The 141178-nt window shown below is 45.5% G+C and overlaps 1 protein-coding gene across 4 annotated transcripts; it reads right to left on the bottom strand.

Moving 5' to 3' along the window:
* Window positions 1-25892: 25892 nt before the first annotated feature.
* Window positions 25893-139899, bottom strand: LOC110515725 (cytohesin-1). Of its 4 annotated transcripts, none has more exons than XM_036939189.1 (13): window positions 139634-139899; window positions 67168-67250; window positions 62859-62923; window positions 59578-59644; window positions 58819-58937; window positions 50265-50345; window positions 46634-46746; window positions 42536-42684; window positions 40839-40951; window positions 34341-34419; window positions 32248-32316; window positions 30824-30978; window positions 25893-28992 (listed from the first exon to the last, which is right to left on the bottom strand). In XM_036939189.1, the coding sequence occupies exons 1-13, from the start codon at window positions 139650-139652 to the stop codon at window positions 28914-28916; spliced, it is 1191 nt and encodes a 396-aa protein (XP_036795084.1). In that variant the 5' UTR covers window positions 139653-139899; the 3' UTR covers window positions 25893-28913. The 4 variants fall into 4 exon arrangements, with proteins under 4 accessions (XP_036795084.1, XP_036795082.1, XP_036795083.1 ...); XM_036939187.1 differs by lacking the exon at window positions 139634-139899 and adding an exon at window positions 120610-121094 and having other exon boundaries at window positions 34341-34417; window positions 40840-40951; XM_036939188.1 differs by lacking the exon at window positions 139634-139899 and adding an exon at window positions 101043-101327.
* Window positions 139900-141178: the final 1279 nt, after the last annotated feature.

Below are 141178 nucleotides of genomic sequence, written 5' to 3'. Positions count from 1 at the left end.
GAAATGGAGGATGGGATAATCACGTGATGGAGTTACCAAAAAGGAAGGAGTGTGTTTCAATTTAGCTATGTGACATTGAGGTAGGCACTATTAGGAGGTTCTCTAAAGCTACTGTTGACTTGTATATTTAGTCCCTTGGGGGTGAAACCTGTTTTCTGAGGAAGACCTGGCGAGAAGAGAAGTGAGACTAGAATGAGAAAACACGTCATGTGCCTGACCAGTGTTGGAATGTCGACAGTCATATATTTGAAGGGAGGTTGTGAGAATGGAGAATGGAAAACCCTGCGTGACATTATTACTGTCACATTCGTGGCTCTGTCGTGGTTCTGAGGAAGCAGGTGGAAGGGAATGTCACTAACGTCTTGAGGCCGACCTGACAATGTTTCAATGTGCCACCATACACCACACGTGACCAAAACTCCTTCGATGTGAATAGTAATAGATACTGTCTGTCTTTTCAGTGCACTGCACATGATACAGGAGTAGTCATTGGAGGCTGTGAAATTCATGTGATTTCCATAACCATCAAGTTAACATTAGTAGGAAACAGTATATTCTAAATACTCATTTGATTGACATAATGAATGATAATTGACCTTGTGAATTTCCTGAACATGATGGACAAAGTGTCATGTAATGTCATGTTGTGTCTTGTCTCTGTCCTTTCCCTTCACCCTGTCTCCCTCTGCTGGTCGTTGTTAGGTTACCTTTTCTCCCCCGCTTTCTCCCAGCTGTTCCTTGTCTCCTCTAACTACCCATTCACCCCGTTTCCCACCTGTTCCCTGTTCCCTGTCCCTATATCTCTCTCTGTTTCTGTTCCTGTCCTTGTCGGATTCTTGTTTGTTGTGTTTCATGCCTGAGCCAGACTATCGTCATGTTTGCTGTAACCTTGTCCTGTCCTGTCGGAATCTGCCGGTCTATCTGAGCCTACCTATGTTTGGTTATTAAAGAAGCTCTGTTTAAGTTAGTTCGCTTTTGGGTCCTCATTCACTCACCATAACAGAAGAATCCGACCAAGAATGGACCCAGCGACTTCGGATCCTCTCCACTCAGCCGTCGGGATCCAGGGAGCGATGCTAGGCAGACACGAGCAGGAAGTGTCTGCTGCTCGACATGCCGTTGAGACCCTGGCCACCCAAGTCTCCAACCTCACAGAACAGGTTCACCATCTCCGCCTCGATCCACCGGCCACTTCCAGGGCTTTCGAATCTCCGGAGCCCAGAATCAATAACCCGCCGTGTTACTCTGGGGAGCCCACTGAATGCCGCTCGTTCCTCACCCAGTGTGATATTGTGTTTTCTCTCCAGCCCAACACTTACTCCAGGAGCACTGCTCGTGTCGCCTACGTCATATCTCTCCTTATTGGACGGGCTCGTGAGTGGGGCACGGCAATCTGGGAGGCAAGGGCTGAGTGTACTAACCAGTATCAAGACTTTAAGGAGGAGATGATACGGGTTTTTGATCGATCTGTTTTTGGGGAGGAGGCTTCCAGGGCCCTGTCTTCCCTATGTCAAGGCAATCGATCCATAACAGACTACTCTATTGAGTTTCGCACTCTTGCTGTCTCCAGTGGCTGGAACGAGCCGGCCTTGCTCGCTCGTCTTCTGGAGGGTTTCCGCGCAGAGGTAAAGGATGAGATTCTCTCCCGGGAGGTTCCTTCCAGCGTGGATTCCTTGATTGAACTCGCTATTCGCATTGAGCGACGGGTTGATCTTCGTCACCGAGCTCGTGGAAAGGAGCTCGCGCTCTCCGTCGCCTCCCTCTCCGCATCACTACCATCTTCCTCTGCCGGCTCGGGTGCTGAGCCCATGCAGCTGGGAGGTATCCGCATCTCGACTAAGGAGAGGGAACGGAGAATCACCAACCGCCTCTGTCTCTATTGCGGTTCCGCTGGTCATTTTGTCACTTCATGTCCAGTAAAAGGCCAGAGCTCGTCAGTAAGCGGAGGGCTACTGGTGAGCGCTACTACTCCTGTCTCTCCTTCAAGATCCTGCACTACCTTGTCGGTCCATCTACGCTGGACCGGTTCGTCAGCTTCCTGCAGTGCCTTAATAGACTCTGGGGCGGAGGGCTGTTTTATGGACGAGACCTGGGCTCGGGAACATGACATTCCTCTCAGACAGTTAAAGGAGCCCACGGCCTTGTTCGCCCTGGATGGTAGTCCTCTCCCCAGGATTCAGCGTGAGACGCTACCTTTAACCCTCACTGTTTCTGGTAATCATAGTGAAACCATTTCTTTTTTAATTTTTCGTTCACCTTTTACACCTGTTGTTTTGGGCCATCCCTGGCTAGTTTGTCATAATCCTTCCATTAATTGGTCTAGTAATTCTATCCTCTCCTGGAACGTCTCTTGTCATGTGAAATGTTTAATGTCTGCTATCCCTCCTGTTTCCTCTGTCTCTTCTTCACAGGAGGAGCCTGGTGATTTGACAGGGGTGCCGGAGGAATATCACGATCTGCGCACGGTGTTCAGTCGGTCCAGGGCCACCTCTCTTCCTCCACACCGGTCGTATGATTGTAGTATTGATCTCCTTCCGGGAACCACCCCCCCCCCGGGGTAGACTATACTCTCTGTCGGCTCCCGAACGTAAGGCTCTCGAAGATTATTTGTCTGTAGCTCTTGACGCCGGTACCATAGTCCCCTCCTCCTCTCCCGCCGGAGCGGGGTTTTTTTTTGTCAAGAAGAAGGACGGGTCTCTGCGCCCCTGCATAGATTATCGAGGGCTGAATGACATAACAGTGAAGAATCGTTATCCGCTTCCTCTTATGTCTTCAGCCTTCGAGATCCTGCAGGGAGCCAGGTTTTTCACTAAGTTGGACCTTCGTAACGCTTACCATCTCGTGCGCATCAGGGAGGGGGACGAGTGGAAGACGGCGTTTAACACTCCGTTAGGGCACTTTGAATACCGGGTTCTTCCTTTCGGCCTCGCTAACGCTCCAGCTGTCTTTCAGGCATTAGTCAATGATGTCCTGAGAGACATGCTGAACATCTTTGTTTTCGTTTACCTTGACGATATCCTGATTTTTTCACCGTCACTCCAGATTCATGTTCAGCACGTTCGACGTGTCCTCCAGCGCCTTTTAGAGAATTGTCTTTTTGTGAAGGCTGAGAAGTGCACTTTTCATGCCTCCTCCGTCACATTTCTCGGTTCTGTTATTTCCGCTGAAGGCATTAAGATGGATCCCGCTAAGGTCCAAGCTGTCATTGATTGGCCCGTCCCTAAGTCACGCGTCGAGCTGCAGCGCTTTCTCGGCTTCGCGAACTTCTATCGTCGTTTCATCCGTAATTTCGGTCAGGTGGCAGCTCCTCTCACAGCCCTTACTTCTGTCAAGACGTGCTTTAAGTGGTCCGTTTCCGCCCAGGGAGCTTTTGATCTCCTCAAGAATCGTTTTACATCCGCTCCTATCCTTGTTACACCTGACGTCTCTAGACAGTTCGTTGTCGAGGTTGACGCGTCAGAGGTGGGCGTGGGAGCCATCCTTTCTCAGCGCTCCCTCTCTGACGACAAGGTCCACCCATGCGCGTATTTTTCTCATCGCCTGTCGCCGTCGGAACGTAACTATGATGTGGGTAACCGCGAACTGCTCGCCATCCGGTTAGCCCTAGGCGAATGGCGACAGTGGTTGGAGGGGGCGACCGTTCCTTTTGTCGTTTGGACTGACCATAGGAACCTTGAGTACATCCGTTCTGCCAAACGACTTAATGCGCGTCAGGCGCGTTGGGCGCTGTTTTTCGCTCGTTTCGAGTTCGTGATTTCTTATCGTCCGGGCTCTAAGAACACCAAGCCTGATGCTTTGTCTCGTCTCTTCAGTTCTTCAGTAGCCTCCACTGACCCCGAGGGGATTCTCCCTGAGGGGCGTGTTGTCGGGTTGACTGTCTGGGGAATTGAGAGGCAGGTAAAACAAGCGCTCACTCACACTCCGTCGCCGCGCGCTTGTCCTAGGAACCTTCTTTTCGTTCCCGTTCCTACTCGTCTGGCCGTTCTTCAGTGGGCTCACTCTGCCAAGTTAGCCGGCCACCCTGGCGTTCGGGGTACGCTTGCTTCCATTCGCCAGCGTTTTTGGTGGCCCACCCGGGAGCATGACACGCGTCGTTTCGTGGCTGCTTGTTCGGTCTGCGCGCAGACTAAGTCCGGTAACTCTCCTCCTGCCGGCCGTCTCAGGCCGCTTCCTATTCCCTCTCGACCGTGGTCTCACATCGCCTTAGATTTTGTCACCGGACTGCCTTCGTCAGCGGGGAAGACTGTTATTCTTACGGTTGTCGATAGGTTCTCTAAGGCGGCTCATTTCATTCCCCTTGCTAAGCTTCCTTCTGCTAAAGAGACGGCACAAATCATCATCGAGAATGTTTTCAGAATTCATGGCCTTCCGTCAGACGTCGTTTCGGACAGAGGTCCGCAATTCACGTCTCAATTTTGGAGGGAGTTTTGCCGTTTGATTGGGGCTTCCGTCAGTCTCTCTTCCGGCTTTCACCCCCAGTCTAACGGTCAAGCAGAACGGGCCAATCAGACTATTGGTCGCATCTTACGCAGTCTTTCTTTTCGTAACCCTGCGTCTTGGTCAGAACAGCTCCCCTGGGCAGAATACGCCCACAACTCGCTTCCTTCGTCTGCGACCGGGCTATCTCCTTTTCAGAGTAGCCTCGGGTACCAGCCTCCGCTGTTCTCATCTCAGTTCGCCGAGTCCAGCGTCCCCTCCGCTCAGGCTTTTGTCCAACGTTGCGAGCGCACCTGGAAGAGGGTCAGGTCTGCACTTTGCCGTTATAGGACGCAGACTGTGAGGGCTGCTAATAAGCGTAGAACTAAGAGTCCTAGATATTGTCGCGGTCAGAGAGTTTGGCTCTCCACTCAGAACCTTCCCCTTAAGACGGCTTCTCGCAAGTTGACCCCGCGGTTCATTGGTCCGTTCCGTATTTCTCGGGTCATTAATCCTGTCGCAGTTCGACTTCTTCTTCCGCGATACCTTCGTCGCGTCCACCCGGTCTTCCATGTCTCCTGCATCAAGCCCGTCCTTCGCGCCCCCGCTCGTCTTCCCCCCCCCCCCCCCCCATCCTTGTCGAGGGCGCACCCATCTACAGGGTCCGTAGAATTTTGGACATGCGTCCTCGGGGCCGTGGTCACCAGTACCTCGTAGATTGGGAGGGGTACGGTCCTGAGGAGAGGAGTTGGGTTCCCTCTCGGGACGTGCTGGACCGTGCGCTGATCGAGGATTTCCTCCGTTGCCGCCAGGTTTCCTCCTCGAGTGCGCCAGGAGGCGCTCGGTGAGTGGGGGGGTACTGTCATGTAATGTCATGTTGTGTCTTGTCTCTGTCCTTTCCCTTCACCCTGTCTCCCTCTGCTGGTCGTTGTTAGGTTACCTTTTCTCCCCCGCTTTCTCCCAGCTGTTCCTTGTCTCCTCTAACTACCCATTCACCCCGTTTCCCACCTGTTCCCTGTTCCCTGTCCCTATATCTCTCTCTGTTTCTGTTCCTGTCCTTGTCGGATTCTTGTTTGTTGTGTTTCATGCCTGAGCCAGACTATCGTCATGTTTGCTGTAACCTTGTCCTGTCCTGTCGGAATCTGCCGGTCTATCTGAGCCTACCTATGTTTGGTTATTAAAGAAGCTCTGTTTAAGTTAGTTCGCTTTTGGGTCCTCATTCACTCACCATAACACAAAGCCACTCTGTGCAGATTTACTGGCACGGTAATAACACTATCTGTGACACCCACCACATGAAATGTTCATTAAATGGCCATAGGGCAATTCTGTCAAATGTCAAATGGGCCGGTCCATCTTAAGACCAGTGGGCCACTCTAAATTAGGGCTTGAGGAAAACATTTGCCTGTGTGTTAGAAGTGCCCCGGCTGGAGTTCTAGTCCCAGGCCCTGGGAGTTGTATTCATTTTATGAGGTCACTCAGGTCACCCCTATTGAGGTGAGTTTAAATCCCCATTAGCTACTTCCATGGCAACAACCCTTCCCCCCAGAGTCCACACACTCCTGAACAGATACACAATGCAGAGGGTGGTGGTGGATGGGCCATTTGTATATCTAATTTTATCTAATAATAAAATGAACAAATACACAATACAATACTAAACCGTTCAAGACAGAAACAGCACATATGATATACAATGTGTTCCATAGTATAATCTGCATTATACTGGATATGACACATCATAGGTTTACACTAGATCCCCCAAATTACTGGAGGGTTGCTATGGCTGTGGGACAATCGGGGGTTACATTTTCTAATAACTTTCACGAGCCAATCAAAAGCCATTATGAATGCTTTTAAATGCTTCGTAAATGATTATACATCCTCTGGATTTACAGATAGGCACTGTGTTAACAACGTGATCAACGGGCCCCGTCAGGAAATTTGATTCCATCATCTTTCTGAGACAATAGGATTCATTTGATCCTGCGTCCACTCAGAGACGGAATGGGATCCCGAGTCATTTATTTCCCAGAGGCCCATGTTATTAGCCAAATAATGACCATTCTGAACAAATCCCCCAACTTAGACCGACCCACTGGTCCTTAAAGATGGACCAGCCCATCTGGCATTTACCCAAACTGCCCTATGGCCAGTTCGTTTCTGCATCCACCTATCTCATTCAGCCCCATTACAGCCTCCTCCATCGGTCCATCAGTATTGAACGTACAATGAGGAGATGGAGAAATGGAGAAGCCAATGACATAATGGGAATCTTAGAAATGGACTTCGATTCCCACAAACCCCCAAAATAGCCATCTGATGTCATCGGGCAGATGGTAAATAATCTGTCTGCACCATAATAGCAAAGGTTGTTTGGCTGAGAAGAGACTCTGAATGGGCTTTGTTGACACACACAAGCACACTCACACACACAAAGACGTGAAAACACAGGCACAGAGACACACAGAGACACACTCAGACACACAGAGACACACAGAGACACACTCAGACACACACAGACACACAGAGACACTCAGAGACAAACACAGAGACACACATAGAGACACACAGAAGCACACAGAGACACACAGAGACACACAGAGACACAGAGGGACACACAGAGAGACACGCAGAGACACACACAGACAGAGAGACACACAGAGACACACAGAGACACACTCAGACACACAGAGACACTCAGAGACACACACAGACACACACAGACACTCAGACACACACAGACACACAGAGACACTCAGAGACAAACACAGAGACACACACAGAGACACACAGAAGCACACAGACACACAGAGACACAGAGAGACACACAGAGAGACACGCAGAGACACACACAGACACAGATACGCACAGATACACACAGAGAGACACACGTAGAGACACAGAGAGACACACATCCATAAAGCCATCTATAACACGGTAGTAGTAACCTGATCCTGGGCAGTGCCAGTAAGCAGTGTCTGACATCTCTGGATGGATTTAGAGTGTATGTGTAAGGTTCCAACACGGTACAGGCTACAGGGGTTGCTGTGCATCAATGCCCTGCGGAGGGTTGGGCCTTGACAACGTGTTATACCAGGTCTGCAAGAAAACACTGTTACTTTACGGGAACGTTCACTAGCGCTGCAGAAAGCCACTGTTACTTTACGGGAGGCTGCAGAAAGCCACTGTTACTTTACGGGAACGTTCACTAGGGCTGCAGAAAGCCACTGTTACTTTACAGGAACCTTCACTAGGGCTGCAGAAAGCCACTGTTACTTTACGGGAAAGTTCACTAGGGCTGCAGAAAGCCACTGTAACTTTACGGGAATGTTCACTAGCGCTGCAGAAAGCCACTGTTACTTTACAGGAACCTTCACTAGGGCTGCAGAAAGACACTGTTACTTTACGGGAAAGTTCACTAGGGCTGCAGAAAGCCACTGTAACTTTACGGGAACGTTCACTAGGGCTGCAGAAAGCCACTGTAACTTTACAGGAACGTTCACTAGGGCTGCAGAAAGACACTGTAACTTTACGGGAACGTTCACTAGGGCTGCAGAAAGCCACTGTTACTTTACGGGAACGTTCACTAGGGCTGCAGAAAGCCACTGTTACTTTACGGGAACGTTCACTAAGGATGCAGAAAGCCACTGTTACTTTACGGGAACGTTCACTAGGGCTGCAGAAAGCCACTGTTACTTTACGGGAACGCTCACTAGGGCTGCAGAAAGACACTGTAACTTTACAGGAACGTTCACTAGGGCTGCAGAAAGACACTGTTACTTTACGGGAATGTTCACTAGGGCTTCAGAAAGCCACTGTAACTTTACGGGAACGTTCACTAGGGCTGCAGAAAGCCACTGTAACTTTACGGGAATGTTCACTAGGGCTGCAGAAAGCCACTGTAACTTTACGGGAATGTTCACTAGGGCTGCAGAAAGCCACTGTAACTTTACGGGAATGTTCACTAGGGCTGCAGAAAGCCACTGTAACTTTACGGGAACGTTCACTAGGGCTGCAGAAAGACACTGTAACTTTACAGGAATGTTCACTAGGGCTGCAGAAAGCCACTGTAACTTTACGGGAATGTTCACTAGGGCTGCAGAAAGCCACTGTAACTTTACGGGAATGTTCACTAGGGCTGCAGAAAGACACTGTAACTTTACGGGACTGTTCACTAGCGCTGCAGAAAGCCACTGTAACTTTACGGGAACGTTCACTAGCGCTGCAGAAAGCCACTGTTACTTTACGGGAGCGTTCACTAGGGCTGCAGAAAGCCACTGTAACTTTACGGGAGCGTTCACTAGGGCTCCAGAAAGCCACTGTTACTTTACGGGAACGTTCACTAGGGCTGCAGAAAGCCACTGTAACTTGACGGGAATGTTCACTAGCGCTGCAGAAAGCCACTGTAACTTTACGGGAACGTTCACTAGCGCTGCAGAAAGACACTGTAACTTTACGGGAATGTTCACTAGCGCTGCAGAAAGCCACTGTAACTTTACGGGAACGTTCACTAGGGCTGCAGAAAGACACTGTTACTTTACGGGAATGTTCACTAGGGCTGCAGAAAGCCACTGTTACTTTACAGGAATGTTCACTAGGGCTGCAGAAAGCCACTGTTACTTTACGGGAATGTTCACTAGCGCTGCAGAAAGCCACTGTTACTTTACGGGAACGTTCACTAGGGCTGCAGAAAGCCACTGTTACTTTACGGGAACGTTCACTAGGGCTGCAGAAAGCCACTGTAACTTTACAGGAATGTTCACTAGGGCTGCAGAAAGACACTGTTACTTTACGGGAACGTTCACTAGGGCTGCAGAAAGCCACTGTTACTTTACGGGAATGTTCACTAGCGCTGCAGAAAGCCACTGTTACTTTACGGGAACGTTCACTAGGGCTGCAGAAAGCCACTGTAACTTTACGGGAATGTTCACTAGGGCTGCAGAAAGCCACTGTAACTTTACAGGAATGTTCACTAGGGCTGCAGAAAGCCCTTGTAACTTTAGGCCAATGTGTTTAATGGGGGTGGTTCAGTCATCAATGCACACTCCTTTGATGAGAAACCTTGTCTCAGACTTGAAGACTGGCGTTAGTTCACAGGATTATGGAAAGGCTTTAGCTCAATGGGCTAAGGAGACCTGGGTTTCATGCATGATCTAACTTTACTGCATAGTCTAAACTAGTTTCTGGAGGCTTTGACTCAGCCGCAGATGTTTGTGGACACATAACTCCCTCACCCATCACCCAGGATGCACTGGGCTACTCATCCAGAAGAAAACGCTTTGATCCCAGTGTTCCTGCTGTAGTAAATGAGACCATATGTGACTGAATGACGAGGTCTGAGAGGGTCACCAGGTATAGAACAATTACATTTTCCTGTTGTTAAGAAGGTTGCTCAGTGACCCCATTCCACGGGATGAGTAAAGTCTATTTTTTATGAACCTTTATTTAACCAGGCCACTTAAGAACCCATTCTGATTTACAATGACAGCCAGGAGGTAACCTTGGTTGGTGCCCGGGCACTGTCTCATTGAGAGGCTAGGACCTGGATTCAACCCCAGTCAGTCATACTCACACTCACACTCAACCCCAGTCAGTCATTCTCATTGAGCACCTGGGAGAGTGTAACACCAGGAATGATGGTATTGAATACAGACTCAGTCCTTGACCAGCAAGTTGCTGAGTGGCTGTTGTCTCTTGTGGGTGTGATTGGATGTTCTATTCAAGTGTTCCCTGATCTGCAGGGTGTTCTGGGTACTGGATGCTCTATTCAAGTGTTCCCTGCTCTGCAGGGTGTTCTGGGTACTGGATGTCCTCTGAGCTCTGCACTCTACTCATTGTTCACCTCATTTCTTGCTGCTCCCCAACCTCCAGTACCTGTCTGTAACCATTGTTTTGTACTTTCTCTATTGCGCTGGTCTTTTTGTGTGGTAGTTCTTCAGAGTGAGTCATGCACATTACATCTTTTCTTTCTCAATTCTGTGTTAGAATTCCCTCACTCCTACACGTACGGTCAGTGACCTCTGGAAACAGAAGAACAGTGTCCCTAACTAACAGTAAGGTTCTGTCTCTGGTTTTCTGTTCCGACATGGGGTTAATAATTAAAGAGATCCTGCACTCGGGATACAATATCCTGCTGTATTCCTGCAGCCACATATGGTACACAACGTTTCAGCAGCCTTCCACTTCGCCAGTCCCTCTACTCTGGGAACTAAACAGTTACTCTCCCAAAATGCCTTGCCTTGCTACAGTAAGTTATTGTTACAAAATATCTCGCAGGGTGTTTCCAATCAGCACCAAGTTCATTAACAATCATCTAACAGTAACCCATGTAATGAAACAGATGTGTGAAATATGCCCCTGGTGGTGGGCGGTGTAACCTATACTGACATTGGTAAGAACCTCCCATACAGACATACAGAGGGACTTGAACCCAGCTGATCCTGGATCAGAGGGACTTGAACCCAGCTGATCCTAAATCAGCCATCTTAGAAGAGAGCTACTGAGCCCTGTCCCTCTCAATGGCATTTCCTCTGACCCCTCCCTACTGGACCCTACTATACAGACAGGACATTCTTCTGGAGCCTGTCCAAGTTCCTGCCTCTTGTCCATCTTCCCGGTCCTCCTACTGTGCCATTCCTAGAAGGAGAGTGAGAGAGAACAGAGAGAACCCAGAAGGAGAGAGAGAGAGAACATTCTTTCACAAAACCAGTGTAAACAAACAACCTGCCTGGGGCACTTACTCCAGAAATACTGTGTGCGTCCCTTTGGGCCCTGGTCAAAAGTAGTGCAATATATAGGGATTAGGGTTCCATTTGGGACACACAGAGATCCAGGAATGCTTGTGTTCCTGCTTGTCTTCGTGCCAGGAATCATCTGATCAACTGTTATCTAGATGTTGTGATAGGGTGCTGCTTCAGTTCATCTTCTATATCAAAAAAGTGTCAGCACACCGTTAACTAGTGTAGGTGCTGTCCTTTAGTGCATCTTTACTCTATTGTAAACCCACATTTATTTACAGAGCAGATCTATTGCAGAAATGGTCTGGTTCTGAGACCTTCCTGGGGCTGCGTTCAAAGAGAAGTGAGATGTTTTCTTTATTGTCTTTTGTAAACATAGACAAAAAGTTTGCCCCATGATTGGCAATCCGCCAGCAGAGTTGCCCTATGTATAGAATCAGCAGAAATCTGTAGAACCGCCATGTTTTTCTTCACCATGCCCTGACACGTGTACTGTAAGCACTGTGTTACCCTGAATTAGAACTGATGAATACTTCCCAGAACGAGAGCCAGTCACTAACCCGCTTCAGAAAATCCCACAGTCACACAACCCCTCTGGGACAAACAACTGAGCCTGTTGTCCTATTCACACAGGCTCTCAACAGAACAAGAAGCCCAGCAGTTCAGCAGTCCCTCCCCCTGGAGAAACATTTATTTGATCTTCTTTCCTGGTATTTGTGTAACACAGTCCAAGATCTAGACTGGAATACATTTATTTTTCTCCTCTATAATTGTCATTTCATAGGAACAGGACAAATACTCTGTACAAAGAGATGGTAATTTAGGGATGGAACAAGCTACCCATTTATGAAAGACAATACATATTTGTCTGTGTGCTGTGTTTCTCAGTGTGTCATAGAAATAGAGGCCCCAGTAAGACTTGGTCATAGAAATAGAGGCCCTAGTGAGGCTGGGTCATATAAATAGAGGCCCCAGTGAGACTTGGTCATAGAAATAGAGGCCCTAGTGAGGCTGGGTCATATAAATAGAGGCCCCAGTGAGAATGGGGCATAGAAATAGAGGCCCCAGTGAGACTTGGTCATAGAAATAGAGGCCCCAGAGAGGCTTGGTGATAGAAATAGAGACCCCAGTGAGGCTGGGGCATAGAAATAGAGGCCCCAGTGAGACTGGGTCATAGAAATAGAGGCCCCAGTGAGACTGGGTCATTAAAATCGTGGCACTTCCTTGTTCTTTGTTGGTTTGTAGGACATTCATGTACTGTAGCAAAAGCACAATTTTACCTGGTGGCCTGCCAAGAGGTGTACGTACTTTATGTTCTTTCACGTTGTGTACTTCCTAAGTTGTCTGATATTTAGGTCAGTGGGTTGTGCTGTGTGTGCAATAGTCTGGGGACGACATTACACCAAGAAACACTAACCTTGATGAAAGCCCTGAACCTAAAGAAACACTAACCTTGATGAAAGCCCCCAACCTAAAGAAACACTAACCTTGATGAAAGCCCTCAACCTAAAGAAACACTAACCTTGATGAAAGCCCCCAACCTAAAGAAACACTAACCTTGATGAAAGCCCTGAACCTAAAGAAACACTAACCTTGATGAAAGCCCCCAACCTAAAGAAACACTAACCTTGATGAAAGCCCCCAACCTAAAGAAACACTAACCTTGATGAAAGCCCCCAACCTAAAGAAACACTAACCTTGATGAAAGCCCCCAACCTAAAGAAACACTAACCTTGATGTAAGTCCTGAACCTAAAGAAACACTAACCTTGATGAAAGCCCTCAACCTAAAGAAACACTAACCTTGATGAAAGCCCCCAACCTAAAGAAACACTAACCTTGATGAAAGCCCCCAACCTAAAGAAACACTAACCTTGAAATTGAAAGTGTCTTTCTTCTGGAACCAAGTTACATGTTCCTCAGAACACAAACACGAACACAACAAAACGAGCCATACCGTGCGGTGCCAGGCTCAGTCAGGTCTTTGACTGCTTCACCCACTCCCCTGCTGAAAGATTAGCCACAAAATGTTGGCACCATCCTAACAGGTTGTAATCAAGCCCTGGTCTCCATGGGAACAGGAGAGGAAACCCTGGTGTGGTAGTCTCAGGTTGGACTACTCCGAAACATCTTGGTTCTGACACACACACACACACACACACGCACACACACACACACACACACACACACACACACACACACACACACACACACACACACACACACACACACACACACACACACATACACACGCACACACACACACACGCACACATACACACACACACACACACACACACACAAGCTTTGCAGGTCCATCAACTAATTGAAATGCTTCTCACACCCTACAGTAACCTGTGGATCATGAGAGAACCTTGATAAATCAGCAGAACGTCAACACGTTCTGTAGTGTCCTGTAATACTTGGTTTGAAGTGAGACATCTTTGGTCATTCATAACACATAAAGACTCTATATCGCATGACGCTGTACCTCATTTAAAGTCAGACACCTTTGGTTTTTTCTTTTTAATACATTTGCAAAAATAAAATAAAAAACTATTTTTGCTTCGTCATTATGGGTTATTGTGTGTCGATTGATGAAAGGAAAAACGATTTAATCAATTTTAGAATACGGCTGTAAAGTAACTACAGTGCCTTGCGAAAGTATTCGGCCCCCTTGAACTTTGCGACCTTTTCCCACATTTCAGGCTTCAAACATAAAGATATAAAACTGTATTTTTTTGTGAAGAATCAACAACAAGTGGGACACAATCATGAAGTGGAACGACATTTATTGGATATTTCAAACTTTTTTAACAAATCAAAAACTGAAAAATTGGGCGTGCAAAATTATTCAGCCCCTTTACTTTCAGTGCAGCAAACTCTCTCCAGAAGTTCAGTGAGGATCTCTGAATGATCCAATGTTGACCTAAATAACTAATGATGATAAATACAATCCACCTGTGTGTAATCAAGTCTCCGTATAAATGCACCTGCACTGTGATAGTCTCAGAGGTCCGTTAAAAGCGCAGAGAGCATCATGAAGAACAAGGAACACACCAGGCAGGTCCGAGATACTGTTGTGAAGAAGTTTAAAGCCGGATTTGGATACAAAAAGATTTCCCAAGCTTTAAACATCCCAAGGAGCACTGTGCAAGCGATAATATTGAAATGGAAGGAGTATCAGACCACTGCAAATCTACCAAGACCTGGCCGTCCCTCTAAACTTTCAGCTCATACAAGGAGAAGACTGATCAGAGATGCAGCCAAGAGGCCCATGATCACTCTGGATGAACTGCAGAGATCTACAGCTGAGGTGGGAGACTCTGTCCATAGGACAACAATCAGTCGTATATTGCACAAATCTGGCCTTTATGGAAGAGTGGCAAGAAGAAAGCCATTTCTTAAAGATATCCATAAAAAGTGTCGTTTAAAGTTTGCCACAAGCCACCTGGGAGACACACCAAACATGTGGAAGAAGGTGCTCTGGTCAGATGAAACCAAAATTGAACTTTTTGGCAACAATGCAAAACGTTATGTTTGGCGTAAAAGCAACACAGCTGAACACACCATCCCCACTGTCAAACATGGTGGTGGCAGCATCATGGTTTGGGCCTGCTTTTCTTCAGCAGGGACAGGGAAGATGGTTAAAATTGATGGGAAGATGGATGGAGCCAAATACAGGACCATTCTGGAAGAAAACCTGATGGAGTCTGCAAAAGACCTGAGACTGGGACGGAGATTTGTCTTCCAACAAGACAATGATCCAAAACATAAAGCAAAATCTACAATGGAAGGGTTCAAAAATAAACATATCCAGGTGTTAGAATGTCCAAGTCAAAGTCCAGCCCTGAATCCAATCGAGAATCTGTGGAAAGAACTGAAAACTGCTGTTCACAAATGCTCTCCATCCAACCTCACTGAGCTCGAGCTGTTTTGCAAGGAGGAATGGGAAAAAAATTCAGTCTCTCGATGTGCAAAACTGATAGAGACATACCCCAAGGGACTTACAGCTGTAATCGCAGCAAAAGGTGGCGCTACAAAGTATTAACTTAAGGGGGCTGAATAATTTTGCACGCCCAATTTTTCAGTTTTTGATTTGTTAAAAAAGTTTGAAATATCCAATAAATGTCGTTCCACTTCATGATTGTGTCCCACTTGTTGTTGATTCTTCACAAAAAAATACAGTTTTATATCTTCATGTTTGAAGCCTGAAATGTGGGAAAAGGTCGAAAAGTTCAAGGGGGCCGAATACTTTCGCAAGGCACTGTAAATGTGGAAAAGGTCAAGGGGTCAGGTGAGTACTTTCTGAATGCTCTGTATGTGTCATTTCATTGGGCTGCTGGCCTTCTACTCCATCCATTCCAATGGCTGAATCACATCACATGTGGCTTACTGCACGACAGAAACCCCGCTAACCAAACAACAGTGCTGCACACTCAAAGGCAACCACACTCTAAGTTTCTTAGTTTTTTTTCCCAGACCTCAAAAGTCATCCCCTGATGTGGTTTAAGCATTGTTGTGAACACAGAAAATCCCATTAGTCTTTTTTTTTATATTAAAAAAGTGTGGAAAAACTGGGGTAAACCTGGGGAACATCCTAAACCTAGAAGAGGGGGCAGGAGTGTGCATGACTGAACTTTAGAGTGTGTGTTATCCTGCAGAACAGCATTGTGGTGGAAGTTGAGGTCAGGTCCAATATTGACTATTCCCCTAAGAGAGAAAGAGGCTGGGCCATCCTAGAAATGTTTTACTGAACTATAATATAATATAGTATAATATAGTATAATATAATATAATATAGAACATTTAGCAGGTGTTTTTATGCAAGCGACTCAGTCATGAGTGAATATATTTTTACATATTGGTGGTCCCTGGAATCGAACCCAATATCCTGGCGTTGCAATGGTCTACCAAGATGCATGACAAGATTATAAATGCTTTGAGAAGCCTCAATTTAATGATTTATAAGGCCTCATTAAGCGGTGCTTAGGCCACCCTTTAAAAAGCACAGGTTTATGTCAAATTTGACATAGTAGGTTATGTCACATTTGACATTGGTGGTTGTCTCACAGTTATTCCACATTTATGAACACTTTATAGAGCATGACATACGATTATAGATGATTTGAAACACATTTTGTTAGTGTTTATGACCGTTTTATGTAGGCTTTATGAAGCCTTTATAAGCTGCACGTCATTTAAAGCGGGACATTATTAACATTATAACCTACACAACAGCTATAACACATTATAACCTATACAACAGGTATAACACATTATAACCTACACAAGAGGTATAACATATTATAACCTACACAACAGGTATAACACATTATAACCTACACAACAGGTATAACACATTATAACCTACACAACAGGTATAACACATTATAACCTACACAACAGGTATAACACATTATAACCTACACAACAGGTATAACACATTATAACCTACACAACAGGTATAACACATTATAACCTATACAACAGGTATAACACATTATAACCTATACAACAGGTATAACACATTATAACCTACACAACAGGTATAACACATTATAACCTACACAACAGGTATAACACATTATAACCTACACAACAGGTATAACACATTGTAAGAATTATCATAAACATTATAACCTATACAACAGGTATAACACATTGTAAGAATTATCATAAACATTATAACCTATACAACAGGTATAACACATTGTAAGAATTATCATAAACATTATAACCTATACAACAGGTATAACACATTGTAAGAATTGTCATAAACATGCTTGATCCCCTTATAGTATAATCTCATAATGATCCTGTCTAAATAACAGGTCTTGTCAGATGACTGACCCCCTTATAGTGTAAACTCATAATGATCCTGTCTAAATAACAGGTCTTGTCAGATGACTGACCCCCTTATAGTGTAAACTCATAATGATCCTGTCTAAATAACAGGTCTTGTCAGATGACTGACCCCCTTATAGTATAATCTCATAATGATCCTGCCTAAATAACAGGTATAGTCAGTCTGTTTTGCAGCATATTAATATGTAATGTATTAAACGCCTCATAAAAATAACATTTTAAAGGGGAATGGAAACCCTTTAGTTACAGTTAGCCGGCTAGTGTTTCCATTCCCCTTTAAGGGCTCAAACATGCTACTAACAGGTAATAATACAACATTATACCTGTTGATTATAAGTAATGTGTTATCATTCACAGAGACACAGACCATAACAGGGAGGGGAGAATAATCCCACTCCACAAAATCAACAGACGTCCTGATCCATCCTCAAAAACCATGTGAAGAGAAATGTAGGGGAAAAAAACATGCAAAATCTTACCAGTAATCTACCAGTAATCTACCAGTAATCTTACCAGTAATCTTACCAGTAATCTACCAGTAATCTACCAGTAATCTACCAGTAATTTTACCAGTAATCTACCAGTAATCTACCAGTAATCTACCAGTAATCTTACCAGTGATCTACCAGTAATCTTACCAGTAATCTACCAGTAATCTACCAGTAATCTTACCAGTGATCTACCAGTAATCTACCAGTAATTTTACCAGTAATCTACCAGTAATCTACCAGTAATTTTACCAGTAATCTACCAGTAATCTTACCAGTAATCTACCAGTAATCTACCAGTAATTTTACCAGTAATCTACCAGTAATCTTACCAGTGATCTACCAGTAATCTACCAGTAATCTTACCAGTAATCTACCAGTAATCTACCAGTAATCTTACCAGTAATCTACCAGTAATCTTACCAGTAATCTACCAGTAATCTTACCAGTGATCTACCAGTAATCTTACCAGTAATATTACCAGTAATCTACCAGTAATCTACCAGTAATCTTACCAGTAATCTTACCATTATGCTGCTACAGTCATAAAGCAAATAGTCAATGCACATTATAGCAACTCATCATAAATTATTCAAACAACTGATCAAAAATAACTTATTCATCGGTTTCCCAAAAGTATGACTTTTTACTTATGATTACCATCTTATCTTGGTTTTGGTTAGTTAAACCTGATACACACCGGGTCAGTTAATCTATGCTTGTGTTGCATTGTTGGGTAGAGTTTTGTCAGGTCAAAAAATATTTGCATACATTTTTGTTCTTTATCAGATGCTCTTATCCATTCACTGATTCCCAGAATGCAAGAGCTGCAGCATTCACTATGACAAGATAAAGTCGCCTGGTGTAATCTCTGCCCTGTGAGAATGAAGACAAAGTTGCATTGTGTTAGGCTTATACTTGTTTGTCCCGTTGGCCCTGTGTCTCTCCAGCGTCCTCGATGACTTGTTTTCACATGGGACTTGTCTATTTTTGTGTGTGTGTGTGTGTGTGTGTGTGTGTGTGTGTGTGTGTGTGTGTGTGTGTGTGTGTGTGTGTGTGTGTGTGTGTGTGTGTGTGTGTGTGTGTGTCTGTGTGTGTTTCCTAACTCCCTTTCTCAGAAATCCTGCTGGAGGTAGCTTCCAGGAAGAAGTCAGTGTCTATCTGAAGAAGTCAGGATTCCTGAAGGGATTTGAACAGGATATGAGGTGTAAAACACTAAAACAGACCCAGGAGCTCAGTGTACCACTTTATTATGTGTTTACCATTCTAAGCATCTTCACACACACACACACACACACACACACACACACACACACACACACACACACACACACACACACACACACACACACACACACACACACACACACACACACACACACACACACACACACACTAGACACGACCTAAACAAATCAATGTCTCGTGACCATTGTTTGAAAGTGCTTGCGATAGTCATTATGTTACAGAGCATGCCGTGTCACAGAGCTACGGTAAATAAAGTGCTGAGTTTTCCTTATAATGCGTGGCAGCGGTGAGTATGAGCGAAGGGCTCCACGGAGTCTGTGTGGTGAAGAGCTTGTTTTATCAGTGTGATTAGAGGACCACCACAGTGACTGGTGTTCCTGTCTAATAGCTAGCTGTGTGCTTTGTACTGTAGTCACTGGAGTTCCAGCAAACTGACGGGGAGCCCATGACTGTGTCCCAAACAGCACCTTATTCCCTACGTAGTGCACTTCTTTTGACCAGGGATCCAGTAGTGGACAACAGGGAACAGGGCTCCATTTGGGGTGTATGCCCATACTACGAGCACATGCTCTAAAGTGAAACAATGTCAAGTTCAAAGCATTCTGGCATACCCAGGCTAACCTCACCACAGTTACTTTAGTTTACAGCTACGACTGGAAAGACAGCCCTTAAAAAAAGGAGAGTTTGTTTAGTTGTAGGAGCGTTGACGTGGGAATAAACATGCTTATCTGAGTCTATACGGCAGGCTTTTTCTCCTGCCTGACGGGCCAGGGCCGTATGAGGTCAGGGCCTGTTGCCCGGGGCACTGTGGGGTGCGGCCCAGACGCCCCTCTCCCGTCGCGGTGGGGCCGAGGAGGCAGGGGGAGGCAGCCGCGCTTCTGGGAAACCGTCTGGCTCTAATTGAAGCCTGACTGGCCTCACATGTCTCCACTTAGGAGGAGGAGAGGAGAGGAGGAGACAGTTGATCCCGCTGGCCCTGGCCCTGGCCCTGACTGACTGAATGCTTAAGAGATGTGGGCGGTGTCCATTAGGTACGAAACTGAGAAAAAAGGGTCCAGAATTAAGTGAAACAGGGAGGCACTATCTGATCTTGTCCAATAAGAATGGTGTGTTTTAGTTTTCCGTTGCAGAACGCTTTGAAACTTTTTGTTATGGTGTACCTTAATGAACTACACTGCAGTGTGCTCAGTCTCAATCCACCTCATCAGCCCAACCAAAGCATCATACAGGTGTGGGATCTTCATTTGAGCCAGTTTGCCACTGCAGCAACAGGAAATGTGAATTATTATGTGGATTGTAATTAATGGACTTTTTTGTAGGGGTTGATATATTTTTTTGTAAGAGAAAATCAAGTCTGAAATGTCAAAGTGGAAATCACACATTTCAGAAGCCTTTTAAACCTCAAATACACTATACGTTTTAAATGTCCTGCATTTCAGAAAAGTTCTCCTTCAACATGGTGATCAAATTAAGATCCTACATCTGTACATTCACAACCCTCTCATTGCACAGTCACTCACAGCCCCTACTGGACGTGGGCCAAAGCCAAGTGGATGACTGCATGTAGTGGTATAGTATGGGAAGGTATTTCACTATGCCCGTCCTGTTGGCTTGGAGTGTTAGGGAATGCTGACCGAGCCCTATGGCACATACAACCATGCCTGGGCCTGTATTCACAAAGCCCTATGGCACACACAACCAGTCTAGGGCCTGTATTCACAAAGCCCTATGACACACACAGCAAGTCCAGGGCCTGTATTCACAAAGCCCTATGGCACACACAACCAGTCTAGGGCCTGTATTCACAAAGCCCTATGACACACACAGCAAGTCCAGGGCCTGTATTCACAAAGCCCTATGGCACACACAGCCAGTCCAGGGCCTGTATTCACAAAGCCCTATGGCACACACAGCAAGTCCAGGGCCTGTATTCACAAAGCCCTATGGCACACACAGCCAGTCCAGGGCCTGTATTCACAAAGCCCTATGGCACACACAGCCAGTCCAGGGCCTGTATTCACAAAGCCCTATGGCACACACAGACAGTCCAGGGCCTGTATTCACAAAGCCCTATGGCACACACAGCCAGTCCTGGGCCTGTATTCACAAAGCCCTATGGCACAGCCAGTCCAGGGCCTGTATTCACAAAGCCCTATGGCACACACAGCCAGTCCAGGGCCTGTATTCACAAAGCCCTATAGCACACACAGACAATCCTGGGCCTGTATTCACAAAGTCCTATGGCACACACAGCCAGTCCAGGGCCTGTATTCACAAAGCCCTATGGCACACACAGCCAGTCCAGGGCCTGTATTCACAAAGCCCCTCAGAGTAGTGCTGATCTAGGATCAGTTTCCTTCTCTTATTCACCACAAATTAAAAGGCAAAAATGAAGCTAGATCAGCACTCTTACTCTGAGATACTTTGTGAATATCCTTTGTATCTCTACTGTAGTATTCTGCAATACTCCAGTATCCCTGCACACTGTATATTTGGTACTGCCACTGACCCTGTACACAGCTTCCTCTCTTAGAGATGCAATACTGCACAGTTGGGTAAGTGAAGTATTTCACTGTAGTTGAAACTTGACATTGTTCTATGTGCCATCCTGACGTGAAATGCCTTACATTGTTCATGTATCTATGTTCCCTTCTCCGTATCTGGTGGAGAAAACCAAGGACAGACACAATGGGAAACAAACAGTGCTTCTCAGAAATGTTTCCACAGTGCTGTAAGATATGCGAGTGCCTGAGGTGGAAAACAGGGTAGTAGGATTACAAAAACAAAGAATTCCCTCTCATGCTGTACTACCCCCTCTCTCTCTCTCTCTTTCGCTCTCATTTTCTCCCTCTCCCTCTCATTGTTAGTCTCTCCCTCTGTCATTCTTCTCTCTCTGTGGCAACATACCGTTCGTTTCCCATCAGTCACATGGCTTGGTATTTCTCTAAAATGTTATCATCTTTGTTTTATACAGGGGTCATAAAGAAATGTTAGAGTTGAATAGTGTGAAGACAATTATGGAAAGCAGTAAAACGTCTGAGCAAACAAAAAGGTCTTTCAAAAGATACACCTGGCTTGGAAGCCTTCCGTTTTGATAAGGGTGTGATAGGGAAAGATGAAATGCTGTCATTGTTGAATTGACAGTTTACGGTATATCTACCTTGCTAATCAGGAGGGTATTTCCTTAACAGATATGGCATTCTACATTTTAGTCATTTTAGTACACAGTCTTATCCAGAGCAACTTACAATTAGTACATTCAACTACCAATTAGTTGTTGTTTACTTAAAGTCTCCATGCAGTCGTTTTTATCTCAATATCAATTAGTACATTGTTTAGCTTTGGTACTCTTTTCACAAGTATGTGGTGAATTTTCTAAACTCTCAGTTCTAAACTCCAAACTGGTAATGCAGCCAGTCTTACCTTCAAAACCTTTCATTGTGCATTCATTTTGTTTGCAGACATCTTTCACCACACAACCATTGATCCAAAAATATAAATTTACTGTGAAATATAATGAGTACATTGGTTAAATCACCAAAACCAACCTCATGATGTCTTCTCAATGTAGTTCTTTTAACAACCAGTTCATCCAATAGAAACAAAATGGAAGATACATATTTTTGTCTTTGAATGTGATTTGTACAGTACAGTAAATAACAGTATATTACACTGTTTTCACATTGGGCAGTACTCTTCACTTCCCATCAAAATTGACTGGACATCACATTTCCATCATTTCTATCCCATGTGTCATCAAAGGTGTGGTCACTGAAGACACCTTTCACAATGTAATCAAACGAAGGAACTACAAGAAACAGAATATTTAGCAGGCCGTAGTTTGCACCAAGCCTGTCTTCACCATCAGTTCAATGCACCTGGGGAAAACCTTTTGGCATGGTGAAATCCACTTGGCACAGATGTCATTTAATCATCTAGTTTTGATTTACATTTAATTGAGATGTCAACTAATGTCAATTCAAAGTGAAATCAACAAAAGAATTCAGCATGTCATTGGATTTAGGTTCAAAGTTGAATGGAAAAAAAACTATTCCCTGACGTCGGTGACTTTCTGCCAATCCAATCAGTTTTCCATGTTGATTCAACATCATGAGATCACGTGTTTTTGTTTGAATGACGTGGAAACCGTTTCTTGCCCAGTTGGAGAGGTCTGGATTGAAATCATTACATGCCTCTGTAAGTGTTGCTTCCATCCCTCTCCTTGCCCCAACCTGGGCTCGAACCAGAGACCCGCTGAACACAACAACTGCCTTCCACAAAGCATTATTACCTATCGCTCTACAAAGGCTATGGCCCTTGCTGAGCAAGGGAAACAACTACTTCAAGGTCTCAGAGCGAATGACATCACAGATTGAAACACTACTAGCGCGCACTGCTAACTAGCTAGCCATTTCACAGCGGTTACACCTCCTCCATGGCCTGATGGCAACCATACAGTTGCGGCCAAATATATTGTTGGCACCCTTGCCAACTTTTCTTAAATAATTCCCTATTTCTTCTAAAGTAAGTTTGGTTCTCCACACCTTGTTCTTGGATTTTCAACACCGCAAAAACAATGTTATTGGGATGGCCTCCACCAACTGCTTTAATGTTCGAGGGATGGCCTCCACCAACTGTTTTAATGTTCGAGGGATGGCCTCCACCAACTGTTTTAATGTTCGAGGGATGGCCTCCACCAACTGTTTTAATGTTCGAGGGATGGCCTCCACCAACTGCTTTAATGTTTTAATGTTAGAAGGGATGGCCTCCACCAACTGTTTTAATGTTCGAGGGATGGCCTCCACCAACTGCTTTAATGTTTTAATGTTCGAGGGATGGCCTCCACCAACTGCTTTAATGTTTTAATGTTCGAGGGATGGCCTCCACTAACTGTTTTAATGTTAGAGGGATGGCCTCCACCAACTGCTTTAATGTTTTAATGTTCGAGGGATGGCCTCCACCAACTGTTTTAATGTTAGAGGGATGGCCTCCACCAACTGCTTTAATGTTTTAATGTTCGAGGGATGGCCTCCACCAACTGTTTTAATGTTTTAATGTTAGAGGGATGGCCTCCACCAACTGCTTTAATGTTTTAATGTTCGAGGGATGGCCTCCACCAACTGCTTTAATGTTTTAATGTTCGAGGGATGGCCTCCACCAACTGCTTTAATGTTTTAATGTTAGAGGGATGGCCTCCACTAACTGCTTTAATGTTTTAATGTTCGAGGGATGGCCTCCACCAACTGCTTTAATGTTTTAATGTTCGAGGGATGGCCTCCACCAACTGCTTTAATGTTTTAATGTTCGAGGGATGGCCTCCATCAACTGTTTTAATGTTTTAATGTTCGAGGGATGGCCTCCACCAACTGCTTTAATGTTTTAATGTTTGAGGGATGGCCTCCACCAACTGCTGTTTTCAGCTCTTGGATGTGATTCAGATCTGAACTTTTCATTGGCTACTCCAGAACAGTTCAGTGATTCTTCTTGAACCATTCCCGGGTGCTTTTGATGTGTGTTTGTGGTTGTTGTCCTGCTGGAAGATCCAGAACCTTTAACAGATGCCGGTTTTGGACCTTAACAGTTATTTTTTTCTATTAAAATGGTCCAAAAGAAACAAAAATGACTTCTTAGCAAATAGCAATTACTGAAGCCCGAATTTTGCTAGGACTGTCTGGGAGTGGTCTGAGTGGCCTAATTAGATGAGCCTAACGGGAGGAACCTGAAAACAAGCTGTTATTGGCAGAGAGGTTTGAAACTCTCTTTGTTATTGGTCTATGTCACCAGGCAGTCCAAAAATCCATCTCAGCAAAACAGGCTGAAATTTTCAGGTGGTCTTTTCAAACTGCTCTTATACTAAAACAGCATTAGCATAATTTTCACAGTATTTTTCCAACATCATAGTATGGAAATATATATAAAACAGGGAAATTATGTTTTTACTGCACTGGGACAGAAAGGAGCATACCTCTCCACACCCATGAGCACAACTATATTTGTCTAAATGTAAGGATGTCTTTTGTTATTTAATAAAGATAAAAGGTTAGTATGCCCATAAAATCTGTATGGGAGACAATACATGGGGCATTTAGGTATCCAGGGCTGTTGCAGGATTCAAGCAGAACATATACATTTTGGGGGCAGTTAAAATAAGGGTATTTTACTAGAGTTCCAGAATACAATGTTTGCATTGAATCCACAACATATGACGTGCAGCTTCTACCTGAATATTCTGCTATTCCTACTTGGAGACAGCCAGTGTTTTTGTTAGTTTGTAGTGCTGTTTTCTACATTCTACCATCACAATGCCATTAATTCCCTGCTGTTTCCAGCAGCCACCATTCCATTGCAAAGAGTCATTTTTATTGATTCAGTTTCCATTTCCAGGCATAATTTAATATGATACACATTCACTTGTAAATATTGATATTTCTCAGTCAGTCTGTGCCAGTGTAAAGGCTATGAATGTTAGTTTATGAACATAATAGGCTCAAGGACAAGTGAGCTAAAGGAAGTAATGATGACCAAACAGTTTGAAGTGTTTTTCTGTTCTCCAGCTACTGCTTGTTATTTAGTCACAGGCTTCACAGGTGAGGTAATAGGCTGCCTCTATGAGGACTTATTGTTCCGCTCTCTCCTCTACAGCACATGTACTGATAGTGTGTTGCCCTCTAGTGGGTCTGTTCAATAAGAGCCAATGCCTCTATGTGGACGTTATGACAGTATGACTTATTGTTCCGCTCTCTCCTCTACAGCACATATACTGATAGTGTGCTGCCCTCTAGTGGGTCTGTTCAATAAGAGCCAATGCCTCTATGTGGACGTTATGACAGTATGACTTACTGTTCCGCTCTCTCCTCTACAGCACATGTACTGATAGTGTGCTGCCCTCTAGTGGGTCTGTTCAATAAGAACCTGGAGAAAAAATCTACATCCGTCCAATTCCCTTGGTTTTGTTCGTAGATTAAGAACATGGCCTTAAAATGAAAATGTCATAATTATAATGCAAAAAAAAAAAAGTTAAACAGACTGTTTTTAATGTGATTGTTGTATGAGCTATTATTAAAGACAAACATTTGATATTTTGAATGAATTCCAGAATGGCCATCTAGTACACACTCAGTCAGTCAGCCGTAGTGACAAGTTTGTCTTGACTTTATTTCAGCTTTTGATTACATGGCAATGATAGAAACCTCAAATCAAACACTACGAAACAAAAATAAAATGGGCTAATAATAACATCATATTGCTACATTAAAACTCAAGAAATAACATGAAAAAACAGATAAATCCACTATACATTTAAGTATATACAACCTTGATAAATAACCAGTAACCAAATTCTGTCTAGATTTCTGATTGTTTTATTTGCTGTCTCCTGGTCATCTCTATAAGCAGTCTGCTGAGACGAGCCTAGGAGAAACTAAATCAGGGAAACAGGGCTATGTGCTATGGAAGCAGATTCTTGGCACAACAAAAAAATATATTGAAATAAAACTAATACTGATGAATAATTTGTCAATATCGATGCTTCTTTATTTTTGTCATGAATGTGCCTCCATAAATGAGGAAAACCATGAATAACCAACAGCCAGGCACTGATCACAGAGTAGAGCAGGTTTTAAAGCACAAATAAAGCTGCATTTGCTGGATGCAATTGTGATGCCATGTACGATTCCACTTTAAAAACAAATCATGTATACCAAGGCTGACTTAAGAGGTCTTGCACTGGGAGAGTAGTTCCACCCACTATGGAGCATAGTGGTACATTCCTGATCAGAGTAGTTCCACCACTATGGAGCATAGTGGTACATTCCTGATCAGAGTAGTTTACCACTATGGAGCATAGTGGTACATTCCTGATCAGAGTAGTTCCACCACTATGGAGCATAGTGGTACATTCCTGATCAGAGTAGTTCACCACTATGGAGCATAGTGGTACATTCCTGATCAGAGTAGTTCCACCACTATGGAGCATAGTGGTACATTCCTGATCAGAGTAGTTCCACCACTATGGAGCATAGTGGTACATTCCTGATCAGAGTAGTTCCACCACTATGGAGCATAGTGGTACATTCCTGATCAGAGTAGTTCCACCACTATGGAGCATAGTGGTACATTCCTGATCAGAGTAGTTCCACCACTATGGAGCATAGTGGTACATTCCTGATCAACAGCTTGTTTGTCTTACAGGTATTATTACTGTATTATTGTACAGTAAAGGATGCAACAGCTATTTGAAATAAGTGAGAGAGCTATTCCAATGCTTTAGGATGGTGAGTGTGGGTTGGAGAAGGTGAAACCTGGATTGTTCTAGCATTTTATACTGTGTCTACAAATGAGGAAGGACATTTAAGAGTGCTCCTATGGGATAAAAAGATAGGTGAGGGCATCTTTGTTGCATTTAAGAGGTAAAAATAACCAGCTCCACTTAGAAAGAGCATCTTTGTAAATTAGCTAACCAGCAGCATGATAGGACACATTTCATTGGGAGTGTCAAGTAGACAATGAATAGGAAATAGGATACCGGGAAAGGGGGATACCTAGTCATTTGTACACCATAAAATGTGATTATTGTTCCATTATCTTGTGTGTATGTTACATTTACAGAAAGTGAGCGAGAGAAAGAGAGAGGAGAAATATGAGAGGAAACAGAGAGATGCGTGAAAGACAAGGAAAGAGAGAAGAGAAGAGAAAAGAGGACAGAATAGAGGGACAGGGCAGATGAGGACAATACCTCAATTTCCAGACACCTCAAAACTCTGTGAGCCCCTGAGTTGTGGCCCGTACTGACTGACAGATACACAGACACTCTCGCTGACAGACTCTCTAGTCCCCTGAATGGACCTCCAAGTCCAACAGGAAATGAAGTGCGATAGCTGAGCCCTCGCCCATAATCCCACACTAAGACCATGTGCAAACCACTCATCAGGGAAGTGTACATTAGTGCACACAATGGAAAACGAAAATGAACACATCTCATGGGACAAGTCAAGTTAGTCCCCACCCTTTTCAGTCCCCGTTCTTCCGTTTCGGTGCCTAATGAACACGACACGGTGTTTAACAACCGTGTTTCGGAGTGTGTTTTCACAACAAAGTTAGCACGTCTAAACTGCTGTCAAACATCTGGGGACACATATGAACAACGAAGAGTCGGGGGCAAACAGCTGTGGAGGAATACAGCTGTCAAAGCTCAATTATTGTCACAGATGATGTGCATATAAACAGGCAAATGTCATGGCAAGCATGTTCATTTTAAAAACTCATTGTAAATGAACTCTTCCTTCAGTTACTGAGTGACAGTTTGGACAGAGTCTTAAGTTTATCCTGATACAGACCGATCCAGAGCCAAGTAACAATCTCCTGAGAGGCAACTTTGACAGAAAGACTTCAAAAAAGTTTATTCTCGTTTCAAAAAAATCGTCGGTTGGCAATATAACCCATTCCCCCTCAGTCTTTCTAAAAACCTTATCAAAAAGTAAAACTGAAACCCAAAAGCTCAAGATTCTGAGGGAAATATATACAGTAGTAAGCTCTACAAACACACGTTGCCCATCATATTAACGTATACAGAAAAGCATCTCACCTTTCCTTTTGAAAGCTAGTAAGAATATTTTGGTTGGGATGCCACAACAACTCCATCAGACCTGCTGAGTTTAGATGAGGTGTGTGTGTGTGTGTGTGTGTGTGTGTGTGTGTGTGTGTGTGTGTGTGTGTGTGTGTTGTGTGTGTGTGTTTTGTGTGTATGACTTCAGTGTACGACATTGGTGTGTGTGAGAGTATGGGTGTGTGTGCACATGTCTTTTTGAGGGAGGGGATCCATTTTACCCAGAAAGCGATAGACCCCTTCCTCCCAAAATACACACAGCAAAGAGTTTAGAGAGAGACGGAGAGCATTCAGCCACAGAGACAGGAGCAGGGGGAAGAGGAGGAGGGGGAGGCAGGACAGCATGCACCCTGTCCTGTTGGTCGGTCTGTGGAATCCCAAAGCTAGAGCCTATCCCAGAGAAATGCTGACCGAGGCAAGAGGCCCCAACCCCCAGTCTGCAGCCCCTGCCCCAACCCCATCCCCAGGCCTGAAAACACAAGTATCAGGGTCTCAGCAGGATGGGTCCAAACTCTCTCAACGGGGGGAAGAGGAGGAGTCCTGAGCAGCTCTAGTGTCTCTTCATGGAGGAGACCTTCTTCTTGCGGGTGGCCAGCATCTCATAGAAGGGATCCCTGCTGATGGCAGCTCTGTGAGGGTGGGGGTAGAAGGGGGGTAGTCAGTACACTCCCCTGGTGGGATAACCTAGTTTATTATCAATGTGTATGGTGGAAAGGAACAGAGGTCAAAAGAAAGCTACGAGAATTTTAGGATTACACATCAAATTAAGAGAGTATTTTAGGATTACACATGAAATTAAGAGAGTATTTTAGGATTACACATGAAATTAAGAGAGTATTTTAGGATTACACATGAAATTAAGAGAGTATTTTAGGATTACACATCAAATTAAGAGAGTATTTTAGGATTACACATCAAATTAAGAGAGTATTTTAGGATTACACATCAAATTAAGAGAGATAACGGGTAACTTTTTATTTGAATAGTATCTAAATTAGGGCTTCCATAAAACATTCATAACAAAATCCCAACACATATAACCCATTCATAACAAAATCATAACAAAATCACAACATATATAACCCATTCATAACAAAATCACAACACATATAACCCATTCATAACAAAATCATAACAAAATCACAACATATATAACCCATTCATAACAAAATCATAACAAAATCACAACACATATAACCCATTCATAACAAAATCATAACAAAATCACAACATATATAACCCATTCATAACAAAATCACAACACATATAACCCATTCATAACAAAATCATAACAAAATCACAACACATATAACCCATTCATAACAAAATCATAACAAAATCACAACATATATAACCCATTCATAACAAAATCACAACACATATATAACCCATTCATAACAAAATCACAACACATATATAACCCATTCATAACAAAATCACAACACATCCATAACCCATTCATAACAAAATCATAACACATCCATAACCCATTCATAACAAAATCATAACAAAATCACAACATATATAACCCATTCATAACAAAATCACAACACATATAACCCATTCATAACAAAATCATAACAAAATCACAACACATATAACCCATTCATAACAAAATCATAACAAAATCACAACATATATAACCCATTCATAACAAAATCACAACACATATATAACCCATTCATAACAAAATCACAACACATATATAACCCATTCATAACAAAATCACAACACATCCATAACCCATTCATAACAAAATCATAACAAAATCACAACACATATATAACCCATTCATAACAAAATCACAACACATATATAACCCATTCATAACAAAATCACAACACATATATAACCCATTCATAACAAAATCACAACACATATATAACCCATTCATAACAAAATCACAACACATCCATAACCCATTCATAACAAAATCATAACAAAATCACCACACATCCATAACCCATTCATAACAAAATCACAACACATATATAACCCATTCATAACAAAATCACAACACATCCATAACCCATTCATAACAAAATCACAACACATATATAACCCATTCATAACAAAATCACAACACATCCATAACCCATTCATAACAAAATCACAACACATATATAACCCATTCATAACAAAATCACAACACATATATAACCCATTCATAACAAAATCACCACACATCCATAACCCATTCATAACAAAATCACAACACATCCATAACCCATTCATAACAAAATCACAACACATATATAACCCATTCATAACAAAATCACAACACATATATAACCCATTCATAACAAAATCACAACACATCCATAACCCATTCATAACAAAATCACAACACATATATAACCCATTCATAACAAAATCACAACACATATATAACCCATTCATAACAAAATCACAACACATCCATAACCCATTGATAAGTTGTTGATAAGCAGTAGTACTGACTTGATGCTGTTCATCCACTCATCCTTCTCCTCCGTGGTGGGAGCAGAGATCCTGTAGAAGGTGTGGTTCCCCTCCACCACTCTGCCGTCCGCCTCCGTCTTACAGGCCTTGATCACCTGGTCCTTGTTCTCTGGGATGAAGAGCTCAAAGCAGTTCTATGCAGAGGAGAGGAGAGGGAATCTAAATGGTGTTGTCTTGATTACTCAGGTCCTCCCTCCTCATCTTCTCTAAACACATTGGAGCAGAACATCTAAGGTTCCTCCAATCGGTTCTTCTCCTCCAAAACGTTTTGACAATGAGGCAAGGAGAGAGAATGTGAGGACTGCCACAACTGTATCAGAACTGCTGAGTTTAAGAAGGTGTGCGTGTGTGTGCTCCCGCACATTGGCTAACCGGGCTGTCTGCATTGTGTCCCTCCACCCACCAACCCCTCTTTTACGCTACTGCCACTCTCTGTTCATCATATATGCATAGTCACTTTAACCATATCTACATGTACATACTACCTCAATCAGCCTAACAGTGTCTGTAAATAGCCTCTACTCTTATTTCAAATGTCTTTTTACTGTTGTTTTATTTCTTTACTTACCTACACACACACACACACACACACACATCTTTTTCGCACTATTGGTTAGAGCCTGTAACTGTAAGTAAGTATTTCACTGTAAGGTCAGTGTTGTATTTGGCGCACGTGACAAATAAATTTTGATTTGATGTGCTGTTCCACACCACCACCAGGGGGAGACAACGTCTAGTCTGAGACATTATTGGACTATAATCTCCCCTTTCTGCCGAAGTGTGCACTTGTTCACTTCCCTTCATGGATTTGGAAGGAAATTACTGCAATATGGAAACTCCCTCTAACCCATGTTTACACCAATCCAATGCTGTCCATTGTATGGGGAGTAGTGAACTGGTGCACACTTCAGCAGGAAGGAGATGACAGGATGGATCAGTCCAAAATCATTTTGTCATATCTCGCAGATCTCAGAAGAGCACTCAGGTCAATATTTGTCCATGTCACACATCATTAGTTGTGTTGAGCAGCTACATGCCTCAATCGCAAACGAATGGGAGGTGAAATAACGGTCTTATTTCCTGATTATACTTCCTGATCATATTAAGATCAAGAAATTTGACGGTGTTCTTTTATCTCCAATGTGTGTGTGTTTTTACTATCCTTATGGGGACCAGAAGTCCTCACAAGGATAGTAAAACAAGGAACATTTTGCCAGTCCCCACAAGAAAAAAATGACTATTTTAGGCTTAGAGGTTAGGTTTAGGGTTACAATTAGGGCTAAGGTCAGGGGTCAGGGAAAATAGGATTTTGAATGGGAATCAATTGTTTGGTCCCCAAAGGAGAGTAAAACAAACGTGTGTGTTATGTGGTCGAACCAGCAAAGAGTGCAGTGTGTGCTTACAGGCTTCTTGTCCTCAACCTCCCGGATGCTGAGGTTCTCCAGTGGAATGATCCCTCTGGGCTCTTTGTCCTATAGGACAGAAACATGGAAGTTAAGATGAACCTGTTAAGAGGACAGAAACATGGAAGTTAAGATGAACCTGTTTTAAGGACTGCTGTGGGACATGGCTTAAAATACAGACAGCAAAATGTGGTGTTACTAAAGGGATATTACACCACAAAATGTGGTGTTACTAAAGGGATATTAATCCACAAAATGTGGCGTTACTAAAGGGATATTACACCACAAAATGTGGTGTTACTAAAGGGATATTAATCCACAAAATGTGGTGTTACTAAAGGGATATTACACCACAAAATGTGGTGTTACTAAAGGGATATTACACTACAAAATGTGGTGTTACTAAAGGGATATTACACTACAAAATGTGGTGTTACTAAAGGGATATTACACTACAAAATGTGGTGTTACTAAAGGGATATTACACTACAAAATGTGGTGTTACTAAAGGGATATTACACTACAAAATGTGGTGTTACTAAAGGGATATTAATCCACAAAATGTGGTGTTACTAAAGGGATATTAATCCACAAAATGTGGTGTTACTAAAGGGATATTAATCCACAAAATGTCGTGTTACTAAAGGGATATTACACTACAAAATGTGGTGTTACTAAAGGGATATTACACTACAAAATGTGGTGTTACTAAAGGGATATTACACTACAAAATGTGGTGTTACTAAAGGGATATTAATCCACAAAATGTAGCGTTACTAAAGGGATATTAATCCACAAAATGTAGCGTTACTAAAGGGATATTACACTACAAAATGTGGTGTTACTAAAGGGATATTACACTACAAAATGTGGTGTTAGTAAAGGGATATTACACTACAAAATGTGGTGTTACTAAAGGGATATTACACTACAAAATGTGGTGTTAGTAAAGGGATATTACACTACAAAATGTGGTGTTACTAAAGGGGTATTACACTACAAAATGTGGTGTTAGTAAAGGGATATTACACTACAAAATGTGGTGTTACTAAAGGGATATTAATCCACAAAATGTAGCGTTACTAAAGGGATATTAATCCACAAAATGTAGCGTTACTAAAGGGATATTACACTACAAAATGTGGTGTTACTAAAGGGATATTACACTACAAAATGTGGTGTTAGTAAAGGGATATTACACTACAAAATGTGGTGTTACTAAAGGGATATTACACTACAAAATGTGGTGTTAGTAAAGGGATATTACACTACAAAATGTGGTGTTACTAAAGGGATATTACACCTCAAAATGTGGCGTTACTAAAGGGATATTACATAACCGATGGCTTCCAGTTCCAGTCCAGTACTTACAGTGGTGTACTCAAAGTAATACAGACAGTTGTACTTACAGTGGTGTACTCAAAGTAATACAGGCAGTTGTACATACAGTGGTGTACTCAAAGTAATACAGGCAGTTGTACTTACAGTGGTGTACTCAAAGTAATACAGACAGTAGTACTTACAGTGGTGTACTCAAAGTAATACAGGCAGTTGTACTTACAGTGGTGTACTCAAAGTAATACAGGCAGTTGTACTTACAGTGGTGTACTCAAAGTAATACAGAGAGTTGTACTTACAGTGGTGTACTCAAAGTAATACAGGCAGTTGTACATACAGTGGTGTACTCAAAGTAATACAGGCAGTTGTACTTACAGTGGTGTACTCAAAGTAATACAGACAGTTGTACTTACAGTGGTGTACTCAAAGTAATACAGGCAGTTGTACTTACAGTGGTGTACTCAAAGTAATACAGACAGTAGTACTTACAGTGGTGTACTCAAAGTAATACAGGCAGTTGTACTTACAGTGGTGTACTCAAAGTAATACAGGCAGTTGTACTTACAGTGGTGTACTCAAAGTAATACAGGCAGTTGTACTTACAGTGGTGTACTCAAAGTAATACAGACAGTTGTACTTACAGTGGTGTACTCAAAGTAATACAGGCAGTTGTACTTACAGTGGTGTACTCAAAGTAATACAGGCAGTTGTACTTACAGTGGTGTACTCAAAGTAATACAGGCAGTTGTACTTACAGTGGTGTACTCAAAGTAATACAGACAGTTGTCTGTGAGAATGAACCATCTTCTCTTCCAGGTCTTGACGCGTCCCCCTGAGGAATAGAGAGACTGTGTTAGCCAGACTCAGGGGGGGAGAGAGAAAGAGAGGGATGGGCACCGGACAGCGGAGGACAGAGCAGCAGACAGGCAGACAGACAGACGCATGGATAGACAGACGGGCAGATAACAGGTATAAAACTACAACTCCCATCTCCCTACATTCCCCATCAAGCACCGCACAGTACCATGCTCCTCCGGGAACCCACACCATAGCATCTAGACAACCAGTTATTCTACTCTACATGAGAGAGAAGCATGAGATTACAGAGGAGTTCTGTTGACTAAACTGGGCTTTGATAAGAATAAGGTATTCTGTAATCGCCTTTTTAAACTCTTGTGCCGGCCTGTTGGCTCCGATATGTTCTTTTCACATTTTCCTTTCAGAACAGTTCCAGCAACTATGGTGGATGCATAGCCGGGCCATCTCAGTACAGCTTGGTTCGGCTCAGCTCTGTAGTGAAAAGCCCTTAGCCTTATAGATTAGACAGAACCGTATATCATGTTGAATACTGTCTGAAACCTGAGTGCTCATTTTAACTGTCCCATCTCTCCTCTGTAGGTCCTCAATATAGCTGACTCAGGACTTAGTCTCTCCCAGAGTAGACAACCTCTAAAGGAGATCAACAGCCTCTCAGAGTAGACAACTTCTAAAGGAGATCAACAGCCTCTCAGAGTAGACAACCTCTAAAGGAGATCAACAGCCTCTAAAGGAGGTCACCAGCCTTTCAGAGTAGACAACCTCTAAAGGAGATCAACAGCCTCTCAGAGTAGACAACCTCTAAAGGAGATCAACAGCCTCTCAGAGTAGACAACCTCTAAAGGAGATCAGCAGCCTCTCAGAGTAGACAACCTCTAAAGGAGATCAACAGCCTCCCAGAGTAGACAACCTCTAAAGGAGATCAACAGCCTCTCAGAGTAGACAACCTCTAAAGGAGATCAGCAGCCTCTCAGAGTAGACAATCTCTAAAGGAGATCAACAGCCTCCCAGAGTAGACAACCTCTAAAGGAGATCAGCAGCCTCTCAGAGTAGACAACCTCTAAAGGAGATCAACAGCCTCTCAGAGTAGACAACCTCTAAAGGAGATCAACAGCCTCTCAGAGTAGACAACCTCTAAAGGAGATCAACAGCCTCTCAGAGTAGACAACCTCTAAAGGAGATCAACAGTCTCTCAGAGTAGAGAACCTCTAAAGAAGATCAACAGTCTCTCAGAGTAGACAACTTCTACAGAAGATCAATAGCTGGGATATAAAACCAAACACTTGTTAAAGTTTAGACCTCCAAGAGTTAATGAGATCCTACTATGGGGAATGTCAAATAGTACTACTAACAATTGGCTCAAATCCTTTGCCTCTTTCACACCCGGCGGGGGTGTCTCTGGTTAACTCAGCAGCTCAGTGATCTGTGGCAGACCCCCGACCCCACCGCCACTCCCACTTCCTGTTAGGGAGAAACCTGATCAGAGCAGCAGATGGCAGCTAGCTCACGCTGGGAGGAAGAGATGCCAATAAACAGTGTCTGGGGGGGGGGGGGGGGGGCAGGAAACTGGAACTAACCTGGAGATATGCTAGTAGGCTACTCACTCTATAGGCATCTCAGGATGGAACTTTCTGTCGTTGGCCGTATTCACAGTGATATTTGATATAAACACCAGTCAATTTACTGTCTGAAGACACCTTTCTGTCCAATTAGGTCATTTCTGGACAATATTTCTGTCCGTTTAAGGGACCCCTTTTGCCTCCTCTAAGTCTAAATACCCTCCATCAAAACTAAATGGTATGGATACACCGTGTACATGGACACACACCTACATGCTCCAGGAGAAAACACCATACATACCATTTTTGATTAAAGACAAATCAATATGATGACATAAATGCTTGTCTGGCTGTTCAATGTCTGGCTGTTCAATGTCTGGCTGTTCAATGTCTGGCTGTTCAATGTCTGGTTGTTCAATGCCTGGCTGTTCAATGCCTGGCTGTTCAATGCCTGGCTGTTCAATGCCTGGCTGTTCAATGCCTGGCTGTTCAATGCCTGGCTGTTCAATGTCTGGCTGTTCAATGTCTGGTTGTTCAATGCCTGGCTGTTCAATGCCTGGCTGTTCAATGCCTGGCTGTTCAATGCCTGGCTGTTCAATGCCTGGCTGTTCAATGTCTGGCTGTTCAATGCCTGGCTGTTCAATGTCTGGCTGTTCAATGTCTGGCTGTTCAATGTCTGGTTGTTCAATGCCTGGCTGTTCAATGTCTGGCTGTTCAATGCCTGGCTGTTCAATGCCTGGTTGTTCAATGCCTGGCTGTTCAATGTCTGGCTGTTCAATGTCTGGCTGTTCAATGTCTGGCTGTTCAATGCCTGGCTGTTCAATGTCTGGCTGTTCAATGTCTGGTTGTTCAATGCCTGGCTGTTCAATGCCTGGCTGTTCAATGTCTGGCTGTTCAATGTCTGGCTGTTCAATGCCTGGCTGTTCAATGCCTGGCTGTTCAATGCCTGGCTGTTCAATGCCTGGCTGTTCAATGTCTGGCTGTTCAATGTCTGGCCCTACTGAAAGTGCCAAGGTCGTTGAACTGTTACACCACCACCAACGTTAGTATGAAGACACTAAACAGACACACTAAGAAAAGCCATCTACCAAGACAGAAGAGCAGTGTTGTGGACACCATCTAACAGAGGTGCTGATCACAACAGGCCAGAAAATACACACTTGTATTATTGATCATATAGCAGCGATGCTAATGTATATGATCACCTATCACACTACAGAGGTCATGAGAGGGCACTTAAACAATTGCCGTCCCGATATCCACATACCAGCACACTTCTTAGTATGAAACAATGGAGGCTGCTGAAGGGAGGAAGGCTCATAATAATGTCTGGAATGGAGCCAATGGAATGGCATCAAACACATGGAAACCATGTATTTGATACCATTCCACTCATTCTGCTCCAGCCATTACCACGAGCCTGTCCTCCCCAATTAAGGTGCCACCAACCTCCTGTGGTATTGGGCAGGTATTCTAAGTAGTGGGCTAGTGTGGACATTGGAACATGACCACATACACGTTCTCCTTGCTGCCATTTAGTCACTGTGTTATCGTCATCTTGTCCTCAGAACGTGACATATGAATGTTGAAACGACACTTGACAGACAGACTCATGTAGAGACAAATGGCAGAATCTCACAGCTGATGATATGACAGTTGATTGGCTTGGAGGAGATTGTGATTGATTGATGATTGGTTGACCACTTCAGTTCCTGTCAGTCACTCAGAGAGCGAGGACCCTGGCAAAAAATGTCCCAGACAAGGCGGCTTTGCCCGAGGAGATTTTTGTTGGGTGGTGCAGGCAGGTCAGGGGGTGCCGGGCTGGGGAGGAGTGGAGGAGGAGCGATCACCCATGCACAGGGGGGTCAGAACAGGGAAGGTTCGGAGGGACCTGGGTCATGTTTAGTAATGAGAGAATGTTTTGAAATGGAGTGAAACAGTGAGGTACTGTAACAGCTGAATTTGTTCGATAAGAAAGCAGAGTTTTGTTTTGCCATGCTGTGCCCCACTGAACATGACCCAGGACATGTTCAGCACTGGTCTCTTTTCACTCTTTTCACCACCAGCAAGTCACATAAAATAGATTTTATAATTGTATCATACTGTGATTAACAGGGGCAACTTGGTTGTCAAAATGACTTTTAAATTGATGAGGAAGACCTCCGGATTTACATGACAAGTGAAATGTGCTTTCCTTGGTCCTATCAGATGATTCAATCTCTATTCCTAAACACACTAGCTAGTATGTAGCCTATATTCTAAACACTAATTATGTAGTGCACTTATGCATTGTTCCATAGATAGTCCCAGTTGGTCCCCACTCCCCTCCTAACCTCCCCTTCTCAACACACATCCCCCATTCTCCATTCTCCCCACCCCCACCTCACTGTAGTCCAGTCCAGTCCAGTCCAGCACCACACCAGACCAGACCTGGGATCACAGTAGTTGTTTTCTTTCAAATACTTTGAGCGTTTGAGTGATCCTGCCTGGAGGGTTTGGTACTTTTGGTTCCATTGTGCCAGGTGCCAGGCAAGCTCAATCAAGAGCTGCTGAAGTATTTGGAAGAAAACAAAATGTTATTTGAACCCATGTCTGCACCAGACCAAAGCCACACCAGCCCAGGCCAAAGCCAGACCGGGCCAAAGCCAGACCATCACCCTTCAGGTCATTAACAGCATGACGGAGAGAGCAGAGCTGGAACCAGTTGGTGTAGCTGCGGTATTCCCCTCATATGATCCCATTAAAGAGATATCAACAGCAGACATTGTTCTTGTCAGCCAGAACTTCTGATTTAATATTCACAATCTAAAATGCTGGTCAATTTTCAATATGTTCCTAAATGGTAGCTAATTGGTTGCGAATTCAAAAGGACTTCTATTCGTAGACCTGTCTTCAAACCCTTTGTCGTGCTCTCTCTGGAAAGAGGAATACAGCAGCCCGCCAAAACACGGAGACTGAAAAGGTAAATCACCACAGCATCACAGAGAGGTCAAACTCTTCACTACAAAACAGAATGGCCACCATGTTGTTCCCCGAGCGGCCTGACCAGGCAAAGCACCTAGCAACCGCCCGGCGACCAATACAGAGAGAGAGAGAGAAGCACGTGGACAAACCACCAGCTCAATGGAAGACCAACAAACATACAAACATACAATTAATAGTAGATTCAGTCGATGATGGCGGAACAAGGAAACCCAACAGCAACAAAATCCACAAATAACAACAAAATAACGTTCAAAGCGTAGAACGGAAATAAATGAAGGAGAACGGAAGCAAATGGTGGACCACCGAAAGCACCGCAGAGCTGAGAAGATGAACTAGTTTCTGGGAAGAGCAGATGTACATACCTCCTGAGGAAAGACAACAGCCAAAATCATGGAGCAAACAAACAAACGAGGAAGGAAAAAGAAAACAAAAATCAAATTAAATTATAAAAAAAAATCATAGCACCACTTCCTGCTCATCTGATTGGAGGAGGGGCTCGATGCACTGGTTTACAATGTTCTGATTGGAGGAGGGGCTCGATGCACTGGTTTACAATGTTGGCACTCGGAGGAAGAGCCCTTCAAAAAGTCATTTTGATATTTAAATTCATCAGGTTACATGGTTATATTATCAGATTTGATGAAAACTGATCAGTCTAATTTAGATCAACGATAGGCTACTTCTCAATATAAAGCTCTGGGTTAAGAGGAGTTATCCTGCAGTACATTAACAACCACCAGAGGGGGCTTCTCCCTCATCCCAAATCATTTGAGTTCAATGCATTGTTACACTGGTGCCAACTTGTGTAAAGCAACGCATTGCACAGCACCTCCTCTAGGGTCTCAGTTCTTTCAGGCCAATTATTTCATCTTCCACCCAAATGAGTAGAACCTGAATGTCCATATTGACAGTTATGTATCACTGGAGTGTGATTGGAGACTTGTTCATCTTACTGGAAGGGTGGGAAAGACTCACACTGATTAAGGGTTTCAATTCAAGTTCAGGGTCCTATTCATTAGGCACCAAATGGGAGAAAATGGAACGAAACAGCGAGGTACTACCTGGACTTGTCCAATAAGAAACGCATATGTTCATTTTCCGTTGCAAAACATTTTGTACCTAATGAACATGGCCCAGATCATTGTGAATTTATATCAGAGTCATTGTGAATTCATCTAAACAGAGATCCACTGGGAAGCAGACAGGGTGGAGAATTAGGAAGTCCCTACGTCTCGGTTAGATGACAGGACATAATGTGGTTCTCTTTGCTGGAAGACTGATCATTGGGATGTCCTGGAAGAGTCATTGTAACATTAGAGGGGAAGGAAGCGTTGTCGTCATGTGTTCACTGGTTTATACTCCACTGTTCAGGTTGTCCCTCTATGTACAGAATGTGCATCCGTCTGTCTGTCTGTGTATCATGTGTAGGTATGAGTGTGTGTGCGTCTATGTGTGTGTGAGTGTATGAATATGCCTAGTCGTGCATTATTGAAAGCCCTCCACATGTGGTCGTCTGATCTCAGGGGCTCATCCATAATGCATTGGGGGTGGGCAGGGCCCCCTCCAATACTGTATATGTACTGAACACACAATCACACTCCGTCACACACACACAAACACACACACACACACACACACACACACACACACACACACACACACACACACACACACACACACACACACACACACGGTCTGATCAAGATGGGCCCATTGGTCAGTACGTAGACCTCTGTTTCAGTCTGATAGAATCCATCACACCTTCCTGAACACAGTCATCGATGGGCACAGGAGGATTGGAGAGGATACAGACCTTTGGGATTTCAACATTAGTTCAATGCATCAACGTTATTTAAATGTTCTTAAGGTTATTTCAGCGTCTGGTCCCGCTCACCCAGTTTAAGCAGCCAGCCCTCCCGGTCTGGGTTAAAGAAGGTGTGTGTGAGATCGTTCCCGTCGTCCTCAGGGATTTTGAAGGGCTCGTTCTTGATGCTGTCATACAGGTTCTGTGTGGAGGAGAGAATAACACTAGGACTTGAGGACAGAGAGAGACAGAGAGACAGAGAGGAAGGTAGAGGACCCCTGGGGAAGGGGGATGGACAGAGAGACAGAGAGGAAGGTAGAGGACCCCTGGGGAAGGGGGATGGACAGAGAGACAGAGAGGGAGGTAGAGGACCCCTGGGGAAGGGGGGTGGACAGAGAGACAGAGAGGAAGGTAGAGGACCCCTGGGGAAGGGGGATGGACAGAGAGACGGAGAGGAAGGTAGAGGACCCCTGGGGAAGGGGGATGGACAGAGAGACAGATAGGAAGGTAGAGGACCCCTGGGGCAGGGGGATGGACAGAGAGACAGAGAGGAAGGTAGAGGACCCCTGGGGAAGGGGGATGGACAGAGAGACAGAGAGGAAGGTAGAGGACCCCTGGGGAAGGGGGATGGACAGAGAGACAGAGAGGAAGGTAGAGGACCCCTGGGGCAGGGGGATGGACAGAGAGACAGAGAGGAAGGTAGAGGACCCCTGGGGAAGGGGGATGGACAGAGAGACAGAGAGGAAGGTAGAGGACCCCTGGGGCAGGGGGATGGACAGAGAGACAGAGAGGAAGGTAGAGGACCCCTGGGGCAGGGGGATGGACAGAGAGAGACAGAGAGACAGAGAGGAAGGTAGAGGACCCCGGGGGCAGGGGGATGGACAGAGAGACAGAGAGGAAGGTAGAGGACCCCTGGGGCAGGGGGATGGACAGAGAGACAGAGAGGAAGGTAGAGGACCCCTGGGGAAGGGGGATGGACAGAGAGACAGAGAGGAAGGTAGAGGACCCCTGGGGCAGGGGGATGGACAGAGAGACGGAGAGGAAGGTAGAGGACCCCTGGGGCAGGGGGATGGACAGAGAGACAGAGAGGAAGGTAGAGGACCCCTGGGGCAGGGGGATGGACAGAGAGACAGAGAGGAAGGTAGAGGACCCCTGGGGAAGGGGGATGGACAGAGAGACAGAGAGGAAGGTAGAGGACCCCTGGGGCAGGGGGATGGACAGAGAGACAGAGAGGAAGGTAGAGGACCCCTGGGGCAGGGGGATGGACAGAGAGACAGAGAGGAAGGTAGAGGACCCCTGGGGAAGGGGGATGGACAGAGAGACAGAGAGGAAGGTAGAGGACCCCTGGGGCAGGGGGATGGACAGAGAGACAGAGAGGAAGGTAGAGGACCCCTGGGGCAGGGGGATGGACAGAGAGACAGAGAGGAAGGTAGAGGACCCCTGGGGCAGGGGGATGGACAGAGAGACAGAGAGGAAGGTAGAGGACCCCTGGGGCAGGGGGATGGACAGAGAGACAGAGAGGAAGGTAGAGGACCCCTGGGGCAGGGGGATCTGATGGAATCAGCAGTGAGATGGAGGGATGGACAGAGAGACAGAGAGGAAGGTAGAGGACCCCTGGGGCAGGGGGATGGAGAGAGAGACAGAGAGGAAGGTAGAGGACCCCTGGGGCAGGGGGATGGACAGAGAGACAGAGAGGAAGGTAGAGGGGGATCTGATGGAATCAGCAGTGAGATGGAGGGATGGACAGAGAGATGGAGAGGCCTCGTTGATGTCTCTGTTGACACACCCTGAGCAGGTCCTCTGGGAGGTCTCCTCCATCGTTGATTCCTCTGTTCATGGAGATGAAACGCTCCACGGCCGGCTTGTCCTTCACGTTGGGGTTGTGGAGGCTGGTGTTCAGCATGATGATGGCAAACGACAGGATGTAACAGGTGTCTGGAGAAACACACACACACACATACAGACACACACAAGCATTCAGGCACACACACAGGCACACATTTGAAAATTGGGAGCCCAACATTCCCAGAAACAAACAGTACTGTCTCCATTACAACCAAAACACTGTTATTGGACACGTGAATGTAGGAGTGGATTTAAATTTTTTCACCACACAGCCGACACACAATTTATACCGGAGTGATTGATGGTCAGCTGCAGTGCTCGCAAATATAAAGTGTTACCACGACAACTTCAGAATAAAGATTCTCTGGGACAATAGGATCAGACTGGAGATTAAAGGACAGGGGACTAGATTCAGAGAGAGACCCTGTTAAGGAAGAGGGTGAGCTGGACCGGGGACTAGATTCAGAGAGAGAGACCCTGTTAAGGAGAGAGTGAGCTGGACCGGGGACTAGATTCAGAGAGAGACCCTGTTAAGGAAGAGAGTGAGCTGGACCGGGGACTAGATTCAGAGAGAGAGACCCTGTTAAGGAAGAGGGTGAGCTGGACCAGGGACTAGATTCAGAGAGAGACCCTGTTAAGGAAGAGAGTGAGCTGGACCGGGGACTAGATTCAGAGAGAGAGACCCTGTTAAGGAAGAGAGTGAGCTGGACCGGCATGAAAGAGTGTGTTGGTCGCTAAGTCTGTGTGTGTCGCTCAGTTTGTGTGTGTCGCTCAGTGTGTGTGTGTGACTCTCAGTGTGTGTGTGAGAGTGTGAGCACGTGCCTTTGTGCATGCATGTGTGTATGTGTGTGCGGTGTGTGCATACATGTGTGTGTGTGTGTGCGCATGTGTGTATGCAGGCGTGTGCAGAAAGACAATGTGGTCAGAGGCTGGCTGACACAGCAGTAGCACTTTCCATTATCTGTCCTGTTTGTCTCAGAGAGAGAAGACCATGAATTATTCACATCCATCTGCATCCATGTAACAAACAGCCGTCTGCCATGGACACGATGTCCCTGTGAACACACCAAACACCCTTCCAGTACACACCCCACCAGGCCTGGGTTCACACACCCCACCAGGCCTGGGTTCACACACCGCACCAGGCCTGGGTTCACACACCGCACCAGGCCTGGGTTCACACACCCCACCAGGCCTGGGTTCACACACCCCACCAGGCCTGGGTTCACACACCCCACCAGGCCTGGGTTCACACACCCCACCAGGCCTGGGTTCACACACCGCACCAGGCCTGGGTTCACATACCCCACCAGGCCTGGGTTCACACACCCCACCAGGCCTGGGTTCACATACCCCACCAGGCCTGGGTTCACATAACGCACCAGGCCTGGGTTCACATACCCCACCAGGCCTGGGTTCACACACCGCACCAGGCCTGGGTTCACACACCCCACCAGGCCTGGGTTCACACACCCCACCAGGCCTGGGTTCACACACCCCACCAGGCCTGGGTTCACACACCGCACCAGGCCTGGGTTCACATACCGCACCAGGCCTGGGTTCACATAACGCACCAGGCCTGGGTTCACATAACGCACCAGGCCTGGGTTCACATACCGCACCAGGCCTGGGTTCACACACCCGACCAGGCCTGGGTTCACATACCGCACCAGGCCTGGGTTCACATGCTATTAGAAATCTTTCAAATACTTTTAGTGTTTGCTTTTGTCTGTCTAGAGTACCAGGTGGGAGGGGTTTAGAGTATTGGGACTCTTCTATTGGTCCATTAAGCCAGGCAAGCTCAATCAAGCGCAGATTAACTACAGTGCCTTGCGAAAGTATTCGGCCCCCTTGAAATTTGCGACCTTTTGCCACATTTCAGGCTTCAAACATAAAGATATAAAACTGTATTTTTTTGTGAAGAATCAACAACAAGTGGGACACAATCATGAAGTGGAACGACATTTATTGGATATTTCAAACTTTTTTAACAAACCAAAAACTGAAAAATTGGGCGTGTAAAATTATTCAGCCCCTTTACTTTCAGTGCAGCAAACTCTCTCCAGAAGTTCAGTGAGGATCTCTGAATGATCCAATGTTGACCTAAATGACTAATGATGATAAATACAATCCACCTGTGTGTAATCAAGTCTCCGTATAAATGCACCTGCACTGTGATAGTCTCAGAGGTCCGTTAAAAGCTCAGAGAGCATCATGAAGAACAAGGAACACACCAGGCAGGTCCGAGATACTGTTGTGAAGAAGTTTAAAGCCGGATTTGGATACAAAAATATTTCCCAAGCTTTAAACATCCCAAGGAGCACTGTGCAAGCGATAATATTGAAATGGAAAGAGTATCAGACCACTGCAAATCTACCAAGACCTGGCCGTCCCTCTAAACTTTCAGCTCATACAAGGAGAAGACTGATCAGAGATGCAGCCAAGAGGCCCATGATCACTCTAGATGAACTGCAGAGATCTACAGCTGAGGTGGGAGACTCTGTCCATAGGACAACAATCAGTCGTATATTGCACAAATCTGGCCTTTATGGAAGAGGGGCAAGAAGAAAGCCATTTCTTAAAGAGATCCATAAAAAGTGTTGTTTAAAGTTTGCCACAAGCCACCTGGGAGACACACCAAACATGTGGAAGAAGGTGCTCTGGTCAGATGAAACCAAAATTGAACTTTTTGGCAACAATGCAAAACGTTATGTTTGGCGTAAAAGCAACACAGCTCATCACCCTGAACACACCATCCCCACTGTCAAACATGGTGGTGGCAGCATCATGGTTTGGGCCTGCTTTTCTTCAGCAGGGACAGGGAAGATGGTTAAAATTGATGGGAAGATGGATGGAGCCAAATACAGGACCATTCTGGAAGAAAACCTGATGGAGTCTGCAAAAGACCTGAGACTGGGACGGAGATTTGTCTTCCAACAAGACAATGATCCAAAACATAAAGCAAAATCTACAATGGAATGGTTCAAAAAATAAACATATCCAGGTGTTAGAATGGCCAAGTCAAAGTCCAGACCTGAATCCAATCGAGAATCTGTGGAAAGAACTGAAAACTGCTGTTCACAAATGCTCTCCATCCAACCTCACTGAGCTCGAGCTGTTTTGCAAGGAGGAATGGGAAAAAATGTCAGTCTCTCGATGTGCAAAACTGATAGAGACATACCCCAAGCGACTTACAGCTGTAATCACAGCAAAAGGTGGCGCTACAAAGTATTAACTTAAGGGGGCTGAATAATTTTGCACGCACAATTTTTCCGTTTTTGATTTGTTAAAAAAGTTTGAAATATCCAATAAATGTCGTTCCACTTCATGATTGTGTCCCACTTGTTGTTGATTCTTCACAAAAAAATACAGTTTTATATCTTTATGTTTGAAGCCTGAAATGTGGCAAAAGGTCGCAAAGTTCAAGGGGGCCGAATACTTTCGCAAGGCACTGTATTTTCAATGACTTTGAATAGTATTTGAACCCAGGTCTGTGCTTCACCATGCCTGCTACATACAGCAGGAATAATACTCATAGAATGGCATTCTATTATTGTACCTGTACACTGAAGAATGACATCTTCCTCTTTGAAAAGTGGATCAGTGAACACAGACTTGTTGGAGTGGGATACCCTATAACAGGTATACAGTAACTTCAGATATAACAAATATCCCCTCCTACCGTATATCCCCTCCTACCGTATATCCCCTCGTACCGTATATCCCCTCGTACCGTATATCCCCTCGTACCGTATATCCCCTCCTATCGTATATCCCCTCCTACCGTATATCCCCTCCTACCGTATATCCCCTCCTACCGTATATCCCCTCCTACCGTATATCCCCTCCTACCGTATATCCCCTCTCCGCTTCACCCTCAGTAGAAAATTCAAACGGTGGGTCAGAAAACCCCTGGTTTAACCCTTCAATTGTCCATCACCATGACAGGCGGTGACCCTAGCTGTAACAATGCTTTAGTGTAAATCACGTTGACCCTTCACTACATGCCTGGTACTGAGGTCCAAGCCTGTGGTCCTACCTGTGGACTGGAAGACGCCAGGGTTGCACTGGCAGTATCTCTGGGCGAAAGCCTCCATCATGCGGTCGATCTTCTGGGCCTCGCCAGGCAGCCGGAAGCTCCACAGGAACTGTCTGTTAGGGGAGGAGAAAGAGAGGTCAGTCAGCAATACCATCTTTCAACTACTAACTTTGGCTAAATACCAAATGGCACTCTATTTCCTACGTAGTGCACTTCTTTTGACCAGTAGGTTGATACACATATCTAGATGACTAAAAGCCTCTGTTATCTACTGATGAGGGTGTGAAAGTGGGACCATTGTTTCTCATGTAAAGTAAGTAAGCCTTGTCTGAGCCAGAACAACTCCTGTTTGCTTGATCTAACTTAGTGAAATGCACTGACTGGAAGTCTCTAATCTAACTTAGTGAAATGCACTGACTGGAAGTCTCTTTATCTAACTTAGTGAAATGCACTGACTGGAAGTCGCTATGGTTAAGAGTTTCTGCTAAATGACCAACATGTAAACGGTCAAAAGTAGTGCACTCTATAGGGAATTAGGCTGCCACATTTGGAACAGATGCTAACTTGTGGTAGCCATACTAATTTAGCCCTGCAGTTCTCTTCTGTCTTGGTAGATGTGTTTTCTTAACGTGTCTTCATTTTAACATTGGTGGGGTGTAACAGCTCAACTACTATCTAATAACTATTCTGTGAAGTGCTGTATTACAGTGTGTCGGGGCTGGTATCAGTGTGTCAGGAAGTAAGCAGCCTTCCACAAGTCTTGGCTAATACTGGAACAGCTCATAGAAGCAGGAGTCTATCTCGTGTTTCTGTAGACTGAAGCAGGTGTATAGGTACACTCCCTGGAAAAGATCCTAGTCTACTTCCTGTTTCTGTAGTGAGGCAGCTTGATGTACAGGTACACCCCATAGACAGGACGCTAGTCTACTTCCTGTTTCTGTAGAGAGGCAGCTTGATGTACAGGTACACCCCATAGACAGGACGCTAGTCTACTTCCTGTTTCTGTAGTGAGGCAGCTTGATGTACAGGTACACCCCATAGACAGGACGCTAGTCTACTTCCTGTTTCTGTAGAGAGGCAGCTTGATGTACAGATACACCCTCTGGACGCTAGTCTACTTCCTGTTTCTGTAGTGAGGCAGCTTGATGTACAGGTACACCCCATAGACAGGACGCTAGTCTACTTCCTGTTTCTGTAGAGAGGCAGCTTGATGTACAGATACACCCTCTGGACGCTAGTCTACTTCCTGTTTCTGTAGTGAGTACAGGAAAAGGAGGACCGAGCACGCCCCCATTCTCATCGACGGGGCTGTAGTGGAGCAGGTTGAGAGCTTCAAGTTCTTGGTGTCCACATCACCAACAAACTAGAATCCAAACACACCAAGACGGTCGTGAAGAGGGCACGACTAAAAGCCTATTCCCCCTCAGGAAACAAAAAAAATGTAGCATGGGTTCTGAGATCCTCAAAAGGTTCTACAGCTGCAACATTGAGAGCACTGGTTGCATCACTGCCTGGTACGGCAATTGCTCAGCCTCTGACCGCAAGGCACTACAGAGGGTAGTGCGTACGACCCAGTACATACCTGGGGCAAAGCTGCCTGCCATCCAGGACCTCTACACCAGGCGGTGTCAGAGGAAGGCCCTAAAAATGGTCAAAGACCCCAGCCACCCCAGTCATAGACTGTTCTCTCTACTACCGCATGGCAAGTGGTACCGGAGTGCCAAGTCTAGTACAAAAAGGCTTCTCAACAGTTTTTACCCCCGAGCCATAAGACTCCTGAACAGGTAATCAAATGTCTACCCAGACTATTTGTATTGTGTGCCCCCCCTCCCAACCCCAACTATACATTTACGTACATACTACCTCAATTGGCCCGACCAACCAGTGCTGTTTGATGTAGAGGTAGGAGGTACACCTCCTAGACAGGATGCTAGTCTATATCCTGTTTCAGTAGTAAGGCTGTTTGATGTAGAGGTACACCTCCTAGACAGGATGCAGTCTATATCCTGTTTCAGTAGTAAGGCTGTTTGATGTAGAGGTACACCTCCTAGACAGGATGCTCGTCTATATCCTGTTTCAGCAGTAAGGCTGTTTGATGTAGAGGTACACCTCCTAGACAGGATGCTAGTCTATATCCTGTTTCAGTAGTAAGGCTGTTTGATGTAGAGGTACACCTCCTAGACAGGATGCTAGTCTATATCCTGTTTCAGTAGTAAGGCTGTTTGATGTAGAGGTACACCTCCTAGACAGGATGCTAGTCTATATCCTGTTTCAGTAGTAAGGCTGTTTGATGTAGAGGTACACCTCCTAGACAGGATGCTAGTCTATATCCTGTTTCAGTAGTAAGGCTGTTTGATGTAGAGGTACACCTCCTAGACAGGATGCTAGTCTATCTCAAGACCTCACAAGTGTGCGCTGTTGTATTGTGAATATTGTCATTCATAAAAAAACATATGGTCCCTATAGGAGCTGTCCCTATGAGCTGTCCCTATAGGAGCTGTCCCTATAGGAGCTGTGCCTGTGTGAGATGATTTAATGGAAGAGAGAGATATAAACTGATTAAAGGTTTGGCAGTGACACAATAACCCAAATATCTAATGATTAATAGCAACGTTAGGTATATGACACTGCTATATCAGGAGGATAATGACAATGTTAGGTAACTATAGGACAATGCTATATCAGGAGGATAATGACAACGTTAGGTAACTATAGGACAATTCTATATCAGGAAGAGGTTTTGATAGAAGTCTGTGCTTTGTCTCTCTGGAGAGTCAGAGACGTTTTGAGTGTGTGTGTGTGTGTGTGTGTGATTTGTAGAAGCAATTTGTACGGGGAGGGCGGGGGGGGGTTGGTTATAAAGCCCCACTGGGAGGCTCTTACCTCAGGGCCTGAATGGTTATAAAGCCCCACTGGGAGGCTCTTACCTCAGGGCCTGGATGGTTATAAAGCCCCACTGGGAGGCTCTAACCTCAGGGCCTGGATGGTTATAAAGCCCCACTGGGAGGCTCTTACCTCAGGGCCTGGATGGTTATAAAGCCCCACTGGGAGGCTCTTACCTCAGGGCCTGGATGGTTATAAAGCCCCACTGGGAGGCTCTAACCTCAGGGCCTGGATGGTTATAAAGCCCCACTGGGAGGCTCTTACCTCAGGGCCTGGATGGTTATAAAGCCCCACTTGGAGGCTCTTACCTCAGGGCCTGGATGGTTATAAAGCCCCACTGGGAGGCTCTTACCTCAGGGCCTGGATGGTTATAAAGCCCCACTGGGAGGCTCTAACCTCAGGGCCTGGATGATTATAAAGCCCCACTGGGAGGCTCTTACCTCAGGGCCTGGATGGTTATAAAGCCCCACTGGGAGGCTCTAACCTCAGGGCCTGGATGGTTATAAAGCCCCACTGGGAGGCTCTAACCTCAGGGCCTGGATGGTTATAAAGCCCCACTGGGAGGCTCTAACCTCAGGGCCTGGATGGTTATAAAGCCCCACTGGGAAGCTCTTACCTCAGGGCCTGGATGGTTATAAAGCCCCACTGGGAGGCTCTAACCTCAGGGCCTGGATGGTTGTAAAGCCTCACTGGGAGGCTCTTACCTCAGGGCCTGGATGGTTATAAAGCCCCACTGGGAGGCTCTTACCTCAGGGCCTGGACCAGGTTCAAGTCGGTGAATTCATGGAGCTCCACAAAGTCATGGAGGACCTGGAGGTTGAACTCATCTCTGTAGGGAAAATAATAGAATTTGTTTAGTAACGATTTTCTGAAATCATTGTTCAATTATTTGAGTGTAGAGACACAGACACAAAAAATGACAAACACACAGACATTTAGACACACGGCCAGACACACAAATGCTCGTACACACACACGTATGTATATGCTCACACAATCAATAAAAACTGGGGGAGGGACACACACACACACGGTAACACCTCTAGAATGACATCACTCTTCTTGACATCTGTGGCCTTTGGAGTTAGTGATACTCCCCCTGAGATAGACAGGAGGCCTCCCAGGACCTATCCCTGACAGGGCCAAAACCAGCTCTGCCCTGGGGGATTCCTGACCAATCAGGGAGAGCACACACACAGTCTGCCCCTCCCCCAATGGAATCAGAAATCTCTTTATACCAATTGGACAGAGCAGAGCATCCATGACGATATCTGGGTGGTGTTCATGACCTAATAAACACAACTCAGCTCTCCATTTCCTGGTCTGGTTTGTCGACTAGCCGACCACACCCAGGCTGTAGCACTATAAGTTAGGCAATGCACCCAGGTAATAACACACACAACGCACATACATTGGGTGTTGCCTGTTATATGGCTTTAAATTAATATAAAAGATGGTATTTCTTCAGGAGAGACTCAACTTTTACAGTTTTTTTCAGCTTCAGTCAACATTCCAGGATTTTTAGGTACTTAACATTATTTAGAATGGATGAAGTGGAAATCAAAGTCAGACAGACTGTGAAGGAATCAACGTCTCTGTTTTGAGGTCTGAGGATCTAGATGTGGATCTAATAAAGGGCGTTGGGGGGGAAGGCCGTTGAGGGGGAAAGGGGAAGGGCCGTTGGGAGAAAAGGGGAAAGGGCCGTTGGGGGAAAAGAGCCGTTGGGGGGAAAGGGCCGTTGGGGGGGAAAGGGCCGTTGGGGGGAAAGGGCCGTTGGGGGAAAAGGGAAAAGGGCCGTTGAGGGAAAAGGGCCGTTGGGGGAAAAGGGCCATTTGGGGGGAAAGGGCCGTTGGGAGAAAAGGGCCGTTGGGGGGGAAAGGGCCGTTGGGGGGAAAGGGCCGTTGGGGGGAAAGGGCCGTTGGGGGAAAAGGGAAAAGGGCCGTTGGGGGAAAAGGGCCGTTGGGAGAAAAGGGCCATTGGGGGAAAAGGGGAAAGGGCCGTTGGGGGGAAAGGGCCGTTGGGAGAAAAGGGGAAAGGGCCGTTGGGGGGAAAGGGCCGTTGGGGGAAAAGGGCCGTTGGGGGGAAAGGGCCGTTGGGGGGAAATGGCCGTTGGGGGGAAAGGGAAAAGGGCCGTTGGGGGAAAAGGGCCGTTGGGAGAAAAGGGGAAAGGGCCGTTGGGGGAAAAGGGCCGTTGAGGGAAAAGGGCCGTTGGGAGAAAAGGGCCATTGGGGGGAAAGGGCCGTTGGGGGAAAAGGGAAAAGGGCCGTTGGGGGAAAAGGGCCGTTGGGAGAAAAGGGCCATTGGGGGGAAAGGGCCGTTGGGGGAAAAGGGCCGTTGGGGGAAAAGGGCCGTTGGGGGAAAAGGGCCGTTGGGAGAAAAGGGGAAAGGGCTGTTGGGGGAAAAGGGCCGTTGGGAGAAAAGGGCCATTGGGGGGAAAGGGCCGTTGGGGGAAAAGGGAAAAGGGCCGTTGAGGGAAAAGGGCCATTGGGAGAAAAGGGGAAAGGGCCGTTGGGGGGAAAGGGCCGTTGGGGGGAAAGGGCCGTTGGGGGGAAAGGGCCGTAGGGGGAAAAGGGCTGTTGGGGGAAAAGGGCCGTTGGGGGGAAAGGGCCGTTGGGGGGAAAGGGCCGTTGGGGGGAAAGGGGAAAGGGTCGTTGAGGGGAAAGGGCCGTTGGAGGAAAGGGCTGTTGGGGGGAAAGGGCCGTTGGGGGGAAAGGGCCGTTGGGGGGAAAGGGCCGTTGGGGGGAAAGGGGAAAGGGTCGTTGAGGGAAAAGGGCCGTTGGGGGAAAAGGGAAAAGGGCCGTTGGGGGAAAAGGGCCATTGGGGGGAAAGGGCCGTTGGGGGGAAAGGGCCGTTGTGGGAAAGGGCCGTTGGAGGAAAGGGCTGTTGGGGGAAAAGGGCCGTTGGGGGAAAAGGGCCGTTGGGGGGAAAGGGCAGTTGGGGGAAAAGGGAAAAGGGCCGTTGAGGGAAAAGGGAAAAGGGCCGTTGAGGGAAAAGGGAAAAGGGCCGTTGGGGGAAAAGGGCCATTGGGGGGAAAGGGCCGTTGGGGGGAAAGGGCCGTTGTGGGAAAGGGCCGTTGGAGGAAAGGGCTGTTGTGGGAAAAGGGCCGTTGGGGGGAAAGGGCCGTTGGGGGGAAAGGGGAAAAGGTCGTTGAGGGAAAAGGGCCGTTGGGGGAAAAGGGAAAAGGGCCGTTGAGGGAAAAGGGCCGTTGGAGGAAAGGGCTGTTGGGGGAAAAGGGCCATTGGGGGGAAAGGGCCGTTGGGGGGAAAGGGCCGTTGGGGGGAAAGGGCCGTTGGGGGGAAAGGGCCGTTGGGGGGAAAGGGCCGTTGGGGGGAAAAGGGCCGTTGGGGGGAAAGGGCCGTTGAGGGAAAAGGGCCGTTGAGGGAAAAGGGCCGTTGGGGGGAAAGGGCCATTGGGGGGAAAGGGCCGTTGGGGGGAAAGGGCCGTTGGGGGGAAAGGGCCGTTGAGGGGAACGGGCCGTTGGGGGGAAAGGGCCGTTGGGGGGAAAGGGCCGTTGGGGGGAAAGGGCCGTTGGGGGGAAAGGGCTGTTGGGGGAAAGGGCCGTTGGGGGAAAAGGGAAGTTGAGGGAAAAGGGCCGTTGGGGGGAAAGGGCCGTTGGGGGGAAAGGGCCGTTGGGGGGAAAGGGCCGTTGGGAGAAAAGGGGAAAGGGCCGTTGGGGGGAAAGGGCCGTTGGGGGAAAAGGGCCGTTGAGGGAAAAGGGCCGTTGGGGGGAAAGGGCTGTTGGGGGGAAAGGGCTGTTGGGGGGAAAGGGCCATTGGGGGGAAAGGGAAAAGGGCCGTTGGGGGGAAAGGGCCGTTGGGGGGAAAGGGCCATTGGGGGGAAAGGGCCGTTGGGGGAAAAGGGCCGTTGGGGGGAAAGGGCTGTTGGGGGAAAGGGCCGTTGGGGGGAAAGGGCCGTTGGGGGGAAAGGGCCGTTGGGAGAAAAGGGCCATTGGGGGAAAAGGGGAAAGGGCCGTTGGGGGGAAAGGGCCGTTGGGAGAAAAGGGGAAAGGGCCGTTGGGGGGAAAGGGCCGTTGGGGGAAAAGGGCCGTTGGGGGAAAAGGGCCGTTGGGGGGAAAGGGCCGTTGGGGGGAAAGGGCCGTTGGGGGGAAAGGGCCGTTGGGGGGAAATGGCCGTTGGGGGGAAAGGGAAAAGGGCCGTTGGGGGAAAAGGGCCGTTGGGAGAAAAGGGGAAAGGGCCGTTGGGGGAAAAGGGCCGTTGAGGGAAAAGGGCCGTTGGGAGAAAAGGGCCATTGGGGGGAAAGGGCCGTTGGGGGAAAAGGGAAAAGGGCCGTTGGGGGAAAAGGGCCGTTGGGAGAAAAGGGCCGTTGGGGGGAAAGGGCCGTTGGGGGAAAAGGGCCGTTGGGGGAAAAGGGCCGTTGGGGGAAAAGGGCCGTTGGGAGAAAAGGGGAAAGGGCTGTTGGGGGAAAAGGGCCGTTGGGAGAAAAGGGCCATTGGGGGGAAAGGGCCGTTGGGGGAAAAGGGAAAAGGGCCGTTGAGGGAAAAGGGCCATTGGGAGAAAAGGGGAAAGGGCCGTTGGGGGGAAAGGGCCGTTGGGGGGAAAGGGCCGTTGGGGGGAAAGGGCCGTTGGGGGAAAAGGGCTGTTGGGGGAAAAGGGCCGTTGGGGGGAAAGGGCCGTTGGGGGGAAAGGGCCGTTGGGGGGAAAGGGGAAAGGGTCGTTGAGGGGAAAGGGCCGTTGGAGGAAAGGGCTGTTGGGGGGAAAGGGCCGTTGGGGGGAAAGGGCCGTTGGGGGGAAAGGGCCGTTGGGGGGAAAGGGCCGTTGGGGGGAAAGGGCCGTTGGGGGGAAAGGGGAAAGGGTCGTTGAGGGAAAAGGGCCGTTGGGGGAAAAGGGAAAAGGGCCGTTGGGGGAAAAGGGCCATTGGGGGGAAAGGGCCGTTGGGGGGAAAGGGCCGTTGTGGGAAAGGGCCGTTGGAGGAAAGGGCTGTTGGGGGAAAAGGGCCGTTGGGGGAAAAGGCTGTTGGGGGGAAAGGGCAGTTGGGGGAAAAGGGCCGTTGAGGGAAAAGGGAAAAGGGCCGTTGAGGGAAAAGGGAAAAGGGCCGTTGGGGGAAAAGGGCCATTGGGGGGAAAGGGCCGTTGGGGGGAAAGGGCCGTTGTGGGAAAGGGCCGTTGGAGGAAAGGGCTGTTGGGGGAAAAGGGCCGTTGGGGGAAAAGGGCAGTTGGGGGAAAAGGGAAAAGGGCCGTTGAGGGAAAAGGGAAAAGGGCCGTTGAGGGAAAAGGGAAAAGGGCCGTTGGGGGAAAAGGGCCATTGGGGGGAAAGGGCCGTTGTGGGGAAAAGGGCCGTTGGGGGGAAAAGGGCCGTTGGGGGGAAAAGGCCGTTGGGGGGAAAAGGGGAAAGGGCCGTTGGGGGAAAAGGGCCGTTGGGGGAAAAGGGCCGTTGGGGGGAAAAGGGCCGTGGGGGGAAAAGGGCCGTTGGGGGAAAGGGCCGTTGAGGGAAAAGGGCCGTTGGGGGGAAAAGGGCCGTTGGGGGGAAAAGGGCCGTTGGGGGGAAAAGGGCCGTTGGGGGGAAAAGGGCCGTTGGGGGAAAAGGGCCGTTGTGGGGAAAAGGGCCGTTGGGGGGAAAAGGGCCGTTGTGGGGAAAAGGGCCGTTGGGGGGAAAAGGCCGTTGGGGGGAAAAGGCCGTTGGGGGGAAAAGGCCGTTGGGGGGAAAAGGGGAAAGGGCCGTTGGGGGAAAAGGGCCGTTGGGGGAAAAGGGCCGTTGGGGGGAAAAGGGCCGTTGGGGGAAAAGGGGAAAGGGCAGTTGGGGGGAAAAGGGCCGTTGGGGGAAAAGGGGAAAGGGCCGTTGGGGGGAAAGGGCCGTTGAGGGAAAAGGGCCGTTGTGGGGAAAAGGGCCGTTGGGGGGAAAAGGGCCGTTGGGGGGAAAAGGGGAAAGGGCCGTTGAGGGAAAAGGGCCGTTGGGGGAAAAGGGCCGTTGGGAGAAAAGGGCCGTTGGGGGGAAAAGGGGAAAGGGCCGTTGAGGGGAAAGGGCCGTTGTGGGGAAAAGGGCCGTTGTGGGGAAAAGGGCCGTTGGGGGAAAAGGGCCGTTGGGGGGAAAAGGCCGTTGGGGGGAAAGGGCCGTTGGGGGGAAAGGGCCGTTGAGGGAAAAGGGCCGTTGAGGGAAAAGGGCCGTTGGGGGGAAAGGGCCATTGGGGGGAAAGGGCCGTTGGGGGGAAAGGGCCGTTGGGGGGAAAGGGCCGTTGAGGGGAACGGGCCGTTGGGGGGAAAGGGCCGTTGGGGGGAAAGGGCCGTTGGGGGGAAAGGGCCGTTGGGGGGAAAGGGCTGTTGGGGGAAAGGGCCGTTGGGGGAAAAGGGAAGTTGAGGGAAAAGGGCCGTTGGGGGGAAAGGGCCGTTGGGGGGAAAGGGCCGTTGGGAGAAAAGGGGAAAGGGCCGTTGGGGGGAAAGGGCCGTTGGGGGAAAAGGGCCGTTGGGGGGAAAGGGCCGTTGGGGGAAAAGGGCCGTTGGGGGAAAAGGGCCGTTGGGGGAAAAGGGCCGTTGGGAGAAAAGGGGAAAGGGCTGTTGGGGGAAAAGGGCCGTTGGGAGAAAAGGGCCATTGGGGGGAAAGGGCCGTTGGGGGAAAAGGGAAAAGGGCCGTTGAGGGAAAAGGGCCATTGGGAGAAAAGGGGAAAGGGCCGTTGGGGGGAAAGGGCCGTTGGGGGGAAAGGGCCGTTGGGGGGAAAGGGCCGTTGGGGGAAAGGGCTGTTGGGGGAAAAGGGCCGTTGGGGGGAAAGGGCCGTTGGGGGGAAAGGGCCGTTGGGGGGAAAGGGGAAAGGGTCGTTGAGGGGAAAGGGCCGTTGGAGGAAAGGGCTGTTGGGGGGAAAGGGCCGTTGGGGGGAAAGGGCCGTTGGGGGGAAAGGGCCGTTGGGGGGAAAGGGGAAAGGGTCGTTGAGGGAAAAGGGCCGTTGGGGGAAAAGGGAAAAGGGCCGTTGGGGGAAAAGGGCCATTGGGGGGAAAGGGCCGTTGGGGGGAAAGGGCCGTTGTGGGAAAGGGCCGTTGGAGGAAAGGGCTGTTGGGGGAAAAGGGCCGTTGGGGGAAAAGGCTGTTGGGGGGAAAGGGCAGTTGGGGGAAAAGGGAAAAGGGCCGTTGAGGGAAAAGGGAAAAGGGCCGTTGGGGGAAAAGGGCCATTGGGGGGAAAGGGCCGTTGTGGGGAAAAGGGCCGTTGGGGGAAAAGGCTGTTGGGGGGAAAGGGCAGTTGGGGGAAAAGGGAAAAGGGCCGTTGAGGGAAAAGGGAAAAGGGCCGTTGAGGGAAAAGGGAAAAGGGCCGTTGGGGGAAAAGGGCCATTGGGGGGAAAGGGCCGTTGTGGGGAAAAGGGCCGTTGTGGGGAAAAGGGCCGTTGGGGGGAAAAGGGCCGTTGGGGGGAAAAGGCCGTTGGGGGGAAAAGGGGAAAGGGCCGTTGGGGGAAAAGGGCCGTTGGGGGAAAAGGGCCGTTGGGGGGAAAAGGGCCGTGGGGGGGAAAAGGGCCGTTGGGGGAAAGGGCCGTTGAGGGAAAAGGGCCGTTGGGGGGAAAAGGGCCGTTGGGGGGAAAAGGGCCGTTGGGGGGAAAAGGGCCGTTGGGGGGAAAAGGGCCGTTGGGGGAAAAGGGCCGTTGTGGGGAAAAGGGCCGTTGGGGGGAAAAGGGCCGTTGTGGGGAAAAGGGCCGTTGGGGGGAAAAGGCCGTTGGGGGGAAAAGGCCGTTGGGGGGAAAAGGCCGTTGGGGGGAAAAGGGGAAAGGGCCGTTGGGGGAAAAGGGCCGTTGGGGGAAAAGGGCCGTTGGGGGGAAAAGGGCCGTTGGGGGAAAAGGGGAAAGGGCCGTTGGGGGGAAAAGGGCCGTTGGGGGAAAAGGGGAAAGGGCCGTTGGGGGGAAAGGGCCGTTGAGGGAAAAGGGCCGTTGTGGGGAAAAGGGCCGTTGGGGGGAAAAGGGCCGTTGGGGGGAAAAGGGGAAAGGGCCGTTGAGGGAAAAGGGCCGTTGGGGGAAAAGGGCCGTTGGGAGAAAAGGGCCGTTGGGGGGAAAAGGGGAAAGGGCCGTTGAGGGGAAAGGGCCGTTGTGGGGAAAAGGGCCGTTGTGGGGAAAAGGGCCGTTGGGGGAAAAGGGCCGTTGGGGGGAAAAGGGGAAAGGGCCGTTGAGGGAAAAGGGCCGTTGTGGGGAAAAGGGCCGTTGGGGGGAAAGGGCCGTTGTGGGGAAAAGGGGAAAGGGCCGTTGGGGGAAAAGGGCCGTTGAGGGAAAAGGGCCGTTGTGGGGAAAAGGGCCGTTGGGGGGAAAAGGCCGTTGGGGGGAAAAGGGGAAAGGGCCGTTGGGGGAAAAGGGCCGTTGGGGGGAAAGGGCCGTTGGGGGAAAAGGGGAAAGGGCCGTTGGGGGAAAAGGGCCGTTGGGGGGAAAGGGCCGTTGGGGGGAAAAGGGGAAAGGGCCGTTGGGGGAAAAGGCCGTTGGGGGGAAAGGGCCGTTGGGGGGAAAGGGCCGTTGGGGGGAAAAGGGCCGTTGGGGGAAAAGGGGAAAGGGCCGTTGGGGGGAAAGGGCCGTTGTGGGGAAAAGGGCCGTTGTGGGGAAAAGGGCCGTTGGGGGGAAAGGGCCGTTGGGGGGAAAGGGTCGTTGGGGGGAAAAGGGCCGTTGGGGGAAAAGGGGAAAGGGCCGTTGGGGGGAAAAGGGCCGTTGGGGGAAAAGGGGAAAGGGCCGTTGGGGGGAAAGGGCCGTTGTGGGGAAAAGGGCCGTTGGGGGAAAAGGGCCGTTGAGGGAAAAGGGCTGTTGTGGGGAAAAGGGCCGTTGGGGGGAAAAGGCCGTTGGGGGGAAAAGGCCGTTGGGGGGAAAAGGCCGTTGGGGGGAAAAGGGGAAAGGGCCGTTGGGGGAAAAGGGTCGTTGGGGGAAAAGGGCCGTTGGGGGAAAAGGGCCGTTGGGGGGAAAAGGGCCGTTGGGGGAAAAGGGGAAAGGGCCGTTGGGGGGAAAGGGCCGTTGTGGGGAAAAGGGCCGTTGTGGGGAAAAGGGCCGTTGTGGGGAAAAGGGCCGTTGGGGGAAAAGGGCCGTTGGGGGAAAAGGCTGTTGGGGGGAAAAGGGCCGTTGGGGGAAAAGGGGAAAGGGCCGTTGGGGGGAAAGGGCCGTTGTGGGGAAAAGGGCCGTTGGGGGAAAAGGGGAAAGGGCCGTTGGGGGGAAAGGGGATGTGCCTAACCTGACAGAGGAAAGTATGTGATCTGGAAATGGGACATCTTTGACAGGAAAGAAGTGACGTCCTTCTGAACCACACAATACACACAGAAACATAAACATGACAAACACACACACACCCCCCCTCCTCCTGACACAACCACATAAAGAGACGTAGCATGCATCTTGCCCCCACTGACCTCTCCCCAAGGTAGTCTCCGATGGCTGTCTTGTTTAGCCCCTCCCCCTTGTACAGGAACTGGGCGATGTCAGAGCTGGTGTGCTTAAGCAGGTCGTTCTCAATCAGGAACTTAATCCCCTGAGAAAATACAACATATATCCCGTGTCAGACCCTCGTTACAACGGGGGCGTTCCAGGTCGTATTGTTTGTAGCCGTGCGGCACATATCAAAAGATTGAAATCATATTTTAGCTAAATCGGGGGTGATCCCGACCGAGACTCAAACACGGGTACGATCCATACCATAATGTCAAGAGGTTGGAACCTCCTGATTGATGAGGTTGCTAGGCGTTTGGTTAAGGTCACTACAATTGTTATTGTGGTTCCTGAAACGTCAAACACTTCTCCACACCTTCTCCAAAACCCACAACCTGGAACAGCACAACTATATCAAACCCACAGGACACATTCAGAATGTCTATTTCCCTCCAATTCAACTCTGAACCTGGAAGCCAGTTGCATTGCCTTGTTTCCTTGTTCCCCTCTAACCAGGGACTGATTTAGACCTGGGACACCAGGTGGGTGGAATAATGATCAGTTAGAACAGAACCAGCAGGATCCGGACCTCGTAGGGTCAGATGTGAATAACCCTGGGCTGGGATTCCCAAACGCATCGTAGCACTAAGATCTTCTTTCGTGCATTTAGTTTGAATAGAATGAAGACGATGTTGGTGCTACGATGCTTTTGGGAAACCAGCCCTGGTCTGTTTGATACTCACCTTTTTAGGGTCCATGTTGAATTTCTTTCGGCCCATGGCCACTTGTTTGTTCCTCTGCATGTTTTTCCTGCAACATTAAATCAAATAGAATCCAATTCAATTGTATTTGTCACATACACGGAACCAACAACGCAAAGTAAGAAAATATTTGCTAAATAAACTAAAGTAAAAGAAAAAAGTAACACAATAAATAACAATAAGGAGGCTATATACAGGGGGTACCGGTACTGAGTCAATGTGAGGGGGTACATGTACGGAGTCAATGTGAGGGGGTACATGTCAGGAGTCAATGTGAGGGGGTACATGTCAGGAGTCAATGTGAGGGGGTACATGTCAGGAGTCAATGTACGGGGGTACCGGTACTGAGTCAATGTGAGGGGGTACATGTACTGAGTCAATGTGAGGGGGTACATGTCAGGAGTCAATGTGCGGGGGTACCGGTACTGAGTCAATGTGAGGGGGTACATGTACTGAGTCAATGTGAGGGGGTACATGTCAGGAGTCAATGTGCGGGGGTACCGGTACTGAGTCAATGTGAGTGGATACCGGTACTGAGTCAATGTGAGGGGGTACATGTACTGAGTCAATGTGAGGGGGTCACGGTACTGAATCAATGTGAGGGGGTACATGTACTGAGTCAATGTGAGGGGGTACATGTACTGAGTCAATGTGAGGGGGTACATGTACTGAGTCAATGTGAGGGGGTACATGTCAGGAGTCAATGTGCGGGGGTACCGGTACTGAGTCAATGTGAGGGGGTACATGTACGGAGTCAATGTGAGGGGGTACATGTACTGAGTCAATGTGAGGGGGTACATGTACTGAGTCAATGTGAGGGGGTACATGTCAGGAGTCAATGTGCGGGGGTACCGGTACTGAGTCAATGTGAGTGGATACCGGTACTGAGTCAATGTGAGGGGGTACAGGTACTGAGTCAATGTGAGGGGGTCACGGTACTGAATCAATGTGAGGGGGTACAGGTACTGAATCAATGTGAGGGGGTACAGGTACTGAGTCAATGTGAGGGGGTACAGGTACTGAGTCAATGTGAGGAGGTAAAGGTACTGAGTCAATGTGAGGAGGTAGAGGTACTGAGTCAATGTGAGGGGGTACCGGTACTGAGTCAATGTGAGGGGGTACCGGTACTGAGTCAATGTGAGGGGGTACCGGTACTGAGTCAATGTGAGGGGGTACCGGTACTGAGTCAATATGAGGGGGTACTGAGTCAATGTGAGGGGGTACAGGTACTGAGTCAATGTGAGGGGGTACCGGTACTGAGTCAATGTGAGGGGGTACCGGTACTGAGTCAATGTGAGGGGGTACAGGTACTGAGTCAATATGAGGGGGTACAAGTTCGTCCAGTTAATTCAGGTAATATGTACATGTAGGTAGGGGTAAAGTGACTATGCATAGATAATAAACAGAGAGTAGCAGTAGTGTAAAAAGGGGGTCAATGCAAATAGTCCGGGTAGCCATTTGAATAATATGAAATTAATTAGAGATTATTATTGTATCCCCCATCTGTGATGCTGTCAGGGCTGGTTTCCTGGATACAGATGACATTGGAGCAGTTTTAACTGCCAAGGTGATGACAAAATGTTCAATTCATGAAAGTATTATTGCACTACAAAACACTTTCAGAGGAGATATTGCATGCTTTTCAGTATAGCGCTAGACTTAATCAGGGTCTGGGAAACAGCCCCACCAATAAGTGTTTGTGTGATGCCATGTAAATATTTTCATTTCAAATCACACACATTGATCTCCATCATCTATTTACTCATCTCACATTGGGTCAATATTATGTGTCCGTTCACTTATTAGTTCAAATAATACTTTCATGAATTGAACATGTTGTCATCACCTTGGCAGTTAAAACTGCTCCAATGGGCCACTGATGACAACATTCAAGATGAAATGGTGACTCAACAATAAGCACTCTTCACTGTCACCATGCTTACGTCACCTTAACCCAGTTAGCCAAAGGTCACCAGACTTCCTCTTTGATGAATTATTTCCCCCAGCATTCCTTTGGCTATTGTCATTGGGAACTACAGTTCTCCCCAGCGTCAGGTATAACAGATGACCACTATTGAACAGCGGCCCATTTCCAAAGCTACAGGAGTTGGTGATTCACAGAAACAAAAACAACAGTTTCCCCTCCTGATGGTCTTTGACACATGGACTGGTAAAGGCTCAGATGACTCTGGTAAAGACTCAGGTGACTCTGGTAAAGACTCAGATGACTCTGGTAAAGGCTCAGGTGACTCTGGTAAAGGCTCAGGTGACTCTGGTAAAGACTCAGATGACTCTGGTAAAGGCTCAGATGACTCTGGTAAAGGCTCAGATGACTCTGGTAAAGGCTCAGATGACTCTGGTAAAGGCTCAGATGACTCTGGTAAAGGCTCAGATGACTCTGGTAAAGGCTCAGATGACTCTGGTAAAGACTCAGATGACTCTGGTAAAGACTCAGATGACTCTGGTAAAGACTCAGATGACTCTGGTAAAGACTCAGATGACTCAGGTAAAGGCTCAGATGACTCTGGTAAAGACTCAGATGACTCTGGTAAAGACTCAGATGACTCTGGCAAAGACTCAGATGACTCAGGTAAAGACTCAGATGACTCTGGTAAAGACTCAGATGCTCTTTATACAACTTAGTAAATGGCCAGAGCAAACAAAAGTGTATGTCTGAAAAAGAAGTGAGTGGTGGGATGGGGTGGGATCCCCCTCAACTTGAGTACCCCACGGCCCACACGCCAAAGTACCCTTCACTTCTTCCCTCCCTAGGGACCCTCCATTGTCTGCTCTACCCAAACACCTCTGCATTATTGAATAGCCCCCCCCCCCCCCCCATCACGGTGGGCGTGGTTGATCAAACATTTAAAAGCACTAGTCAGTGTATGTGTGTGTATGTGGCGGTGTGATTGTGTGTGTGAGCAAGCGTGTGTGTGTGAGCACATGCCTGTGCGTGCATGTGTGTGCGTGGTGTTTTGGGGAGGGGAAGAGGGTTGGTACCATCTGGACAGTAAGGTATAAATATTTAACAACAGTCATTTGCTAGGTTAATGGAATACAAACAAAGAAGCAATTTGGACTGTCGGAGATAGGAGATGGTACGGAACCCTGAAGAACCTTAAAAAAACCTAAGGAACTCTGAAGAACCCTAAGGAACCCGGAAGAACCCTAAAAAACACAAGGAATCCTGAAGAACCACAAGGAACCCTGAAGAACCTTAAGGAACCCTAAGGAAACCTGATTCCATACTGTTACACACTCACCTCTCCTCTGTGGAACCCAGGTTCTCGATCTCACTGGTCACTTCTGCTATCTCATTCTTCAGACGCTGGAAGTTAGAGAGAGGAGGGGGTTAGGACCAAACACACAGAGCATTACGCTCAGTCTGCTGTCCCAGGACAGATTGTGAGGTTCCAGAACATTCTATTTCTCCTCCAGACCCGTCAGTGCCCAGTCTGTGCCCACTGCTGCCACCATGCAGTCTCCCCATAAACCCCTAACCAATACTGACACTAACCACTCCAATCTAATATCAACCGGATGTGTACGTGCCCTGCAGCAGGTCTCTCTTTCTCCCAAACACTTTCTTCTTTACAAACCACATTAAAAGGGAGGAACATTGGTGAATGACCTCCATACACAGGGAGTACAGAGCAGGACATTTGATTATTTGGGGGTTATGTTTGGGAGATTAATGGAGATATTGCCGATTCTGTCTTTTCTGACAGCTCTGTGAGAGCCCAGTTCCAGAGAGGGAGGGTGGGAGGGTGACGGGCCAGACTGGCAGTCACCAGTCCCATACGAGGGCGAAACAGGGTGGAGACTGGAGGGGGGAACTACATCATGATGGCATGGGGGACACAGCTAATAAAGAGAGGGTGTGAGATCTCTCGTCCTCCTGCGTTGTCATCACAGCCAGCCAGACCAGGGGATGCTAGAGTGTCACATGGACCATGTTACTGAGAATGACCAGGGTCACCAGACACACCACAGAGGTCACCAGTGCTTTGCGCTCTTGGTAAGACTAGCCTGGATAAATAAAGGTAAATGAAAGGAAAGATAAGATACCATGGAGAGGCAACGTTAACTTGTAGTGTAAGAAATGCATGTATTAATTAACCTCCCTGCCTTGATATGAGCTTCACTGACTGACACAGTAGATGAAGGGTGGATGAAGGACTCTGCATGTCTCATGGGAACTTAGCTAACCCCATTCTGGCTGGGTGTGTGAGGAGTGACACCAAATGAAATGATCTAGTCATTTTACAGCTCTTAATGCTCTTCCAAGACCTGGGTTCAAATAGTATTTGTCTTTCAAATTCCTTGCTCAATCAAACACTCCTAGTATTTGACAGAAAAACAAATCCTATTTGACCCAGGTCCCTTGACCCTATTTATCTACTGTTAGTCGCCCTACTGCTCACACTCCCAGTCAACCACTAACTAGTCCACATACAACTAGCTAGGCTTCATCTCAACATAGTCAGGTTACTGAAGGGTGTCCTGCACTTTGTGGGGGGAAAGGCCACATTCTTCATGGGCCATAATATCTGGAGGATATATTCAGTCTCTTTGCAGTGAGGGGCATCTGGAGGATATAGTCAGTCTCTTTGCAGTGAGGGGAATCTGGAGGATATATGCAGTCTCTTTGCAGTGAGGGGCATCTGGAGGATATATGCAGTCTCTTTGCAGTGAGGGGCATCTGGAGGATATATGCAGTCTCTTTGCAGTGAGGGGCATCTGGAGGATATATGCAGTCTCTTTGCAGTGAGGGGCATCTGGAGGATATATGCAGTCTCTTTGCAGTGAGGGGCATCTGGAGGATATATGCAGTCTCTTTGCAGTGAGGGGCATCTGGAGGATATATGCAGTCTCTTTGCAGTGAGGGGCATCTGGAGGATATATGCAGTCTCTTTGCAGTGAGGGGCATCTGGAGGATATATGTAGTCTCTTTGCAGTGAGGGGCATCTGGAGGATATATGCAGTCTCTTTGCAGTGAGGGGCATCTGGAGGATATATTCAGTCTCTTTGCAGTGAGGGGCATCTGGAGGATATATGCAGTCTCTTTGCAGTGAGGGGCATCTGGAGGATATATTCAGTCTCTTTGCAGTGAGGGGCATCTGGAGGATATATTCAGTCTCTTTGCAGTGAGGGGCATCTGGAGGATATATGCAGTTTCTTTGCAGTGAGGGGCATCTGGAGGATTAAGGCAGGGGTGGAGCTAACTGGCATCCAAAAGCAGAGGAGAGGACAGACAGAGCCTGCAGAGAGCCTGCTGGGTCAACAGAAAAAGGGTTGAGAAGCCTGACTCTACACCACCAAGACCTCCCCTCTACACCCCCAAGACCTCCCCTCTACACCCCCAAGACCTCCCCTCTACACCCCCAAGACCTCCCCTCTACACCCCCAAGACCTCTCCTCTACACCCCCAGACCTCCCCTCTACATCCCCAAGACCTCCCCTCTACACCCCCAAACCTCCCCTATACACCCCCAGACCTCCCCTCTACACCCACAAGACCTCCCCTCTACACCCCCAAGACCTCCCCTCTACACCCCCAAGACCTCCCCTCTACACCCCCAGACCTCCCCTCTACACCCACAAGATCTCCCCTCTACACCCCCAGAGCTCCCCTCTACACCCCCAAGACCTCCCCTCTACACCCCCAAGACCTCCCCTCTACACCCCCAAGACCTCCCCTCTACACCCCCAGACCTCCCCTATACACCCCCAGACCTCCCCTCTACACCCCCAGAGCTCCCCTCTACACCCCCAAGACCTCCCCTCTACACCCCCAATACCTCCCCTCTACACCCCCAATACCTCCCCTCTACACCCCCAGACCTCCCCTATACACCCCCAGACCTCCCCTCTACACCCACAAGATCTCCCCTCTACACCCCCAGAGCTCCCCTCTACACCCCCAAGACCTCCCCTCTACACCCCCAAGACCTCCCCTCTACACCCCCAAGACCTCCCCTCTACACCCCCAAGAACTCCCCTCTACACCCCCAAGACCTCCCATACACCCCCAAGACCTCCCCCCTACACCCCCAGACCTCCCCCTACACCCCCAAGACCTCCCCCTACATCCCCAAGACCTCCCCCCTACACTCCCAAGACCTACCCCCCTCTAAAGCAGGGCTGCGTTCAGCAGGGCACAACGTTGTGGAAGGCTCTGATAGAAATATTCGGATGTAGAAGAACCATGCCTATCTGACTAGAGAAAGTGGTATGCTTCACGTGACACGGCTGGAGCACTGGGGGGTGATGATTTAACAGGTTTGGAAAGGAGAGACAAATCCTACCAACAGACTTCTACTGTACTTTAAACAAATAAGGATCAGTGTGTGTCTGGAACACATTTTAATACTGGGAGATGCTGATACTGATGTAACCCCCAATACATCTTAACACACCTCTCTCCTCCTCCACACATACACCTCTCCTCCTCCACACACACCTCTCCCCCTCCACACACACCTCTCCCCCTCCACACACACACACCTCTCCCCCTCCACACACACACACCTCTCCCCCTCCACACACACACCTCTCCCCCTCCACACACACACCTCTCCCCCTCCACACACACACCTCTCCCCCTCCACACACACCTCTCCTCCTCCACACACACCTCTCCTCCTCCACACACACCTCTCCCCCTCCACACACACACCTCTCCTCCTCCACACACACCTCTCCTCCTCCACACACACCTCTCCCCCTCCACACACACCTCTCCTCCTCCACACACACCTCTCCTCCTCCACACACACCTCTCCTCCTCCACACACACCTCTCCCCCTCCACACACACCTCTCCCCCTCCACACACACCTCTCCCCCTCCACACACACCTCTCCCCCTCCACACACACCTCTCCTCCTCCCCACACACCTCTCCTCCTCCACACACACACCTCTCCTCCTCCCCACACACCTCTCCTCCTCCACACACACCTCTCCACACACACACCTCTCCTCCTCCACACACACCTCTCCTCCTCCACACACACACCTCTCCTCCTCCACACACACACACCTCTCCTCCTCCACACACACACACACCTCTCCTCCTCCACACACACACCTCTCCTCCTCCACACACACACCTCTCCTCCTCCACACACACACCTCTCCTCCTCCACACACACACCTCTCCTCCTCCACACACACCTCTCCTCCTCCACACACACCTCTCCTCCTCCACACACATCTCCTCCTCCACACACACCTCTCCCCCTCCACACACACCTCTCCTCCCCACACACACACCTCTCCTCCTCCACACACACCTCTCCTCCCCACACACACACCTCTCCCCCTCCCCACACACCTCTCCCCCTCCACACACACACACCTCTCCTCCTCCACACACCTCTCCCCCTCCCCACACACCTCTCCTCCTCCACACACACACCTCTCCCCCTCCACACACACACCTCTCCCCCTCCACACACACCTCTCCCCCTCCCCACACACCTCTCCCCCTCCACACACACACCTCTCCTCCTCCACACACACCTCTCCCCCTCCACACACACCTCTCCCCCTCCCCACACACACTGTACCTGAATGTCTTCCAGCAGCTCTTGCTTGCGTCTGCGGATGTTTTCCAGCTCATGCTGCTCCTCAGGGGTGAGGTCATCTGGCACTGTGGGGACACAGAGAGAGAGGTTAGGTTTGGGTTATCCCAAAATACTCACAGAACACACCTTCCTGGGCCCTATCGTTCTCACTGTAGCCTACCTGTTCCCTGAGGCAGGGGAATGAGACAAACCTAGCAAAAAGAGATTGAAGGCTCTGAGTAGGGTCTGGGAGCCTAGAGAGAAAGAATGAGGAGAAAGAGAGGAAGAGAGTGACAGAGAGAGAAGGAACTAACTAGAGGAGAGGGTGAGAGGTCTGTTTTGGAAGTAAGACAAATCGATAACCGACAAAAACACTGAAAGCTAAGGAGAAGATAAGGCTTCCTGCACACCCGAGCCTTAGCCTACATTAGAAGGTAGTCAGGGGGAGAACAGTCCAAGAGAAAGACTTGACATTTCCCAGCAGTACAGGGCAGCCTGCCGGAAGCCTACTGCCCATGTTTACAAACACTCCAAGAACAGTCAAGTCCACAGCACATCACAGTGAAGCAATAAGACAGCATTTCCCCAGATTCATTTACAAGTGGGTTGTAAAGGACACACTACAACAACACCAGGTAACACTGCAACAAGCCAGAACAACCCTACCCCCTTCACACAGATAACTCCACCTGCCAGGACATGATGCCCTAGTTCAGGACTAACAGCTCCGCCTCATGTGTGACATCACATCCACCACCAACACCACAAAGGGCAACAAACAGGATGAAGGTTCTGTAATGGTCTGTGGTTCCTCCAGTTCACACTAGACATGCTCTATAATGCACTCTGGGGGATCATATCCTCTGGTATGTGTGTACCAGCTCAGTCGAAGTGAAATACAAGCCCAGGACAGCAGTACCAGGACAGCAGTGTCAGGACAGCAGTGTCAGGACAGCAGTACCAGGACAGCAGTACCAGGACAGCAGTGTCAGGACAGCAGTGTCAGGACAGCAGTGTCAGGACAGCAGTACCAGGACAGCAGTACCAGGACAGCAGTACCAGGACAGCAGTACCAGGACAGCAGTGTCAGGACAGCAGTGTCAGGACAGCAGTGTCAGGACAGCAGTATCAGGACAGCAGTGTCAGGACAGCAGTACCAGGACAGCAGTACCAGGACAGCAGTGTCAGGACAGCAGTGTCAGGACAGCAGTGTCAGGACAGCAGTACCAGGACAGCAGTGTCAGGACAACAGTGTCAGGACAGCAGTGCCAGGACAGCAGTGTCAGGACAGCAGTGTCAGGACAGCAGTACCAGGACAGCAGTACCAGGACAGCAGTGCCAGGACAGCAGTGTCAGGACAGCAGTGTCAGGACAGCAGTACCAGGACAGCAGTGTCAGGACAGCAGTGTCAGGACAGCAGTGTCAGGACAGCAGTGTCAGGACAGCAGTGTCATGACAGCAGTGACAGGACAGCAGTGTCAGGACAGCAGTGTCAGGACAGCAGCGTCAGGACAGCAGTGTCAGGACAGCAGTGTCAGGACAGCAGTACCAGGACAGCAGTGTCAGGACAGCAGTGTCAGGACAGCAGCGTCAGGACAGCAGTGTCAGGACAGCAGCGTCAGGACAGCAGTGTCAGGACAGCAGTACCAGGACAGCAGTGTCAGGACAGCAGTGTCAGGACAGCAGTGTCAGGACAGCAGTACCAGGACAGCAGCGTCAGGACAGCAGTGTCAGGACAGCAGTGACAGGACAGCAGTGTCAGGACAGCAGTGTCAGGACAGCAGTACCAGGACAGCAGTGTCAGGACAGCAGCGTCATGACAGCAGTGTCAGGACAGCAGTGTCAGGACAGCAGTGTCAGGACAGCAGTACCAGGACAGCAGTGTCAGGACAGCAGCGTCATGACAGCAGTGTCAGGACAGCAGTGTCAGGACAGCAGTGTCAGGACAGCAGTACCAGGACAGCAGTGTCAGGACAGCAGTGTCAGGACAGCAGTGTCAGGACAGCAGTACCAGGACAGCAGTACCAGGACAGCAGTGCCAGGACAGCAGTGCCACCTACCTGTCTGCCTGCCGCCTGTCTGCCTGCCACCTGTCTGCCTGCCTGTCTGCCTGCCACCTGTCTGCCTGTCTGCCTGTCTGCCTGCCTGTCTGCCTGCCACCTGTCTGCCTGCCTGTCTGCCTACCTGTCTGCCTGCCGCCTGTCTGCCTGCCTGTCTGCCTGCCTGTCTGCCTGCCTGTCTGCCTACCACCTGTCTGCCTGCCTGCCTGCCTACCTGTCTGCCTGCCTGTCTGCCTGCCTGTCTGCATGCCACCTGTCTGCCTGCCACCTGTCTGCCTGCATGCCTGCCTACCTGTCCGCCTGCCTGCCTACCTGTCTGCCTGCCACCTGTCTGTCTGTCTGCCTGTCTGTCTGCCCGCCCGCCTGCCTGCCTGCCTACCTGTCTGCCTGCCTGCCTGTCTGTCTGTCTGCCTGCCACCTGTCTGCCTGTCTGTCTGCCTTTCTGTCTGTCTGTCTGCCTGTCTGTCTGCCTGTCTGCCTGCCTGCCTGTCTGTCTGCCTGTCTGCCTGTCTGCCTGTCTACCTGCCTGCCTGCCTGCCTGCCTGCCTGTCTGCCTGTCTGCCTGTCTGCCTGTCTACTCCTAAGTCTCAGAGCAAGTGACGTTTGAAACGCTATTAGCGCGCACCCCGCTAACTAGCTAGCCATCACATCACATCGTTACACCAGCCTAATCTCGGGAGTTGATAGGCTTGAAGTCATAAACAGCAGAGCTGCTGGCAAAACGCACGAAAGTGCTGTTTGAATGAATGCTTATGAGCCTGCTGGTGCCTACCATCGCTCAGTCAGACTGCTCTATCAAATCATAGACTTAGTTATAACATAATAACACACAGAAACACGAGCCTTAGGTCATTAATATGATCGAATCCGGAAACTATCATCTCGAAAACAAGACGTTTATTCTTTCAGCGAAATACGGAACCGTTCCGTATTTTATCTAACGAGTGGCATCCATCAGTCTAAATATTCTTGTTACATTGCACAACCTTCAATGTTATGTCATAATTACGTACAATTCTGGCAAATTAGTTCGCAACGAGCCAGGCAGCCCAAACTGTTACATATACCCTGACAGAGAGAGAGAGAGAACAAACTAAAGAGAGAGAGAGAGAGAGACAGGGACAGACAGAGAGAGAGACAGAGAGACAGACAGAGAGAGAGACAGAGAGAGAGCGAGACAGAGAGACAGACAGACAGACAGACAGACAGTCTCTCTCTCTGTCTGTCTCTCTGTCTGTCTCTTTAGTTCGTTCTCTCTCTCTCTCTCTCTGTCTCTCTTTAGTTCGTTCTTTCTGTCTCTCTCTCTCTCTCTCTGTTTGTTCTCTCTCTCTTCAGTTTGTTCTCTCTCTCTTCAGTTCGTTCTCTCTCTCTTCAGTTCGTTCTCTCTCTCTTCAGTTCGTTCTCTCTCTCTTCAGTTCGTTCTCTCTCTCTTCAGTTCGTTCTCTCTCTCTCTCTCTCTCTCTTCAGTTCGTTCTCTCTCTCTTTAGTTCGTTCTCTCTCTCTCTCTTCAGTTTGTTCTCTCTCTCTTTAGTTCGTTCTCTCTCTCTCTCTCTTCAGTTCTCTCTCTCTCTCTTCAGTTCGTTCTCTCTCTCTTTAGTTCGTTCTCTCTCTCTCTCTCTTCAGTTCGTTCTCTCTCTCTTTAGTTCGTTCTCTCTCTCTTTAGTTTGTTCTCTCTCTCTCTCTCTTCAGTTCGTTCTCTCTCTCTTTGGTTCGTTCTCTCTCTCTTTAGTTCGTTCTCTCTCTCTCTCTCTTCAGTTCTCTCTCTCTCTCTCTCTTCAGTTCGTTCTCTCTCTCTTTAGTTCGTTCTCTCTCTCTCTCTCTCTTCAGTTCGTTCTCTCTCTCTTTAGTTCGTTCTCTCTCTCTTTAGTTCGTTCTCTCTCTCTCTCTCTCTGTTCGTTCTCTCTCTCTTTAGTTTGTTCTCTCTCTCTCTCTCTTCAGTTTGTTCTCTCTCTCTTTAGTTCTTTCTCTCTCTCTCTCTCTCTTCAGTTCGTTCTCTCTCTTTAGTTCATTCTCTCTCTCTCTCTTTAGTTCATTCTCACTCTCTCTCTTCAGTTCGTTCTCTCTCTCTCTCTTCAGTTCGTTCTCTCTCTCTCTCTTCAGTTCGTTCTCTCTCTTCAGTTCATTCTCTCTCTTCAGTTCATTCTCTCTTCAGTTCATTCTCTCTCTCTTCAGTTCGTTCTCTCTCTCTTCAGTTCGTTCTCTCTCTCTAGTTCGTTCTCTCTCTCTAGTTCGTTCTCTCTCTCTCTCTCTTCAGTTCGTTCTCTCTCTCCAGTTCGTTCTCTCTCTCTTCAGTTCGTTCTCTCTCTCTTCAGTTCGTTCTCTCTCTCTTCAGTTCGTTCTCTCTCTCTCTCTCTCTCTCTCTCTCTCTCTCTCTTCAGTTCGTTCTCTCTCTTTAGTTCGTTCTCTCTCTCTCTCTCTCTCTCTCTCTCTCTCTTCAGTTTGTTCTCTCTCTCTTCAGTTCGTTCTCTCTCTCTCTTCAGTTCGTTCTCTCTCTCTTTAGTTCGTTCTCTCTCTCTCTCTCTCTTCAGTTCGTTCTCTCTCTCTTTAGTTCGTTCTCTCTCTCTCTCTCTCTCTTCAGTTCGTTCTCTCTCTCTTTAGTTTGTTCTCTCTCTCTTTAGTTCGTTCTCTCTCTCTCTCTCTTCAGTTCGTTCTCTCTCTCTTTGGTTCGTTCTCTCTCTCTCTCTTTAGTTCGTTCTCTCTCTCTCTCTCTTCAGTTCTCTCTCTCTCTCTCTCTCTTCAGTTCGTTCTCTCTCTCTTTAGTTCGTTCTCTCTCTCTCTCTCTTTAGTTCGTTCTCTCTCTCTCTCTCTGTTCGTTCTCTCTCTCTTTAGTTCGTTCTCTCTCTCTCTCTTCAGTTCGTTCTCTCTCTCTTTAGTTCGTTCTCTCTCTCTTTAGTTCGTTCTCTCTCTCTCTAGTTCGTTCTCTCTCTCTCTCTTCAGATCGTTCTCTCTCTCTTTGGTTCGTTCTCTCTCTCTTTAGTTCGTTCTCTCTCTCTCTCTCTTCAGTTCTCTCTCTCTCTCTTCAGTTCGTTCTCTCTCTCTTTAGTTCGTTCTCTCTCTCTCTCTCTTTAGTTCGTTCTCTCTCTCTCTCTCTGTTCGTTCTCTCTCTCTTTAGTTCGTTCTCTCTCTCTCTCTTCAGTTTGTTCTCTCTCTCTTTAGTTCTTTCTCTCTCTCTCTCTCTCTCTTCAGTTCGTTCTCTCTCTTTAGTTCATTCTCACTCTCTCTCTTCAGTTCGTTCTCTCTCTCTCTCTTCAGTTCGTTCTCTCTCTCTCTCTTCAGTTCGTTCTCTCTCTCTCTTCAGTTCGTTCTCTCTCTCTCTCTTCAGTTCGTTCTCTCTCTCTCTCTTCAGTTCGTTCTCTCTCTTCAGTTCATTCTCTCTTCAGTTCATTCTCTCTTCAGTTCATTCTCTCTTCAGTTCGTTCTCTCTCTCTTCAGTTCGTTCTCTCTCTCTAGTTCGTTCTCTCTCTCTAGTTCGTTCTCTCTCTCTCTCTCTTCAGTTCGTTCTCTCTCTCTCCAGTTCGTTCTCTCTCTCTTCAGTTCGTTCTCTCTCTCTCTTCAGTTCGTTCTCTCTCTCTTCAGTTCGTTCTCTCTCTCTCTTCAGTTCGTTCTCTCTCTCTCTCTCTCTCTCTTCAGTTCGTTCTCTCTCTTCAGTTCGTTCTCTCTCTCTTCAGTTTGTTCTCTCTCTCTTCAGTTCGTTCTCTCTCTCTTCAGTTCGTTCTCTCTCTCTTCAGTTCGTTCTCTCTCTCTTCAGTTCGTTCTCTCTCTCTTCAGCTCGTTCTCTCTCTCTCTTCAGCTCGTTCTCTCTCTCTTCAGTTCGTTCTCTCTCTCTTCAGTTCGTTCTCTCTCTCTTTAGTTCGTTCTCTCTCTCTCTCTCTCTCTCTCTTCAGTTCGTTCTCTCTCTCTTCAGTTCGTTCTCTCTCTCTTCAGTTCGTTCTCTCTCTCTCTCTTCAGTTCGTTCTCTCTCTCTCTCTCTTCAGTTCGTTCTCTCTCTCTCTCTCTCTCTTCAGTTCGTTCTCTCTCTCTCTCTCTTCAGTTCGTTCTCTCACTCTCTTCAGTTCGTTCTCTCACTCTCTTCAGTTCGTTCTCTCTCTCTCTCTTCAGTTCGTTCTCTCTCTCTCTCTCTTCAGTTCGTTCTCTCTCTCTCGCTTCAGTTCGTTCTCTCTCTCTCGCTTCAGTTCGTTCTCTCTCTCGCTTCAGTTCGTTCTCTCTCTCTTGCTTCAGTTCGTTCTCTCTCTCTCTCTCTTCAGTTCGTTCTCTCTCTCTCAGTTCGTTCTCTCGCTCTTCAGTTCGTTCTCTCTCTCTCTTCAGTTCGTTCTCTCTCTCTCTTCAGTTCGTTCTCTCTCTCTCTTCAGTTCGTTCTCTCTCTCTCTTCAGTTCGTTCTCGCTCTCTTCAGTTCATTCTCTCTCTCTCTCTTCAGTTCGTTCTCTCTCTCTTTAGTTCGTTCTCTCTCTCTGTTTGTTCTCTCTCTCTGTTTGTTCTCTCTCTGGGTCTTCTGATGTTCTTCTTACTGTCCCTACCAGTCAAGACAGGAATGCAGTGGGTGTCTGTGTATGTTGTTTCCCCTGGTGCATCCACCCAGTATTCTCAGTTCATTTCCTGTTGTGTCTGTTAAGCACACAGCACTGCTCTGGCTTTACTCAGCGTGACATTCACTTGGACAATCAATGGTAGATGAGGCCCATGAAATGTAACATGCCATGAAGTAAAATCTGCCCTATTGGAATAGGATTCCTACACGGCCTATCAGCAGCAGCAGTGTGTGTGGTGTGTGTACGTGTGTACAGTATGTGTGTGTGCGCGCGTGTGTACTAGAGGTCGACCGATTAATCGGAATGGCCGATTTCAAGTTTTCTTAACAATCGGAAATCTGTATTTCTGGACGCCGAATTTGCCGATTTATTATTTATTTATTTTTTTAACACCTTTATTTAACTAGGCAAGTCAGTTAAGAACATATTCTTATTTTCAATGACTAGGAACGGTGGGTTAACTGCCTGTTCAGGGGAAGAACGACAGATTTTTACCCTATCAGCTTGGGGATTCAATCTTGCAACCTTACGGTTAACTAGTCCAACGCTCTAACCACCTGCCTTACATTGCACTCCACGAGGATCCTGCCTGTTACGCGAATGCAGTAAGAAGCCAAGGTAAGTTTTTAGCTACAATATTACTAGTTTATCTAGCGTGTCCTGCGTTGCATATAATCGATGCTGTGCGCATTCGCGAAAAAGGCAGACAGAGAGAGAGAGAACAAACTAAAGAGAGAGACAGAGAGACAGACAGACAGAACGAACAAACTAAAGAGACAGACAGACAGAACGAACAAACTAAAGAGACAGACAGAACGAACAAACTAAAGAGACTAAAGGCATCCCTTAACTACGGCCTTCCTCCTATAATACTATAGCTATCCTCTTCCCCAGACATTGACATGGCAGGCTATTCAGGGACGTAGCAGAAACACAGCCTTAGCCGCAGGTCAAAAACTCTGCTTCACATCAGACAACCACATGAGGGAGTAGTCCGTTCCTGTTGTGACATCAGTGCCATGTCACACTCACTTCCCTTCTCAGAATGTAAGCCTGTGTCCCCAATGGCACCCTATGGCCTTTATAGTGCACTATAAAGACCTGGGCTCTACTGAAAAGTGGTGCACTATAAATGAAATACTCTGCCATTTGGCAAACACACTAAGAGAGAAGGGGGGGTTGGGAAAACCCTTCCATCTTAACTAATTGCTGAGCGATACTGGGGGAATATTGCCTGTGATTGCTGTTGTTTGGCTGTCACTGATCAGGCCACTGGCATACAATGAACATTAAAGATTCCCCCTGCAGCCACAGTAGGGCAAGCAGCAGAGGTGTGTGTGTGTGTGTGTGTGTGTGTGTGTGTGTGTGTGTGTGTGTTTGCGTGCGTGCGTGTGTGCGTGCGTGTATCTGTCTGTCCCTGGAAACCAGTGTGAAGAAACAGATTTACTGTGGTTCCCCCCCCCCTGACAAAAAGCTCCCTAGAAAGGACTTTCCTGTATCATGTCAGCCATATTGAGTATGAATACCGAGGTCAAATGATTGTCTTGTTGTATTGTCCCTTCTAGTGTTGCATGGTATACCCACACTTCACTACCTTTTCAATACTAGAACATGAGAAACGGTTCACTAGAATCATGTGTAACTTTAGGTACTCCTGATCAAGTCTGTCAGCGCAGCCAATGTCTCCCTTAATAGGCCAAAAACACTGTGCCTTCTCCACTCAGCCTGTACTGGGAGTCAGATCTCCACTCAGCCTGTACTGGGAGTCTGGACTGTATCATGTCTGATCTCCACTCAGCCTGTACTGGGAGTCAGATCTCCACTCAGCCTGTACTGGGAGTCTGGACTGTATCATGTCTGATCTCCACTCAGCCTGTACTGGGAGTCAGATCTCCACTCAGCCTGTACTGGGAGTCTGGACTGTATCATGTCTGATCTCCACTCAGCCTGTACTGGGAGTCAGATCTCCACTCAGCCTGTACTGGGAGTCTGGACTGTATCATGTCTGATCTCCACTCAGCCTGTACTGGGAGTCAGATCTCCACTCAGCCTGTACTGGGAGTCTGGACTGTATCATGTTAGATCTCCACTCAGCCTGTACTGGGAGTCAGATCTCCACTCAGCCTGTACTGGGAGTCAGATCTCCACTCAGTCTGTACTGGGAGTCTGGACTGTATCATGTTAGATCTCCACTCAGCCTGTACTGGGAGTCAGATCTCCACTCAGCCTGTACTGGGAGTCAGATCTCCACTCAGCCTGTACTGGGAGTCAGATCTCCACTCAGCCTGTACTGGGAGTCAGATCTCCACTCAGCCTGTACTGGGAGTCAGATCTCCACTCAGCCTGTACTGGGAGTCAGATCTCCACTCAGCCTGTACTGGGAGTCAGATCTCCACTCAGCCTGTACTGGGAGTCAGATCTCCACTCAGCCTGTACTGGGAGTCAGATCTCCACTCAGCCTGTACTGGGAGTCAGATCTCCACTCAGCCTGTACTGGGAGTCAGATCTCCACTCAGTCTGTACTGGGAGTCTGGACTGTATCATGTCAGATCTCCACTCAGCCTGTACTGGGAGTCAGATCTCCACTCAGTCTGTACTGGGAGTCAGATCTCCACTCAGTCTGTACTGGGAGTCAGATCTCCACTCAGTCTGTACTGGGAGTCAGATCTCCACTCAGTCTGTACTGGGAGTCTGGACTGTATCATGTCAGATCTCCACTCAGTCTGTACTGGGAGTCTGATCTCCACTCAGTCTGTACTGGGAGTCTGGACTGTATCATGTTAGATCTCCACTCAGTCTGTACTGGGCGTCTGGACTGTATCATGTCAGATCTCCACTCAGCTGGGAGTCTGGACTGTATCATGTCAGATCTCCACTCAGCTGGGAGTCTGGACTGCATCATGTCAGATCTCCACTCAGTCTGTACTGGGAGTCTGGACTGCATCATGTCAGATCTCCACTCAGTCTGTACTGGGAGTCTGGACTGTATCATGTCAGATCTCCACTCAGTCTGTACTGGGAGTCTGGACTGCATCATGTCAGATCTCCACTCAGTCTGTACTGGGCGTCTGGACTGTATCATGTCAGATCTCCACTCAGCTGGGAGTCTGGACTGTATCATGTCAGATCTCCACTCAGCTGGGAGTCTGGACTGCATCATGTCAGATCTCCACTCAGTCTGTACTGGGAGTCTGGACTGCATCATGTCAGATCTCCACTCAGTCTGTACTGGGAGTCTGGACTGTATCATGTCAGATCTCCACTCAGCTGGGAGTCTGGACTGTATCATGTCAGATCTCCACTCAGTCTGTACTGGGAGTCTGGACTGTATCATGTCAGATCTCCACTCAGCTGGGAGTCTGGACTGCATCATGTCAGATCTCCACTCAGTCTGTACTGGGAGTCTGGACTGCATCATGTTAGATCTCCACTCAGTCTGTACTGGGCGTCTGGACTGTATCATGTCAGATCTCCACTCAGCTGGGAGTCTGGACTGTATCATGTCAGATCTCCACTCAGCTGGGAGTCTGGACTGCATCATGTCAGATCTCCACTCAGTCTGTACTGGGAGTCTGGACTGTATCATGTCAGATCTCCACTCAGCTGGGAGTCTGGACTGTATCATGTCAGATCTCCACTCAGTCTGTACTGGGAGTCTGGACTGTATCATGTCAGATCTCCACTCAGCTGGGAGTCTGGACTGCATCATGTCAGATCTCCACTCAGTCTGTACTGGGAGTCTGGACTGCATCATGTCAGATCTCCACTCAGTCTGTACTGGGAGTCTGGACTGTATCATGTCAGATCTCCACTCAGCTGGGAGTCTGGACTGTATCATGTCAGATCTCCACTCAGTCTGTACTGGGAGTCTGGACTGTATCATGTCAGATCTCCACTCAGCTGGGAGTCTGGACTGTATCATGTCAGATCTCCACTCAGCTGGGAGTCTGGACTGTATCATGTCAGATCTCCACTCAGCTGGGAGTCTGGACTGTATCATGTCAGATCTCCACTCAGTCTGTACTGGGAGTCTGGACTGTATCATGTCAGATCTCCACTCAGCTGGGAGTCTGGACTGTATCATGTCAGATCTCCACTCAGTCTGTACTGGGAGTCTGGACTGTATCATGTCAGATCTCCACTCAGCTGGGAGTCTGGACTGTATCATGTCAGATCTCCACTCAGCTGGGAGTCTGGACTGTATCATGTCAGATCTCCACTCAGCTGGGAGTCTGGACTGTATCATGTCTGATCTCCACTCAGTCTGTACTGGGAGTCTGGACTGTATCATGTCAGATCTCCACTCAGCTGGGAGTCTGGACTGTATCATGTCAGATCTCCACTCAGTCTGTACTGGGAGTCTGGACTGTATCATGTCAGATCTCCACTCAGCTGGGAGTCTGGACTGTATCATGTCTGATCTCCACTCAGTCTGTACTGGGAGTCTGGACTGTATCATGTCAGATCTCCACTCAGTCAGAAGTTAACAGACTTGAATAATGTGACACGGCATGTAGGAACTGTTAAATGACTTATTACTATATCCAGACAGGCTAGAAAACTTTACAATGCTAGAAGATACCGGTGGCTTCCAGCTTTGTAGACTAACTTTCCTTGCTTACAGCTGAAGCCAACATCCATTCACTACCGCTAGTACCATGTTTGTGATAATATGCTAACCATTATGCAAAACATCCTAATTTCCAAACTGATTCAAAAGTGATTGCCATCAAAACGTTATTAATTCACTTAAATTGCTCTCTCTCACGTCTCTCCGTGAATGATGTCATTACTGGTTAAAGAGCGAGCACACACTTTTTATTGTTTTATTTTTTACATTTTACCCCGTTTTCTCCCCAATTTCGTGGTATCCAATTGTTTAGTAGCTACTATCTTGTCTCACTACAACTACAACTCCCGTATGGGCTCGGGAGAGACGAAGGTTGAAAGTCATGCGTGAAAGTCATGCGTCCTCCGATACACAACCCAACCAGCCGCACTACTTCTTAACACAGCGCCATCCAACCCGGAAGCCAGCCGCACCAATGTGCCGGAGGAAACACCGTGCACCTGGCAACCTTGGTTAGCGTGCACTGCGCCCGGCCCGCCACAGGAGTCGCTGGTGCGCGATGAGACAAGGATATCCCTACCGGCCAACCCTTCCCTAACCCGGACGACGCTAGGCCAATTGTGCGTCGCCCCACGGACCTCCCGGTCGTGGCCGGTTACGACAGAGCCTGGGCCCGAACCCAGAGTCTCTGGTGGCACAGCTTTTATAAAACACTTTTATAAAATACGTTACTTCTATGCAGATGTTGTTTATCACTACAATAAAATTAGTCCCAATTGGAAGGGAAACAGATTGTTTGCCATCTGAAGCCCCATGAAATCAGCCAAAACAAGCTCAACTCAATGCATTCTCTCACTCCTATTCAATATGCATTCCCCTGTATTGTGAATAGGCTACATCTTGATTTTACCAGTTTATCAATATATTTACCATTCAAACACACACACACACACAACGTGCAACAATAGAAACCGAGAGACATGAGAGTGGGGGATGGGGGATGAAGAGAGGTGGCGTTATATAGTCATGAGATAACAAAGTGACATCACATTCATCATTAGGTGGAGAACACAGAATCTCCCCTCTCTGTATCTCAGAAAAACCCTGCATTTACTGGAACAGTTCAATACATCGCCAGAGGTCAGAGGTCAGCGTGATGATAGCCAATCTCAGTCTCACAGTAGCCAACCAGAGGGAGAGGCCTGACAGAGCGTGGGATGAGAGAGACACGCCGCCCACGTCCTGTTTTCTAGGGCCTAGTACTGCCTGGAAAGCAGGCCATCCAGGGGAAACACACACACCTCAGGCTTACTGTTCACCCCTGCTGTGCTTGGCGCTGTGTCAGCACTCTCACAACCCATTATGTTTCCTCTGAAACTCTCCATAATAAAACAGTAACACTATCTACCAGGTAGAACAGCCAATAGAAACTAACTCTGTTGACAGTCCAAATAACTTGGCCACAGCAACACCAGGGGCCTCTGGGTGGCTCACAGGAAGGTAGGGAGATAAACTGTGTCCAGCTGAAGAAAACTGTTCTGGCACAGACATCAGATGTCTCTTTCACACTTTAGGGCCAACCCAAACCATACTGTGGTGGCTCAGATCTTTCCACATTTTCCACAGTTTCCAGCAACTATGGGTGATGGTGGACACACAAACAGACCAGCTCAGTACAGCTTGGTTTGACTCAGTAATGGTGAAAAACCCATTACAGGAAGGTATGTCTCCAGGAACAGGGTTGGAGTTAAACCTACAGGAAGGTATCTCTCCAGGAACAGGGTTGGAGTTAAACCTACAGGAAGGTATCTCTCCAGGAACAGGGTTGGAGTTAAACCTACAGGAAGGTATGTCTCCAGGAACAGGGTTGGAGTTAAACCTACAGGAAGGTATGTCTCCAGGAACAGGGTTGGAGTTAAACCCTACAGGACAGTATCTCTCCAGGAACAGGGTTGGAGTTAAACCTACAGGAAGGTATGTCTCCAGGAACAGGGTTGAAGTTAAACCTACAGGAAGGTATCTCTCCAGGAACAGGGTTGGAGTTAAACCCTACAGGATGGTATCTCTCCAGGAACAGGGTTGGAGTTAAACCCTATAGGACGGTATCTCTCCAGAAACAGGGTTGGAGTTAAACCCGACAGCACGGTATCTCTCCAGGAACAGGGTTGGAGTTAAACCCTACAGGACAGTATCTCTCCAGGAACAGGGTTGGAGTTAAACCCTACAGGAGAGTATCTCTCCAGGAACAGGGTTGGAGTTAAACCCTACAGGACAGTATCTCTCCAGGAACAGGGTTGGAGTTAAACCTACAGGACAGTATCTCTCCAGGAACAGGGTTGGAGTTAAACCTACAGGAAGGTATCTCTCCAGGAACAGGGTTGGAGTTAAAAACTACAACACGGTAACTCTCCAGGAACAGGGTTGAAGTTAAACCCTATAGGACGGTATCTCTCCAGGAACAGGGTTGGAGTTAAAACCTACAGGACAGTATCTCTCCAGGAACAGGGTTGAAGTTAAACCCTATAGAACGGTATCTCTCCAGGAACAGGGTTGGAGTTAAACCCTACAGGACGGTATCTCTCCAGGAACAGGGTTGGAGTTAAAACCTACAGGAAGGTATCTCTCCAGGAACAGGGTTGGAGTTAAACCCTACAGGATGGTATCTCTCCAGGAACAGGGTTGGAGTTAAAACCTACAGGACAGTATCTCTCCAGGAACAGGGTTGGAGTTAAACCCTACAGGACAGTATCTCTCCAGGAACAGGGTTGGAGTTAAACCTACTATAGACAATCCAGTGAATGACAAAGGGCTTCTAAAGAGAGGTCAGATGTTTGGTGCTGGTACACACTAATCTGGGGTTTGACCTGCCTCAGCTAGCGGCTGAGCTTCAGCTCTCATTCTCACTGAGCCTAAATGAACCCTGATTTATAACTGACCCATTTACGTGGGTTGTTGTTTTATTTCCCAATAGACTTTGTGTCCAGTCAGACAGAGTTTTAGCTGCTATGTTGAGGAGCAGATTGGTAAATGAGTCTGCGGTGTTATATGTAACGTACACAAACCTCAGTATTTTACAACTTCCTGCATGTGCAATACTCTGGACCACAATCCAGTTCATCTCTCTCGACTGGTTTCCAAATCACTGGAGAATCTGCTCAGGAAATCAGGAAATGAAAATTCCAAAGGACAGCTCAAAGGAAATCTCTCTCTCTCCCCTGATCAGATTTGACCTAGTTTGGAGGTTGAGCTCAAAAACGTGACGGCCAAAATAAGCCGCTGTGTTCGTTCAGTCCCAGGTCCCTCTCATTACATAGGACACATTCCTGGGGCAGTGGCGCTCTCTGGGGTCTTGTTGGACAGAAATCGTATGTACCCTGATACCACTGCCTGTACCCACCTAGAGGGGTACTGAGTGTGTAGTATACCCCAACCCAACCCAGAGGAGCACAGTCTCTCTCTCTCAGCACCACAACACATGTCTAATGCTCTGATAGGTTTTACTGTAACCATACCAGACACATGGAAACTCCACTGATTGTGTTCCCTACAAGAGGGCAACAGCTGTGTGCTGACTGGGTGAATACTGTGTGTAGCCTAATGTGAATAGATGTGAATACAGCAAATACTTGTACTATTGTGTGTGTAGTGAGGATGTGTAGTAATGTGTAGTAATCAGTAAGTGTTCCAGGGAGGATGTGTAGTAATGTGTAGTAATCAGTAAGTGTGTAGGGAGGATGTGTAGTAATGTGTAGTAATCACTGTGTGTGTAGTGAGGATGTGTAGTAATCAGTAAGTGTGTAGTGAGGATGTGTAGTAATGTGTAGTAATCAGTAAGTGTGTAGGGAGAATGTGTAGTAATCAGTAAGTGTGTAGGGAGAATGTGTAGTAATCAGTAAGTGTTCCAGGAATATGTTTCTCCTCCATGTGTGCATCCCAAATGGCATCCTATTCCCTACATAGTGCACCCCTATCGACCCAAGTCAAAATTAGTGCACTTTAAAGGGCACAGGGTTCCATTTGGGACTGAACCATTATCTTTTCCATTGAACCAGCAGCACCCATCTGGCCTTTCAGAGTTCCATTAGACCTGATTACCCTCTTCCTCTCCCTTTCCCCCCTTACTCCTACTGTCCCATCTTATCTCCAAAATGCAATGTAACCACAATGAGCCCTGGTCCTGTCTGTCTGTCCGTCATCCCCCTCTACCTCATGGCTTGTGCAGAAGGGGCGAGTAGAGAGCATCCATCCACCCCAGCTAAAAGCATAGCTAATGTCCAGTTCAGTACCCCTCCCCACCAAAAGACATGTCTCTATAGATTTGCCTAAACCAATCAGGGAGCCTAGTGTCCAGCATGCTTCACTTCATGGTGAAACACAATGCATTTAAACAGATACATACATAGACTCACTCACAGCACACTATTAGCTACAGGTCTATTGACATGGGATCTCATTTACCAGAGCGGTTGTCTGCCTGAACAGGTGATTTATAAAGAGACTGGTCATTGCTCTTTAATCTCCACATCTCACTGGATCTCTTCAGTGGTGCAGCTATAGACTCCCCCTTACCTCCCCTTCACATATTTTGGAAGAGTGGCCCAGTCCAACACATGCAAGCATCCACGCACACAGACAGACGCACACCCCCTGACAAGACCCCCTTTACAAGGCAGAACAGCAGCAGTGAGTTGTAAAGGAATGCCAGTCAGTCAGTCAGTCAGTCAGTCAGTGAGTCAGTCAGTGATGCAGACAACGTGGCACTGGGCACGGAGTCCAAAACACAGCCTCCTCCTTACCTACAGCCCACTGACCTTTAGGCTGACCTGGGTCACCTCTCGTAGACACACACTTCCCTTTAGTTCACCCTGTCATTCAGCACCGGACCGGACAGAACCACCATGATGATATCATCAGTTATGGACCACACAGAGAGACAATGGTCTCAACCTGGCCTGGTGAGGAGGTGGTAGGGAGGAGGAGAGGAGGAAGGGGAACAGGCTCTGTGTTTGTCTGGGGAGGTGTGGGACAGTGAATGGGTGGATGGCAGGAGAACACAGAAGCTGTGTGACGAGTCAGTGGGATGATCACAGATCCTCTGTGTGTAGAACAGAGTATGTCACAGGAGAGAGGAGTGTAGCGTGCCCATTTTGGAGTGACTTTCCCAAAGGCAGGAGTGTCGGACATCTTGCCCGCTACAGTACAGCTCCAGTACCGCTACAGTACAGCTCCATTACCACTCCAGTACAACTCCATTATCACTCCAGTACAGCTCCATTACCACTCCAGTACCGCTACAGTACAGCTCCATTACCGCTACAGTACAGCTCCATTACCACTCCATTACAGCTCCATTACAGCTACAGTACAGCTCCAGTACAGCTCCATTACCGCTCCAGTACAGCTCCATTACCGCTCCATTACCACTACAGCTCCATTACCACTCCAGTACAGCTCCATTACAGCTCCATTACCACTACAGTACAGCTCCATTACCACTACAGTACAGCTCCATTACCACTACAGTACAGCTCCATTACCGCTCCATTACAGCTCCATTACCTCTCACTTCACGAGCTCAGTCCATGCCCGGCTCAGCATGCATTTGTAGTTTACGTGTGTGCTGCTAAAGCCCCTTGCTTTAGTTACTGTCATGGAGTTCACTAAATATTATCATAAAGAAACTGATAAAACACACAGGTGTGAAATCAAGGTGACTTACAAAGATGAGGACCAAGAGAAAGAGAGGGAGTGCAGTGATGTAGTGTCCACAACTAAAGAAGAGAGGGAGTGTGGTGATGTAGTGTCCACAACTAAAGAAGAGAGGGAGTGTTGTGATGGAGTGTCCACAACTAAAGAAGAGAGGGAGTGTTGTGATGGAGTGTCCACAACTAAAGAAGAGAGGGAGTGTGGTGATGTAGTGTCCACAACTAAAGAAGAGAGGGAGTGTGGTGATGTAGTGTCCACTACTAAAGAAGAGAGGGAGTGTGGTGATGTAGTGTCCACTACTAAAGAAGAGAGGGAGTGCAGTGATGTAGTGTCCACAACTAAAGAAGAGAGGGAGTGTGGTGATGTAGTGTCCACAACTAAAGAAGAGAGGGAGTGTGGTGATGTAGTGTCCACAACTAAAGAAGAGAGGGAGTGTGGTGATGTAGTGTCCACAACTAAAGAAGAGAGGGAGTGTGGTGATGTAGTGTCCACAACTAAAGAAGAGAGGGAGTGTGGTGGTATAGTGTCCACAACTAAAGAAGAGAGGGAGTGTGGTGATGTAGTGTCCACAACTAAAGAAGAGAGGGAGTGTGGTGATGTAGTGTCCACAACTAAAGAAGAGAGGGAGTGTGGTGATGTAGTGTCCACAACTAAAGAAGAGAGGGAGTGTGGTGATGTAGTGTCCACAACTAAAGAAGAGAGGGAGTGTGGTGATGTAGTGTCCACAACTAAAGAAGAGAGGGAGTGTGGTGATGTAGTGTCCACAACTTAAGAAGAGAGGGAGTGTGGTGATGTAGTGTCCACAACTAAAGAAGAGAGGGAGTGTGGTGATGTAGTGTCCACAACTAAAGAAGAGAGGGAGTGTGGTGGTATAGTGTCCACAACTAAAGAAGAGAGGGAGTGTGGTGATGTAGTGTCCACAACTAAAGAAGAGAGGGAGTGTTGTGATGTAGTGTCCACAACTAAAGAAGAGAGGGAGTGTGGTGATGTAGTGTCCACAACTAAAGAATCATTGTGGAATCTGAAAAGGCATCCCGAAAGCATGATGGTGTACTTACTACGTGCTCATGCAAAAATAAAGGAACGAGGTGGGTAGTTAACTATAACATTTCCCTTCTATTATCTATAAAATAGGCCATTATTGATTTAGGCCCAGTAGGCCTGGCATTACCTCTTTCAAGAAGCTTTCTGTTTTGATAGGGTTATTTTACCTCAAATCCTTTACGCCAACTGACAAAAACAAGTATGCATCTCTGCCCAGCCTGGCAAGAGCAGCCCGAAGGTGTTATCATCCCCAGTGGCTCTGCCAGGTCTGAGAGGATGTTCTCTACTGCTGCCCTGCTCTCCAGACACCAACACATGGGTCTGAAGCCACAGACTGGCCAAACACATGTTTCTAAAGATACATTTAAAGGCACTGTAGATGGAGCCCAATAAGGCATTTATTTAATTTGTAAATAATTAGTAAGTCACAGTCTATATGTGTAATGTATAGAATATAATGATTGAATACAACTAAGCGTTGTTTAAATGCTGAGTGCTTAATGTCCCTGCCAGCTTAGTGTGTCACACTCCCAAATGCTTCACTATGTATTTCTTTGTAGCTGTAGCCTTGAAATAATTGAAATAATACAGCCTAAATAATTCATTTTGGTTCCTTCTTTGTCTCCCTGTCTGTCTCCTGACCTATTTAGAGTGGTTATATGCTGTTTAATATGACATGTGGCCTATTTGAAATGATGAGCACTTCTTACATTCACCTTTTCATGTTTTTCATTATCATCATTTTCATTCAAATCATATGGTTTGGTTTCAATACTTTAAAACAGAATGGTAGGTCCAGGTAAATAGGACCTACCATTCGGGAAAAAATAGTTAAATTGTGAGTGTAATGAATGGAGTGAATTTGTAGCAGCAGTATTTTCCTGTGAGCGAGGAGAGGTTTTTAGAGGAGCGGATGGAAAGGACGTGAAGAGCACAAGCAGCTCTCCATGAGGAGCTGGATTTCAGACCGCTCAACTCTGCTCACATGCTCTGGGTTAGAAGAACAGCAGGGACAGTGACATTCCTTCAACAAGGACAGTTCCGTATCCTTGGCTCTAGGGGCTTTCTTTTTCTCAGGCCCAGGAACAACTCCTAGCCTGGTCCCAGACTTGTTTATGCTGTAGAACCGTAAGAGACCATGCGACGATAGGAGCACAAACAGATCTGGGACCAGGCTATCAGTTCTGACCAAAACTAAAGCAGAGCTGAATTCCTCCTGACAAAACACCACCACCACTGTCCAAAGAACACCTACAGACCCATGTTATTCTGTGGAATCATCTGCTGCCCTGGTATAACGGAGCAGAACCTGAACTATCCACCGCTCTACAACCTGGTCATAAACGCCTGGATGCTAACTGAACCTTTCACCTTTTATTAGCCTACCTTTCACCTTTTATTAGCCTACCTAGATATTAGCCTACCTTTCACCTTTTATTAGCCTACCAAGATATTAGCCTACCTTTCACCTTTTATTAGCCTACCAATATATTAGCCTACCTTTCACCTTTTATTAGCCTACCAAGATATTAGTCTAACTTTCACCTTTTATTAGCCTACCTAGATATTAGCCTAACTTTCACCTTTTATTAGCCGACCCAGGATAGTATTGTAATGTATTGTATTGAGTAACAGGTCCATCCTTCATCACAGTATTTCAGTACTCATAACAGGATAGTATTGTATTGAGTAGCAGGTCCATTCTTCATCAGACAGTATTTCAGTGCTCATAACAGGATAGTATTGTATTGAGTAGCAGGTCCATTCTTCATCAGACAGTATTTCAGTACTCATAACAGGATAGTATTGTATTGTATTGTATTGAGTAGCAGGTCCATTCTTCATCAGACAGCATTTCAGTACTCATAACAGGATAGTATTGTATTGAGTAGCAGGTCCATCCTTCATCAGACAGTATTTTAGTACTCATAACAGGATAGTATTGTATTGAGTAGCAGGTCCATCCTTCATCAGACAGTATTTCAGTGCTCATAACAGGATAGTATTGTATTGAGTAGCAGGTCCATCCTTCATCAGACAGTATTTCAGTGCTCATAACAGGATAGTATTGTATTGAGTAGCAGGTCCATTCTTCATCAGACAGTATTTCAGTGCTCATAACAGGATAGTATTGTATTGAGTAACAGGTCCATCCTTCATCAGACAGTATTTCAGTACTCATAACAGGATAGTATTGTATTGTATTGTATTGAGTAGCAGGTCCATCCTTCATCAGACAGTATTTCAGTACTCATAACAGGATAGTATTGTATTGAGTAGCAGGTCCATTCTTCATCAGACAGTATTTCAGTACTCATAACAGGATAGTATTGTATTGTATTGTATTGAGTAGCAGGTCCATCCTTCATCAGACAGTATTTCAGTACTCATAACAGGATAGTATTGTATTGAGTAGCAGGTCCATTCTTCATCAGACAGTATTTCAGTACTCATAACAGGATAGTATTGTATTGAGTAGCAGGTCCATTCTTCATCAGACAGTATTTCAGTACTCATAACAGGATAGTTTTGTATTGTATTGTATTGAGTAGCAGGTACATCCTTCATCACAGTATTTCAGTACTCATAACAGGATAGTATTATATTGAGTAACAGGTCCATCCTTCATCAGACAGTATTTCAGTACTCATAACAGGATAGTGTTGTATTGTATTGAGTAGCAGGTCCATCCTTCATCAGACAGTATTTCAGTACTCATAACAGGATAGTATTGTATTGTATTGTATTGAGTAGCAGGTCCATCCTTCATCAGACAGTATTTCAGTACTCATAACAGGATAGTATTGTATTGAGTAGCAGGTCCATCCTTCATCAGACAGTATTTCAGTACTCATAACAGGATAGTATTGTATTGAGTAACAGGTCCATCCTTCATCAGACAGTATTTCAGTACTCATAACAGGATAGTATTGTATTGTATTGTATTGAGTAGCAGGTCCATCCTTCATCAGACAGTATTTCAGTACTCATAACAGGATGGTATTGTAATGTATTGTATTGAGTAACAGGTCCATTCTTCATCAGACAGTATTTCAGTACTCATAACAGGATAGTGTTGTATTGTATTGAGTAGCAGGTCCATCCTTCATCAGACAGTATTTCAGTGCTCATAACAGGATAGTATTGTATTGAGTAGCAGGTCCATCCTTCATCAGACAGTATTTCAGTGCTCATAACAGGATAGTATTGTATTGAGTAGCAGGTCCATTCTTCATCAGACAGTATTTCAGTGCTCATAACAGGATAGTATTGTATTGAGTAGCAGGTCCATTCTTCATCAGACAGTATTTCAGTGCTCATAACAGGATAGTATTGTATTGAGTAGCAGGTCCATCCTTCATCAGACAGTATTTCAGTACTCATAACAGGATAGTATTGTATTGAGTAGCAGGTCCATTCTCCATCACAGTATTTCAGTACTCATAACAGGATAGTATTGTATTGAGTAGCAGGTCCATTCTCCATCACAGTATTTCAGTACTCATAACAGGATAGTATTGTATTGAGTAGCAGGTCCATTCTTCATCAGACAGTATTTCAGTACTCATAACAGGATAGTATTGTATTGAGTAGCAGGTCCATCCTTCATCACAGTATTTCAGTACTCATAACAGGATAGTATTGTATTGTATTGTATTGAGTAGCAGGTCCATCCTTCATCAGACAGTATTTCAGTGCTCATAACAGGATAGTGTTGTATTGTATTGAGTAGCAGGTCCATTCTTCATCAGACAGTATTTCAGTACTCATAACAGGATAGTATTGTATTGAGTAGCAGGTCCATTCTTCATCACAGTATTTCAGTACTCATAACAGGATCATATTGTATTGTATTGTATTGAGTAGCAGGTCCATCCTTCATCAGACAGTATTTCAGTGCTCATAACAGGATAGTATTGTATTGAGTAGCAGGTCCATCCTTCATCAGACAGTATTTCAGTGCTCATAACAGGATAGTATTGTATTGAGTAGCAGGTCCATTCTTCATCAGACAGTATTTCAGTGTTCATAACAGGATAGTATTGTATTGTATTGTATTGAGTAGCAGGTCCATCCTTCATCAGACAGTATTTCAGTACTCATAACAGGATAGTATTGTATTGAGTAGCAGGTCCATCCTTCATCAGACAGTATTTCAGTACTCATAACAGGATAGTATTGTATTGAGTAGCAGGTCCATCCTTCATCAGACAGTATTTCAGTACTCATAACAGGATAGTATTGTATTGAGTAACAGGTCCATTCTTCATCAGACAGTATTTCAGTACTCATAACAGGATAGTATTGTATTGAGTAACAGGTCCATCCTTCATCAGACAGTATTTCAGTACTCATAACAGGATAGTATTGTATTGAGTAACAGGTCCATCCTTCATCAGACAGTATTTCAGTGCTCATAACAGGATAGTATTGTATTGAGTAACAGGTCCATCCTTCATCAGACAGTATTTCAGTGCTCATAACAGGATAGTATTGTATTGAGTAGCAGGTCCATCCTTCATCAGACAGTATTTCAGTACTCATAACAGGATAGTATTGTATTGAGTAGCAGGTCCATCCTTCATCAGACAGTATTTCAGTACTCATAACAGGATAGTATTGTATTGAGTAGCAGGTCCATCCTTCATCAGACAGTATTTCAGTGTTCATAACAGGATAGTATTGATCTGACGTAGATGCATTATCTCCAGCCTGGCAGATGTTATTACTGCAGCAATGAAAATGGATCGTGTGTGTGTGTGTGTGTGTGTGTGTGTGTGTGTGTGTGTGTGTGTGTGTGTGTGTGTGTGTGTGTGTGTGTGTGTGTGTGTGTGTGAGAAAACAGACGCATGCGAACACATGCACACACAAACACGTATGAATGCATTCTCACACACACACACACACACACTTTAAAATTGTACAGAGTTCAATTCTGTATTTGCTTTTAAAGGAAAAGTGTACACAAACACAGCCCACACAGACACAATGAATTAAATGAAATGCTACAGACAGCTAATAATGACAATAATCACATTGTAACAAATCAAAATGACTAACCTGGGTGAACAATCCTTAAAAGTACGTCAGCTCCTGTCTTCCCCCTCTCCTATCCGTTGGGCACCTCGCTCTCCTCAATCAGCTAGTCCGGCCTGTTAAGCCTAGCGACAGCATGGCCAGCGAAGGAGAGAGGGAGGCAGCCGGCTCCTCCAGCAGACCAGAAAGAGAGAGAGAGAGAGGTGCTGTCTGTCTACCCTACTGTACCACACAGAACTCACTATGCAGCCTGCCTGCTCCAAGCACACAGCCAGCCACAGTCCATCTGGAGAGAAACACTTATTCACGCACCCCTCTCTCTCTCTCTTTCCCAACCCCATCCCTCCCTCCCCTCTTGCTCAGTCCCTCTCTCCTCTGCCGTGGCTATCATTAACATAGAGGCTCCACCCAGTGGCCATCCTCTATTCCTTCTCTTCTTTTTCATTTCTTCTCCTCCGCCTGTCTGTCTCTTCCCCCCACTCACACTGAAACACACACACTCACACTGAAACACACACACTCACACTGAAACACACACACTCACACATTCACACTGAAACACACACACTCACACTGAAACACACACACTCACACTGAAACACACACACTCACACTGAAACGCACACACTCACACTGAAACACACACACTCACACTGAAACACACACACTCACACTGAAACACACACATTCACACTGAAACACACACATTCACACTGAAACACACACATTCACACTGAAACGCACACACTCACACTGAAACACACACATTCACACTGAAACACACACACTCACACTGAAACACACACACTCACACTGAAACACACACACTCACACTGAAACACACACACTCACACTGAAACACACACACTCACACTGAAACACACACATTCACACTGAAACGCACACACTCACACTGAAACGCACACATTCACACTGAAACACACACTCACACTGAAACACACACACTCACACTGAAACGCACACACTCACACTGAAACACACACATTCACACTGAAACACACACACTCACACTGAAACACACACATTCACACTGAAACACACACATTCACACTGAAACACACACACTCACACTGAAACACACACACTCACACTGAAACACACACACTCACACTGAAACACACACATTCACACTGAAACACACACACTCACACTGAAACACACACACTCACACTGAAACGCACACACTCACACTGAAACACACACACTCACACTGAAACACACACACTCACACTGAAACACACACACTCACACTGAAACACACACATTCACACTGAAACACACACACTCACACTGAAACGCACACATTCACACTGAAACACACACACTCACACTGAAACGCACACATTCACACTGAAACACACACACTCACACTGAAACACACACACTCACACTGAAACGCACACATTCACACTGAAACGCACACATTCACACTGAAACACACACACTCACACTGAAACACACACACTCACACTGAAACACACACATTCACACTGAAACACACACACTCACACTGAAACACACACACTCACACTGAAACACACACACTCACACTGAAACGCACACACTCACACTGAAACACACACACTCACACTGAAACACACACACTCACACTGAAACACACACACTCACACTGAAACACACACATTCACACTGAAACGCACACACTCACACTGAAACGCACACATTCACACTGAAACGCACACACTCACACTGAAACACACACACTCACACTGAAACACACACACTCGCACTGAAATGCACATTTGCACTGAAACACACACACTCACACTGAAACACACACACTCGCACTGAAATGCACATTTGCACTGAAACACACACACACACTGAAACACACACACACTTGCACTGAAACACACACACACACACAGTTGTTCATCTGAGAAGGTAGTGTATTCAGGCATACCAAGCTCAGAGTTGTATTCAGATCTTAACAAGAGACCCTCAGATAAATATGGAGCCTTTCAACACAACAAACATGACTGTTATGTATGAACGTATGTTCCATGATGTCATTACACTGTACTGACACTTATCAAAGTACAATCTCCGTAGCTATGACAACCTCCTACTCTGATACTGAGATGAAGAATACATTTATGAATACAAGAGGAATGGTTCTTGAAAGTGAATGCATAATGTCGTTGTTTGACTAGTGACTCTGTGAAGTCATCTCTTACCATCTCTAGAGGGACAGTGGGTGGGCACTAGGCTACATGAGCTCTTGTTATGACTCAGGCCTATGAGTCTGGGCTTCTGTCACCAGTCTGAGTCACAGCTACATACTTCACCGTCTCAGGGAGTCACTCCATCAAACCCCAGAGTCTCAGAGAGCCACTACCTCAAAGCCCAGAGTCTCAGAGAGCCACTACCTCAAAGCCCAGAGTCTGAGAGCCACTACCTCAAAGCCCAGAGTCTGAGAGCCACTACCTCAAAGCCCAGAGTCGCAGACAGCCACTAGCTCAAAGCCCAGAGTTGCAGACAGCCACTAGCTCAAAGCCCAGAGTCTTAAGACAGCCACTAGCTCAAAGCCCAGATTCTTAGACAGCCACTAGCTCAAAGCCCAGAGTCTGAGAGCCACTACCTCAAAGCCCAGAGTTGCAGACAGCCACTACCTCAAAGCCCAGAGTCTCAGAGAGCCACTACCTCAAAGCCCAGAGTCTGAGAGCCACTACCTCAAAGCCCAGAGTATGAGAGCCACTACCTCAAAGCCCAGAGTCTCAGACAGCCACTAGCTCAAAGCCCAGAGTCTGAGAGCCACTACCTCAAAGCCCAGAGTTGCAGACAGCCACTAGCTCAAAGCCCAGAGTCTCAGAGAGCCACTACCTCAAAGCCCAGAGTCTGAGAGCCACTACCTCAAAGCCCAGAGTCTGAGAGCCACTACCTCAAAGCCCAGAGTATGAGAGCCACTGCCTCAAAGCCCAGAGTATGAGAGCCACTGCCTCAAAGCCCAGAGTCTCAGACAGCCACTACCTCAAAGCCCAGAGTCTCAGAGAGCCACTTCCTCAAAGCCCAGAGTCTGAGAGCCACTACCTCAAAGCCCAGAGTCTCAGAGAGCTACGGGCCCTGGTCCAAAGTAGAGCACTATAAGCCTGGGTGCCATTTGGGAGCAACAAGAGTCTCACTTCCCCTTTCAGACAATAATGCAGCTTTATAACAATAATAATATGTTAGCTAGTAGTTTGGATGAGACGACAACAACCTTAGTAAGTCGAAAATAATAACAAAACAAAAAAAAAACTAAAGTTTCAGTTCCTGCTCAGAACATTCTCTCTAGCTGACCTATGAGACAGGAACTTCTAAAGGTGTGTGTGTGTTTATAAGCATGCATGTGTGTGCTTGCATCTGCTGGTGGTTCAATATTCCCACTTCTTCAATATTGCCAGTAAAGAAATATTAGGTTTCAGTTATTATAGGAATTATAGACGCGTCAACTATTTCTCTCTATACCATTTGTATTTCATATGCCTTTGACTATTGGATGTTCTACTAGGTACTTTAGTACTGCCGGCCTAATCTCGGGGGTTCATAGGCTTGAAGACGTAAACAGCTGCTGGCAAACGTAGTAAAGTGCTGTTTGAATGAATGCTTACGAGCCTGCTGCTGCCTACCACCGCTCAGTCAGACTGCTCTATCAAATATCAAATCATAGACTTCATTTGAATATAATAAACACAGAAATACGAGCCTTTGGTCATTAATATGGCCGAATCCAGAACTATCATTTAGAAAACAAAACGTTTATTCTTTCAGTGAAATACGGAACCGTTCCGTATTTTATATAAACGGGTGGCATCCATAAGTCTAAATATTCCTGTTACATTGCACAACCTTCAATGTTATGTCATAATTATGTACAATTCTGGCAAATTAGTTTGCAACGAGCCGGGCGGCCCAAACTGTTGCATATACCCTGACTCTGTGTGCAATGAACGCAAGAGAAGTAACACAATTTCCCCTAGTTTAATATTGCCTGCTAACATGAATGTCTTTTAACTAAATATGCAGGTATAAAAATATATAATTCTGTGTATTGATTTTAAGAAAGGCGTTGATGTTTATGTTTAGGTACATTTGTGCAAAGATTGTGCTTTTTTAGGCAATGCACTTTTGTTAAATCATCAGCCGTTTGGCGAGGTTAAGGTAGGCTGTGATTTGATGATAAATTAACAGCCACCGCATTGATTATATGCAACGCAGGACAAGCTAGTTAACCTAGTAATATCATCAACCATGTGTAGTTAACTAGTGATTATGTTAAGATTGTTTTTTTACAAGATAAGTTTAATGCTAGCTAGCAACTTACCTTGGCTCCTTGCTGCACTCGTGTAACCGGTAGTCAGCCTGCCAAGCAGTCTCCTCGTGGAGAGCAATGTAACCGATTAGCGATTATTATGAAAACGGCCCTAATTAATCGGCCATGCCGGTTAACTACTAGACACATTGAGATGATGAAAAAAGTTACATCCCAACTTTGATATAAAGGCTCCTACAGTGGTAGGAAGACAGACCCTTCTGGGACCTACATCATCAATAGCTAGTCATTAACCCCCTAGGAGCTCTCCCTTAAAGGGAAACTTCACCAGGTTTCTACTTTATATTCATCATCTCCAGCACCACCCCAACATTAACATCTGTGAAAATGACAGGGTTCTACAATTTGTAGTAAAAAAAAAAAAAATCTTCCTCTTTTTTTACTACAAAACACAGAAACGTGCCACTTTCACACATGGTGATGTTGTGGTGGTGCTGGAGATGAATATAAAGTATCCCTTTAAGGATAACAGGATCATACAGATTGACTCCCTAGCTAGAGACGTGGTCTCATGATCCAGCCCATGTGGTTTCAACTGGGCCAGGGGAAATGACTCTAGCTGACCTATGAGAAAGGAACTTCTAAAGGTGTGTGTGTGTGTTTATACGCATGCACGTGTGTGCTTGCATATGTGTGTCCATGCAAGCCCTTACACGCGCGCATGTGTGTGTGTGTGTGTGTGTGACTGTCATTGTCAGCACAAGGCAGAGAGAGGAGCTGGTGGTTTTTATAGTAAGTGTGCTGTATAGGCCTAGAGATGTATACAGGTTCCAGCGGCTGGGAACCAGTACTGTGCTCTGGTACAGTGGGAGTAGGGGTTCAACCGGTACTGTGCTCTGGTACAGGGGGAGTAGGGGTTCAACCAGTACTGTACTCTGGTACAGAGGGAGTAGGGGTTCAACCAGTACTGTACTCTGGTACAGGGGGAGTAGGGGTTCAACCAGTACTGTGCTCTGGTACAGGGGGAGTAGGGGTTCAACCAGTACTGTACTCTGGTACAGGGTGAGTAGGGGTTCAACCGGTACTGTACTCTGGTACAGGGGGAGTAGGGGTTCAACCAGTACTGTGCTCTGGTACAGGGGGAGTAGGGGTTCAACCAGTACTGTACTCTGGTACAGGGGGAGTAGGGGTTCAACCGGTACTGTACTCTGGTACAGGGGGAGTAGGGGTTCAACCAGTACTGTGCTCTGGTACAGGGGGAGTAGGGGTTCAACCGGTACTGTACTCTGGTACAGGGGGAGTAGGGGTTCAACCGGTACTGTACTCTGGTACAGGGGGAGTAGGGGTTGAACCGGTGCTGTGCTCTGGTACAGGGGGAGGAGCGGTTGAACCGGTGCTGTGCTCTGGTACAGGGGGAGTAGGGGTTGAACCGGTGTCCTACTCTGGTACAGGGGGAGTAGCAGTTGAACCGGTGCTGTGCTCTGGTACAGGGGGAGTAGCAGTTGAACCGGTGCTGTGCTCTGGTACAGGGGGAGTAGCAGTTCAACCGGTGCCCTACTCTGGTACAGGGGGAGTAGGGGTTCAACCAGTACTGTGCTCTGGTACAGGGGGAGTAGGGGTTCAACCAGTACTGTGCTCTGGTACAGGGGGAGTAGCAGTTGAACCGGTGCTGTGCTCTGGTACAGGGGGAGTAGGAGTTCAACCGGTGCCCTACTCTGGTACAGGGGGAGTAGGGGTTCAACCAGTACTGTGCTCTGGTACAGGGGGAGTAGGGGTTCAACCGGTGCCCTACTCTGGTACAGGGGGAACAGCAGTAGACTGGGCCTCTCTGCTAAACCAACACACACAACATAAACATCCTGAAATCCTGGTAGTGGCGGGAGAGTAGGGTGAAGTTGACCTACACACTGATTATTTCCCTCACTAATGGTTAAGGTTAGGATTGAGGGAGGGGAAGCTGATTCTAGATATGCACCAAGGGGAAGCGTCACCATGTATCTACAACAGCCATCTACACACAGTGGTTGTCACACAAGACAGACACGCACACACTATCCCACCCACCCGGGCCGTGTGTGTGTGTGTGTGTGTGTGTGTGTGTGGTACCCCGCCCTCCAACACAGACACACACGTCACTTCCTGCCAGGCTCATTGGGAGCTCTGCTGGCTTCCTGTTGTGGCCGTTTCTCACAGCTCTAGGGCAGAGAGAAAGCGCAGAGTGAGCGGCAGTCAGTCAACGCCCTGACTGTGGGAAAGGTGTAGTGCACCCCAACACAACCTCCTCCTCCTTCATGACCACAGTCCTCCACCCTCCACTCTGAGGAGCAGGACCTCTTTTGTTTTCCACTGTCCACACTTGCAAATGACGTAGGATCAAGAAATGGGTTGTGTATTGTTTGCTAGTATAATGGAACATAGGCTGAGATGCATCATCTCCAGACTATAGCCATTAGTCAGACTGACCCCAAAGCCAAGCAACGATGCTTCACACAGCTGTCTGGGACAGCATTATCACATAGCTTCCATCTCTAACATTGTTCCTATGGTCTCTCTTTCTCCTGCTCCCTGTAATACTCTCTCTTTCACACTGAGACACACAGAGACACACAGAGACACACAGGAGACACACAGGAGACACACAGGAGACACACAGAGACACACAGAGACACACAGAGACACACAGAGACACACAGAGACACACAGAGACACACAGAGACACACAGAGACACACAAAGACACACAGAGACACACAGAGACACACAGATACACACAAAGACACACAGAGACACACAGAGACACACAGAGACACACAGGAGACACACAGGAGACACACAAAGACACACAGAGACACACAGGAGACACACAGATACACACAGAGACACACAGAGACACACACAGAGTAATCTATTATTCCAGTCACATTACCGAGCACACAATAGAGATCCCATCAGTGAATACTATGGGTAGGCACTCTAGCATGTACAGCTCTATAAGTAATAGATCAAAAAAACATCCTTTCACTTTAACCTCCCTCCCCCACAGCCCAAACAAATCAAGTTCCTAAAAGTACACAACCAAAGCATGGGCAGCCCAGCCACAACATTTGAATGGCACATTTTCAGAGTTCTTGAAATGCGTCGCTACAGAGGTCACAACAAAACTGACTGTTATAGCAGCAGCACTGCAGCCTTTACAGTCTGTAACACAGGGACCCCATCAACAGCACTGATCAGTGACTTCTGCTGTTATGACAAACATTCAACCTGTTGCTACCTGTTCTAGAACTGTAGAAGACAAGGAGAGAGAGAGAGAGAGAGGAGGAAGGAAAGAGATGGCTTGGTTCCACTGAGCCCGCCTGCGTCCAATGTGACTGCCAGAGAGAAAGGGGCCAGTCCTGGGGAAATGTTATCAGCACAGTAACCAGGCATAGAGACAGAGAGTCCAAATGGTACACGATGCCCTATTTAGTTCACTCACAAAACTAATATTAGACAGCAAGGCTCTTGATCCGGAGGGGATTCTCTGCTCTTACCAAGAGGAGCTTGATTGCAAGAAGCTAACCACTTAGCTAGATAACTAGCTACTAAGTTAGCAAACCAAATGCACAACTGCAGACCATTTAGCACATTCTAGACAGTTAACTTAATAGTTAGAAGATATCTAGCTGGCAAACATTTAGTTGTGAATTCCATACTGTAACTAAATCATCTGGCATGTGGCATACTGTCAGTCAGAGGGGTTCAGTCAGTCAGTCATTCAGAATGGTTCAGTCAGTCAGAGGGGTTCAGTTAGTCAGTCATTCAGAATGGTTCAGTCAGTCAGAGGGGTTCAGTTAGTCAGTCAGAGGGGTTCAGTCAGTCAGTCATTCAGAATGGTTCAGTCAGTCAGTCAGTCAGAGGGGTTCAGTCAGTCAGTCAGTCAGTCAGTCAGTCAGAGGGGTTCACAGTAGAGGTCAACCGATTAAAATCGGCATGGCCGACTAATTTGGGCCGACTTCAAGTTTTCATAACAACAACATAACTGCCTTTTTGGAAGCCGATTACATTGCACTCCACGAGGAAACGGCTTGGCAGGCTGACCACCTGTTACTCCACGAGGAAACGGCTTGGCAGGCTGACTACCTGTTACGCGAGTGCAGCTTCAAAAGGACCTTGTGGCTGCAAGGAGCCAAGGTAAGCTGCTACCTAGCATTAAACTTATCTTATAAAAAACAATCATTCTTCAGATAATCACTAGTTAACTACACATGGTTGATGATATTACTAGTTTATCTAGTTTGTCCTGCGTTGCACATAATCAATGTGGTGCCTGTTAATTTATCATCGAATCACAGCCTACTTCGCCAAACGGGTGATGATGATTTAACAAAGCACATTCGCGAAAAAAGCACATTCATTGCAATAATGTACCAAACCATAAACATCAATGTCTTTCTTAAAATCAATACAAAATAATATATTTTTTAAACCTGTATATGTAGTTAAAAGAAATGCATGTTAGCAGGCAATATTAACTAGGGAAATTGTCTCTTCTCTTGCGTTCAGTGCAAGCAGAGTCAGGGTATATGCTACAGTTTCCGGATTTGACCATATTAATGACCTAAGGCTCGTATTTCTGTGTGTTTATTATATTATACTTAAGTGTATGATTTAATATTTAATAGAGCAGCCTGACAGAGCAATGGTAGGCAGCAGCAGGCTCGTAAGCATTCATTCAAACAGCAACTCTTAGCAATGCTTGAGGCACAGTGCTGTTTATGACTTCAAGACTATCAACTCCAGAGATTAGGCTGACAATACTACAGTGCCCATAAGAACATCCAATAGTCAAAGGCATATGAAATATAAATGGTATAGAGATAAATAGTCCTATAATTCCTATAATAAGTACAACCTAAAACTTCTTAACTGGGAATATTGCAGACTCATGTTAAAAGGAACCACCAGCTTTCATATGTTCTCATGTTCTGAGCAAGGAACTGAAACGTTAGCTTTCTTACATAGCACATATTGCAGCTTTACTTTCTTGTCCATCACTGTGTTTTTGCATTATTTAAACCAATTTCAACATGTTTCATGATTTATTTGAGACTAAATTAATGTATGTATTATATTAAGTTAAAATAAAAGTGTTCATTGAGTATTGTTGTAATTGTCATTTATTACAAATATATATACATAAAATAATTGGCCAATTGATCGGTATCGGCTTTTTTTGGTCCTCCATTAATTTTTGGGGTCCTCCGATAATCAGTATCGGTATGGGTGTTGAGAAATCATTATCGGTCGACCTCTAGTTTACAGTTCCTCTAACAGGATTAACAAGGACGTGAAGTGGGCTAAAACTGTGAATTATAACGACCCACAGGTTCACCAAACCATAGATGAAAAGAACATTAAACAATACAGGCAACATGAAGGCCTCCTCTTTCCACTACAGACATCAAAGGCGACAGGGTCTTTCATAGGAAAATGACACATTTAATGGTTATGACTAACGGAAATTGCTAGCCTAATAAGAGGGGGATCTTGCTTAAAGAATGAAGCATTGACTGAAATTACACCCAAAGAACAATATGGCTGATCTCTTTAGAATGGGTGGTGGTATTTAACATGAAGTTGCTCTTCTAAAACTGTGATTGCTCTTGTAATAACATCGCATTAACATTGTGATGTATTAGTAATGGCATTTAATGGAGCGGTTTTGTTATTACCCAGGTGGAATAATCCTAACTCCTCTTGTGTAATTACTAAAACTACTCAACTCCATTACAACAAAAACATGAATGCAATATTGTTACTAAAGTACTGAGCATTATTACACAGATATAAGATCACTTTAGGCTCTTGCTAAGTGTTACTGAACGTGCCAACGGCCTACTTTGGTGATGAAACTGCAGGGCTGCAGACAAACACCTGTTGCTAGTGAACAGACCCTTATAGTGATTCATTCACTGTACAGTGACACTAAACACAAAAACCCAACAGTTGAACAACAAGATCCTGTTCAACCAGAATAATACATCAAATGTGCTGGTAATCTATAGATTCACAACGCATTATGTGTTTTACAATGCATCCCTGTAACTAATGTTACAATGTGTCGAGCATGGAAATAGGCCTACATTATTTATTCAGGAAAAATGAGTCTGTCCCTCTACTATTATTGTAGTAATACATTGAAGGCCTCTAAATTAAATAATACATGGCCAATAAATAACATTACCTCAAAATAACAAATGTGTGAGACAACTGATATAATAAACGGAATCATGCAGAAATCTATTGACAAAGAATATGATCATAACCCCAACAACTTTCCTTAGAACAGTAGGCTGCATGGAATTTGTTTTCAGGACTATGGAAATCAGTGGCATTCCGGGAGGAATTGTTTCTTAGTCAACTTAGTAAGTAAACATTGTAAGCAAGGCCACCCCATCGCCGACTCAGAGTAGAAGACATTTTGTGGGTGAGTTCTCACGCTCACCACCAAAGCTCATTACAGACTAAACTTCTGAGCTCTCTGAATCATTTCGTAAAACACAGAATTGAATCGGCTATCTATTGACAACAAGTGAGCAAACTTTGCGAATACATTTCAGATCAGAATAATATTTTTCTCACTATCTAGTATAACTTACCGACTCCGTCTTCCGATTTGAGAACCATTTTCCGGTCTAGTAGGCTATTCCAAATTAGTGGGTGCTTCAAAGTTTTCACCGCTCACCTTGCGGATACGAAACCAATGCTATTTAAACTGTTAATTGAATAACTTTTACTATTATGTACTGGAATCACGTCTATAAAACACGGTATCTGATGGGTTGCTATTCAAAGGAAGGGAGTTAGCAGTTGAAGGGAGTGGTTTCGCGTACTTTGACAAGCCAATCTGTGTCTGCGCAGCATTGACTCTGTTCGGGAAGAGGCGCGGCAAATGGCACGCACGTCTTTGCGTAATGCGCAGTATAATCACAGAGCTTCTAAACCCAGGGAACGCTGGTGAAACAGACCAGGCCGAGTTTGGGGGTTTGAGAAGTCAATGAGAGAAAGGAAACATTCTTCCTTAGTTGTTAATTTTCTCGCAATCTAAAGGCACAACCTAGATGCAAGCCAATATATTAAGGAGTTGAACATGCCATTACTCCAACCGCGTGAAAGTGACATACTGACACGTTTTAATTTTTGTCAAAAACAACTTTATATCGAAGGAGTGCCAATGATTTGACGCCCTGCACATGCGCAGTTTGGCGTTAGACCCGATGACACGTTTATGGGCATGAGCTTGGCTAGCCAACGTCACAAGTGTGATCAGGGATTTCTATTTCTATATTACCTTGACTAACCTGTACCCCCGCACTATGTACCGGTACGCCCTGTATATGGCCTCATTGTTATTTTATAATAATTGTACTTTAGTTTATTAGGTAAATATTTTCTTAACTCTTTCTTGAACTGCACTGTTGGTTAAGGGCTTGTAAGTAAAGCATTTCATGGTAAGGTCTACACTGTTGGTTAAGGCCTTGTATGTAAAGCATTTCATGGTAAGGTCTACACTGTTGGTTAAGGGCTTGTATGTAAAGCATTTCATGGTAAGGTCTACACTGTTGGTTAAGGGCTTGTAAGTAAAGCATTTCATGGTAAGGTCTACACTGTTGGTTAAGGCCTTGTATGTAAGCATTTCATGGTAAGGTCTACACTGTTGGTTAAGGGCTTGTAAGTAAAGCATTTCATGGTAAGGTCTACACTGTTGGTTAAGGGCTTGTAAGTAAAGCATTTCATGGTAAGGTCTACACTGTTGGTTAAGGGCTTGTAAGTAAAGCATTTCATGGTTAGGGCTACCTACACATGTTGTATTCGGCACATGTGACAAAGTTTGATTTGAACAAAACGTATAAGATCTCCTAAACCTGTGTTAACTACAGACCTTATTTTCAGTGTTTATCCAAAACCCCTCCAAAAACGCCATTCATTTCCCCATAGGCTTTATTCAATGAACCGTGACGGAGTTATTTCCTACAAAAAGACGCCATTACTATTTCACTCTATTCCAACCTGTTGCCTTGTTAAACTGTTAAACTGAGATCAGGCTGTTGTTGGGAGGAAAACAGGCAGCAGAGTTGAGTGGTGGTGGAGGCAGGGAAAGAGATTGACACACAGATAGTGCAGTACATTGGCAATCTGTGCAATATTGCTGCCTTCAACACTCCACCACATCCGTCAGACTCAAATCGGAGATGTGTGTGTGTGTGTGTGTGTGTGTGTGTGTGTGTGCGTGTGGTCACATAGGTCGACTTCAGAATACTGCAACTCTACCTCAGAATACTGCAACTCTACCTCAGAATACTGCAACTCTACCTCAGAATACTGCAACTCTACCTCAGAATACTGCAACTCTACCTCAGAATACAATGAGACAATAAACAGGAAAACAAACTTTCGGTGACTTGAATGAAAAGTAAAGAAATGACTTTTTCATTGTTAGCCTACTTATAATGTAGGCCCTTGTTTGTGGCAGTATTATGCCAAAGAGAGATACAAAACCGTACAGTATTTTAAGTTATTTTATTAGTTAAATTAGTAAATTAAACTAGTAAATTCAATAGGTTAATGAGCACAGACACAGAAACCTTCCCAAAATTGTCAGATTCCAGCGTGATGAAATGCCCGGACCGATTTCTGGTCCCAGTCTGCCCCTGGCATAGGACCTATGCAGTCACCCGATACTATAGGCTAATTACTCTCACAAGAAATGTGTGGAGTGGTTGAAAAACGAGAATTATTGACTCCAACCTAAGTGTATGTAAACTTCCAACTTCAACTGTATACACAGGAGTAAAGAATTACACCCAAGTGTTACAAAAAGTTGCATTAATGTTGTAGAATGTGTTGTGCAACAACTGTGTTATGGCACAACACGTTCTACAACATTAATGCAACTTTTTGTAACACTTGGGTGTAATTCTTTACTCCTGTGTATACAGTTGAAGTTGGAAGTTTACATACACTTAGGTTGGAGTCAATAAATCTCGTTTTTCAACCACTCCACACATTTCTTGTTAACAAACTATAGTTTTGGCAAGTCGGTTAGGACATCTACTTTGTGCATGACACAAGTAATTTTGCAACAATTGTTTCCTGACAGATTATTTCACTTATCATTCAAAGTATCACAATTCCAGTGGGTCAGAATTGTACATACACTAAGTTGACTGTGCCTTTAAACAGCTTGGAAAATTCCAGAAAAAGATGTCATGGCTTTAGAAGCTTCAGATATGCTAATTGACATCATTTGAGTCAATTGGAGGTGTACCTGTGGATGTATTTCAAGGCCTACCTTCAAACTCAGTGCCTCTTTGCTTGACATCATGGGAAAATCAAAACAAATCAGCCAAGACCTCAGAAAAAAATTGAAGACCTACACAAGTCTGGTTCATCCTTGGGAGACATTTCTAAATGCCTGAAGGTACCCCGTTCATCTGTACAAACTATAGTACGCAAGTATAAACACCATGGGACCACACAGCCGTCATACCGCTCAGGAAGGAGACGCGTTCTGTCTCCTAGAGATGAACGTATTTTGGTGCGTAAAGTGCAAATCAATCCCAGAAGAACAGCTAAGGACCTTGTGAAGATGCTGGAGGAAACAGGTACAAAAGTATCTATATCCACAGTAAAATGAGTCCTATATCGACATAACCTGAAAGGCCGCTCAGCAAAGAAGAAGCCACTGCTCCAAAACCGCCATAAAAAAGTCAGACTATGGTTTGCAACTGCACATGGGGACAAAGATTGTACTTTTTGGAGAAATGTCCTCTGGTCTGATGAAACAAAAATAGAACTGTTTGGCCATAATGACCATCAACAGGTTTGGAGGAAAAAGGGGGAGGCTTGCAAGCTGAAGAACATCATCCCAACCGTGAAACACGGGGGTGGCAGCATCATGCTGTGGGGGTGCTTTGCTGCAGGAGGAACTGGTGCGCTTCACAAAATAGATGGCATCATGAGGAATGAAAAGACATCAGTCAGGAAGTTAAAGCTTGGCCGCAAATGGGTCTTCCAAATGGACAATGACCCCAAGCATACCAAAGTTGTGGAAAAATGGCCTAAGGACAACAAAGTCAAGGTATTGGAGTGGCCATCACAAAGAGGTCCGCTCAATCCCATTTGTGGGCAGAACTGAAAAAGCGTGTGCGGTCAAGGAGGCCTTACAAACCTGACTCAGTTACACCAGCTCTGTCAGGAGGAATGGGCCATAATTCAACCAGCTTATTATGGGAAGCTTGTGGAAGGCTACCCGAAACGTTTAACCCAAGTTAAACAATTTAAAGGCAATGCTACCAAATACTAATTGAGTGTAGGTAAACTTATGACCCACTGGGAATGTGATGAAATAAATAAAAGCTGAAATAAATCACTCTATTACTCTGACATTTCATTGCTCAAATAAAAGTGGTGATCCTAAATGACCTAAAACAGGGAATTTTTACTGGGATTAAATGTCAGGAATTGTGAAAAACTGAGTGCATTTGGCTAAGGTGTATGTAAACGTCCAACTTCAACTGTACATATAGGGTATGAGCCTTCATAATGCCTTTATAATATGTTGTATCTACACTGCAATGGCTGTTATTTATTTAACCTTTATTTAACTAGGCAAGTCAGTTAAGAACAAATTCTTATTTACAATGACGGCCTACCCTGGTCAAACCCTAACCCAGCCAAACCCTAACGCTGGGCCAATTGTGCGCCGCCCTATGGGACTACCAATCACGGCCGGTTGTGATGCAGCCTGGATTCAAACCAGGGTCTGTAGTGACGCCTCTAGCACTGAGATGCAGTGCCTTAGACCGCTGCGCCACTCGGGAGCCCAAATGAAGGGGTCATACATGCTTATTACAAGTCTTACAATGCATTAAACCTGTTTCCTACTGTTACTCAACTGGTCTTGTAGCAATATTGGTAAGAAGTCATCTCTGTGGCATCTTTTTCTCTGTAGCTCTACAGAGGTTTACTGGGCTTGGAGCAGTCAGCTGACATCTTCATTAAACATCAATACTATACTGTGGTAATTCTGGTAAAGATGAGCAGGACTTCTGTCACAACACCAGCACGTCTGCGACACTGCAGTTAGGAGTCAGATATGGTATGAGCATGTCCTGGCCTGTTTAAACACTAAGCCCAAGAGGAGGAATGCTGTTTGAGCAGTCTTGGGAGGTGGGAAGTGGGAGAGAGGGAATGACAGGTAGCCTCTCTTCCAATTAGTCTTCTTGCCTAAACCACATTGGAGGAAAAGATCAATCAAATGTCCCTCCCCTCAGACCTTCTCCTCCAATGCGACGTAAAGAGAGGATGCAAGGAGTCAATGGAAGACAAATTGGGAAAGAGTCATCTACTTTCTCCTTATTCTCTCTCTCTGGTCTGACCAACTGGGAGAGGTGGTGTGAAGAAGATGTTGGTCCCATCCTGAAACAACCCCAAGACACTGGTGGAGACGTGGATTTTGTTTTAAATGTAACCTTTATTTAGCTAAGAAAGTCTGTTAAGAACAAAGTCTTATTTACAATGACGGCCTACATCGGCCAAACCCGGACGACGCTGGGCCAATTGTGCGCCGCCCTATGGGACTCCCAATCATGGCCGGTTGTGATACAGGCTGGATTCGAACCAGGGTGTCTGTAGTGATGCCTCTAGTAGTGAGATACAGCGCCTTAGACTGCTGCGCCACTCAGCAGCCGTGAACGGTTTAGTTCTACTACATGACTCAGAGTAGGCCTACAAGGTCTAGTTCTACTACATGACTCAGAGCAGGCCTACAAGGTCTAGTTCTACTACATGACTCAGAGCAGGCCTACAAGGTCTAGTTCTACTACATGACTCAGAGCAGGCCTACAAGGTCTAGTTCTACTACATGACTCAGAGCAGGCCTACAAGGTCTAGTTCTACTACATGACTCAGAGCAGGCCTACAAGGTCTAGTTCTACTACATGACTCAGAGCAGGCCTACAAGGTCTAGTTCTACTACATGACTCAGAGCAGGCCTACAAGGTCTAGTTCTACTACATGACTCAGAGCAGGCCTACAAGCCACACAGTAAATGTACCACCACGTCTATGAGAGGACTAGGCAGAGCTACTACCACACGGCGTGTATTGGTCTGATCCTTTCACATCGACAGACGTGTCTATGGGCCCTAGGCCCGGGGTTCGGCCATTTTCTCTTCAGCATCTCAGTTTGAGAATAAGCCTACATGGGAGAGAGACCACTCATGTGCCACACATAATTAAACACATATTGAGTTCTACCTAAAACAAAACATCATTTTCTAGTATGACTTTACTTGTAAATGACTTGTGAAGCATCTAGCAATGCTATAAAGCATTTTGAAGTTGTTGTTCATTTAAAGTCCAAATACCACCTTTGTCCCATGTTGGTCACCACTAAGCCACAGTATGGGAATCCTCCTTTGGGGGATATTCACTGAACGCCCCTGTTGTGCTCCTAAATGCCAACTTGAGATAGACATGATGACAATGTACTACTCTGTGTGTGTTTGTTGACCGGTTCCAACAATGATCCAATTCACTGTAAGCAGTTCACCCCTCAAGCTCTGCATAAACCCAAAGACAAGCGATAGGAAAAGAGCCCTTACCTTATTCATACCAAAATGCACTAGGATTCTGACATTCTTAACCGTAGGCAAAACTGCAAATATTTTGCACTCATACTCATCCTCTCCTTGATCCACATTAACATATGCAAAGAGGATACTTCAGTAAATCTGATGTAAACTGGATGTTTATGTAAATATTATGTAAATGTTACGGCTGCTGATAGAGTGTAAAGAAAGGTCTTTGTTTTAGGACATTAAATCATGTGGCTGCTTACTGGTCTAAATAAGCAGGAAATAATTCCATTACTGAAAAGGGCAAATTCAATTCTGTTCTCTCAATGATGTACAACTGTAAAGCATCTTTGTCTACCAACATTTTCAAATGCATCTTTAATTACGTTTTCTGGTTGAAAACTAGTTGAGAAGACATCATATAACCAAATTACAACCAACTAGTAACAACATATTTATCATGAGAAGATAAACACGTCATGGGACATATGTCATTTTGGATGTTACCTGGTCAGATTACATCCAAGGAAATATGCATTTTTCTGGAAAAAAGTGTAAAAAGTCATGAATAAAGCTTCCTTATAAAACCAGTTTACTGTAGACTACAACCTGACCATGGTGTTATAAAATCTGTTTACTGTAGACTACAACCTGACCATAGTGTTATAAAACCAGTTTACTGTAGACTACAACCTGACCATAGTGTTATAAAACCAGTGTACTGTAGACTACAACCTGACCACGGTGTTATAAAACCAGTTTACTGTAGACTACAACCTGACCATGGTGTTATAAAGCCAGCGTTCTGTAGACTACAACTGGACCATGGTGCTATAAAACCAGTGTACTGTGGACAACAACCTGACCATGGTGTTATAAAACCAGTTTACTGTAGACTACAACCTGACCACAGTGTTATAAACCCAGTGTACTGTGGACAACAACCTGACCATGGTGTTATAAAACCAGTGTACTGTAGACTACAACCTGACCATAGTGTTATAAAACCAGTTTACTGTAGACTACAACCTGACCAATGAACAACCTCACAAACACTATAAAGACTAACACTGTTACACTGTTACACTGAACAACCTCACAAACACTATAAAGACTAACACTGTTACACTGAACAACCTCACAAACACTATAAAGACTAACACTGTTACACTGAACAATGGACAACCTCACAAACACTATAAAGACTAACACTGTTACACTGAACAACCTCACAAACACTATAAAGACTAACACTGTTACACTGAACAACCTCACAAACACTATAAAGACTAACACTGTTACACTGAACAATGGACAACCTCACAAACACTATAAAGACTAACACTGTTACACTGAACAATGGACAACCTCACAAACACTATAAAGACTAACACTGTTACACTGAACAACCTCAAACACTATAAAGACTAACACTGTTACACTGAACAATGGACAACCTCACAAACACTATAAAGACTAACACTGTTACACTGAACAATGGACAACCTCACAAACACTATAAAGACTAACACTGTTACACTGAACAACCTCACAAACACTATAAAGACTAACACTGTTACACTGAACAACCTCACAAACACTATAAAGACTAACACTGTTACACTGAACAATGGACAACCTCACAAACACTATAAAGACTAACACTGTTACACTGAACAATGGACAACCTCACAAAAACTATAAAGACTAACACTGTTACACTGAACAACCTCACAAACACTATAAAGACTAACACTGTTACACTGTTACACTGAACAAAGGAAAACTTCAAACACTATAAAGACTAACACTGTTACACTGAACAAAGGAAAACTTCAAACACTATAAAGACTAACACTGTTACACTGAACAATGGACAACCTCACAAACACATTCAACTTTCACACTGTTTCACTCTAGTTTGTTTTCACAACTGGACAGGTGGAAGCATGGCTATTTGTTGAATGTTATTTATCCTTGTATTGTTCCAACATCAAGGCCATGTCTGCTGGTATGCTGTTTGTGTGTGTGTGTGTGTGTGTGTGTGTGTGTGTGTGTGTGTGTGTGTGTGTGTGTGTGTGTGTGTGTGTGTGTGTGTGTGTGTGTGTGTGTGTGTGTGTCATCCTGGTATTATTGGAATGTGACAGTAGATGTTGGCCAGTAAAGTTATGAAATATTTGGGAAGTATTTCTGAAGGCTCATATCTACTAAAGTTCTAGACATAATATATAGTGTTCCGTAGCTAAACAGCTGGATATAAAACCCCAGATAATACAGGGCAATACATTTAAACACAGCCCTATACACAACAACAGTGGACAACTCCCAGAGATACACATTCACTTGGACATAGGCTACTACTGCTGCTACTGCACATTAGCCTCATCAGTACAGACAGTGTTACACACATTCACGATATCACATTGTGAAAACGCATTTGAGGATGAAATGTGTATCAGGCCAGTGGATTACAGGGCTTAGTGTGACTAAGGGGGCTGAGCCAACGTGCAGGCCATTATTCTCATGTCAGACTAGAGAGAGGCACCGTGCAGGCCATTATTCTCATGTCAGACTAGAGAGAGGCACCGTGCAGGCCATTATTCTTATGTTAGACTAGAGAGAGGCACTGTGCAGGCCATTATTCTCATGTCAGACTAGAGAGAGGCACCGTGCAGGCCATTATTCTCATGTCAGACCTAGAGAGAGGCACCGTGCAGGCCATTATTCTCCTGTCAGACTAGAGAGAGGCACTGTGCAGGTCTGTCTTAACTCCTAATATAACAGGCCTCATAAGCCTGCTCTATCTGAGCGATCTCTGTCTGTGTGGACAGTGCTCACTGACTAACTGAGCTGAGCATCATGAGAAAACCCACATCACATGGTACGTGTATGGATGCTCAAGGAAGAAAGGGAATGAACCCAAACCTCTCCTTACGTACCCCCCCATTGTCCTCAGCTAGTCCCCAGCCAGTTCCACTGTAGAAGTACACCTGATTCAACTGGTAAAAACATCAGCAGCCCTTTATCTGGTCAGAACAAGCAGACCTATATTCAACTGGTTAAAATAATCATCATGCCCTGTATGACTTGATTCAGGTGTGATTGTACTGGAGGTGTCATGCCCATAGTGAGGCAGGCCTCAGGACTCAACACCCTGGCTTCAACGGGAGCAAGGCCGCTCTCTGACATTTACATTATGTCCAGCATCGGACCCATAGGGCTCTGGTCTAAAGTAGTGCACTATATAGGGAATAGGGCTCTGGTCTAAAGTAGTGCACTATTTAGGGAATAGGGCTCTGGTCTAAAGTAGTGCACTGTATATAGGGAATAGGACTCTGGTCTAAAGTAGTGCACTACATAGGGAATAGGGCTCTGGTCTAAAGTAGTGCACTATATATAGGGAATAGGACTCTGGTCTAAAGTAGTGCACTACATAGGGAATAGGGCTCTGGTCTAAAGTAGTGCACTATATAGGGAATAGGACTCTGGTCTAAAGTAGTGCACTACATAGGGAATAGGGCTCTGGTCTAAAGTAGTGCACTACATAGGGAATAGGGCTCTGGTCTAAAGTAGTGCACTACATAGGGAATAGGGCTCTGGTCTAAAGTAGTGCACTATATAGGGAATAGGGTGCCATTTTTGGGACAGAGCCATAGTATTTTCTCATGCAGCTGAGGTGGTGTGGAAATGAAGTATCCATGGTGATAAATGTATATACTCTGACAATGAGCCCGGCCCTGTTGCAATTCCTCCGAAATCACAAGGGTTAGTGTGCAGAGTACAGTGTGGTTCACAAGGACACATTGTATAATGGCTTGGGACATTGTGATTGAGTGTGACACAAGCCCAAGGTGCCAAGGAGTTGGCAGTAGCACTGGACCAATCTGAACGAGGCTTATAGAGCATATTGACACACTAAAATGGGTTAACTGTTACGAGCGTGCTGAGAGTCAGGAAGCAAGTTCAGGGAGTGATTGTTTAAACAAAACAAAAAAACACAACACACCGACATGAAAACAGAGTCAATAACACCTGAGGAAAGAACCAAGGGGAGTGACAGATATAGGGAAGATAATCAAGGAGGTGATGGAGTCCAGGTGAGTGTCATGAGGCGCTGCTGCCCATGACAATGTTGACAGGTGTGCAGGATAATCAGCAGATGATGCCTAGAGGCTGGAGAGGGAGTATACGTGACATTAACATTAACATTAAACCCACTAAAAACACTCAGCTCTTTTAACTTTGCCCAAACATCCCAAATGGTAAGACTGACCTCTTCAGGACATTTGTATGTATTACTGTTTCCCAGGCCATGGGAAAATAAAGATATTACCTCATGCAAGAGTAGCACAAATTATGATGAAAGATAGCACATTAATAAAACTATTGAGACAGTCCCCGGGGAGAATATGCAGTCGTTTACCTAATTGCCTCATACGGTTTTATTTTCTAAAAGTGTATTTATTTTCCCATCAGGCACTGCACTATTCTTTGTTGGGTGCTGGTGATGTCATAGAGAGATGAGTCTGGGGTGTATCAGCTGAATGCAACATAGACAGAGATATTAACCTGGAATGAATCCCCAGGCAGAGGCATGCCTGAGTGTGTGGACGTGTTTAACTATACTTGTGGGGACCAGAAGTTGGATTTGGGATTTTGAATGGGACTGAATTGTGTGTGTGTGTAGGCATGCACATGTGTGTTGTGACAAGCTATACTTTATGCATCACAAGCATATATCCTATACTATACAGTAGAAAGCTCAGTATGCTTATGAAGTAACTCAAGAATCATTGAGCTGAACCAGTATTCCCCCAGTCCCACTGTTGAAGCGATGCCATTTCAGCCAGATGTTATGATTATCCATTGATGCTATGGTTCATGGTGAGGAGTGTGGTATTATTTAAAGTATTATTGCAAGATAATGAGTCCTGTGCTGTTCTTATTAGGAGCCTGGAGCAGTGTGGTCTATGGTAGATGTCAAAACACTGTACTGCGGCCCACTCATAAACACATGAACACACATACAGAAATGTTAACACACACACATTAGTATGTGTCCTGAAGGGTCCATCAGGGCTGTCAAGGGCTCCAGAGTGTGACTGATGACAGCCCTTGGTTGATTTCCAAATGGCACCCTATTCCCTACATTCCCTATATAGTGCACTACTTTTGACCAGAGCTCTATGGGTCATAAGTAGTTCACTAAATAGGGAATATAGAGTGCCATTTGGGATGCAGCAAGGGTGCGTGAAATACAGGCCTCCTGACTAGATGGGTGCTGCTGGAGCCCAGCCTGGGACAAGACAATCATTCTACATTCCCCTGCTGTAGGTCACAGGGATATACAGTAATCTAACATGGGACAAGACATTCTACATTCCCCTGCTGTAGGTCACAGGGATATACAGTAATCTAACATGGGCCAAGACAATCACTCTACATTCCCCTGCTGTAGGTCACAGGGATATACAGTAATCTAACATGGGACAAGACATTCTACATTCCCCTGCTGTAGGTCACAGGGATATACAGTAATATAACATGGGACAAGACATTCTACATTCCCCTGCTGTAGGTCACAGGGATATACAGTAATCTAACATGGGACAAGACATTCTACATTCCCCTGCTGTAGGTCACAGGGATATACAGTAATCTAACATGGGCCAAGACAATCACTCTACATTCCCCTGCTGTAGGTCACAGGGATATACAGTAATCTAACATGGGACAAGACATTCTACATTCCCCTGCTGTAGGTCACAGGGATATACAGTAATATAACATGGGACAAGACATTCTACATTCCCCTGCTGTAGGTCACAGGGATATACAGTAATCTAACATGGGCCAAGACAATCACTCTACATTCCCCTGCTGTAGGTCACAGGGATATACAGTAATCTAACATGGGACAAGACATTCTACATTCCCCTGCTGTAGGTCACAGGGATATACAGTAATATAACATGGGACAAGACATTCTACATTCCCCTGCTGTAGGTCACAGGGATATACAGTAATCTAACATGGGCCAAGACAATCACTCTACATTCCCCTGCTGTAGGTCACAGGGATATACAGTAATCTAACATGGGACAAGACATTCTACATTCCCCTGCTGTAGGTCACAGGGATATACAGTAATCTAACATGGGCCAAGACATTCTACATTCCTCTGCTGTAGGTCACAGGGATATACAGTAATCTAACATGGGCCAAGACATTCTACATTCCTCTGCTGTAGGTCACAGGGATATACAGTAATCTAACATGGGCCAAGACAATCACTCTACATTCCCCTGCTGTAGGTCACAGGGATATACAGTAATCTAACATGGGACAAGACATTCTACATTCCCCTGCTGTAGGTCACAGGGATATACAGTAATCTAACATGGGACAAGACATTCTACATTCCTCTGCTGTAGGTCACAGGGATATACAGTAATCTAACATGGGTCAAGACAATAGAATCACTTATATACAGTCCATTCAGGAAGTATTCAGATCCCTCAACTCTTGCCACATTCTGTTTACGTTACAGCCTTATTCTAAAACTGATCACCCCCCCCCCCCCCCCTAATCAATCTACACACAATACCCCATAATTACGAAGCAAAAACAGGTTGTTGTTTTTTTGTGCAAATGCAAAAAAAATTCTAAACTTAAATATCACATTTACGTAAGTATTCAAACCCTTTACTCAGTACTTGGTTGAAACACCTTTGGCAGTGATTACAGCCTCTAGTCTTCTTGGGTATGAACTACTAGCTTGGCACACCTGTATTTGGGGAGTTTCTCCCATGAATGCTCAAAAGGTAACGTTACCAGTCTGAGTGATAGACATGACTGCTCTATGGGTAACGTTACCAGTCTGAGTGATAGACATGACTGCTCTATAGGTAACGTTACCCGTCTGAGTGATAGACATGACTGCTCATAGGTAACATTACCAGTCTGAGTGATAGACATGACTGCTCATAGGTAACGTTACCAGTCTGAGTGATAGACATGACTACTCTATAGGTAACGTTACCTGTCTGAGTGATAGACATGACTGCTCATAGGTAACGTTACCAGTCTGAGTGATAGACATGACTACTCTATAGGTAACGTTACCAGTCTGAGTGATAGACATGACTGCTCATAGGTAACATTACCAGTCTGAGTGATAGACATGACTGCTCATAGGTAACGTTACCAGTCTGAGTGATAGACATGACTACTCTATAGGTAACGTTACCAGTCTGAGTGATAGACATGACTACTCTATAGGTAACGTTACCAGTCTGAGTGATAGACATGACTGCTCTATAGGTAATGTTATCAGTCTGAGTGATAGACATGACTGCTCTATGGGTAATGTTACCAGTCTGAGTGATAGACATGACTGCTCTATGGGTAATGTTACCAGTCTGAGTGATAGACATGACTACTCTATAGGTAACGTTACCAGTCTGAGTGATAGACATGACTACTCTATAGGTAACGTTACCAGTCTGAGTGATAGACATGACTGCTCATAGGTAACGTTACCAGTCTGAGTGATAGACATGACTACTCTATAGGTAATGTTACCTGTCTGAGTGATAGACATGACTACTCCATAGGTAATGTTACCAGTCTGAGTGATAGACATGACTACTCTATAGGTAACGTTACCAGTCTGAGTGATAGACATGACTGCTCTATGAGTAATGTTACCAGTCTGAGTGATAGACATGACTACTCTATAGGTAATGTTACCAGTCTGAGTGATAGACATGACTACTCTATAGGTATCGTTACCAGTCTGAGTGATAGACATGACTGCTCTATGGGTAACGTTACCAGTCTGAGTGATAGACATGACTACTCTATGGGTAATGTTACCAGTCTGAGTGATAGACATGACTACTCTATGGGTAACGTTACCAGTCTGAGTGATAGACATGACTACTCTATGGGTAATGTTACCAGTATGAGTGATAGACATGACTACTCTATGGGTAATGTTACCAGTCTGAGTGATAGACATGACTACTCTATGGGTAACGTTACCAGTCTGAGTGATAGACATGACTACTCTATAGGTAACGTTACCAGTCTGAGTGATAGACATGACTACTCTATGGGTAACGTTACCAGTCTGAGTGATAGACATGACTACTCTATGGGTAATGTTACCAGTCTGAGTGATAGACATGACTACTCTATAGGTAACGTTACCAGTCTGAGTGATAGACATGACTACTCTATGGGTAATGTTACCAGTCTGAGTGATAGACATGACTACTCTATGGGTAATGTTACCAGTCTGAGTGATAGACATGACTGCTCTATGGGTAATGTTACCAGTCTGAGTGATAGACATGAAAGCAATGTATCAGGCTAAAGAGGACTCATATGTTTAAACGCTGGGCCAATTTCCTTCTCTTTCCCTCTGTTAGGAAGGAGGTATTTACACCCAGCAGCCAAGCCTCTGTGTGCTCATCTCCTTTCATTCCACACACAGAGAAACATGAGGCAGGCAGGCAGGCAGGCAGGCAGGCAGGCAGGCAGGCAGGCAGGCAGGCAGGCAGGCAGGCAGGCAGGCAGGCAGGCAGGCAGGCAGGCAGGCAGGCAGGCAGACAGGCAGACAGGCAGACAGGCAGGCAGGCAGGCAGGCAGGCAGGCAGGCAGGCAGGCTGTACTTTTGAAAAGCCAGAGCTTTGTACATTCTATGAGCTTCTGTTTGGATTCCCACATTCAAGTCTCTTTGAAGTGTCTGACAGACAGTCTGGGGTCTCTGTCTGGCTCGGCATTAGATACATTCACTTCTCTACATTACTAGCATCGGATTCCTTACTTTTACCAACTACAGAAGCTGAGGTGGAAAATGTCACTGAAATACATCCAAACGGTGCTTATTTCAGTAGACCTGGTCTTGCTGCCACTGCAGTGCACAGGTGCCTGGACTTGCACTGTGTACATTGATGAACCATTGATGAACCATTGATGAACCATTGATGAATCATTGATGAATTGCAGAACCAACATATACTTGGAGGCAGTCCAACACCAACCTATGGCAATACAATCAAATCAACATGGCATATCAACTGTATACAAGACAGACAGTAGTTAGGATGCTAATCATCATAGGCCCTTTATGGAGGAATCAAATACATGATTCTAATCATCATAGGGCCTTCATGGAGGAATCAAATATATGATTCTAATCATCATAGGGCCTTCATGGAGGAATCAAATATATGATTCTAATCATCATAGGGCCTTCATGGAGGAATCAAATATATGATTCTAATCATCATAGGACCTTCATGGAGGAATCAAATATATGATTCTAATCATCATAGCGCCTTCATGGAGGAATCAAATATATGATTCTAATCATCATATACCTATAATACTATCATAAAGTATCATGCAGCCAGCTGCTAACATCCTTTATACTGGGCCTTTCTGCTGGAGATGTTGCCCACTGTCTGGATCCCACCGCTGCCACCAAATGGAAGGAAGGCGGCTGATTAAAGCACATTTCCTAGTCTAGTTTAACACAATGCATACTGCTGACATACAAGTTTCTGTGCACCCAGAGCAGAAGCCAGCAACCACATCTCCTTCTCCACAGCTGCCCCCGGCTTGGCTTTGATCCCAGAGGACCAACTTCCATGTCAAACGTCTAGCGGCAGAGGAGCTATTAGAGTCAAACACCTGCCTCAGACAAGACAGCCACAGAGGCCCAAATGGCACCCTATTCCCTACATAGTGCAATACTTTGACCAGCGTGCTATGGGTAGTGCACTACATAGAGAATAGGGTGCATTTGGAATGTAGACAGAGACTTTTAATTGCACCGATATGAATCTCCTAATTTTCTCCAAGCCCCCCACGCTTCTAGGATGAGTCCCTCGTCATCCTGATGATCCTTCCTCTAATTAAGAAGTCTTTCATCGTCCTGATGATCCTTCCACTAATTAAGAATCAGTCTTTCATCGTCCTGATGATCCTTCCACTAATTAAGAATCAGTCTTTTATCGTCCTGATGATCCTTCCTCTAATTAAGAATCAGTCTTTCATCGTCCTGATGATCCTTCCACTAATTAAGGATGAGTCATATGATATCATACATGTCTTTCAAATTCACTGTCTCAATTACAAGGAAAAAACATTAGCGACCTGAACCATGCTCTGTCTGACAAATGAATGGTGAAATGTACGTACTATCGTGGTGCACTAACATGGAAATGTTTGTGACAGTCATCCCATGGGTGAAATCAGGGCTCTCCAACCCTGTTCCTGGAGAGATACCCTCCTGTATAGGTTTTTGCTCCAACCCTAGCTGGTTGGTAAGCTGAATCAGGCTGGTGATGACCTGTGCGGAGCCCAAGTCCAACCCAATGAGCAATGATGATTCAGCCCAGTTTGAAGAAATGTGGGATAAGAGATCAGCTTGCTGCCATGATGTAACTGACTGAAACCTAACAACAGACCTAATATCCTAACATTGCCCATTCTGCCCCATGGTACAACCAGGTCCTCAGGCCACCTGGGCAAAACTGGTTGAAATAATATCATCACAGTTAAACTGGTTGAAATTACATTATTATGATGTTATTAGGACATCAATGTGACATCATTTCTCCTATTTTTGCCCGCTGCACATGTTGTCGTGACAACTACGATTGTTACCGTGGTCACAGCTGTCTTAGTTCCAGGAAAATCTAGTTCAGACGTCCCCACTGTCCCCTGTCCTAAAGAGTCTCTTCTCTCTCTGCACACATAGCCACCAGCGCTGACTCAGGTATTTCAACATCACAATCAGCATCACTTCCCCACTGTAACCACCCTGGTCTGCTGCACGCTATCAGCTGCTAAGGGGCTAGCACATTGAAGAACAAAGCCCTTGCCTTGAGCGATGTCAACACAACACTCTCCCACACAGCCACGGGTAGCCTAGAGGTTAAGAGTGTCAGGCCAGTAACCGAAAGGTTGCTGGTTCGAATCCCCAAGCTGACTAGGTGAAAAATCTGTTGACGTGCCCTTGAGCAAGGCTCTTAACCCTAATTGCACCTGTAAATAAATATCCCTGGATAAGAGTGTCTGTTAATGACTAAAATGTCAAAAAGCTAGCAAACAGTCCCAAATGATTATCCCCAGGACAACTAATTCCCCTGAGGCACTTGCTCTCAAGGTGATGGAGTAACAACACATGACTTGTCCCTCCACCCCTACCGTCCTTTCACAATATCACTCTGGCACCATCACATTCTAATACGTCTGTCTTGTTGAGACTTACAGTAAGAGAATGAAAATGAAATCTGAAGTTTGGAGAGACAGATGGCGTGCATAAACAAACCCCGTCACCCATTACTGATTCACTGGAGAGGCTACAAACTACTATCTTAACCTCCTAGTTTGTGATGATAGATTATAGAGGAGCAATGGACCCTGGTAATCTGGGTTTAGGAGATTATCCTAAATTAACACTACCGCGGTGCCCTTTGTCTATGAGGACACAGCAATTTTCCAATGAAATAAGGGCAAGAACCTGTTTTGTACACTCTAAACATTTGGTGGCAGCAGTGGGATTTGAAACCACGCCCACAAAGAGACTGAAGCCCAAAGTAATTAAAGGTACAGTAACCTATTATTGTCTCAATATAGGACCAGTAAAAGAAGAGAGGCCAGAGGTGTGTTAAAGCTGTATGTCATTGCGTCTGCTGGGATGGAAGCCAGTGGAGGTATCTGTGATTGTACAGGCATTTGTTTACGGGTCCATGTATTGATGGTGTGAGATCTAGATTTAGTGAGCTAGTTACAGAGATGCTTACTGTCAGAAGGTATGCCTATTTCCTCTGGCAGTGTGTGTGGGTAGGTGCTACAGGGATTACATGTGCTCTCACTAATGGCATTAGCTGGGCTCACTCCACTACTGCTCTGTTTAGAGGGAGAAAGGTCTTAAACTGAACACTAATGAAACCAGCTCATTAGCTACAGATATCTCTGTCCCAGTGGTTTGTTATTACCTCTGGGGAAGCCACGTGTTCATGCTTCACACACACACACACACACACACACACACAAGCACCAAACACACACACACACACACATTTTGTCAAGGAACCAACACCCATTCCAATGGCTGCACCTGTTCAGACGATTGTTTATTGTTGCCCTCTCATCCAATGAGAAATGTAATCTGGCATCTGATATTATCAGACTCTTACTAACATCTTTCTGAACAACACTGGAAGACAAACTAACATATCCCTCTGAACAACACTGAAAGACAAACTAACATATCCCTCTGAACAACACTGAAAGACAAACTAACATATCCCTCTGAACAACACTGAAAGACAAACTAACATATCCCTCTGAACAACACTGAAAGACAAACTAACATATCCCTCTGAACAACACTGAAAGACAAACTAACATATCCCTCTGAACAACACTGAAAGGCAAACTAACATATCCCTCTGAACAACACTGAAAGACAAACTAACATATCCCTCTGAACAACACTGAAAGGCAAACTAACTTATCCCTCTGAACAACACTGAAAGGCAAACTAACATATCCCTCTGAACAACACTGAAAGACAAACTAACATATCCCTCTGAACAACACTGAAAGACAAACTAACATATCCCTCTGAACAACACTGAAAGACAAACTAACATATCCCTCTGAACAACACTGAAAGGCAAACTAACATATCCCTCTGAACAACACTGAAAGACAAACTAACATATCCTTCTGAACAACACTGAAAGACAAACTAACATATCCCTCTGAACAACACTGAAAGGCAAACTAACTGATCCTTCTGAACAACACTGAAAGACAAACTAACATATCCCTCTGAACAACACTGAAAGGCAAACTAACATATCCCTCTGAACAACACTGAAAGACAAACTAACTGATCCTTCTGAACAACACTGAAAGACAAACTAACATATCCCTCTGAACAACACTGAAAGACAAACTAACTGATCCTTCTGAACAACACTGGAAGACAAACTAACTGATCCTTCTGAACAACACAGAAAGGCAAACTAACTGATCCTTCTGAACAACACAGAAAGGCAAACTAACTGATCCTTCTGAACAACACAGAAAGGCAAACTAACTGATCCTTCTGAACAACACAGAAAGGCAAACTAACTGATCCTTCTGAACAACACAGAAAGGCAAACTAATATATCCTTCTGAACAACACAGAAAGGCAAACTAACTGATCCTTCTGAACAACACAGAAAGCAACATATAGTATCATACTGTACATCTCCAAGAGACACATGAACAAAACATTGATCAAATAGTAACATGATCACATCGATCAAGTATTTCAGAGAGAGAGAGCAACTCTCATTTACATAGGTACATTATCTACAATATGAAAATAAACCCAAGGCACCTGATAATGAAATTCAACCAAAGTGGAACATGACATTTCCCCATATCCTGCTGACTGTGGCGACACCATGAATACATTAACAGAGGCAGGCAACAAGACAACCATCAATCATCTGTTGACCATAGGCTGTCTAGTCCACATAGTTGGTTCCCAAGGCAGCCCATCTTACCTGGAGGAGGCGGATCCTTCACCGCAGGATGGAGGAACGCTTGGAAACTGGATGCGCAAAGTTCGCTCACTGTCCCCATGACGGCTCAGTCAAAACTGTGTGTGTGGATGGGGGGAAGGATTCTTAGTGTACTAGTGTGGGTGTGAGAGTGTCTGAGGGGCTTTCTCTTTCGTTCCCTGTGATTCAGTTCGGCAGACGGAGGTGGAGAGAGGATCAGTTGTCGTGAAGGCCAGTCTCCCTTCTTTCCAGAGAGACAAAGAGAGAGAGCTCTCCTCATCCCCTTCTTCGCTCCTTCTCGTCTGCCTCCTCAGCCGACGGCTGCCGTCCATGGAACACGTTCCTCCTCAGGTCCTGGTGTGTGTCACTGGGACTTCAAGCAGTTAAAGCACTTTTCCTTCACCCTCTTCTCCTCCTTTATTTCTCTCTCTCTTTCTGGATCTGTCTTTCTATCCTTTCTCTTCAGTAGCCACAGCTGAACTCTTTGCTGCTTTCTCTCTCTTCCTCTATTCTGCTCCCTCTCTCTCTTCCTCTATTCTGCTCCCTCTCTCTCTTCCTCTATTCTGCTCCCTCTCTCTGAGCCTCTTTTCTCTCGCTGTGTGTCTCTTGCGCTCCCTTCTTACTTTGCACAGTAACTCTGCAAGATATTCTTAGACTAAACATATTGCACACACAAACACATTCTCAGGCTGTGTGTAAGAGCACATATTAACTCACCTTATGGGCAAATTCTCTCTCTCTCTCAACACAAACAGATGCATTGAAAAACACCACCCGTGATAACATCAATATTTTCTGCAGCACCAAGACCTGAAGCAGTTCAAAGGATCATGTTTATAGGAATATTTAGTCATCCGTCAGAATACTAAGGGGTGTTTTTTAATAGACTTTTATCTAGACTCTTGGGTCACATCCCTTGAAATGACTGGTATATGAGAACACCATGTAACCAATAACTACACCAATCCAGTGCTTTTAAATGTGTGGAGAGAAGGGAACAAGGGCACACCTCAGGAAGGAGGAGAGGACATTGGGAAGCACCATATGTCCAGCAAATCAAGGCTTATTGGACCTTGGATTCTTTAAACCATCCCACACTCTTATATGAAAGTGGTATCCTGAAATAACCTGTCAAAAGCTGCACGACATTGACCAAGATATATACTTCAACATGCCGATCTGAAAAACGTGAAACGTTCGCAATTGTCTGTGAGTATAGACATTTAAAGCAAGACGTCATACACACACACACACAGATGTCTTAGCCTGGTTCCTACATCTGTTCGTGCTGTCCTATGGTCATTGTCATTCCAAAACATGACATTGGACCATAGCAGTTGGCTATACAGGCCAAACAGATCTGGGACAGGGCTAATCGACTACAGGCAGCAGGTAGCCTAGAGGTTCAGAGTGTTGGTCCAGTAACCGAAAGGTCGCTGGTTCGATTCCCTGAGCCGACTAGGTGAAAAACCTGTCGATGTGCCCTTGAGCAAGGCACTCAGCTGTAATTGCTCCTGTAAGTAGTTCTGGATAAGATGTACAGATACTGTGGTTACTGTATCTAAAGCAGTGCATCAGATTCATTCCTCTGTTTTGGTTTTATAGTTCCTCAGGATTGGTTTATGAATGCCTTTGCATGCGTCCCAAATGGAACCCTATCCCCTACACGGTGCACTACTTTTGACCTGAGTCAAAAGTAGTGTTCTATGTAGGTAATAGGGTCCCATTGGAACACAGCCTTTATGTACAAATCCAGTACTCATTGTTGCTTGGCAACAGGTTAAAAAGAAATGATTTGTTCCTGGACAAGAATCTGTGATTCATTTGTTGTGATTATGATCTTCTTCTTCTCTTCTATTGCAGTTACTCACAAAAACAAAATCACACTTGGGACATACACAAGGGGCCTTTTCTTCACAGTAATAAACACACACATAAATCCAGATTCACAGTGCTAACGGGATTTGACTCCTTTGATTCAAATGAGATTTGGTTCCTGCATTCATATTTCGCTTTCTATTTCTCTTTGGGGAGTGCAGCCCAGTTTACCTTCCACGGCAGACAAGCCAGCAATAATCAACTGTCACTGTGAGTTCTACCATCTGTCAATCACTCACCTGGTGTCAATCACTCACCTAGTGTCAAACACTCTTTAAATTCTTAAACACAAGTAGCCATCACTGTGTCCATCACTCTGCCTCAGCCCCTCCTTCTCTGCCAATCAGGTGCCTCAGCCCCTCCTTCTCTGCCAATCAGGTGCCTCATCCCCTCCTTCTCTGCCAATCAGTTGCCTCATCCCGCCCTCTCTGCCAATCAGGTGTCTCAGCCCCTCCTTCTCTGCCAATCAGGTGCCTCATCCCCTCCTTCTCTGCCAATCAGGTGCCTCATCCCCTCCTTCTCTGCCAATCAGGCTGTGTCGCGAGCAGCAGGAGCAGCCTTATAGACTGACTGAGGGCCATGGGGTGGGGGGAGAAGGTGATGCTGTGACAGTTGGGTGGTAATGAAGACATGACTGGCATCCTTCACCAGAGCCCTGCCTGACTGTACCACGGGAGGAAGACTCCAACACTGACCCCAGACCAGGGTCAACATCCCAAATGGACCACGGTCAAAAGTAGTGCACTATACAGGGCAGTATTCAACTCTTACCTTACGAGGTGAGGAGCCTGCTGGTCTTCTGTTCTACCTGATAATTAATTTCACACACCTGGTGTCCCAGGTCGAAATCAGTCCCTGATTAGAGGGGAGCAATGAAAAACACACAGTGGAACTGGCTTCCAGTCCAGAGTTGAGTTTGAAGGATGGATATTGGGAATAGGGTGCAATTTGGGACACAATCTGAAGCTGCCGAGTCAGGAGGAAGTACCCAAAGTGCTGCAGCTGCATGTCATCGTTCCAGTGTAACAGGCCCGTCACGAGAGGGACGGTCAAGACCCTGCTCTGTGAAGTCAGCACAAACCCTGTTTCTGTTTTGGTTTTAATATGTAGGCTATGCATCTCCATTGTACTGCAAGGGACTGTGGGACCTGGTATAGTAGTCAGGGATGAAGAAATGTGTGTGTGTGTGTGTGTGTGTGTGTGTGTGTGTATGTGTGTGTGTGTGTGTAATAAACAGAGCCCCATTATTTAACTTTTATTTTCCCCCAATTGTGGTTGAGTGTCATTATTTGGCCTTTCACAGACGGACACTCTGGGCTCTGTGGGTCCAGACAGAAGCCATCCATCCCCATGTGTCATAGTGATGGCCAGAGGGGTCAGAGCACAGGGAGATGGCGTCATTGTTCTAACTCTACCACCTCTGGTATTACTATAAGACAACAGTCTCCACACAGATCTTACAGCTGCCTTTAGCCACACACATCTTTATGCACCAAGACTATGCAGGCTATGCACATAAATACATAGACACACACATTCATGACCACAAAACACGCACACACAAAGAAACACGCAGATGACTCCGACAGACACAGGCATACACGCATGCACACACACGCAGTGACTCCGACAGACACAGGCATACACGCATGCACACACACGCAGAAACATGACGTTTGAGAAAGCCACTGAACTCGAGGTTAGGTGGAGCAGAGTTCTCCCCTAAGGGGAAATGGCTAGACATCACAGCATTTTCTCACATGATGCTCCCAAATCATTATTTGTGCACCTCTCAGGGAGTTTCAAATAAGGAAGTGTCCTAAATGTTGACTCGAGCTGGATGCAACTGCTTCTATAAACCAAAAGTATAATGAAAACTGTGAATCCAATTGTCAAGACTGTTCATCAAACATAGGCATAGTTCATAACAAGTTAATAGTCTTGTCATTTATGCCTTCATGAAATAAACCATGTTAAAATTCACGATTCAGAATTGAGACCTATATTTTTTTAATTAGCTGACTTGTAAAGACAATACAGTGTTTACAATACTGTCCTTACAATATTGGTATTGTATTTTCTCTGTTTATATCAGTGTTGAACTGTAATTTGATGAGCTATCTGGTGCTGCCACCAAGTGGGCATTTCAAGCATTGGGAAGTTAATCTTGGTTTAATGGCAGCATCGCCATTATCCACTAGTATCCTGGGTCGTGTTCATTAGCGCACACCGTAGCAAAACATTTCACTGTGTTTTCACTCCCTTTCAGGCAGTTTCCCCTGTTATGTGCCTAATGACCTGGGTCATGCTTGTTTCGGTGAAATTCATCCATCACAACTTCCACATCCCTCATTTGCTCAGGCAGACATGGCTGGTACTCCTACAAAAGAGAACATCATCTTATGTTGCGCAGCAGAATTCTACAAAACTGGCATGCAGAAACAGCCATGCAGAAACAGCCATACAGAACCACGCAACGGCAGTGCATAAGAGAGCCTGGTGCCCTCAGAAGGCTAGTGTGCTAGGGTGACGGTATCTAGCAACATCTCCACTGCAGAGAAATAGAATGACAATTTACAGTCATGCGCGCATACATTTTACATATGGGTGGATCCAGGAATCGAACCCACAATCCTGGTGTTACCTGCGCCATGCTCTACCAACTGAACCATACAGGACCACAGGGAGATACAGAGTATGGAGATTACAGGGGATACTGGCCAGGGGTGGCAACCAGTCAGAGCAGACTGAAAAACACACAAACAATGGATGAAAAGTGATCATATTTACTGAGTACTGTACTGTGCAGGTGGATTATTTACTGAGTACTGTTCTGTGTAGGTGGATTATTTACTGAGTACTGTTCTGTGTAGGTGGATTATTTACTGAGTACTGTTCTGTGTAGGTGGATTATTTACTGAGTACTGTTCTGTGTAGGTGGATTATTTACTGAGTACTGTTCTGTGTAGGTGGATTATTTACTGAGTAATGTACTGTATAGGTGGAGTATTTACTGAGTACTGTACTGTGTAGGTGGATTATTTACTGAGTACTGTTCTGTGTAGGTGGATTATTTACTGAGTAATGTACTGTGTAGGTGGAGTATTTACTGAGTACTGTACTGTGTAGGTGGATTATTTACTGAGTAATGTACTGGGTACTGTACTGTGTAGGTGGAGTATTTACTGAGTACTGTACTGTGTAGGTGGATTATTTACTGAGTACTGTTCTGTGTAGGTGGAGTATTTACTGAGTACTGTTCTGTGTAGGTGGATTATTTACTGAGTACTGTACTGTGTAGGTGGAGTATTTACTGAGTACTGTACTGTGTAGGTGGATTATTTACTGAGTAATGTACTGTGTAGGTGGATTATTTACTGAGTACTTACTAGGTACTGTTCTGTGTAGGCGGATAATTTACTGAGTACTTACAGGGTACTGTACTGTATAGGTGGATTATTTACTGAGTACTTACTAGGTACTGTACTGTGTAGGTGGATTATTTACTGAGTACTGTCCTGTGTAGGTGGATTATTTACTGAGTACTTACTAGGTACTGTACTGTGTAGGTGGATTATTTACTGAGTACTTACTAGGTACTGTACTGTGTAGGTGGATTATTTACTGAGTACTTACTAGGTACTGTTCTGTGTAGGCGGATAATTTACTGAGTACTTACTAGGTACTGTACTGTATAGGTGGATTATTTACTGAGTACTTACTAGGTACTGTACTGTGTAGGTGGATTATTTACTGAGTACTGTCCTGTGTAGGTGGATTATTTACTGAGTACTTACTAGGTACTGTACTGTGTAGGTGGATTATTTACTGAGTACTTACTAGGTACTGTACTGTGTAGGTGGATTATTTACTGAGTACTGTACTGTGTAGGTGGATTATTTACTGAGTACTGTACTGTGTAGGTGGATTATTTACTGAGTACTTACTAGGTACTGTACTGTGTATGTGGATTATTTACTGAGTACTTACTGAGTACTGTACTGTGTAGGTGGATTATTTACTGAGTACTGTTCTATGTAGGTGGATTAGTTACTGAGTACTTACTGGGTATTGTTCTGTGTAGGTGGATTATTTACTGAGTACTGTACTGTGTAGGTGGATTATTTACTGAGTACTTACTAGGTACTGTACTGTGTAGGTGGATTATTTACTGAGTACTGTACTGTGTAGGTGGATTATTTACTGAGTACTGTACTGTGTAGGTGGATTATTTACTGAGTACTTACTAGGTACTGTACTGTGTAGGTGGATTATTTACCGAGTATTTACTGGGTACTGTACTGTGTAGGTGGATTATTTACTGAGTACTGTACTGTGTAGATAGATTATTTACTGAGTATTTACTGGGTACTGTACTGTGTAGGTGGATTATTTACTGAGTACTGTCCTGTGTAGGTGGATTATTTACTGAGTACTTACTAGGTACTGTACTGTGTAGGTGGATTATTTACTGAGTACTTACTAGGTACTGTACTGTGTAGGTGGATTATTTACTGAGTACTGTACTGTGTAGGTGGATTATTTACTGAGTACTGTACTGTGTAGGTGGATTATTTACTGAGTACTTACTAGGTACTGTACTGTGTATGTGGATTATTTACTGAGTACTTACTGAGTACTGTACTGTGTAGGTGGATTATTTACTGAGTACTGTTCTATGTAGGTGGATTAGTTACTGAGTACTTACTGGGTATTGTTCTGTGTAGGTGGATTATTTACTGAGTACTGTACTGTGTAGGTGGATTATTTACTGAGTACTTACTAGGTACTGTACTGTGTAGGTGGATTATTTACTGAGTACTGTACTGTGTAGGTGGATTATTTACTGAGTACTGTACTGTGTAGGTGGATTATTTACTGAGTACTTACTAGGTACTGTACTGTGTAGGTGGATTATTTACCGAGTATTTACTGGGTACTGTACTGTGTAGGTGGATTATTTACTGAGTACTGTACTGTGTAGATAGATTATTTACTGAGTATTTACTGGGTACTGTACTGTGTAGGTGGATTATTTACTGAGTATTTACTGGGTACTGTACTGTGTAGGTAGAGTATTTACTGGGTACTGTACTGTGTAGGTGGATTATTTACTGAGTATTTACTGGGTACTGTACTGTGTAGGTAGAGTATTTACTGAGTAATGTACTGTGTAGGTGGATTATTTACTGAGTATTTACTGGGTACTGTACTGTGTAGGTGGATTATTTACTGAGTACTTACTAGGTACTATACTGTGTAGGTGGATTATTTACTGAGTATTTACTGGGTACTGTACTGTGTAGGTGGATTATTTACTGAGTATTTACTGGGTACTGTACTGTGTAGGTAGAGTATTTACTGAGTAATGTACTGTGTAGGTGGATTATTTACTGAGTACTTACTAGGTACTGTACTGCGTAGGTGGATTATTTACTGAGTACTTACTAGGTACTGTACTGCGTAGGTGGATTATTTACTGAGTATTTACAGGGTACTGTACTGTGTAGGTAGAGTATTTACTGAGCAATGTACTGTGTAGGTGGATTATTTACTGAGTACTTACTAGGTTCTGTACTGTGTAGGTGGATTATTTACTGAGTACTGTACTGTGTAGGTGGATTATTTACGGAGTACTTACTAGGTACTGTACTGTGTAGGTGGATTATTTACTGAGTACTGTACTGTGTAGGTGGATTATTTACGGAGTACTTACTAGGTACTGTACTGTGTAGGTGGATTATTTACTGAGTACTGTACTGTGTAGGTGGATTATTTACGGAGTACTTACTAGGTACTGTACTGTGTAGGTGGATTATTTACTGAGTACTGTTCTGTGTAGGTGGATTATTTACGGAGTACTTACTAGGTACTGTACAGGTGGATTATTTACTGAGTACTGTACTGTGTAGGTGGATTATGTACGGAGTACTTACTAGATACTGTACTGTGTAGGTGGATTATTTACTGAGTATTTACTGGGTACTGTACTGTGTAGGTAGATTATTTACTGAGTACTTACTAGGTACTGTACTGTGTAGGTGGATTATTTACTGAGTACTTACTAGGTACTGTACTGTGTAGGTGGATTATTTACTGAGTACTTACTAGGTACTGTACTGTGTAGGTGGATTATTTACTGGGTACTGTACTGTGTAGGTGGATTATTTACTGAGTATTTACTGAGTAATGTACTGTGTAGGTAGATTATTTACTGAGTACTTACTAGGTACTGTACTGTGTAGGTGGATTATTTACTGAGTACTTACTAGGTACTGTACTGTGTAGGTGGATTATTTACTGAGTACTGTACTGTGTAGCTGGATTATTTACTGAGTATTTACTGGGTAGTGTACTGCGTAGATGGATTATTTACTGAGTACTGTACTGTGTAGGTTTGGGTGAATTACAGTACACTGAAATTCTAATTCCAAATCTCTTCAACGCCTTCAATGAGGAAAATGTGTCATTGGAATTTGGTGTAGTTTCTGAATGGACTGGAATTGAAATGGAATTGACACCAACCCTGCTGAGTACAGTGGTGGGGAGGTGGATTATTAACTCTACACACCAGTCTAGCTAGCATCCCCCCGGTGACTCAGAACAGCAGCTGGGAGAAAGCAACAACAGCCCTCCTGATCCACTGATGTTCTAAGCATCACAAGAGGCTGCTTACACAAGTAGGAGAGCTTAGAATAACTACGGAACACAGTGTCAGGGTACAGCTACCCAGCAGAGGAAGAAACTCCAGCACTATGGTTATCGTGAATGCTCCACAAACGTCTTAGGGACATATGCTAATTTCCATTTAAGTTGAATTTTCACATAGAACCTATGGTTTGGTCAGGGTACCTTACCTTCATCAGGGTAACACGTTTAACTGTCCCGATCGTCGTATGGAGTAGACCAAAATGCAGCGTAGTTAGAATATATTCTTCTTTATTAATGAAGAACACGAAGAACACTTAAACAAAAACAACAAAACGAATAAGACGAACGTGACCGCTACATAAACACTGTGCTAACGTGCAACATAACATAGACAATAACCCACGAAATACCCAAAGAAGATGGCTGCCTAAATATGGTTCCCAATCAGAGACAACGATAAACACCTGCCTCTAATTGAGAACCAATCTAGGCAACCATAGACCTACATAAACATCTAGATGGAAACAACCCCATAAATCTACAAAGAACCCTAGACAGTACAAACACCCTAGATGAGACAAAAACACACATACCACCCTCGTCACACCCTGACCTAACCAAAATATATAAAGAAAACAAAGAATACTCAGGTCAGGGCGTGACATTAACATGTTAGTTCTCTCGTCCCTGTGCATACACTATTCTATCCTATGTATTCTTCAGGCACACTATATATTCTATCAATATGCTGTCCATGTCTATACATCCCATCACACATACTCATTCCAGGGTTTTGCTTTATTTTTGTTATTTTCTACATTGTAGAATAATAGTGAAGACATCAAAACTATGAAATAGCACACATGTAGTAACCAAAAGTGTTAAACAAATCAAAATACATTTTATGTTTGAGATTCTTCAAAGTAGCCACCCTTTTCCTTGATGAAAGCTTTGCACACTCTTGGCATTCTCTCAACCAGCTTCATGAGGTAGTTGTCTGGAATGCATGTCAATTATCAGGTGTGCCTTGTTAAAAGTATGTGCTATTTTATAGTTTTAATGTCTTCACTATTATTCTACAATGTAGAACATAGTAAAAATAAAGAAAAACCCTGGAGTAAGTAGGCGTGTCCAAACGTTTGACTAGTTGGTACTGTATATATATTTATACTCTGGACTCCCGACATTGCTCGTCCTATTATTTCTAGATTTCTTAATTCCACTCTTTTACCTTTAGATTTGTGTGTATTGCTGCGAATTGTTAGATATTATTGCACTGTTGGAGCTGGGAACACAAGCATTTTGCTACACCCGCAATAACATCTGCTAAACATGTGTATGCGACCAATAAAATTAGATTTGTCCCTTGTGGCTCAGACAGAGGTAGACAACGCATGCAAACAGAGATAAACAGGCAGACAGGGATAAAACAGGCAGACTGAAATAAACATGCAGATAGAGGCAGAAAGGCAGACAGAGGCAGACAGAGAAACAGGCAGACAGAGATAAACAGGCAGACAGAGATAGACAGGCAGACAGAGATAGACAGGCAGACAGAGGTAGACAGGCAGACAGAGGTAGACAGGCAGACAGAGGTAGACAGGCAGACAGAGGCAGACAGAGAAACAGGCAGACAGAGATAAACAGGCAGACAGAGATAGACAGGCAGACAGAGGCAGACAGACGCAGACAGAGATAGACAGGTAGACAGAGATAGACAGGCAGACATGGATAAACAGGCAGACAGAGATAGACAGAGGAAGAGGTGTGTATTTCAGAGAGGAAGTGAGAGGAAAGATCAACTAACTGATTCACATCCGCTTCAATGTGACAGTTACTTTTTTCTCTCTCATTTTCAGATGTTTTCCCCCTTCTTCATCTTTCAGGTCCTTCTTTCAGACTGTCTTTCTAACCACAGCGGGTGGCTATACGCGCTACAGGGAGTTTTGGGCGGCTGATTTCTGACAGAGTCTTTTGCATATGAGAGGGAAGCAGCGCTTAAAATGTGCTGTCTGTAAGAGCCCTTCTAATCTCTGGTCTCCAGAAATAAGTCCAAAGAGCTAAACTCCACCTGAGCTGAGATGACTGAAGTAAACAACAGGCCCAGCCAACCACGTCAGTCATTCTGTCTAGAAGGCGGGGCTATCTGTCAGAACGACGTGCTCAGTCAACCACACATCAGTTATTCTGTCTAGGAGGCGGGACCATCAATCAGATTGACAGCATAAGAGAAGGGCCACAGGAACACCAACAGGAATAGGCAGGGCCTGCCATCTAGCAGCTGTAACCACGGCAACCACACACACACACCTGAAATCACAACAGCAACCCGAGCCACTGACTGTACTTCCTCTGTGGGTGCACTTCATCATGTACAAAGAACTAGATATTGAACAGTATCTAAAATGCTATCTGAGACTGTAGCATTAAACAAGCAGACATGACCTTTACTTTTCCTCTGACATCACAAAGTAACAATGGAATATAACCTTTTCCTCTGACATCACAAAGTAACAATGGAATATAACCTTTTCCTCTGACATCAAAGTAACAATGGAATATAACATTTTCCTCTGACATCACAAAGTAACAATGGAATATAACCTTTTCCCCTGACATCACAAAGTAACAATGGAATATAACCTTTTCCCCTGACATCACAAAGTAACAATGGAATATAACCTTTTCCCCTGACATCACAAAGTAACAATGGAATATAACCTTTTCCCCTGACATCACAAAGTAACAATGGAATATAACCTTTTCCTCTGACATCACAAAGTAACAATGGAATATAACCTTTTCCTCTGACATCACAAAGTAACAATGGAATATAACCTTTTCCCCTGACATCACAAAGTAATAATGGAATATAACCTTTTCCCCTGACATCACAAAGTAACAATGGAATATAACCTTTTCCCCTGACATCACAAAGTAACAATGGAATATAACCTTTTGCTCTGACATCACAAAGTAACAATGGAATATAACCTTTTCCCCTGACATCAAAGTAACAATGGAATATAACCTTTTCCCCTGACATCACAAAGTAACAATGGAATATAACCTTTTCCTCTGACATCACAAAGTAACAATGGAATATAACCTTTTCCCCTGACATCAAAGTAACAATGGAATATAACCTTTTCCCCTGACATCACAAAGTAACAATGGAATATAACCTTTTCCTCTGACATCACAAAGTAACAATGGAATATAACCTTTTCCCCTGACATCAAAGTAACAATGGAATATAACCTTTTCCCCTGACATCACAAAGTAACAATGGAATATAACCTTTTCCCCTGACATCACAAAGTAACAATGGAATATAACCTTTTCTCCTGACATCACAAAGTAACAATGGAATATAACCTTTTCCTCTGACATCACAAAGTAACAATGGAATATAACCTTTTCCTCTGACATCACAAAGTAACAATGGAATATAACCTTTTCCCCTGACATCACAAAGTAACAATGGAATATAACCTTTTCTCCTGACATCACAAAGTAACAATGGAATATAACCTTTTCCTCTGACATCACAAAGTAACAATGGAATATAACCTTTTCCCCTGACATCACAAAGTAACAATGGAATATAACCTTTTCTCCTGACATCACAAAGTAACAATGGAATATAACCTTTTCTCCTGACATCACAAAGTAACAATGGAATATAACCTTTTCCCCTGACATCACAAAGTAACCATGGAATACAACCTTTTCTCCTGACATCACAAAGTAACAATGGAATATAACATTTTCTCCTGACATCACAAAGTAACAATGGAATATAACCTTTTCCCCTGACATCAAAGTAATAATGGAATATAACCTTTTCCCCTGACATCAAAGTAATAATGGAATATAACCTTTTCCCCTGACATCAAAGTAATAATGGAATATAACCTTTTCCCCTGACATCAAAGTAATAATGGAATATAACCTTTTCCCCTGACATCACAAAGTAACAATGGAATATAACCTTTTCTCCTGACATCACAAAGTAACAATGGAATATAACCTTTTCCTCTGACATCACAAAGTAACAATGGAATATAACCTTTTCCTCTGACATCACAAAGTAACAATGGAATATAACCTTTTCCCCTGACATCACAAAGTAACAATGGAATATAACCTTTTCTCCTGACATCACAAAGTAACAATGGAATATAACCTTTTCCTCTGACATCACAAAGTAACAATGGAATATAACCTTTTCCCCTGACATCACAAAGTAACAATGGAATATAACCTTTTCTCCTGACATCACAAAGTAACAATGGAATATAACCTTTTCCCCTGACATCACAAAGTAACCATGGAATACAACCTTTTCTCCTGACATCACAAAGTAACAATGGAATATAACATTTTCTCCTGACATCACAAAGTAACAATGGAATATAACCTTTTCCCCTGACATCAAAGTAATAATGGAATATAACCTTTTCCCCTGACATCAAAGTAATAATGGAATATAACCTTTTCCCCTGACATCAAAGTAATAATGGAATATAACCTTTTCCCCTGACATCAAAGTAATAATGGAATATAACCTTTTCCCCTGACATCAAAGTAATAATGGAATATAACCTTTTCCCCTGACATCAAAGTAATAATGGAATATAACCTTTTCCCCTGACATCAAAGTAATAATGGAATATAACCTTTTCACCTGACATCAAAGTAATAATGGAATATAACCTTTTCCCCTGACATCAAAGTAATAATGGAATATAACCTTTTCCCCTGACATCAAAGTAATAATGGAATATAACCTTTTCCCCTGACATCAAAGTAATAATGGAATATAACCTTTTCCCCTGACATCAAAGTAATAATGGAATATAACCTTTTCCCCTGACATCAAAGTAATAATGGAATATAACCTTTTCCCCTGACATCAAAGTAATAATGGAATATAACCTTTTCCCCTGACATCAAAGTAATAATGAAATATAACCTTTTCCCCTGACATCAAAGTAATAATGGAATATATCCTTTTCGCTGATATCATAGATGTGGTAAAGAGGTCAATGGAACTTGACTAAAACGATAGAAAACCAATGGAAATACGTGGGGGAAAGAATCAAAACCTCCTCATTGCCACTAGCAAAATGTGCCAAAATTGAGGCTATTGTTTATATTTCACACTGTGTTGAGGTACAAATCAGAGTATAATGCTTATATGGATGTCAACTCCAATACATATTCATGTCATCGTCACCAATCAACTGCATTACAGTTAAATATGACTTTGACTACCAACACAGATTTCTGTATGCTAGCTATCCAACCAGCTTATACGAATGGGTGTTAGCATTTAGCAGTCACTACTTCTAAACCTGAAAAGGGACTATTTCTAAATGTTAAGCAGTGAAAACAGCCAGATATATCAGAAAGGGACTTTAGTAACCACATTGTGGGCCTGTTACAATACATCAGTCATGACGGATTTGATGAATATCCACATTGCTAGATCAGATTTGTTGAATGTGCGCCAATCCGGCATCTGTCTTCTATCCCCCACGGTCTGCATTCCATTGACCTGTTTACCGCGTCTATAAAGTAATACTGAAATGATAAAGTAGCAACGGACTAAAACCGTGTTGATATGGAGAAAGAAACAATGCACTATAACGTTTCTCTGACATCACAATGTGGTAAAGTGCAAAAACAAATGTCCAATTCACACATGTAATGTGTGAAATAGGACAGATACAAGCACTCGCTTATATTTGTTCTATTTGAGTATTTCACATACTAGAAGTGTGAATTGTAAATGTGTTTTTTCCCCATATCCCAACACCCTCAGAGAGTGGGGTCACAGCCAGGGTCAGCCATTGTCAACGGCAACCCTGGAGCAATTAGGGTTAAGCGAATTGCTCAAGGGCAATATATATATTTTTTGCTGGCTTGGAATTCGAACGAGCAACCTTTCGGTTACTGGCCCAACGCTCCTTTCCACTAGGCTACGGAACATAGTCAAAGTCACGAAGGTCGTATGTCATAGAAGTAACACAAGACGGTGTGGAAGCTAATGCTAAATTAAGCAGCACAGCCATGCATAAAAAGGAGGGTTGACGGTTGGTACCTAGCAACATCTCCCTCTGCAGAGTAAGTAAGGAGACCCAGGAAAGGATGGCAACAGACTGAGAACATATTCTCTGAAGATGCAACATAAAATATACAACTAGGCTAAACAATATTTCTTTGTCTGACTAGATTAAACACACACACACACTATTCTTGAGCGAAAGCAAGGATTACTTTTATTCTCTCTCGGGAGCCTATAGTTATGCTGAATAACCCAAATGCATTCCAGAAAGAGGATGATGATATGACATTCTTACCAGTGGTTTTGACAGGAGGGCTGTGTCCCAAATGGCACCCTATTCCCTATATCGTGCACTATGTAGGGATTAGGGTCCCATTTGGGACATAGCTGAGGAGTGTCAGGGACACTGAGTGGGTCTAAACGTGCTGACTACATTCCTACATCCTGTCTCTCTTATTCGTCACATCACAGCTCATTATTACATAAGAAAAGTCATATTTTAATTGAACCCCCTGTCATAAGGCCTACATTAGACTGGCATAACACTGACATAACAGTTGCCAATCATGACTGTTGGTGTCAACTTAAGACAAGACTTATATTACACTGTCATGACACAAGCCATGAATTAGCTGAACCAGTTTGCTGACCTAACCTACATTGTTGTGTCACTATAAAGTCTGTTGTAATTTCTCAACTTCAACTGTTACGACTGCTCATGACTTAAGCTGCTGTATGTCATGTTGTGTTTATATGCCTCATGACTTAAGCTGCTGTATGTCATGTTGTGTGTTTATATGCCTCATGACTTAAGCTGCTGTATGTCATGTTGTGTTTATATGCCTCATGACTTAAGCTGCTGTATGTCATGTTGTGTGTTTACATGCCTCATGACTTAAGCTGCTGTATGTCATGTTGTGTGTTTACATGCCTCATGACTTAAGCTGCTGTATGTCATGTTGTGTGTTTACATGCCTCATGACTTAAGCTGCTGTATGTCATGTTGTGTGTTTACATGCCTCATGACTTAAGCTGCTGTATGTCATGTTGTGTGTTTACATGCCTCATGACTTAAGCTGCTGTATGTCATGTTGTGTGTTTACATGCCTCATGACTTAAGCTGCTGTATGTCATGTTGTGTGTTTATATGCCTCATGACTTAAGCTGCTGTGTGTCATGTTGTGTGTTTACATGCCTCATGACTTAAGCTGCTGTATGTCATGTTGTGTGTTTACATGCCTCATGACTTAAGCTGCTGTATGTCATGTTGTGTGTTTATATGCCTCATGACTTAAGCTGCTGTATGTCATGTTGTGTGTTTACATGCCTCATGACTTAAGCTGCTGTATGTCATGTTGTGTGTTTACATGCCTCATGACTTAAGCTGCTGTATGTCATGTTGTGTGTTTACATGCCTCATGACTTAAACTGCTGTATGTCATGTGTGTTTACATGCCTCATGACTTAAGCTGCTGTATGTCATGTTGTGTGTTTACATGCCTCATGACTTAAGCTGCTGTATGTCATGTTGTGTGTTTATATGCCTCATGACTTAAGCTGCTGTATGTCATGTTGTGTGTTTATATGCCTCATGACTTAAGCTGCTGTATGTCATGTTGTGTGTTTACATGCCTCATGACTTAAGCTGCTGTATGTCATGTTGTGTGTTTATATGCCTCATGACTTAAGCTGCTGTATGTCATGTTGTGTGTTTACATGCCTCATGACTTAAGCTGCTGTATGTCATGTTGTGTTTATATGCCTCATGACTTAAGCTGCTGTATGTCATGTTGTGTGTTTACATGCCTCATGACGGGGGACTCAAGTAAAAGTATAACCTGTAAAGCAATAAAACATGCAGCACAAACCGTCAGATAAGTGACAGGTGGTAGCGTAGTGGGAGGACCCTGAACCTCCCCTGTCTCTCAGGTCTATTAAACTAATACGTGGACAGAAACAGCCAACACACCACTCCCACTGAGACAGAAACAGTCCTCTACAGCCAACACACCACTCCCACTGAGACAGTAACAGTCCTCTACAGCCAACACACCACTCCCACTGAGACAGTAACAGTCCTCTACAGCCAACACACCACTCCCACTGAGACAGTAACAGCCAACACACCACTCCCACAAAAACAGCAAATGATATCTTGCAATGAGGCCATTGCAGCCACCAGCTTCTATTTTCAGATGCATTAGGGAATCAGCAAGCTAACTAATAAATCATTGACATAATCAAGTCTCCATAATAAGGAGCATGATGACGACCCCATGGAGTCAAGGAATGACATCATCAAGGATGACTCTCCTGAAGTGTCAGATGATCTCATGCATAGCATTTAACTTCCTGTAAAGAGATCAGTTTACACTGGGGCTTGTTTATCTGGTGCATGCATCACCTGACTAGTATATGGCTGGACTGAAGCAACACAGCCTATACAGTGCACTCAGAAAGTATTCTATTTTGTTACTTTACTGCCTTATTCTAAAATGTATTAAATATGTTGTTTTTTTCTCATCAATCTACACACAATACCACATAATGACAAAGCAAAGACATTTTTGAAAACGTATTAAAAATATTACATTTACACAAGTTCAGACCCCTTTACTCAGTACTTTGTTCAAGAACCTTTGGCAGCGATTACAGCCTTGAGTCTTCTTGGGTATGAACTACTAGCTTGTCACACCTGTATTTGGGGAGTTTCTCCCATTCTTCTCTGCAGATCCAGAGATCCTCTCAAGCTCTGTCAGGTTGGATGGGGAGCATTGCTGGGCCACTCAAGGACATTGAGACTTGTCCCGAATCCACTCCTGTGTTGTCTTGGCTGTGTGCTTAGGTCCTGAGTGCTCTGGACCAGGTTTTCATCAAGGATCTCTCTGTACTTTGCTCCGTTCACATTTCCCTCCACCTGACTAGTCTCCTAGTCCCTGCCGCTGAAAAACATCCCCACAGTATGATGCTGCCACCACCGTGCTTCACCATAGGGATGGTATTGGCCAGGTGATGAGCGGTGCCTGGTTTCCTCCAGATGTGACGCTTGGCATTCAGGCCAAAGAGTTCAATCTTAGTTTCATCAGAGCAGATCATCTGGTTTCTCATGGTCTGAGAGTCCTTTAGGGGCCTTTTGGCATATTCATTTACTGAGGAGTGGCTTCCGTCTGGCCACCCTACCATAAAGGCCTGTTTGGTGCAGTGCAACAGAAATGGTTGTTCTTCTGGAAGATTCTCCCATCTCCACACAGGAACTATCAGAGTGACCATCTGGTTCTTGGTCACCTCCCTGACCAAGGCCCTTCTCCCCTTATTGCTCAGTTTGGCCGGGCAGCCAGCTCTAGGAAGAGTCTTGGTGGTTCCAAACTTCTTCCATTTAAGAATGATGGAGGCCACTGTGTTCTTGGGGACCTTCAATGCTGCAGACATTTTTTGGTACCCTTCCCCCAGATCTGTGCCTCGACACAATCCTGTCTAGGAGCTCTACGGACATTTCCTTCAACCGGCTTGGTTCGTGCACTGACATGTACTGTCAACTGTGGGACCTTATATAGACAGATGTCCAATCAATTGAATATACCTCAAGTGGACTACAATCAAGTTGTAGAAACATCAAGGATTATCAATGGAAACAGGGTGCACCTGAGCTCAATTTCAAGTCTCATAGCAAAGGGTCTGAATACTTACGTAAATAAGGCATTTATTTTTTGTATTTTTTATAAATTCGCCACAATTTCAAAAAAAACTTTTCGCTTTGTGATTATGGGGTATTGTGTGTAGGTTAATGAAGACCATTTTTATTTAACAAATTTTAGAATAAGGCTGTAACGTAACGTGGAAAAGGTGAAGGGGTCTGAATACTTTCTGAATGCATCTATGTATTGATGCCATTTAACGAAGAATCTGACAAAACTTTAGCATATTTATTCGTATTCATTCAGTTTTTCTATAAAAACAATGCTTTTATATATATATATATATATAAATGGAGTCCCTGGGAGTCCCATTGAAATCAAAGGAGCCCTGCTTTGAGTGCCGATATAGATACAAATGTATATGGTTCCCCATGGAAAATGTCCCATATTCATCCCTAGCGCAAAGCTTCACCACCATGGTGTTCAATAATTCAGCATGCATGTCTTTTTATAGCCCATGAATCCCGACCAGACTACCTGTGCTGTTCATCAGGTAGCCTGAACAACTTCCGCCAATCTTGAATTTGACACATCGGAACTATATGTAGCGTGACATGAATCTAGTCGACTTGTGTGTTCATCATCACGCGCAGATCATGGCTTTTGGTAAGCCTAGAAGCGAACCCTTTAAACCTAACACTGAATTAACGGTCATGTTTACTGTAGACAGGTGTTTACACGCGTGAGTATGCGTTATCTATATGAAGTGACGGAAAGATAAACAACCTACCATAATTCTCCCCATCCATACTGATGCTGCTGTAGGCTTCAGTTTCTTGCGCTCCCTCTGCTGCAGCCGATATCTCCAATACGCCCGCCCACGCGTGTCCGGTTGTCAGTCTGCCTGGATGTATCCCTCCCTAAAGTCCCCAACTGATTAGAAAGCGTGTTTTCATATTTATTCTATTCCTGCTGAAAGTGAATCGGTTGTAAATTATGTAGAGTAGCTAGGACTGCAGGCAGAGCTTTGAGAACGTCAATCCATCCAGAGAGAAACCGCACGATCATGGCCCCTCCTTTCAGAGATGATGTCACGCGCTATAACTTAATGTCAGATACTATGCCTTTTACTCATTTACATGTTTACTATTGTAAAGAACTAGCACAATTGGCTCAGAAATAAATGTTTCGTTGCACCTGCATGATGCTGGTGCCACACATTATTTAGTGAAATATATGAGATCCCATGTTAATATTCAGACTTTTATGACACTGTAAAATGACAGTCCATTGGGAAGTATTCAGACCACTTCACTTTTTCCACATTTTGTTGTTACAGCCTTATTCTAAAATTGATTAAATGTTTTCCCCCCCTAATCTACACACAATACCCCACAATGACAAAGCAACAACAAGAATTTAAACATTTTTGACTTATAAATAGGGGAGGAAAAAAAAGGAAATATCACATTTCAGTAAGTATTCAGACCCTTTACTCTGTACATATGCAGCGATTACAGCCTCGATTCTTCTTGGGTATGACGCTACAAGCTTGGCACACCTGTATTGTATTTTCTCGCATTCTTCTCTGCATATCCTCTCAAGCTGGGTCAGACTAGATGGGGAGCATTGCTGCACAGCTATTTCAGCTCTTTCCAGAGATGTTCAATCAGGTTCAAATCCGGGCTCTGGTGGGCCACTCAAGGACATTGAGACTTGTCCTGAAGCCACTCCTGCATTGTCTTGGCTGTGTGCTTATGGTTGTTGTCCTGTTGGAAGATGAACCTTTGCCCCAGTCTGAGGTCCTGAGTGCTCTAGAGGTTTTCATCAATGATCTCTCTGTACTCCGTTCATATTTCCCTCAATCCTGACTAGTCTCCCAGTTCCTGTCGCTGAAAAACATCCCCACAGCATGATGCTGCCACCACCATGCTTCACTGTATTAGCCAGGTGATAAGCGGTGCCTGGTTTCCTCCAGATGTGACACTTGGCATTCAGGCCAAAGAGTTCATAATTGGTTTCACCAGAGCAGAGATTCTGGTTTCTCATGGTCAGAGTCCTTTAGGGGCCTTTTGGCTAACGCCAAGCGAACTGTCATTTTCCTTTTACTGAGAAGTGGCTTCCGTCTGGCTACTCTACCACAACAGCCTGATTGATGGAGTGCTGCAGAGATTGGTGTCCTTCTGGAAGGATCTTCCAACTCCACAGAGGAACTCTGTCAGTGACCATCGGCTTCTTCGCCACCTCCCTGACCAAGGCCCTTCTCCCCCGATAGGTAGTCTTGGTGGTTCTAAACTTCTTTCATTTAAGAAGGCCACTGTGTTTGAGACCTTCA

Source organism: Oncorhynchus mykiss, chromosome 12 (assembly GCF_013265735.2).
Source record: "Oncorhynchus mykiss isolate Arlee chromosome 12, USDA_OmykA_1.1, whole genome shotgun sequence".
NCBI classification, from domain to species: Eukaryota; Metazoa; Chordata; class Actinopteri; order Salmoniformes; family Salmonidae; genus Oncorhynchus; species Oncorhynchus mykiss.
The sequence above is the reverse complement of the archived record's forward strand: the minus strand, read 5'-3'. Positions and strand labels throughout refer to the sequence as shown.

Bases quoted from the DNA above. Each gene is read 5' to 3' on its own strand.
- LOC110515725 (XM_036939187.1), bottom strand. From the start codon at position 120,688: ATGGGGACAGTGAGCGAACTTTGCGCATCCAGTTTCCAAGCGTTCCTC. The intron at 67,251-120,609 runs GTAAGATGGGCT...GTGTCCCCACAG, and splicing joins GAAGGATCCGCCTCCTCCAG to TGCCAGATGACCTCACCCCT. The intron at 32,317-34,340 runs GTAAGTACAACT...TCTGTCCTATAG, and splicing joins ATTACTTTGAGTACACCACT to GACAAAGAGCCCAGAGGGAT.